Source organism: Thrips palmi, unplaced genomic scaffold (assembly GCF_012932325.1).
Source record: "Thrips palmi isolate BJ-2018 unplaced genomic scaffold, TpBJ-2018v1 HiC_scaffold_3, whole genome shotgun sequence".
NCBI classification, from domain to species: domain Eukaryota; kingdom Metazoa; phylum Arthropoda; class Insecta; order Thysanoptera; family Thripidae; genus Thrips; species Thrips palmi.
Window position 1 is genome coordinate 4,704,073 of NW_023144630.1, and position 133,221 is coordinate 4,837,293.

At 53.2% G+C, this 133,221-nt stretch overlaps 13 protein-coding genes and 1 long non-coding RNA gene across 27 annotated transcripts; 10 read left to right on the forward strand and 4 right to left on the reverse strand.

Annotated features, from left to right (window-relative positions):
- Nucleotides 1-9,569: 9,569 nt before the first annotated feature.
- LOC117648067 (mutS protein homolog 5-like) lies at nt 9,570-14,089 on the forward strand. The gene is made up of 21 exons (XM_034390234.1): nt 9,570-9,815; nt 9,892-10,141; nt 10,206-10,274; nt 10,337-10,419; nt 10,506-10,636; nt 10,711-10,936; nt 11,016-11,183; nt 11,255-11,393; nt 11,462-11,524; nt 11,596-11,667; nt 11,751-11,880; nt 11,968-12,158; nt 12,240-12,285; nt 12,362-12,500; nt 12,584-12,686; nt 12,772-12,885; nt 12,964-13,113; nt 13,192-13,407; nt 13,486-13,623; nt 13,714-13,787; nt 13,862-14,089. Exons 1-21 carry the CDS (start codon nt 9,781-9,783, stop codon nt 13,953-13,955), a joined length of 2,631 nt encoding a protein of 876 aa, XP_034246125.1. The 5' UTR covers nt 9,570-9,780; the 3' UTR covers nt 13,956-14,089.
- Nucleotides 14,090-14,535: 446 nt separating this feature from the next.
- On the reverse strand, nt 14,536-19,649 carry LOC117648068 (mitogen-activated protein kinase p38b-like). Of its 2 annotated transcripts, none has more exons than XM_034390236.1 (10): nt 19,391-19,649; nt 18,768-18,897; nt 18,635-18,693; nt 18,404-18,545; nt 18,167-18,329; nt 18,001-18,072; nt 17,015-17,094; nt 16,729-16,807; nt 16,478-16,651; nt 14,536-16,389 (listed from the first exon to the last, which is right to left on the reverse strand). In XM_034390236.1, the coding sequence occupies exons 1-10, from the start codon at nt 19,516-19,518 to the stop codon at nt 16,325-16,327; spliced, it is 1,092 nt and encodes a 363-aa protein (XP_034246127.1). In that variant the 5' UTR covers nt 19,519-19,649; the 3' UTR covers nt 14,536-16,324. The 2 variants fall into 2 exon arrangements, with proteins under 2 accessions (XP_034246127.1, XP_034246126.1); XM_034390235.1 differs by lacking the exon at nt 17,015-17,094 and adding an exon at nt 17,547-17,626.
- A 324-nt stretch (nt 19,650-19,973) lies between these two features.
- On the forward strand, nt 19,974-27,204 carry LOC117648138 (eukaryotic translation initiation factor 5B). The gene is made up of 23 exons (XM_034390388.1): nt 19,974-20,182; nt 20,631-20,696; nt 20,776-20,848; nt 20,941-21,508; nt 21,585-21,718; nt 21,799-21,889; nt 21,978-22,198; nt 22,288-22,534; nt 22,615-22,752; nt 22,851-23,050; nt 23,133-23,217; nt 23,305-23,438; nt 23,546-23,763; nt 23,892-24,015; nt 24,096-24,263; nt 24,349-24,525; nt 24,624-24,887; nt 24,974-25,050; nt 25,148-25,355; nt 25,448-25,543; nt 25,652-25,813; nt 25,901-26,007; nt 26,078-27,204. Coding segments are annotated over exons 1-23 (3,606 nt in total). The 5' UTR covers nt 19,974-20,135; the 3' UTR covers nt 26,079-27,204.
- Nucleotides 27,205-36,140: 8,936 nt separating this feature from the next.
- On the forward strand, nt 36,141-53,954 carry LOC117648402. Its single transcript, XR_004587901.1, has 3 exons — nt 36,141-36,582; nt 45,532-45,579; nt 53,792-53,954. It is a non-coding gene; the product is annotated as an uncharacterized LOC117648402 (long non-coding RNA).
- Nucleotides 53,955-54,194: 240 nt separating this feature from the next.
- LOC117648440 (protein sprouty homolog 2) lies at nt 54,195-57,430 on the forward strand (the record flags this gene model as incomplete). Its single annotated transcript, XM_034390945.1, has 2 exons — nt 54,195-54,308; nt 54,546-57,430. Coding segments are annotated over 2 exons (651 nt in total), but the record flags the coding sequence as incomplete, so codon positions are not given.
- A 6,721-nt stretch (nt 57,431-64,151) lies between these two features.
- On the forward strand, nt 64,152-65,979 carry LOC117647953 (polyprenol reductase). Its single transcript, XM_034389964.1, has 6 exons — nt 64,152-64,676; nt 64,752-64,900; nt 64,973-65,167; nt 65,240-65,380; nt 65,478-65,641; nt 65,734-65,979. Exons 1-6 carry the CDS (start codon nt 64,495-64,497, stop codon nt 65,824-65,826), a joined length of 924 nt encoding a protein of 307 aa, XP_034245855.1. The 5' UTR covers nt 64,152-64,494; the 3' UTR covers nt 65,827-65,979.
- Nucleotides 65,649-67,984, reverse strand: LOC117647952 (tumor suppressor candidate 3). Its single transcript, XM_034389963.1, has 7 exons — nt 67,814-67,984; nt 67,428-67,606; nt 67,227-67,344; nt 66,996-67,136; nt 66,761-66,901; nt 66,360-66,676; nt 65,649-66,285 (listed from the first exon to the last, which is right to left on the reverse strand). The coding sequence occupies exons 1-7, from the start codon at nt 67,895-67,897 to the stop codon at nt 66,270-66,272; spliced, it is 996 nt and encodes a 331-aa protein (XP_034245854.1). The 5' UTR covers nt 67,898-67,984; the 3' UTR covers nt 65,649-66,269.
- A 131-nt stretch (nt 67,985-68,115) lies between these two features.
- Nucleotides 68,116-69,436, forward strand: LOC117647955 (CST complex subunit STN1-like). Of its 3 annotated transcripts, none has more exons than XM_034389967.1 (5): nt 68,116-68,433; nt 68,516-68,715; nt 68,788-68,924; nt 69,014-69,152; nt 69,227-69,436. In XM_034389967.1, exons 2-5 carry the CDS (start codon nt 68,538-68,540, stop codon nt 69,319-69,321), a joined length of 549 nt encoding a protein of 182 aa, XP_034245858.1. In that variant the 5' UTR covers nt 68,116-68,433; nt 68,516-68,537; the 3' UTR covers nt 69,322-69,436. The 3 variants fall into 3 exon arrangements, with proteins under 3 accessions (XP_034245858.1, XP_034245859.1, XP_034245860.1); XM_034389968.1 differs by having other exon boundaries at nt 68,116-68,428; XM_034389969.1 differs by having other exon boundaries at nt 68,116-68,254.
- Nucleotides 69,437-70,441: 1,005 nt separating this feature from the next.
- On the forward strand, nt 70,442-80,608 carry LOC117647945. Its single transcript, XM_034389947.1, has 27 exons — nt 70,442-70,473; nt 70,692-70,929; nt 71,240-71,493; nt 71,732-71,890; nt 71,966-72,262; nt 72,581-72,918; nt 72,986-73,067; nt 73,142-73,319; nt 73,591-73,768; nt 73,998-74,278; nt 74,415-74,596; nt 74,895-75,095; nt 75,175-75,318; nt 75,450-75,525; nt 75,611-76,270; nt 76,338-76,546; nt 76,637-76,792; nt 76,866-77,183; nt 77,273-77,619; nt 77,690-77,774; nt 77,851-78,034; nt 78,345-78,558; nt 78,633-78,907; nt 78,979-79,163; nt 79,466-79,780; nt 80,019-80,094; nt 80,161-80,608. Exons 1-27 carry the CDS (start codon nt 70,457-70,459, stop codon nt 80,539-80,541), a joined length of 6,030 nt encoding a protein of 2,009 aa, XP_034245838.1. The 5' UTR covers nt 70,442-70,456; the 3' UTR covers nt 80,542-80,608.
- Nucleotides 80,609-80,713: 105 nt separating this feature from the next.
- On the reverse strand, nt 80,714-83,249 carry LOC117647954 (neuralized-like protein 2). Its single transcript, XM_034389965.1, has 2 exons — nt 82,014-83,249; nt 80,714-81,924 (listed from the first exon to the last, which is right to left on the reverse strand). The coding sequence occupies exons 1-2, from the start codon at nt 82,798-82,800 to the stop codon at nt 81,809-81,811; spliced, it is 903 nt and encodes a 300-aa protein (XP_034245856.1). The 5' UTR covers nt 82,801-83,249; the 3' UTR covers nt 80,714-81,808.
- Nucleotides 83,250-83,292: 43 nt separating this feature from the next.
- On the forward strand, nt 83,293-88,147 carry LOC117647949 (MAU2 chromatid cohesion factor homolog). Its single transcript, XM_034389961.1, has 8 exons — nt 83,293-83,517; nt 84,057-84,236; nt 84,328-84,450; nt 84,537-84,665; nt 84,762-84,870; nt 84,981-85,145; nt 85,231-85,887; nt 85,964-88,147. Exons 1-8 carry the CDS (start codon nt 83,293-83,295, stop codon nt 86,161-86,163), a joined length of 1,788 nt encoding a protein of 595 aa, XP_034245852.1. The 3' UTR covers nt 86,164-88,147.
- Nucleotides 88,148-88,261: 114 nt separating this feature from the next.
- On the reverse strand, nt 88,262-97,787 carry LOC117647948 (transcriptional repressor p66-beta). 10 transcript variants are annotated; one of them, XM_034389951.1, is made up of 12 exons: nt 97,635-97,787; nt 97,387-97,550; nt 97,220-97,303; nt 94,583-94,671; nt 94,030-94,504; nt 93,559-93,942; nt 93,380-93,485; nt 93,195-93,298; nt 92,791-92,886; nt 92,505-92,712; nt 91,681-92,417; nt 88,262-91,585 (listed from the first exon to the last, which is right to left on the reverse strand). In XM_034389951.1, exons 2-11 carry the CDS (start codon nt 97,543-97,545, stop codon nt 91,735-91,737), a joined length of 2,388 nt encoding a protein of 795 aa, XP_034245842.1. In that variant the 5' UTR covers nt 97,546-97,550; nt 97,635-97,787; the 3' UTR covers nt 88,262-91,585; nt 91,681-91,734. The 10 variants fall into 10 exon arrangements, with proteins under 10 accessions (XP_034245842.1, XP_034245841.1, XP_034245848.1 ...); XM_034389950.1 differs by having other exon boundaries at nt 94,030-94,507; XM_034389957.1 differs by lacking the exons at nt 97,220-97,303; nt 97,387-97,550; nt 97,635-97,787 and adding an exon at nt 96,573-96,726.
- A 559-nt stretch (nt 97,788-98,346) lies between these two features.
- On the forward strand, nt 98,347-100,802 carry LOC117647950 (transaldolase). Its single transcript, XM_034389962.1, has 8 exons — nt 98,347-98,694; nt 99,032-99,155; nt 99,278-99,385; nt 99,469-99,600; nt 99,678-99,803; nt 99,888-100,024; nt 100,110-100,220; nt 100,294-100,802. Exons 1-8 carry the CDS (start codon nt 98,592-98,594, stop codon nt 100,455-100,457), a joined length of 1,005 nt encoding a protein of 334 aa, XP_034245853.1. The 5' UTR covers nt 98,347-98,591; the 3' UTR covers nt 100,458-100,802.
- Nucleotides 100,803-101,234: 432 nt separating this feature from the next.
- On the forward strand, nt 101,235-107,218 carry LOC117647947. Of its 2 annotated transcripts, none has more exons than XM_034389948.1 (6): nt 101,235-101,473; nt 101,790-101,966; nt 102,052-105,138; nt 105,223-105,303; nt 105,394-105,467; nt 105,571-107,218. In XM_034389948.1, the coding sequence occupies exons 1-6, from the start codon at nt 101,461-101,463 to the stop codon at nt 107,149-107,151; spliced, it is 5,013 nt and encodes a 1,670-aa protein (XP_034245839.1). In that variant the 5' UTR covers nt 101,235-101,460; the 3' UTR covers nt 107,152-107,218. The 2 variants fall into 2 exon arrangements, with proteins under 2 accessions (XP_034245839.1, XP_034245840.1); XM_034389949.1 differs by lacking the exon at nt 101,235-101,473 and adding an exon at nt 101,527-101,667.
- Nucleotides 107,219-133,221: the final 26,003 nt, after the last annotated feature.

The following is a 133,221-nucleotide window of genomic DNA, read 5'->3' on the forward strand; positions in this document are numbered from 1 at the left end:
GATTATTCGCGCTGCAATGAACCCGACTGTCGGCCGGCTTGTGACAGCGACAGCACTGCAAAGCAACGCGAAGCAACGCGAAGCGACGCGAAGCGACGGGTACCGTAACAGCAGGGCGGCATTCCGGATCTCTCTCTCTCTCTCTCTCTCTCTCTCTCTCCCTCTCTCTCTCTCTCTCTCTCTCTCTCTCTCTCTCTCTCTCTCTCTCTCTCTCTCTCTCTCTCTCTCTCTCTCTCCTCTCGGCGTCGTGGCAGCAGGTGCAAAAAGGGGGTGGGGTGAGCGGTGCTGAGAAGACCAGTTTACGCTCCCGCTTAGAGCGTCAGGTACTTGGTACCAAGAGCACGCGAAGAAGCCGAGAGGCTCTGGTGCCAAAGAGCGGATCTCTCCCCTTCTCTCTGTCTTTCTCCCTTTCTCTCTCGCTCTCTCCCACACGGATGGGCACACCTCGACAAGACTAAACGGCCGCAGTGCCGGTCCAATCCTCTTTGTGGTGTTTAGCTTCTCAGGGATACAACTGATGCCTGCCGCCCTGGGATGAAGTCCCGCTGCCAAGGCGGAAGGCAGTGCCTCGCTCTCTCTCTCTCTCTCTCTCTCTCTCTCTCTCTCTCTCTCTCTCTCTCTCTCTCTCTCTCTCTCTCTCTCTCTCTCCCTCTCTCCCCCGCAAAACCGCGTCGGCCCAAAGGAAGACCTCCAGCTTGTAAGGTGGCAGGCAAGGCAGGCTCTCCGAGCCTCTCGCACAGGATGCCGCTAAGGCTCGCCGCCTTGCCGGCTTCTACAACTGTCATATCAGCACTTCGCAGTGCGGCAGTGCGAGCTTCGCGGCGCTCGGCCGTGTTTTGCAGTGTGGGCGCGCGCTGCCGCGCACCGCTAAGTTTCTCATCACGACGAGTTTTCTGTTCCCGCCCACCTGAGTGAGGGGGATGCCCTGCGGCGGCGCGGCGGCGCGGCGGAGCGTAGCTACGCCGATGGAGGGGAAAAGGACGCCAAAACATAATGGGACCGCGAGGTTGCGCGCTGGCGGCAGCCCCCCGCGAACGTGAACCCCCGCAACCCCGCGCCGACGCGCCGACGGCCGGGTGGGTGACTTGGCCGTATTTTCCGACGCGCGGTTTAGGAGCCACTCTTGTCTGGCAGCGGGGCGGAATGTGCACGGAGCGTGTGGTGTGTGTGTGTGTGTGTGTGTGTGCGTGTGTGATTGCACAAGGGAGGCAAAGTAGTCGAGTCACAGCTCACGGGGGCCCCGATTCCGAACGGCTTCCGTCGCTCTGTCTCTCTCGCACTCACGGCGCGATCCGCAAAGGGTGGGAGAGAGACGGAGTGGCGTAGCGTGGCGTAGCCAGTGTGTTGGAGGGTTTCAGCTCGCTGGCTGGAGAGTACCGCAGATTGCCTACCGGGCTACTCGCTGACAGAGACGGGGCTCTGGTCAGGACTGATTCCGTCGCTCTGTCTCTCTCGCACTCGTGGGGCGTTGAGAGAGACGGAGCGACACAGGGCGTGCGTCGCTCGGCCCGCATTGGCGCGCTGCTCGGCTGCTCGGCGGCTAAGCTGCAGGCTGCCAAGTTGACAAGATGGGATGCGGATCAAAGAGAATGCAGCCCGGCACAAAGGACGCGAGCAGCGCGAGGCGTGTGTGCACCAATATTGCAACAGTGGCGGCGAAAGCAGGCGGAGCAGCCGTAGCGGCCGGAGGCAGCGAACCGCGACAAAGAGGAAAGGCAAAAATAAAAGTCGGAGAGAGAGAGAGAGGAAAAAAAATTGGCCGTCGCGATGCGATTCGAACCCGCGCCCCCAACAAGAAGGAAGTCGCGTTATGAAACAAAATGGCATGGTTTCAATTCGGCCGGCGCGCGGGGGCGGGGAAAGAGAGTGGGAGAGAGAGAGAGAGGGATGGAGATGAACAGATAGGCAGGGAGGCGCAGGGAGGCGCAGGGAGGGGTGTTGTTGCGTGATGCTGCCGCCTCCAAGGAGCCCGTCTCGCCTATTACGTAATTTGTCACCAGCAGTACGTCGCAGAAGGGGAGGGGGAGGGGGGGCGGACCGGGATTGGAGCCAAGTCGTCACAGAAACCACCGCTGCACATCGAGCATAAAACTTGCTTCCCTCACGAGCAACGATCTCTCGTGTGTGTGTGTGTGTGTGTGTGTGTGTGGAGAGAGAGAGAGAGAGAGAGAGAGAGAGAGAGAGAGAGAGAGAGAGAGAGAGAGAGAGAGAGAGAGTGTTTGCATGGCTGTCCGCCTGTCCGCGCCTCGATGTCTTGCCGCTGCTGCTTGCTACTGCGCCGCTGGGATAAGAAATAGAAAGCGATAAATCGCCGGGGTTCCCAATATCTCGAATTTAAATTGCAGCCGCGCGCCGTGACGAGTGCGAGCGAGACAGCGAGCAGGCGCGTGCTGCGTGCGGGGTGCTGCGTGCACGGCGCACCGCGAGCCAAATCAAGAGATTAACGGCCTCATTTCGGCCCAACTACACCAGCCGCCAGCCCGCCAGGCCTCGGCACCAGAGGCGTGCCAACGGATGGCGGCGGCAGCAGTGGCAAGTCGTTCTCGTCGCCCTGTCTCTCTCTCTCTCTCTGCCGCACTCGCGAGGCTTCCCGTGTCGGTGCGAGAGAGACAGACAGTCTGCAGCGGTGCCGAAGCGCGCGGCCGGTCAAGGACAGTCGAGGAACAAGGCCACACAGTGGATTTGCCAAAAGGCCGGCGGAGGCGGTCGAAATCCCCGTCGCGTTTTGAGCTCCAGAGTCGCTGAATGGGACTCGAACCGAGCGTGTGACCCCACCGATGGATTGCTCTCCGAACGAGGAATCCATTGGTGGGGTCACACGCTCGGTTCGAGGCCGGTTTGGAGCTCAAAACGCGTCTAGAATTTTTCCAGCCCACTGTGCAGTGGTACATGAGTGTAATGGCTCGCACGCCGAGGAGCAAGTACGTTGTGGGTCCCAGGGAAAGCATTGTGGCTGTTGAACTGCAGCCAATATTTGAACTCGCTCCGCAGAGAGAGGCGCCACACTGTCGACATGTTGAACCTATCCAGAGTTACTTAAGTTGCGAGAAAAAAAACGAATCGCTGCGTTAGTTGCCGCTCGAGGCCGAGGGGGAGGGAGGAGGGGATGCTCGGCGGGACTGCGCCGCCCCCGGCCGGGCCGCCTCCACCCGCCGCGATCTTGCGAGGGCCTGCTCTAAAATTGGGAAGTGGCCAGCTAGATTGCGCCTCGGCCTCGTCGAGGAATGCCGGGGGTGGAGGGGAGGGGGAGGGCTTGCGACAAATTTCGCATCCCGTGCGGCAAAGGGCCACTACTTACAGAGTAGCGCGCTGCCCTGCCCGGCCCGGCCCGGCCCTGCTGAGATGCGAGCGGCGTTCTAAAACAGGACTCGAGATTATTCCCAGTCTTCGCAGTCCTCCCTCCGCGCTGCTCCGCGCCCCGCACCCAGCCCGGCGAGCCCGGCCAAGCGAGGACATGACTGGAAGAGGAATTCCCCAATATGTGTACCCTTTTCCACTAGTGTCGGCGCGGTAGCGGAGCGGGGCGAAGGAGCAACAGCCCCAGTGGTGCGACTCGCGGCGCACAGTGGGCCAGAAGGCCGGCGCAGGCGGCCAAAACTCTAGACGCGTTTTGAGCTCCACGTCGCTAAATGGGACTCGAACCGCACGTGTGACTCCACCAATGGACTGCTCTCCGAACGAGGAATCCATTGGTGGGGTCATTCGTTCGATTCTAGTTCCATTTAGCGACTCTGTAGCTCGAAACACGTTTAGAGTTTTGGCTGTGTCTGAGATATTTGGTGGCGTCGATACTCCGCGCGGGCTGCGGCACCTCGACGGCCCTGAAGTAGAGGCCCTGCAGGCCCTGCAGGCCCTGACGGCCCTGAAGAAGGGCGCGCAGCTTGCAATTATCAGATAGCGCGCCAACAAGGGCGGAAGGGCTGCAAGGCTGGAAGCGGCTGGAAGGGCCTGGCCAAGGGCCTGGCGAGGATCGCGTTATCGGCGAGGCTGGGAAGATGCGGAACGACGCGGAGCGCCTCCAGCGCCGGCCAATTGTTGGGCGAAATCACCTGCCGCGTGCCGAGCAGTGCCAGGCGAGGGCCGGGCGGACAGGCAGGCAGAGCAAGAAACACGGATGGCGTCAGCCACAGCCTGTCCGCCGCGCGGGTAGGCAACCCATTTGACTCCGGGACGGTGCGCAACCCATTTGACTCTGGAGCGGTGCGCAACCCATTTGACTCTAGAGCGGTGCAGCGAGCAGACGACGCGTCTAAGCTTGAACTTGACGGGCTAAACCATTTATGATCTTGTGCCGTTTCAGGCCCGCACTAGCACTCAACCTGACCCTTTCTTTTTTTTCTTTGGAAGAGAATAACTCGGTTTTGAACGTCGCACAACAAAGCCTGCTCGTTGGTGCAGCCGCCGGTGCAGCCGACGATGACAGGGGGGAGGGGAAGGGGTGGGGAAGGGGGGATGAGGGAAGGCGACGACTGGGACTCAGTAGAAAGAGTATTGCGAAGTTGTCCCCCGCCCCCATCGCCCGCCTCCCGCGCGCTCCGCGTGAACTTTTCAAACTCGATTTGCACCGGGCAGAGGTTGGCAGACATGCGCCCATCCCGCGCGCGCGCGCCCTCCCCCAGGGTTGCCAACCTCTTTTTGGCGCGACGACAAAATCCCGCGGGGTATGGAAATTAAATTTACAACACGGCAACTCAAGTAGTGCGGGCTGTCCGCAGTCTGGAGGCTGGAGATGTTTTATACCTTTCAATTCGTTCGGCTCGCCGGGCTCCTCGACGCGGTTTCTTTGAAACTCCCGCGGGCGAGGCGACGCGGCGGCGGAGGGGGTCTTGATCTTCTTTCTGCGCTGCTGGCGGCTGCTGGAAGCGAGAGCTGGCCCGATGTGACACAGCCGGAATTTCAAACACACTCAGCTATGCCGACATCTTGCCTTCCCTTCGCTTCCAGATCCCCCTCGACTTGATCTGCAGCTTCGAAGCCGAGTCGCTGTGCACGCGGCGTGCTCATGCAGCAGGTGGTGCAGGCACTGATCCAGGTGGGAGGTGGTGCCGCCAGGAAGGTAGGCAACCAGTCGCTCTTTGCCCCTGTACGTAGGCAACTTTTTCGACGTCGCAGACGCTAGAGCAGACGCTGTATCCAGAAACCACGAAGAGCAGCGTCGTGAAGGAAGGCTGGGCTGTAGACTGCAGGTTAGGGTCCTCGAAGCTGGTGACAGAGTCGAGGTGAGACGCTGTGCCCGGCTGTGCCCCTGGCCCTGGGCGCGGGCCCCTCACGTCTAGCAGGGAACTGCGAAATAGACCACGGATACGTTACGTTCTTCCACACTGTCCAAAAACTCTAGCAGCCTAGCTGTCGAACGGAGCCCAGCGCGGCTTTGGTGCTGAGGCAAAGGGAAGCGAAGGCCTCAGCGATTTGCATGTCAAGACTACCGGCATTTTTTTTCCTTTTATTTCTTGTGCTTGCCTTTGGAATACATTTTTTAAAAGTTATATCTGTCTGCAGGTACAGGCGGGTCAAAAAGTTGTCCTGCGTTGACACCCGGCTGCGTCGTGGCACGGCGGCACACCGGGGCTGCGTTCGGATGTGTTCGGACGGTTCGGATGAGAGAGAGGAGAGGAGTCTTGACAGTGCGTCGGAAAGAGACGGAAGGATGGTCGATCTAAGGACGTCGCTGGCGTCGCTACGCCTCGCCGTGGTGCGCCACGCATGTCAAGCACCCCGTGCACGCCGTCCACGCCCTCCGGGCAGCCGGACGGACGGACAGACAGACAGACAGACAGACAGACAGAGGGACGTGTCGGCCCGCGGATGTCATTCCCGCGACAGCGTACGAAGAACAGTTACCTACGTCGCGTCCCTTTTTCCGAAAGAGTAATGAAAATCAGACCTAACCTAACCTGATTTCATTCCAGCCCAAGCGCGCTTAAAATGGCGGGGGCTGCGGGCACTCACCGGTACTCGAACCCGCTCCCGGTCCAAGTGGGGCTCCCTTGACGTGGCCCCGGGCAGTAGCGACCACGGCCCTCCTCTCGCGGCCGGCGCCGTCCGCAGTCTGACAGCAACGTCCAAAAGCTTCGCCGCCACCGCGCCGCACCACGCCGCGCCGCGCGCTACCGGGTTCCTGGGCCCCTTCCCCTCCCTTCCCCCTCCCACTCATGTGCCTCCTTCCCCCCTTTCTTTTCCCCACCTGTTGTTCTAGTATGCGGTGCATACCCGTGCCCACCGCCCTCCGCACTGCCCTGTTAAATTGTTTTTGAAAAAAAATGTGTCTTTGCTTGCCACCCGCGTTCAAGTTCCCAGCAGTCACAGCCACATAGAGTGCCGGAGACCAGGATGCATCATCATCAGCGCTGTTAGGCCTCAGCAGACCTCTAGGTTCGAGTAAGCAGCTACAGCAAGCGAAGGACTCAGACTGCAAACCTCGAATGCAGGCAGCGTCCCGCCCGCAGCAGCTATACCCTCTATGAGGCCAACCTCCTCAGGCCGTGGAAGCAGTACTCATCCCGATTGATGAAAGGCGGTCAAAACTCCAGACGCGTTTTGAGCTCCAGAGTCGCCAACGAGCGGTGACCACCAATGGATTGCTCTCCGAACGAGGAATCCATTGTGACCTGGTTGAATCACGGATCACCAGGTCAGCCATCCCCATGGCCCAGCTCATGGTTTTTTTAGCCTGGGGCGCTTAAAATGGGGGGGCTGCGGGCACTCACCGGTACTCGAACCCGCTCCCGGTCCAAGTGGGGCTCCCTTGACGTGGCCCCGGGCAGTAGCGACCACGGCCCTCCTCTCGCGGCCGGCGCCGTCCGCAGTCTGACAGCAACGTCCAAAAGCTTCGCCGCCACCGCGCCGCACCACGCCGCGCGCTACCGGTTTCCCGGGCCCCTTCCCCCCCCTTCCCCCCCCCACTCATGTGCCCCCTTCCCCCCTTTTTTTTCCCCACTGTTTTTAGTATGCGGTGCATACCCGTGCCCACCGCCCTCCGCACTGCCCTGTTAAATTGTTTTTGAAAAAAAATGTGTCTTTGCTTGCCACCCGCGTTCAAGTTTCCCAGCAGTCACAGCCACATAGAGTGCCGGAAGACCAGTGATCATCATCATCAGCGCTGTTAGGCCTCAGCAGACCTCTAGGGTTCGAGTAAGCAGCTACAGCAAGCGAAGGACTCAGACTGCAAACCTCGAATGCAGGCAGCGTCCCGCCCGCAGCAGCTATACCCTCTATGAGGCCAACCTCCTCAGGCCGTGGAAGCAGTACTCATCCCGATTTGATGAAAGGCGGTCAAAACTCCAGACGCGTTTTGAGCTCCAGAGTCGCCAACGAGCGTGTGACCCCACCAATGGATTGCTCTCCGAACGAGGAATCCATTGGTGGGGTCACACGCTAAAGCCCGCAAAATGGCCGGCCAAACGCAAAAAATCGACCTGAGCATTTACAACGCGTTGGCCCGACCAGCCTGGCCTAATGTGAGTAAGAGCTGGTCAGCGCGACCCATATGGCTAGACTTGCGGGTCGCACAGGTCCAACGAAACGGGCGTCGGCCTGAGCGGCCTGAGTAAAGCTACGCCGGCCTATGCGGCCTGGTGGTTTTCGCTGCGACAGAGGCTGGGCAGAGGAGCCGCTGACGCTCCGGAGAAGGCAAGAGGTGAGGCGGGCAGGGCGAATTGCCTACCTCACAGGGGTAAGGTCTGGCAGGTCGAGAGCTATACCGCTCGGCCAGTGTGGCCTGGCTAGACCAAGCCCGACCTGCGCGGCCTGCGCCGGACCGAACGCGGCCGCAGTGACCCGGTCGGTTCTAGTGCTGGTCAACGGGGACAGTAATGCAGTGTCGCGTGATTTTTGCCTTTGGAAAAAGAACGTCTCAGAGCACTGGCCAGCGTGGACGGCCATTCTGCGGGCTTTATCACACGCTCGGTTCGAGTCCTCCCCGCCCCGCAGGTCAAGCGCCACCTGATCCAGATAGCAGACGACGCGACGGTGAAACGGTGCTGCCGCTGCTGTCGCATGGAAGTGCAAACGGTGTAGGCGGCACTCGTGGCCGTCTGCAGCCTCATTCCGAGAGTCGTTTTCGTGGCTCCGTCTCTCTCGCACTCATGCGGCGTCCCGTACAGGTGCGAGAGAGACAGAGCGACACTCGAAGTGAGGCTGGGGCCGAGCCCGAGCAGTGCTAAGGGATGCTAATGGGTTTAGCGCACCGCGGCGCAGCCAAGCCAAGCACACCGGGCACAGCGCAGTCTGTCCAGCTGAGGGACTCGACTCCCAGGGTCCCAGGCTTCTTGCCGACGCCCTGCGAGAACGTGAGAATGCGAGAACAGAGAGTCAAAGTGAGGTCGTTTCGACTTCGGCGTTGCCCCATTGCGACCGACTTCAGGTCACATCGGTCACATCAACAGCAAAATGAGAAGGCTTCCGTGCCCCACTCTCGTGCGGCATCGTGCCCGCTCAGCGGCTCAATCGTGCTCAAACCTGCGGCATTTTAAAACATGTCCCCTGATCAGCCAGCAGTGGCAGTGATTTTGGCGCGAAGCTTTTCCCAGGCGCGGGACGACTCCTGACCAGTGCAGTGGAACTTTCCGGGGCTCTAGGCGAGGGCCTTCCACTCCACTGTCGGCTGCTGCAGGAAGCCTGGGCCGTGGCGGCCGGGCGAGGGGGGGCCTGCAAGTGTCGAACAGCTGATAATTGGCCCAAGGCACAGGGAGCAAGGCGTGCTCCATTAACGCGGCTGCAGACTGCTTCCTAAAGCCCGCAGAATGGCCGTCCACGCTGGCCAGTGCTCTGAGACGTTCTTTTTCCAAAGGCAAAAATCACGCGACACTGCATTACTGTCCCCGTTGACCAGCACTAGAACCGACCGGGTCACTGCGGCCGCGTTCGGTCCGGCGCAGGCCGCGCAGGTCGGGCTTGGTCTAGCCAGGCCACACTGGCCGAGCGGTATAGCTCTCGACCTGCCAGACCTTACCCCTGTGAGGTAGGCAATTCGCCCTGCCCGCCTCACCTCTTGCCTTCTCCGGAGCGTCAGCGGCTCCTCTGCCCAGCCTCTGTCGCAGCGAAAACCACCAGGCCGCATAGGCCGGCGTAGCTTTACTCAGGCCGCTCAGGCCGACGCCCGTTTCGTTGGACCTGTGCGACCCGCAAGTCTAGCCATATGGGTCGCGCTGACCAGCTCTTACTCACATTAGGCCAGGCTGGTCGGGCCAACGCGTTGTAAATGCTCAGGTCGATTTTTTGCGTTTGGCCGGCCATTTTGCGGGCTTTACTGCTTCCCAACTATCGCTCTGTCTCTCTCGCACCCCTGCGGGACGCCCCGTGAGTGCGAGAGAGACAGCGCGACTCTCTTCAGAATCGGTCTGCTGGACGGCGTGACAAGTCGGACACGTTCCCTCCCGCCTCGGGAACCCAAATCCCTGGCCGGAGAAAAAAAGCGTCGACTTTTAGTTGTTTTTGTTCCCTCGCAAATTCGCCACCGGAAGCGGTCGAAAAAGCGCCGCGCCGCAGAGACCAATGGCACCAACCGAGGCGGCACTGTTACGTCGTGCCGACCGATGTTATTTCCAATTCACAGTGGACACGAGAGGGCGGCAATCAATCCTTACAGTAATCGTTGATTGTTTGGGGATTTCGAATGCAAACGGGGAATCAGAACATTGCCGCACTCGGCTACGATTCGGTTGGGTAGGTTGGTACAAGGCATAGGTAGTTGAACCGAAAAATTCAACATCAGTGAAGTCGGCGGCGGTTCGGAACGGTGAGATAAGTAATCGTTGCGATTGGACTGTGGATTTTCTGGAAATGTCAGACAGCTCGCTTTCTTCGTCTCGAAACTCGTAAGTCCGTCCGCAGATGCAGGGCCAGGGATCAAATCAGTGAGAGTGTGGTCGTGACTGTGAGGGCGTTTTGCAGCTACACCGATGCGGACTCCTCGCCGTCTCCGGCCGGGGCAGGGCTGGCAGGGCTGGCAGGGACCCCACGGACAGGCACCTCGGCCACAGCCGCAACCTCTTCCTCCGAGTCCGGCGGGACGTGGCGCATGTCGGACAGGGTGGACAGCGATGGCGAGTCGTCTTCATCGGGGGCAGTCGGGCACCCCAACGGGGATGATGGCGAGGACGACCCCGAGACCTCCGACACGGACTGCACGGACCGCGATGAGGTGCGCCCCCTCCCCTCCCCTCCCCTTCCTCACTTTCTTCTGACTCTGACTCCACTTTTTGCAGGTGATTCTGTCCGTTTTCTGGAAAAATGGGAAACTTGGTGGGGCATCATACAGCTTGCAAAATCCTGTGGTAAGTATTAACGTCTGGTGTAATATTCTTGAGCCAAGTCATTGTGTCTCTTTCTCTTACAGGTCTATTTACTCAACGATATTGCTGATGATTTCCATCTTGGCTTCAAAGTACTGCAAAGTCTATTCCTCCAAGTTCAGCCAACGTAAGTTGAGCAGCGAGACACAGTCTTACTGGTGTATTACAGTGTTCACAGGTGCTAGATTGAAATTATAATCTTTATTCATTCAGGCAAGTTTTAACATGCAAAACCATGCCACATCGCTTCATCTTGTTGCTGAACAATCTCTTGATAGGTGAAATGGAATCTTCAGATGAGACCCTCCATGGAAATTTTCATGTTCTTCCTGATGCAGAATTCAGTAAGTTTCTAATTGTTGTCATGAATTTTTTCTAATTCTAAATCTCATGATTTCTTGCCCCATATCCAATGTAGGAAACAACAACAGTTTGCGCCAAGTCTTTAATCTTAAACTGCCTGGAGAGCCAGAAGACTTACCAGAAGAGGAACACAAGCAGTTCATCCGGTCTTTGATAGACACAAGTCAAGACTCAATGATCAATGCCCTAGCACGTCTTCTCAAATACTTAACTAACAATCTAGCATGGCTCTGTCTGTCACATGCTCAAAGCCCAATACTTGGACTGAGAAACCTTTGCATGTGAGACATCCTACCTTCCTGGTTTTGTTTTACTGAATTTTTAACTTGATTGTGTTTTGAGTTTGAGTTGAGTTTACAGTGAGCAGCAGGTGTGGATAAATAGTGAAACTTACCACGCTCTTCAAATTTTCACCCACACTGCTCATCCATCCCTTTTCAAATGGACGCCAGATGCGCACAAAGAGGGATTCAGTATTTTTGGTCTGTTAAACCGCTGTAATTCCAAGCTAGGCAGCAAATTCTTGAGGTAAATTTATTGCTTTTGGACTTATTTTTCCCTTTGTTATTATCTTACGCTTATATTTCATGCGGTTTCAGAGGCACAATGCTTCAACCTACAACCAATATTCAGGAGCTTACCAAGAGACATGAAGTCATTAGATTTTGTATGGACCCAGCACACGAAGATGTTGTCAAAAAAATGCAAGAGTGCATTCGTCAAGTTCAGAGTATTTCTGTGAGGATCAACAACAATAGCATGTGCCATGACTTAAATTGAGGTTTTATTTTATTTTTAAATTCCAGGGAATGCTTCCAAGATTATTTGCGGCTCAGGCAACAATAGCACAATGGAAATCTTTGAGAAAGGTGTACTTATATTGATTTTCTGCTGCAATCCTTTAATGAACAGTGTCTAATTTAATCTTCTCTTCTGATAGACCAATCACAACATATTGCGGATCCGAGAAATATGCAGCCGATTTTCAAATACTGTCCCATTCTTTGAAAAGGTGTTTGTAATATTTTCTCTCAACTATCACTGACCATACAAGTTCTAAGGATGTTGAATGTTGAACCTTGTGTTTGTCCACAGGCAAGGTCTGTCATATCTGATGATTTGTATCGAGTTGGACATCTCATGGATCAAATCATCGATTTCCAGACTTCAGAACAGACTAAGCAATTTTGTGTTTTACCAGGAGTCGACAATGATTTAGATAAGAGTGAGTAGAACATGTGTTCACTTCATCAATCCAATCGGGTGTAATACTGCATTATTTTCCTTTTTTTTTGAATTTTTTTTCCCCCAGTGAAACACACTTATGCTAACTTAAGTGACATGATGATGGAATTATCTCCCATGGAGTTGCAAGACTTGCCAGACTATATTCCGGAATGTTCTGTAACATTTTTACCAGAAATAGGATTCTTACTGTCCATTGCTGAGTGGAAGAATGATCTCTCTGTGGAGGAGATGCATCTACCCGGCTTCAAATACAAAGTAATTTCTTATCAAAAGAAACAATTATTGTTACAAAATATCAGTATTGTATTTCTTTTCTCAATCCATTGGTTCCTTTAGTTTACAGCAAACAATACGATTTACTACAAGAGTCCTCGTTGCAGAGGTCAGCCTAATTCCTAGTTTGTATTAACTAATTCTTAGGTTCATGCACATAATGTGTTTTCTAAATTGGTTTACAGAGCTAGATTCTTCCTTGGGAGACATTTTTCTTCGCATAAGTGAATTGGAACTTCGCATCATGCTGCGACTGGTTCAGTATATACAGCAGCGCATAGATTCTCTCTTGGATTCAATGAGCTATGTTGGAGAATTGGACTGGTGATGTATCTTAACTTAATAGATCAATCGGAGTTAGTTTATGCACATAACTACTTACTTACTGTTTGCCCTTCCATTTCCAGTCTTATTGCCCTGGCTAGTGTTGCAAGGGAGTATGGCTATGTAAAACCAACTATGACCACAGGGCATGAAATTTTGATTGAGAAGGGACGTCACCCACTGCAGGTAATCTGGAAACTGTGGCAACGATAATCTTTACTCTTTCCATCTGATGTAATTTTAACTGGATGTTAATTTTACTCTCCGATAGGAATGCTATGTCAGCAACTATGTGCCAAATAATACATCTTCAAATTCGGAACATGGTTTGGTAAAAATTCTTACTGGACCCAATGCCAGTGGCAAAAGTGTTTATCTGAAACAAGTAGGATATTTGATAATTAAACTGCTGTAGTTAAAGAATGATGAAAATATTGATGAGCACTCTTTCATCATATTTCAGGTAGCAGTCATAGCGTATCTTGCTCACACAGGAAGCTTTGTGCCAGCAAGAAAAGCTGTTATTGGTGTACTGGATCAAATTCACACCAGAATACAAACAACAGAATCTGCTGCATCTCAACTTTCTGCATTTGTGATTGACTTAAGACAGGTACTTTTACTACCAAATAGCTGAAATTTTTTTATTTTTTTCTTAAATCTGTTTTTGTTTCCTTTTTTTTGTTTATAGATGAACACTGCTGTTTGTATGTCCACTAAATCATCTCTCCTTGTGATTGACGAATTTGGGAAAGGCACTTCAGAAGTGGACGGTCTTTCGCTCCTGGCCGCCTTTTTGAACCATCTGACCAGAAGAGGTCCAAGTAATTGTCCTCATGTTATTCTTTCCACTCATTTCCACCGTCTGATTGATTTGATAGAAGTTAGCCCTCTTGTGAAAGCACAGGCAAGTTAATAAACTTTGTAATACATAACACATAACATATTTTTCAGAAAAAGCTGAAAAAGTTCCTCAAATTTTCAGGTTTTAGAACACATTGTTTCTGATGGAGAACTGGTATACTTGTATCAGTTGAAGTCTGGCCAAATAAAATCAAGTTTGGCCATCGAGGTGGCAAAAGCTAATGGAATACCAGACCAGCAGATAAATAGGGCTCAGGAGGTAACAAATTTGTCTTGATTGATTTTATTGTGAGCGCCTCTATTCATTAAAAATACCCTATTCACTTTCCTCCTTGATGTTTTTGTTTAGGTGTTGAATGCTTTGAAAGGTGGTTTACCAATTAAGCCAATCAGTTCCCACAAAAAAATGCACCTATCAAAAACGTAAGTGAACTTGTTTGCTTTTTTATGTGGCAAGATAACAAATAAGCTCTGAGTATAATTTGTTTTTTTCCCAGGGAAGAAACTTGTGTTCAAGATTTCTCTGAAATGACAATCACATCAGATCAGAACATTGATGATATAAGGAAGACTATTTCTAATTTAAAGTGACAGTATTGTGATAGGCAGTTTCGTAATTAAGCAAACGAGATGTACTTGAAAGATCACAATCTTTATTAAACTTGAAACTTGATTAAACTTCTCTCACATATGTAAAAGATTAAAATTTGATGGATATATTTTTATTTCTTTCTTTTACTTTTGATAATGCCGAAGTGACAGCACACTCCCATGTTAGTTTACAAGCGAAAGGGGAGGAAGATAAGATATGATACCTACAATGTTTCACTTTTCACAATGTTCATGTTTCACTTTTCACAATGTTCATGTTCAACAAGCCACCTATTTTTCAATAGAACTGGCTCAATCAGGTTCCCTTCCCAAAAGATACTTCAATCCTAAAATTAAAATTGTACCTTACTTACAAATACAGTATCAGCAGAGGAAAACTTTCGGTGTTAAGTACTCTGAGTGCACCAACTCAAAACTAATAATATTCTTTTATCGAAGCACTTTGAAACATAAATTGTTAGTCTTAAGTAGACAGAGTTTGAAGGAGAAGTAGAAAACAGTGATCCATATGAATTAAAATTACTTTAAGAGATGTCACTCTAAATGAAATGGGAGGACATACAAACTTTCTGCAATTTATTAATAACTTGACAAACCAAATTTCAAAAGAATCTAGGCACAGAGACATTCTGCTTATTCCAAACTTATTGTTCTGCAAGACTTACATCTACAAATCACATTTGATGAATACCCAAAATGACACAAACTAGTCATTTCATCAATAATAGATTTCAGACAGAATATTTGTGTTCCTTTAGCTATTCCATTTCAAGGGTTGAGAAATAGAGTGGGAACCTGCCATTGACATCAGTTCGTACAGCCAATTGATTTTTCACACATCAAAAACAAATCATAACAATTGGGTAGAAATTAGCTTCAATTGAAGATAAGTACATGTAAATTAGAAAAATAATGTAAACCTTATATTGTGAGAAAACTTAGTAATTTAAACTAAACAACTATTTGCTGTAAACCACAAACTCACAATTCATAATGAAGCAAAATAAAGCAATAGAGTATAACTGAAGCAAAGTCACAGTGACATCTTCTAGACAGTTGAACAATAACAAACCTGTTTAAAGACTAGCAAAATGAAAAATCATAGAATACAATACTGACGCATTCTGACCCATTCAAATCAACCACCAACAGGGTAAGGTTTTCGGAAATTTCGTCAAGGATGTTCCAAAATGGGAACCAAGAACAGTTTCTGCTGCTATAAATGATCACTCAGTGAATTTGCTTCACTCAAAAGCAGCTTTGATTTTTAAGAAGCTACAAAATAAATTAATTCAGAAACAAAATAAAACGTACATTACTTAGGTTACAAGTACAAGAAGAAATTCCACACACCATGCACAATCTGCCTCCTTAAATAAAATTCTTTCATAATCAATATTGCACAGAATACATTTGACACAAATAAACAATACTTTCCAAAACGGAAAAAAAGACAACAGTAAAAATGACAAACAACAACAGACTACAACAACACAGAAGAAGACTTTCTGCAGAACAGACCATGTTTGTAAGGTTTCAATGAAATCCGTCACATACAGGGTTGAAATAGCTAAACTTTGTGCAATAGAAGAATAATCTAACATTCGTATTCCTTAATTTACTTACATAAAGGTTCATTTCACATTTCTTGGTGCCATAAATCAAACAGATATTTCTATTAAAAGAATCACAAGATTTTATTGTGATGTAATCGTCTAGGGAAAAAAACCAAACATTATCTAAAAGAAATTCTAATACCCTGCTTGAAACATGCAAGCTCTCAGAAAGAAAAATGTACAAAACAATAGCAAATGAGGCCATATTCTTAAGTAAACATAAGAACTCAATTCATTTGAGATATGCCTCATGCATGACTCCAAAAAAACAGCTCATATACTGAGCAAAATACACCTATCCAAGGTTCCAAAAAATCACTCTCCATCCCTGATAGAATGTACACACTTCAGGTACATTAATTTTTAACTGTTAAATAGAAATCGTTGTACAGTAAGGCTTTAAAAGTCTAATCCAAGCAACAAATTGACAATTTTTTGATTAGCACATTCTTGTGGACACACTGAGATTACACTCACTATGATGGGCAGGAGGGTAACTAGGTACTAAGCATTAAAAATGCTAATAGCTTATTGAACAGAAATAATGCACTAAAATCAGTATGCATCACAGATGCAGATCCTAGGACCCACCTGTGAATCACAACAAATGATGCACTACCTTGTCAGCAAACACAATTGAGCATTATAAATGTAATATGTATCTGAAAACCATTGATACATGGTACGGGGAGAGCAAGTAAAAATCAGATAGTTACCACAAACTGCTCCAACTCAAACTTCAGCAGGCTTGACAGGCTGTTGAGGAACAAAACTGACAACTTCCTCATACACAAGTTCTGGAATAAAAAAGAATTAGTTTGAATTTCATCTACCAATCCTAACACAAATCTAAGAGAAGAATTGCATTACAAGAGCATATTATACCTTTCCACTTTTCAACAGGAATTTCCATATCCTCAAAACTCTGGTCATACGCAGCAGAAACTGGTTCGTCAGATGGATCAGCGTATTGCTCCAGATATTTGTGGGCCAGAGCTTTTTCTGCAGTTATCCTCTTGTCTGCATCCAATTCCAGCATTTTTTCCAGAAGATCTATGGCTGAAAAGAAAATAGTCATAGCTATTAGTACAGGTTTTGAGCTTTAAAACAACTCATACTATTAAAGGTGAACTTACCTAATGGATTAGCACCCTTGAACACATCTTTGAACTCTTTCTTCTTCAACGCAGGAAGGGACTGTATGTAGTTGCGTGCCTGTCACCAAAAAAGACGTGTTCATACCTTATCAACCACATGATTCAACAAGCTATGGGTAGAAATAAGCCAATTAGATTGTAAGGGAAAAACTGTAATTTTTGGACAAACATGAGCACTATGTAAAATTTTAACAAAGATATTCCTTGGCAACATAATATGGTTCAAAAATCTTTAAATTTGCCATCCAGAGAATTTTTTGCATACCTCTTGACTTGTTATCTTTGAGAGAGTCTCCTCAGAAGGAGTTCCACAGAGCACTAGCACTCTTGTTAAGTGATCAATGTCTAAAAGCACAGTTAAGGATTGAAACCAATTGCCCCTACTCACCACACAACAACAACGACAAAACCACATGTCACATAACTAGAATGAATAAAAGGAAATGAAAGGCTGAAGCATTAAGAAAGAGGAGCATGGTTTAGGATGAGGATAGCATGCCTAATTACAAATGTCAGATGCACCCCAAACACTTACACTTCCAATAATAAAATAATTTTCACACACAGTCAAGTTCCAGGTTCCAATTAACAGCCTACATACACACTAGAGAGAACTCAGCAACTTCACACCAGAACGCAGCACCCCAGAGAAGGAGGCAAACCAGAAGCAGGACAAGCAAAATGAAGCACAGTGCAGTACAGCCATTAATTGTGTTAAGCACCAATGCACACAAACCAAACAAAAACTTTCTTTTTGTTTCCTGCCCCAAAGATAGTTATTTCTATGTGCCACTTACATGTTCACTGGTGATTTTCTTCATGAACTCATCTTTTGGAGTACCTAGGATCTCCATAATTAAATTCAATTGGTGAATATCTAAATATTCAGCTAAGGTAAAAACACAGAGGTTTCATGCAAAGTTGACTACCTACACTTTGATCAGAACAAGGAGTCCATGAGGTACTCTCAACAAAGCTCAGCTATTTGAATTAAAAACTAAAAATGAGTCTAGCAAAAGAGCGTAAATTAAAAATTACTAGAGTGATGTGTAAGTAAAGAGATTTGAGGCAGAAATAATGCTTTTCTCATATTTTCCAGCAGTTAATGAAAGAATGTGCTATAACTTCTCCCACATCTCAACAGAGACAAGTGCCAACATCCAGCCCAAAATTATCACAAAATTTTCAAGCTCATTTAAGTACAGCAGGTACAGAAAGGCTCTTTAGCTGTTCCAGTTCAAAAAAGGATACGGTCTGTTCCAGGGAAAAGAGTTCTTCCTGTCAGAAGTTCAGCCATGATGCATCCAACTGACCAGATGTCCACTGCAAGGAAACATCACACCCCATGACAAATCACATTCAAAAAGTGCATAATGACAACAAAAAAAAAACCTCAATCTCAATAAGCTTAGATTACCTGTTTGATTGTATCTCATCCAGTTCAGCATTATTTCTGGCGCCCTATACCACCGAGTGGCCACATATCCTGTCATTTCATTTTCAGTAGGTCGGGCTAAACCGAAGTCCAAGATTTTCAGTTCACAATCTTCATTTACGGCAATGTTGGATGGCTTCAAATCCTAATTATTAAATTTACATTAGGCTTGTAATAATACAAATAATACATACAGATAACTAGAACACAAAAATTTACCCGATGGATTATTCCTGCAGAATGAATGTACTTCAATCCTCGAAGAATCTGGTATACAAGGAACTGAACGTGCTCATCAGACAACCTCTGTGTGCGCACTATGTTATTCAGATCAGCTCCCATCAAGTGTGTAACAAGGTATCTGCAAAACATTTAAGATTTGGTTCAATGAACATTGATAAGGAAAAACAAGCCACATATGATAATGCGCCATTAAATTTAAATACATACACTTGGTTAAAATCAGCTAGAGTCGTTGCTGGGTGAAATACATCGAGCAAGCCAATAACCTGGCAAAAAAAGAAGGCAAAATTTATGCAACAATATTCAATGAGGAAATTAAAGCAAGCTAATTGAAACTTACATTTTCATGGTTCATGTGCTTCAACATGCGAAGCTCTCGATATGTCCGTTTAGCGTGGACAGCTGATTGAAAGGGGCGAGCTAATTTTTTAATAGCAACTTTGCAGCCCAAGACACTGTCCACAGCAGAACTGCAAATGTACAAGAGAAATCTCATCTTTATTAATTGAAAACCTCAAAAACCCAGACCCATAATACATTTAAGTTTAGGCCACAGAGAGCAAAACCAAGTTTATCACTTTGAAACTAATACTCCCAGTTCAAACAAAATTCGACAAATTGTAACATTTCTCAAGGTGATGCCATGAAAAAAAACTCAACTTCAATTCAATAAAGAAAACTGCATACTCAATCAAAGCACGAGACTTCTAGGCAAGAATGCCACGGAAAATAACCCAGTCAAGTTTTATTAAGGTGTAATGTCAAACTGTCAAGAAAATCCTGACACCCAATAATAATTACAGCCACTGTACTTTAACCTTAAAAAGATAACTTGTGTGTGCCAAACTATCAAATTTTGCGCTAAACCTGGAGGACACGCCAAGGACGTATCCTAGACTTACGCCTCCCGAGTGGGCAAGATCTACGCCGCGTCTTGTTCAACCCAAAGAACTGTAAACTTACCAAACTTGGCCATAGGCTCCCGATCCGACGGGGGTCAGCATTTGGTACCGCTCCGGCACTTCCCATTCCGTGCGATTGATTTCCACTTTGTAAAACTTCGGCATGGTGTTAGATTCGTCGGCTTGCATTGGCCGCGGCGACTGACAACGGGCCGTTTCGTTAAAACAAACCCAGTTTGCTCCTAGTCAGACGCCATTAGCCACATTTGTACACAGACGAAGCAAAGACGAGGACGAAACGACATGAGAAGAGAGATGAATGGCATGAATTCTGGGGAGTGGTGGGGGGAGGTGGGCGGGGCGGGAGTGTACCTTCCGCGAGGCTACGGTAACGATGAGAAATGAGTATGAAGTGAAAGGGGTGGATGAGGAAGATAAAAATTAACAGGGAAGGACCACACAAGCACTTTATCGCTTTTACATTTCTAAACTGCAGCGTGGGGAGTGGTATATCGGGTTGGGAGCGCTCTGGTGAAGACTCAAGACCACTAAATGGAAAGTTTCGACAGAGATATTTGAATAGTTCCCGCCACGCGTGCTGAAAAATCCTGGCCGAGGCCTGCTAGTGCTAGCCAAAGGTTCCCAGAGTATTTCTGTATGTCTCTATCCTTGCAAGGTTAGGTTGACGACGTACAAGTTGGAGAGCCTGCCGGCATATTTTGCGAAAAATCTCTGTGATTAATTTTGTTTATGGTGTTGCATCGGCGACCTGTTTCAGCCGAATTGTACTTGGATCTTAGTTGAGAATGGGAAAGGCCAAGAAAGGCAAGAATTTGGGCAAAGAAGATGATATGTAAGTGGTTTGTTGCACAATCTGTCTGCTTGCCATGCTCAGCTTAGAGGCTAAGCTCAACTGGTATAAATACCTCTTAGTTATGTTTTCTGGCATTATCTGCAGTACTGCATGATTTTATTGTGTCTACTACGTAAATTTTTAATTGTCATGTCAAAACTTCTTTGAATGGCCTCAGAGACTTCGTCACATCAGATGACATTTTGTGTGCTGTTAGGAGCCCTTGTTGCATTTTATGAAGCAACTGTAGCTGGGTATTAAGGAATATCTCATCAAAGTGCTTTCGGTCAGACGAAACTCGATCTTTTCATTCGTGTGATAATTTTGATTCACACTCAGTGAGAAACTTTTTTGATTACTGATTAGTAACATATGCTGACAGTTTTCTATTGTGCCATATTCCCAGACACTATTTGGAATGTTCAATTATTCCCATTTCTATTTACAGCAGTGACGGTGAAGTTGAAATGAAGACTTCTGATGAAAAGCCAGTGACTAAGAAAGCGTCCAAGAAGTTAGTGGCCATTTTGTCAAATGTCCTGTTTGTGTGTTGGTGTGTTCATTTGATTCTCATTGTTGCTTTTGTGATGCAGGGCTCAGGTTGAGGACTCTGACAATGAAGACCAGCCTGAAGTGAAAGTAAAGGATAAGAAGAAGAAAGGAAAGGTATTCATAATTTATTTTAATTTATTTTATTTTTTGTACTTAGTTTGACATTAGTTGGAAGACAAATTTTTAATCATCCGATTGTATTGCAGAAAGGACCTGTGTCTGACGAAGAGGTTAGCGATGATGAACCAAAACCAACTAAGAAGAAGGTATCAAAGAAGAAATCAAAAGCAACAGACAGTGAAAGTGAGAACGACAGTGATGACGTTCCCTCAAAATCAAAATCTAAGAAGTCGAAAAAGCTAAAGGATGAAAGTGACAGCGAAGAGGCAGACACAAAGAAGAGCAAAAAGGGCAAGAAAGGGAAAGCTGCAAATTCCAGTGACGAAGATGTCGGCCCAGTCAAATCTAGCTTTGCGCTTCTTTCTGTTGAGGACGGGGATTCCGATGAAGAGGCTGCCCCTCAACCTCCCTCTGACTCAGAACCAGAGGAAGTGAGTACCACATCAAAGGCCAAGAAGGGTGGCAAAGACGCCAAGCAAGGCAAAAAGAAGAAAAAGAAGAAGGACGAAGATGATGAGGATCTAGATGCCATGCTTGCAGACCTCGCCCTAGAATACGCAGGCGGCAAGAAGGAGGAGACGAATGTAGTCGAGGAAAGCGCGGGCAAGAAGAAGAAAAAGAAAGGTGCAAAGGGAGGAGAGGATACAGTTGCAGGTAAACAGCCTTAACTGTCAGTGAATTATTTAAGTTAGCACTCTGTCATATCTTATGCTGAGGTACCATTTCTTAGATGGCGATGATGCAGAAGCTTCGAGGGACCAACAGGAGGGCAACGATGAAGATGAAGCGGCTGAGGAAGGTGGAATGAAGACCGCTGCTCAGAAGAAAAAGGAAAAGAAGGAACGGCAAAAGCAGAAAGAGAAGGTTTGTAATAAATTGGGTTCTAATTCTAGTTCATTGTCTTGCATTTTGTTTCATGGATTAGTCTTTTTGTTCTTGTTCAGGAGGCAAAGGCTGCTAAAAGCAAAGGAAAGACTGACAAGAAAGAAGACGAAAAACCTGAAGTCGCAGATGAAGAACAAGAGGAGACTAAAGGTGTGACCTCTCATTTGTCATCATTTAAAGATGTAAAAGAAGTGGGTGAAAGGTATCATTTCTAACAGTCTGCATTATTAAATCACAGCCGCTGATAAAAAGAAGTCAAAAGGAAAGGATGGTAAGGAAAAGGATACTAAAGAAAAGGATGGGGATGATAAAAAAGGAAAAAAGGGACCTGCCAAAAAGACCATTGCTGCTATGCAAGAGGCTTTGAAACTGCTGCGCGAAGAGGAAGAGAAAGCAGAAAGGGAGGAGGAAGAACGCATAAAGCGGCTTGAAGCTGCAGAGGAAGCAAAGAAGGAAGCTGTAAGTAGAATAGATTTTTTCATTCTAATTTTTCTGCTGTGCGGTCTTTTTAAAATTCAATTTTTTATCATTCAAAATTTTTTATGCAGGCAAAGTTGGAGCAAGAACGCAGAGAGAAAAAGAAATTGAAAGAGAAAGAAAGGAAAGAGAGACTAAAGGCTGAAGGTAAACTTTTAACTCCTAAGGAAAAAGCTGCACGTGCAAGAGCTCAAGAGATGCTTGAAGCACGTAAAGCTCAGGGTTTTGATTTACCTAATGTTGGTGAAAAGAAGTTTGTTCGACCGGGCACAAGAGCGCGGCCTTCAAAAGTGAAATCCCAGACAAGTCAAGAAACAGGTTTGTGTGTGTGCATATGTGTTTAATGTGTTCTGTCCACGTTGATATGTGTCCAATAATAATTTGTTTGCTTTCTGCAGAAGATGCTACTCTTAAGGTTGAGGGTAGTGCAGAGACTGTTCAGGTGGAAATTGTTGACAAAAAAGATGACAAGCCAAAAGAGCCGGAAGACGATGTTAAAGACTCCTGGGACGCTGAATCCTCAGAGGAAGAAGAAGGTTTGCTTAACACTCTTTCACTTTATTCAAAATTGGTATTCAAAAGGGAATATCATTCTAAAACCTGTGGCTTAACTATCTTACCTTATCTTTGATAGAAATAACTGATCCAAAGAAGGAGAGTGCGGAACCTGTTAAGGAAACCAAGGATGATGATGAATCTTCTGCTGAGGAATCATCTGAAGAAGACAGTGGAAGTGAATCTGAAGAAGAAAGTAGTGACTCTTCTGATGAAAGTGAAGATGATGGAAGGACTGATGCTGAAAAGAAGAGGCAGAAAGCTTTAGCTAGAATACATGTAATTAATGATTATAAGAACTGTGGAAATAACTATGGAAGAATTTTTATATTTTATTTGGCACCTTTGATTTTCCTTTCAGAAACGCAGAGAAGATGCAGAAAAGAACCGCACAATTGATGTATTAAGAGCTGCTGTTGTTTGTGTTCTTGGACATGTAGATACTGGTACTGATTTTCTTTTCTAGTTTGAAGTATTGCTCCATTGTAATCATTGCAAGCCAGTTTATCAACCATTGTTTGTACTTTCTTAAGGAAAAACGAAGATCCTTGACAAGCTCAGGAGGACTAATGTACAGGATGGTGAAGCGGGGGGCATCACTCAGCAGATTGGAGCTACCAATGTTCCTGTAGAAGCTATTAGAGAGCAAGTCAGAATAGTTAAAGGGGTAAGTTGTATCTTTCTGAAAATTTTCACAACTGTCAATAATAGCATGGATTCTTCTCATTTTTATGTTCTTTTAATTTTGTCATTTTCAACCTGTTTTATTTACAGTTTGATGAAAATGACTTACGAATCCCTGGTCTTCTCATCATTGACACACCTGGCCATGAGTCCTTCTCAAATTTGAGAAATCGTGGTTCATCCCTCTGTGATATTGCCATTCTTGTAGTTGATATTATGCACGCCTTAGAACCTCAAACAATAGAATCAATTAACCTACTGAAAACCAAGAAAACTCCTTTTGTAGTTGCTCTAAACAAGATTGATAGGTAAGTCAAATTGTATACTTTTGATTCTGATGGATTTTTTGGAAACAGATTATTTCTTTGGATTCTTGTAGAATGAGGGGGTTACCGTGATTGATTGATGGCTAGATTGATTTTTTGTACCTGCTTAGGTTATACGACTGGCAAACTATGGCTCGAAAGGATGTACGTGATATTATCAAGGCTCAGCAAGCCAATACTCAGCTTGAGTTTGAGCAGCGAACTAAAGAAGTTATTTTACAATTTGCAGAACAGGTATAAGTTTACTTTTTGAATATTTTCTTGAAACCATTTATTTACTTGCATTATTCCTTCACTAAAATATTTTTGTTCAGGGTCTCAATGCTGCTCTTTTCTATGAAAATCCTGACCCCAGAAGTTACGTTTCTCTTGTACCTACTAGTGCTATTACTGGTGAGGGTATGGGCAATCTTCTGTCTCTTATTGTTGACAACTGTCAAAATATGCTTGCCAAGAGGCTTATGTACTCAGAAGACTTGCAGGTAAGTAAAATGTGAAGTGACCATAGCTATTTTGCTGAGAGTTTTGTTAGTTGCTGGATTCTTTATTTCTGTTTCTCCTTTCTAGGCCACTGTGTTGGAAGTAAAAGAAATTCGAGGTTTAGGTACAACAATTGATTGTATTCTGGTGAATGGTAGATTGAGAGAGGGTGACACAATGATAGTAGCAGGAACTGAGGGTCCCATTGTTACTCAGATCCGTTCCCTTCTGATGCCACAGCCCATGAAAGAATTGCGAGTGAAGGTAATAATGTTGTTGTTATTTTTTATTTGTTTTTCATTTTAAGGAAATGACAGTACTTGGTCTCTTATCTAATCGTTTATCTGAACTTGTTTCTTTAGAATCAATATGTGGAATACAAAGAAATTCAAGCCGCTCAGGGAGTTAAAATTGCTGCCAAGGAGCTGGAAAAGGCTATTGCGGGTTTGAATCTGCAAGTTGCCCAGAAACCTGATGAAGTTGAGATTTTAAAGGAAGAAGTGGCCCGAGATTTAAAATCTGCTCTGAGTCATGTGAAGTTGGCAGAACGTGGTGTTTATGTTCAAGCTTCAACTCTTGGATCTCTTGAAGCTCTTCTAGAATTTTTGAGAACATCCAAAATTCCTGTTAGTAGTCCACTTAGAACTGCTTTTTGTGTAGCTTTTGATAGAGAGCCTCATTTCATTAATCACAATTTTTTTAAATATTCTAGTATGCAAATATCCGCATTGGTCCAGTTGTTAAAAGAGATGTCATGAAAGCGTCAACTATGTTAGAGCATGAGAGCCAGTGAGTATTTTTTCTTGTTTTGTAGATACCTTGATTAATCCTTTTGTTTTAATGATGGTATAACTAATCTTTTTCAAACTTTTACTTTTACCTGTAGGTATGCAACCATCTTGGCATTTGATGTCAAGGTTGAAAAAGATGCACAGGAAATGGCTGACAGCGTTGGAGTTAAAATATTCCAAGCTGACATTATTTATCACTTGTTTGACAAATTCACTGCATACCGAGAAGAACTGAAGCAGCGGAAGCGAGATGAATTCAAGCACATTGCAGTATTCCCATGCAAACTCCGTGTTTTGCCTCAGGTACATACTAGAGTCGCACTACAGGACTCTAGTAAACAGAATGAAATACAGTATATTGTGAAAAATTAAATGAATTTTTTTCCCATTTGCAGTTTGTGTTTAATTCTCGTGATCCAATTGTGTGTGGAGTCATGGTGGAAGCTGGTATTGTCAGAGAGGGAACACCAATTTGTGTGCCCAGTAAAGATGTAAGTATTGATTATTTTTTAACCAACTTTATTAACACACACTGTCCTGCATTCTATTAATTACATTTTTGTTGGCTTTTAACCTGTTTGTCTCTTCTTTATTCTTAGTTTGTGGATGTTGGTATAGTCACGAGTGTAGAAATCAACCACAAGGCTGTTGATAGTGCCCGGAAGGGTATGGAGGTTTGTGTGAAAATTGAACCTGTGCCTGGTGAAGCTCCTAAAATGTTTGGAAGACACTTTGATGAAACTGATATGCTTGTTAGCAAGGTATGTGTTTCTGTTTCCTAGGTTCTTAATGTTTTCCATGTATGACACTAATGTTGCTTATTCTTGTAAATTATTTATGTTTTCTAGATAAGCAGGCAATCAATCGATGCTTGTAAAGACTATTTCCGTGATGACCTCAATAAGCAAGACTGGCAACTCATGGTAGAGCTGAAGAAAGTATTTGAAATTCTCTAGTAAGTAAACACATTTAGAACTATACAACCTATCGTCATTTCAGATCCTAACTTTGGTCTTTGTTGGCAGGTAATTTCAAGGATGCCGGCATCCTTTTTATCCTCTATGGTATTTCATAGAAGCTGCCTGAATGTAAAGTGTCCTCTGTTGAGGACTCTGGGAAACGCTATAAACTAGAATACATCTGTTTTGTCATAAGGTGTTTTAATTTATTTTTTCCCTTCCAAATTAATGTTTTTTTAAAAGGTGATTGGTAGACATCACATTCTATATTGTTAATCATCAAACCATTGTCACTGATGCATCTCAAGATCTGATATTGTTTGACTTTATCCTGCCATTTGTTGTTATGACACAGTTTATTAGCTGTACAGTATTTATTAAACGAATGATTTTACTGGGTTGTAGTTTCTTAAGTGTTTTCAAGAGTAAAACTTCTACGAGCCTGTGTGGTAGATATAGGCTGGTTAATGGAATAGATGTCTTCCGCATTGCTCTTCATTTCATTTGGATAATATTTAGCAGTAATGTAATGATAGTGCTTTATTTTTTGAGTGCATTGGTGACATTTATTCTCATACTCTCATGAAGTTTTAAGCAACTTTGCAGAAGTGGCCACTGCACATGAATTGTGACACACCATGAGTTCAACATATTCATTTTAAAATTAAAGGCAGTGTCAGTAAGAATGGTATGATGTATTCTCTATCACGGAAAACAATTTTTATGTGTGGTACAACTTAGCCACTATGGGTTTGCATTGGAATGGGGAATGTTATCATCTTAAAGTTTTCTTATGTTAATTGAAACTGTTTGTTAAATCTGTTTTTGAGACAGCCATTGGTTGAATTTGAAAAAAATGTTGATTATGCATAATGTCTATGAATAGAAATCTACATTGCCCTGTGAAATTTCTTCCCAAGTTGTTAGACTGGAGAGCACATTGTTGTTGTTTCATGAATTATAATGATTGTAATTTTAAGTGCCTCATAATCATTGTTAAAACTTCACAGGTAGCATCAAATTGTATATCCGTGTTCTATCTTTTATACTCAGAGTACTTAAAACTCCACACATTTTTGTATGTTAATTTCATCATTTTCTTGTTGTCAATCAATAGCCATATGTACCATGCAAAGAGAGATTCATGCTAGTTCAAATAAATTCATCCTCAATTTTTTTCTATGGAAATGAAATTTGTCTTGTCATTTGTCTCTACAAAAAATAATTATTCAGAAACTTGCATTTGGTTTTCTTGAGAAAAGGCATCATTCTGGATAGAACCGTGACATCAACAAGTGTCAACAAGTCTTTATCTCACTGCAAGATCGAATCCAAAGCCCCTCCATGTCTCAGCAATGTTTTCCCTCTTCCTTGACTTGAACAAGAGCTTTGAAATTTTTACAACTAGGAGATAAGAAATGAAAATCTAAAGAACTTGATTTAAATAAAACTCCGAGAAAAAGCATATTTTTTTTTTAGAAAGCATTCAACCCTTCTTGGGTGTGAGGTCTGTGAACCTTTCCTTTCACCTCTTCAACTCGTGACGAGTTAATGAGTTAGTGACAAATGTGCCAAGTAGACGGGCTGACCGCACCCTGCTTGTGGACCTAGGCAGTCCAGTCCTGTTCCTCGGGAGAATGCCGTCGAGGCGGGGCGGGGCGCGGCGGGGCGGGGAGCGGCGGCCCCGGATGGGACCAACAAGGAGTGGGAGCGGACGCGGCCCGGGCTGTCTGTGCATGTGAAATGATGACACTGCATTGCAGCCCGTCTGGCTGCCGAGCCGAGCGATTCCGAGGAGTCGGTTCGTCGCTCTGTCTCTCTCGCACGCACGGGGCTCTCCGTAAGGGTGCGAGAGAGACTGCGATCTTCTGAATGGCTCGGCTGAGTGGCTGAGCCAGCCTAGAGGCCAGGCGAGCCACAGTGGGCCAGAAGACCGGTGGAGGCGGCCAAAACTTGAGACGCGTTTTGAGCCCCAGAGTCGCTAAATGGGACTCGACACGAACGTGTGACCCAACCAATGGATTGCTCTCCGAACGAGGAATCCATTGGTGGGGTCACACGTTCGGTTCGAGTCCCATTCAGCGACTCTGGAGCTCAAAACGCGTCTAGAGTTTCGGCCGCCTCCACCGGTCTTCTGGCCCACTGTGCGAGCCGCGGCGTGCGACGCGACGCGCAGCAACGCGGAGCGGCACCGGAAGAGAACGCCAACAGCGGGGCGGTTCATTCGGAACATCCGGCCTTCTGGCCTCTGGGCCCTCTGGCCTCTGGGCCCTCTGGCCTCTGGGCCCTCTGGCCTCTGGGCCCTCTGGCCTCTGGGCCCTCTGGCCTCTGGGCCCTCTGGCCTCTGGGCCCTCTGGCCTCTGGGCCCTCTGGCCTCTGGGCCCTCTGGCCTCTGGGCCCTCTGGCCTCTGGGCCGGCCAGTGGTGCCAGCGGCCAGGCCTAGTTGGACTCAATCTAGGCGAGGCGGAAGGCGGAACACGCCCGGTCCGCGCGTCCGCGCCACTGTAGCCTAGAGTCCTCGAGCCCTGGCCAAGGCAGCGAAGGCAGCCTAGGCGAGCTAAGGTGGCTGGGGAAGTAGGACGGAGTAGAGCGGCGACTTGACAGCGCAGTCGGCTAGAGTCCTACACTCCGGGACTCGGGACTCGGCCAGCAGCGTAGGCAGCCTTCTGTCCCGGCCAGCCCCCCACTGGCTGCATCGCTCCGATTCCGAAACCCGAGCGTCACTTTCGTATTCGTCGCTCCGTCTCTCTCGCTCTCGTGGAGCCCGCAATGGGCGTTACCGCGGGAAGAGTCCAAGTCCAAACCGCAGGCAGGGATGGGGGTTGGGCTGCTGCAGTGTCTAGCGCCAGGACGCTCGCTCAGGGTCTCCAGTCTCCAGGGCCGCGTGGCGTCGCGCTGTCACGTGTCCTTCGGCCTCCGGACACACTGATAGATAGTTGTACCCTTGGCATGCCTTGGCGGTCCACAGTGGCCACAGCAGCAGGCCGTCTCTCTCGCACTCACGGGGCCTCGCGTGTGGGTGCGAGAGAGACAGAGCGGCAAAACGACTCACAGTCTGCAGACGACGGCACGGGGTCGCGGCTCGGCGAGGCTCGGCCCGACGGTGTGGGGGCGGCAGGGGCGGCTCCGGCGCTGGGGGTGGCTCGTGGGCGGCCGCGTGGAGGGGGGGGGGGGGGGGGGGGGGGGGGGTTGTCGCCGCGCCCGCCGCGTGGGAGTGAATGGGGGCGGCCGCTACTATCAGCCCCGCCACCCCCAGCGCCAACGCCCACCGCTCGGCTTGACTTGCTGAAACAAAAACCCGCGCCTCAAGGTCAGGATTTGAACCCGCGCCCTCCGCGCCCACGCCTTCCAGCTGTTCACGTGTATCGCCCCGCGTCGTCGCCCGAAGCCTCAGGCGAATGCCTGCGGAGCGCATTTGCAAGGTGTTGCACAGTGGGCCAGAGAGCTCCAGAGTAGCTCGAACCGAACGTGTGACCCCACCAATGGATTCCTCGTTCGGAGAGCAATCCATTGGTGGGGTCACACGTTCGGTTCGAGTCCCGTTTAGCGACTCTGGAGCTCACAACGCGCCCAGAGTTTCGGCCGCCTCCACCGGTCTTCTGGCTCACTGTGCGCCGTGCAGGTGCGGGCAGGCAGTCCCGGCGTGCGTCTAACACACTGCGTCCACGCCGTGCGTCCACGCCGTGCACACGCAGCGGCCGCGCCGACGCACCGACCGTGTGGGACGTGGTGGGCAGGGGAAGTGCCACGCATCCTGTCTGTCTGTCTGTCCGCCTGTCTGTCTGCCTGTCCGCGTGTCTCAAAGAGTTAAAGAGGCAGGGACTCTGTCCGCGGCGCGCTGAGTCGCGCGGCGTGCCCTACACGCGCCAGACTTGGGCGTGGCGGCTTGGCGGCCAGGCGGCAAGGCGCGGGGCAGAGTCCTACAGCGGGCCGGGGGGGCCGGGGTCGCACGAGGTCGAAGGGTGTGACAGAGACAGGTGGCACGGTGCGTTGCGGTGCGGGGGCCGACAGGCAACGGCCTGTCTTCAGCTTGATACCTAATTCATGGCAAGTGAGATGTCCACTCCCTACGGACATCCCTCCTCCCCCCCCCCCCGCTCACGACGACCCCTTTCGACCGCGTCCCCAGTGAGTGCGAGAGAGACAGAGCGACGAAACGGAGGACCGATTCCGTCTCTCTCGCACCAGAGCGTTGTTCGGCCCTGCGAGCGGCTAGGCTCTTCGCGGCCCTCCACTGTGGGCCAGAAGACCGGCGGAGGCGGCCAAAACTCTAGACGCGTTTTGAGCTCCAGAGTCGCTAGGGGACTCGAACCGAACGTGTGACCCCACCAATGGACTCCACGTCCTGAGAGCAGTCCATTGGTGCGGTCACACGTTCGGTTCGAGTCCCGCTCAGCGACTCTGGTGCTCAACGCGTCTCGAATTTTGGCTGCCTCCACCGGTCTTCTGGCCCACTGTGCGCCGCCACGCCGCCACGCTCGCAACGACCAAGGTATATTTAGCCCGGCAGGCGTGGCGCGGCGTGGCGCGGCGTGGCGGCAGGACGGCCAGTGCTCGTAGCGCTTCGCTTATGAATGCAGAAGATGATTAGACGTCCGCCCCGCCCCGCCCCGCCCCGCTCCGCGCTGCCCCGCCGGCCGCCACTCGCATTGCTAGAAAGAGACGCCATTTGTGGCGTTCGACGAGCCGCGCCTCGCGCCTCTCGGGCCGGACACCGGCCGGCTGGCTGGACACTCGAGACCCATTCAGAAAGCGCTCTGTCTCTCTCGCGCCTGTGCGCGACCGCGACGCCCCGGCAGGGAGAGAGCGACTCTGGGGGCAGCATACGGTGGGCCAGAAGACACGAAACTCTATAGATGCGTTTTGAGCTCCAGAGTCGCTAAATGGGACTCGAACCGAACGTGTGACCCCACCATTGAATTGCTCTCCGAACGAGGGATCGATTGGTGGGGTCACACGTTCGGTTCGAGTCCTGTTGAGCGACTCTGGGGCTCAAAACGCTTCTCGAGTGTTGGCCGCCTCCGCCGGTCTTCTGGCCCACTGTGCTGCAAGGCGAGAGGCTCGTCCACTCGGCGCCTTTGAGTCCGCGATGCGCCGCCCAGACGAGGCGAGGCAAGCCGAGGTGGTCGAGGCTCTCCAGGGTGGCGGGCTAGAGGCTAGCCGCTAGACGCTACGCGCGTTGGGCCAGGTTAGGGAGGGCGGTCTTCCCGGCACCTCCACGCCGTACCCTCCGAAAAACGGCGTCAAACTGCTGCTGGCGGCTGCATACTCACTCCCTCTCTCCCACTCACACGCACACACACGCACACACACGCACTCAAGAGGCGCGCGTGAAGCAGGACGGGATTGTGATGACATTTTGGTCCGGGAGGTCGACGGCCAGTCGAAGTGGCGGGGTGCGGCGGTGCGGCGGTGCGGCGGTGTGGCGGGCGTGGCGGTCTGGGTGCGGCCCGGTGGAGGGCCCACGACGCGGCCTGCGGAATGAATGGTGACGCCGTGGCGTGGCCTGGCGTGCCGTGCCTGCCGCCGCCACGCGTGTCCTTGCGAAGGTTAGCGTAAGGCAAAAACAAAACAGGCTGAGTCGTCGCCACGCCACGCCAGGCCGGGCCGGGCGGCGAGCCCTGCCCCTGGCGGCCCCTGGCGGCCCCCGGCTGCTTCACTTGGGCCCCCATGCCCCCGCAGCCCCCGCAGCCCCCGCCACGACCCGCAGAGCCGCCGCGCCGCGCCGGGGCCTGACCGGATGTGCCCCCCTCCCTCCCTCACCCACGCCCGCCTCGCCTTGCCTTGCCGCCTCGGCCGCCTTCTTGCGAGCGATGCGGCGAAGCAGGCGAAGCAGGCGAAGCGAGAGCCAAGCCGGCCCGACGCCGCACCGCCACGACCAAGGCACCAACGGCCTGCCAAAGGCCTGCCAAAGGACCGCCAGAGCACCAACGCACTGCTAACGACGTGGACTTCCAAAAGGGTTGGGCGGATGGGCTGGGCGCGGCCACCCGGCGACTCGGCGACGTGCATGCGGTACGCAGCCCCCCCCCTCTCTCCGCCTTCTGCCTTTCTCCTCGTGGACGGATTCCCCACCAGCCACGCCAGCCAGCCAGCCAAGCCGGAGAGGCCAATAATTCTCACATCCGCGTGTCGATTGCGAGGAAGTACCCCCTCCCCCTCCCCTCCCCTCCCCTCCCTGCGCTTCCGGCGGACAGAGGCCCCCCCCTCCCCTCCGCCCCGTCCCCACGTCGCCGCCTGTCCGCCGCTGAATTGAAGAGCAGTGCGGCTCGCCGGAAGTTCGCCCCCCTCCCCCTCAACCCACACTTTACCGCCCGCCCTCGCTCTTCCTCCCGGTGAATGAGACCCCCTCCCCCCTTTCTCCGCCCCGCCGCCACGGAGTGGAGTGGGCTGGTTCTTTGAGTTCTTTGCGCCCACAGCCTGGCAGGGCCTGGCAGGGCCCACAGCCGCCTAGACGGTGTCGTTTAGTACTCAGTCCCCAACAGGTAAAGTTATGACGGACGGACGACCGGCCGGCCGGGGATGGATGACTGGTGATGAATGCATGCATGGACGAATGAATGAATGGACGGACGAATGCATGATTGAATGAACGAATGACGGAACGAGGCTGATGAATGAATGAATCGACTGCATGAACGAATGCGCGAATGAAGCATGAAAGAATGCATGACGGAGGCGAAGGAAGGAAGGAATGAATGAGGAGCTACCGCGTATGAATTAATGATGAGGAATGATGATTTGGGCAGCGGAAGAAGGGAAGTGGGGGTGAGGCAGACTTCCGCCCCGGGCGTGCCCTGTGGGCCTGTGGGCCCTGTGGTCAGCCGGGGGAGGGGGGCAGAGGGGGACTGGGGGAGGGGGCACTGTGGGGGAAGGGGGAGGGACGCTAGTTCATTGGAAGGATGTGGTGAGTTGATCAGAACAGGGCAGTCATTTCCTCTGCTGCGCTCAGCCTGCAGCGATATAGGCTGCAACGGCTGCATAGATGAGGTCAAAGGTGGAGCAAGCCAGTGTCTCTGCCCGTCTGTCTGTCTGTCTGTCTGTCTGTCTGTCTGTCCGTCTCCGCACGCATGGCGCCGTATCCTCCAGCAGGCGTGCCGCGTGACGTGGGCGTGACGGAATGCATCGGCACCGCGCGCCTCACGCCTCGCGCATACTAAGACCACGAACCGACACGCCGCACTGGAAATAAAAAAAAAATTATTAAACTGCCTCTGGTATTGATGAGAAATTGAGAGGCGGCGTTTCGCTACCGCCCCGCTGCACAGTGGATTTGCCAGAAGACCGACGGAGGCGGCTAAAACTCTAGACGCGTTTTGAGCTCCAGAGTCGCTAAATGGGACTCGAAGCGAACGTGTGACCCCACCAATGGATTGCTCTCCGAACGAGGAATCCATTGGTGGGGTCACTCATTCGGTTCGAGTCCGGGTTAGCGACGCTGGAGCTCAAAACGCGCCTAGAGTTTCGGCCGCCTCCACCGGCCTTCTGGCCCAAGTTTACACGCCTAATGCCTAGTGTAACAGGCACTGCTACGTCGTGCCGGCAGGGCCCTGCAGCTCCGATAAGGAGAAGTACGTAGACACCGCGTCTCTGTCTCTCGCTCTCTTTCTCTCTCCTTCTTGCGAGTCGCGAATGCCGCGCCCTAGCGAGCCAGAGTGAGAGCGGGGGTTTCATAGGCCGTGCGACGCCATGCCATACTACGCCCCCTCTCTCTCTCTCTCTCTCTCTCTCTCTCTCTCTCTCTCTCTCTCTCTCTCTCTCTCTCTCTCTCTCTCTCTCCACCGCCACGCCGGCAAGGCGGCATAGGCTGCCATAGGCACGGCACCGCGAGCCTCATTCATGAGTCCATTCATTCATGCACGGCATCGCCCATTCATTCTCCCCCTCCCCCTCCCCCTTTTCTCGTGCCGACCACTTCCATTCGCGGCCGAGTGGCCGAGCTACGCGGAGCTACGCGGAGCTACGTGTGTACTCGGTGGATTTCAACAGAGCCAGGCGGGCAGGCGGGCAGGCAGGCAGGCAGGCAGGCGGGGCCGGTCGGCTGGCTGGCGCTTGGCTGGCTGCTAGACTAGACGCGGTCATCATGGCCGTTTGGAAATATCCGCTCCGCCGGCCTGGCTGGCCTGCCGGTGTAGGGCCTGCTGGCTGCTGCTGGCGTAGTTTCCAAGTCGACATGATGGCGTCGTTAGTTTGCGCGGACTTAGCCGGCCGCTTCGCTGTGCCTCGCTGTGCCTCGCTGTGCTTCGCTTCCTGCTGCAGCTCCAACAGTGCCTCCTCTCGGCCGCTGGCCGAAAGCGTCTCTCTGTCTCTCTAGCGCTCACAGTGCCCGCGAGCGCGCGGAGAGAGACAGATAGCGACGGAAACGCGCGCTGTTCGAACGGTTCGGAACAGCATGCACAGGCCCGACAGGCGCTTGCAGAGGTTATCTCGACTGGTAGTTTACGTACAGGCCCCGGCGGAAATTGCGTAATGCCAATGTGCCACTAGTCCACTACACTACAACTGCCCCCTCCACTCGCCGCCCGACTCCACTTCGTACTCCACAGCGCGTGGAGCACTTCGCCGCCGAGATATACTCCACTTCACACCTAAAGCACGCGCTCGCCTTGGCCATTTCGACAGTCTGTCTCTCTCATCCTCACGGGCAGGTCTGCGGCGTGCGAGAGACAGGGCGAGGCACTCCCAGTGGACTTCCACCGGTCTCCCCCGCATCCCGGTCAGGTTGCCTGAAATATCTCACAATCGAGCAAGACAAGCAAAACAAGCGACATGGACAAGCGCGGGGATCGAGAATACACACGCCTCTCTCTCTCTCTCTCTCTCTCTCTCTCTCTCTCTCTCTCTCTCTCTCTCTCTCTCTCTCCTCTCTCTCTCTCGCGACGACAACTGGATACAACCGCACGGTCGGACAAGGAGGACCAAATAACAGCGCATCGTCGGGCGGGGAGGCCGGCAGAGCGCTGGCAGAGCGAGAGAGACGGGCAGGGCAGTCCGCCAGACAAGGAGAGGGAATGCTTCCTGGTTCACCTGCCGCCGATAAAAGGAAGATAAGCTTTTGGAACCGGTTCGAGAAGCTAAAGGCATGCGATGCGAACCTCTCGAGGCGATCCCCCCGCCTCCTCTCCCCGGTTATTTCCCCTTTCTTAACTCTTTCCCCCTTTCCGCCAGTTTCTTCTCATTTTCCGGGTCCATCTCTCCTCGCCGGACAACCGAGGCTCTATTTGAGGGGGCATCGCACACCCTGCCTGGCAGTGCCAGTGGCAGTGCCGACAGCCGCGCGGTTAGCGCGCCAGCCTCCCGAGGTGGAGTCGGTGGGTTCGACGCCACGCCCCGGCGGCGGCTTTCGCTTGGACGCGGGCAGGCCAGGGCAGGCAACCCGCTGGCAGCCTCCAGCTGTCTTGCAGTGGAGTGGAGAAAAGCCCTCGGCTACCGTGGGCCAGGCTGGCCAGGCGGGCCAGGCCGGCATCCTAAAATCGCCTTTAGGCCCTCGCCGCCCCGCCCCGGCCCGCCCCGACATCCTGCCGGGCCGCTTCGCCGTGCCTCGCCGTGCTTGCCGTGCTTCGCCGCTTCCTCGTGGCCGCACGGACGAGACGCACGGACGAGACGCACGGACGCATGCCTCAGCCGGCCTCAGCCTCCCCGTCCCTACACCCACTTCCTTTCCAAGCGGCTCCGTTCATTCAACGGCCGCCAGCTCGGGCTGCGCGGCCGGGCCGAGCCGAGCCGAGCGCAGCCCAGCCGCGCCACGCCCTGGGGCCGTTCGGGGCGGAGCCGAGCCGCGACGACCCGCAGGCCGGCAGGCCAGGCCGGCAGGCCGCAGACACACGGGCCCCCATTCATAAAAACCTTGGCTGGCTGGCGGCGGCCTACGGCCTGCCTACGGCCTACGGCGGCCCGAGCCTGCCTGCTGCGGCCGCCGCGTGGGGCGCTAGTGTCGCTGGCGAGCGGCCGGCTCGGCTCGGCACGCGGCGCGGCGTGGCGGCTGGATCGGCTGCGCTCGGACGCGGCCGACTCGGCTCGGCCGGGGGCCCCGCCACGCGCCGCGCCACGCCGCGCCACGCCGCGCCACGCCGCGCCACGCCGCGCCACGCCGCCCCACGCCGCGCCACCGCCTCGGCCCTGTCGCTGCCTCAGTGTGCAGCGCGCCGCTATGGAGTGAGCGTCTCGCCGCGTGTGTGCCACCTCGTGCAGTGAGTGCAGTGCAAAGTGCAGTGAAGTGAACCAGTGTACCCAGTGTACCCGCATCGCCACTTGGAGTACCCGGCGTGCGGGAGTGCAAGTGCCAGTGTGTCTGTGAGCGTGAGTGCACTAGAGTGCCGGCAACGCCCCGCGCCCACCAGCCTGCCCGGCCTGGCCTGCCTGGCCATCGCCAGCACGGAGTCCCCCAAGGCTGCCCGAAGGCTGCCTTGGTCTGGGCCGCGCCTCGCGTCGCCTCGCGCCTCGGATTCAGTCTTTGGAAGGGAACAAAACGTCCAAAAAGCACAAGAAGCTCGCCGTAGAATGGATACGGCGATAAACAGCTCGTCGGGGGACCCGGCCCACCCGGCCGCTGCAGCCAGACCCCAGCCAGAGTGAGTACAGAGTACACGCCACCACAAAAGTCGAGCTCGCGAGGTACAGTCGAGGGGGCCACCACTGGTGGGCCGCCACTGGTGGGCCGGCCTAGCCTGTGGGCACAGCCAGGCCCAGCCAACCCAGCCAGCAGGCGGCACAGACTGCCTCACGTGTTCATTCAGTTTTGGCCCACCCCACCCCGCGAGCCGTCGCAGCACGCCCCGCCCCACCCCGCCCCGCCCCGCCCGCGGCCCGCCACACCCCGGCCTTGGTGGCCTCGGTGCATGACCGCTGCCTGCATGCCTAGTTTCGACAGGGCCGCAGGATGCATGGGCCCTGGCCCGGCCTTACCCGGAAGGCCTTCCATCCCATCGCCTTCCTTCCAGGACGTCCCTCTCTCGTTCACAGTGATCCTCCCGAGCGCTTTCCTGAAGCGCGAGCACGCCGAAATTCCCCAGACACGCGCGCTTGAAGCGACTCCCGAACCACCTGCCTAAAGGAGCTGAAGCGGCTGCCGCACTGTGGGCCCGCGGCCACGACTATTGCCGCGTTTTGAGCTCCAGAGTCGCTAAACATGACTCGAACCGAGCGTGTGACCCCACCAATGGACTCCTCGTTCCGAGAGCAATCCATTGGTGGGGTCACACGTTCGGCTCGAGGCCCATTAAGCGACTCTGGAGCTTAAAACGCGTCCGGGATTTTGACCGCCTCCACCGGTCTTCTGGCAAATCCACTGTAAGGCAACTTTGCCTCCTTGCCTGGCCGGCTACGCTGGCCATTTGCACGCGCTTGGACAGTCTTGGACAGTCTTGGACAGGTGCCCGGGGACGTGGCCGACGTGGCCACTCCAGTGTGCTGCCACTCCACTGTGCTGCCGCGGCGGCCGACACGACCGCCACCGCCTCGGCCACCGCCGAGCCAGCCAAGTCGGCGTCACGCAAAACAAGTTCAATCCGTTCACCAAAATAGTGAAAGTTTGGCGCACAATTTGGACCCCGCTGATGACCGGCCGGCCGGCCGCCTGGCAGGGAGGGAGGGAACGTTACCTGTCCCGTCAGCACACTGCAGCACACGTGGGCCCGCGGTCTCTCTCGTGCTCGTGGGGCATTCCGTGCCGGCCGGTGCCGGCGCGAGAGAGACAGGGCGACGAAAACGACTCTCAGTCTGCAGCGGGGCCTGAAAGACGAGGCCCAGGAATGCGCTGAGGCCTTGCCGGGCCTTGCCGGGCCTTGCCGGGCCTTGCCGCGCCGTTTGAATCTGGTGCGCGTCCGGGTGCCGTGGTGCCACTTGGCCTGCTTGCCCTGCTTGCTTGCCCGTCCCGAAAGTCGCCATCGGGGCACCGCGGGGCAGGCGGGGCCCTCAATGAGTGGAGAGTTTGATGAGCTTCATGCCACACCCAGACCTTACATCCATCTATCTGCCTGCTCGAGTCTGTCTGTCTGTCCGTCTGTCTGTCTGTCTGTCCGTCTGTCTGTCTGTCCGTCTGTCTGTCTGTCTGTCTGTCTGTCTGTCTGTTCGCGCGTGAGGTTGACATTCATTCATCCGATTCGCGGATACATAACAGGAGCGTCCCCATAAAACGAGCAAGAAGGCCAAGCTTGCTCACCAAGGCTGACGATTCCCAGAAGACGAGGCCAAATTCTCGGCCGCCCCGGTCGGACTAGACTTACAACTATCCCCGCCGATTCGCCTTTATAATTTATCACCTGTCGGTGCGTCATTTTAAAATCGTATGTTTTTTTTCAAATTCCTATTTTTTATGGAATACATTTCGGGAGGATTCGCTATCGCGTGACCGAGAGATGATGTTTCAGGCAGTTCCTGGAACGCGCCTGCTCATGTGGCGAGGAGGCCATGCTGGTGTGGTGGTGGTGACGGATGTGGGGGCAAGGGGGGGGGGAGCCAAGGGACAGCCCCGTCCGGACCCGTTTCCCTGAAGTCAGCAGTGCGGGTCGTCGCAGCCTACACTGCCAGTTCTGCCTCGGAAATCCGGAACACCTCAGGAACGCCTCAGGAACGCCTCAGGAACGCCTCAGGAGCGCCTTCGGCCGGCAGCTGGCTGTCTCCCGTGTGGAACGCGATCGCAGATTGGGGTCTGAACAGTGTCATAATGGCACTACCCCACGACGACGTCAGTACGACCTCAGTCCGACGCCTCTCGTACGCCAGTGTGGCGATCGGGGCTAGTCTCTGTGGTCAGAGTCGGCGTCCAACTGGCGTCGTAATGCCGTCGTGCTGCCGTCGTCTTTGGGTCGCAAAAAAGTTCGTTTTTCGGACGCTAGTCAGACACCAGTACGACGTCGCTTTTTCAGCGCGAAAAATGTCGCGCGACCGTCAAAACAACCGGCTGGGAGTGAGTCGAACACAGAACTCCCGCGTCGAATGTCGGTGCCCGAACCCGCTGGGCCAGAGCGACTTCGTTGAGGGCAGGGGGACCGCAGCTCTAGTCTTCTTGACTCGACCCACCATGGCACGGGCCACAGAGTATTGACGCCAGAGTACTATTTCTTTCCGGCCATCGGATGCGGTACGCACGAGTTGAACCGATATCAAATACACATTTAACTTAGTTGTCATGCTCTGTAAATCTGTTGGCCGTAGGCTATCTGTAGTTGCTCGCTGCGAAAGAAACATAGCAAAAGATGCTGTACTCGTGGCCCGTGCCATGGTGGGTCGAGTCAAGAAGACTAGAGCTGCGGTCCCCCCGCCCTCAACGAAGTCGCTCTGGCCCAGCGGGTTCGGGCACCGACATTCGACGCGGGAGTTCTGTGTTCGACTCACTCCCAGCCGGTTGTTTTGACGGTCGCGCGACATTTTTCGCGCTGAAAAAGCGACGTCGTACTGGTGTCTGACTAGCGTCCGAAAAACGAACTTTTTTGCGACCCAAAGACGACGGCAGCACGACGGCATTACGACGCCAGTTGGACGCCGACTCTGACCACAGAGACTAGCCCCGATCGCCACACTGGCGTACGAGAGGCGTCGGACTGAGGTCGTACTGACGTCGTCGTGGGGTAGTGCCATTATGACACTGTTCAGACCCCAATCTGCGATCGCGTTCCACACGGGCTCTTTACCTTGGCAGGCCCGGCAGAGCGGGCAGCGTGGCAGAGTGATAAGGAAGAGTTTCGGCGGCATGATGTCGATACGCCTCTGCCGGTCAACCTGGCCGTGCCGTGCCGTGCCCGATTAGTCAACCAAGTTGGAAGTCAACGATAGTGGGTGACTCTTGCGGGTCGACGACGCGCGTGCCTGTCTCTCAGCTTTGCTGTAGACCGTCGTTGAGATTGAGATCGGCAGGGGCGTAGCTGCGCTGCGGCTAAGCCGCGCCACTGCCCCCCCCCTCTCTCTCTCGTCCGCCGGGCCGGCTGGCAGGATGAAGGTGGTCATGTGGTCAACGCTCCCGCTGCTGCACAGTGCCGGGATGGTGCCGGGATGGTGCCGGGGTGTTGCCGGGTGGGGCCAGCTTGGACGGCTTGGCCCCAACCAACGACACGTGACATCAGAGTCGATCCGGCCTCTGCTGCAGCCAGTGTAGGAACCCATCCCTCGCATCGCCAACCGCCTGCAGGTGTCATGCTGATAGGTGTGGATGTACACAGGGAATTCACACGGCACAAGATTAGTGGCAGGTGCAAGACTCGCTGGTGCTCTGCAAACCTGCTACTAGGCAGACCAAGTTCTCCAAGTGGTCTAGCTTCCTCCATCGATTGGTGGCTCGGGACGGAAAACCCCCCGCCTTCCCCAAAGCACCCATTCACTTGGCGACTCGGTGCCAAGGGTGCTGGCTCTGCTGCAGCGCGCTGGCTCGCCTCGGCCGAGTGTTGTAGGGACAGATTTAGAATGTCATTGCTCTGATGCATTCTAACTCCCCACTGGTAATACAGGGCTCTGCCAAAGCCCGCTCCAAGTTTTCTGACAAAACAGAACTTTCGCTTCTCGCACTTTCGGTACCTCGAGGATCCAAACGGTCCCTGTTTCCGGGCTTCGCGAAGCTTCGTGCTCCACCAACCAATTGGATGACGCCACGATGACGTCACGATAGTTGGGAATGAAGATCGACATCCCTTGAGTGGACCATTTGTGTTATGATCGAGAGTATCGAAGTGCGATGTGTCGAAGTACGTAGATAGTCCGTCTCAACCGAAAACTCTCCTAATGTAGATGAATCCTATTAATCCTGGCATGTCCTTTTACCCTTCGAGTATTCCTCTGAGGATCGCCAAGTCATCTAGTCAATCAAAGAACGCTTGTCACTGGTACCGTCCGAGCTATTTCTAAGTTGGGCTCGTCCACAGGTTGGGTTGGGTCGCGCAGGCCTGCGCAGGCCGCCCCCTGGAAGTAGGTCAGTAGAAGCCCCTGCAGTGCAACGTGGAGCCAGAGGGTGGCCCGGGGTGGCCTGGGCTGGGCTGGCCCACCACTGGGGGGGTGGGTGGTGTTTCATTCAAGATGTCCCCCCCGAGGAAATCAATGGATGTCGGAGAGCAGTTAAGCTGCTGTGCAGTCAAGCTGATGATTTGTCATGATCATCATGTTCATCGTCGTCGTTGTTGGGCATCTAGAAAACTAAGGTCTTGGCAGAAATGGCTGCATACTCCTGTTCGCAATTAGGGCGTTTATACTGCGACTAGAGCCGGGTTGGCCATTGTGTCCCAAGACAGTGGTTCGTCGAAAGGTGTCCCATCAAGCCTCGATCTTGCCAAGACTTGAGTTGGTCCTAGCAGCCCTAGCCGCGCGGTCTGAAACATTACGTGTGCTCGGATAGAGACGTCGGCCCGTGCTTTGGTCTGCGAGTAGAAGAACCTCCTGGACACGAAGGCCCCTGTCTCCTCACAACGCTTCGCTACCACCTCGTCAGCCACGCAATCTTCCACAGAGTTTCGCTTACTTTCGCGAGTGGCGCTGCCCGACGGCAGTTTCACTGCGATAGCTGTACACGGAGCATCCGCAGCATGAGGTCCACTGGAAGAAAAAAGGCAAAAAGTACGGAACATGTCTGGTCCATTTTTCACCTTGCGAACCAAGGAGTTCTCTTCATGTTTTGCGCACCAGTTCGCAGGAGATCCTCATGGCGACGACGGATAACCAGTACGGGACCGTACCTCGTTTCCCGTCGCAAGCTGCGTCATTTTTCGGAGAGATCTGGCGGTGATTCACAGTAGGGCAGAAGACCAGTGGAAATGGCCAAAACTCGAGACACGTTTTGAGCTTCAGAGTCGCTACGGACGTGTGACCCCACCAAGGATTCCTCGTTAGGAGAGCAATCCATTGGTGCGGTCTCACGTACGTTCCATTTAGCGACTCTGGAGCTCGAAACGGCTAGAATTTTGGCCGCCTCCACCGGTCTTCACTGTGCGATTGCGGCGATCGAGGCTCATTCAAGAGTGTGGCCGATCCACTGTGAATGGGCGGCGCCTGGGCCTGCCCTGGGCCTGCCCCACCCCCTGCCTGGCCCACTTGTTGCAGGCCATGCCATGGCAGGCCAAGCAGCAGCCACCCCACCCCCCTTCGATCAATGGGACGACGCAGCATCCCCCGTCCCGCCGGCCTGGCCTGCCTGCCTGGCCTGGTTGGTCCCATTCCCGGGAAGTAGGCCACCACTTTGCCAGCCACTGGAAAGGAATGGAATGCCTCGCTCAATCAAAGCGTTTCTGCAAAGCGTGCCAATGAATTTGGCATTTGTTTTGGAAAGGAAAAGAGAGAGGAGAGGGATTCGGCTGGAACCCCATCCCGGACTGTCTGCCCTGCCGGCCCTGCCAGCCCTGCCCCTCGAAACCTGTTTTATTGATCTCTGCCTTCTCGACTGAGAGTCGTTTTCGTCGCTCTGTCTCTTTCGCACTCACGGGGCGGCCCGTATAGGTGCGAGAGACAGAACTCTCAGTATGTAGCCTGAATCCGGCTGGAACAGGGGTGCCAGAAGGAGAAGGAGGAGGAGACGAAGACAAATCGTGGTCTTTGGCGCAATCAGACTTAGCTAGACTGGTGAACCCCACTCATTTCGGCCGCCTTGCAGGCCTCCAGACTTGGTTATCTGGGTCGCCGCGCCGTGTGGCGCCTAAGCGGGTAGTTGTCGATAAACTTGCTTTTTGGCCGGTGTTGTACACTGATCTGAATGTCAGAGATAAGGCAGAGGCGCGTTGCTGCCCAATACTGTGGCCTGTTCGGCCTTGCTCCAATTCGCTAATTTGGGGCTCCTTGCGAGGTGGTGCTTCATCTAGCGCGTCGCCCGGCCCTGCAGCGGCCCCGGGCCCCGCCTCGTCGACACCGAGTGGGACACCAAGCGGCCGTCATCGAGAACAGAAGTCAACTGGAGTCAACGAAGAGGACACTGCCATCAACAGGCCGGGCTATGCTGTGAGCTTGCTGCGCAGCGCTTTTTTGCCGCCACACGGAATCGAACCCGAGCCTCCCGCTCCGCCTCGCTGATGCCCGCTGACCACGTGGCCGCTGGGCGTGGCGCCTGTGCCCCTGCAGGGTTCTGTCGAGGTGGCCTCACCAGGGTGACCCTGCAGAGTCCCTGGAGAGTCCCTGGGACTCGGACACCGTGCCGGCCTTCGTGTCCAGTGTGGCTGCGAGCTTTTCACAGTGTGGGTTGCATTCCCCAACGGATCCAAGCGAGCCAGCCCAGGGACGGTAGGGGGGATGGGATGGGCGTGCCACAGCGAGCTCATTCATGGGGCCCCGCTAGAGTGGCCGCCCGGCGCAGCCCGGCGCACCGAGTTAGGGTGGCCACACGCCTCTCTGCGAATAACGCCTGACGCCTCAGACTGCCTGTCTCTGCGGAAGATAAGGGGCGCCTTATCTGCGAATAGCGATATTGGCTCTCTCTCTCTCTCTCTCTCTCTCTCTCTCTCTCTCTCTCTCTCTCTCTCTCTCTCACGCAGTCACACACGCACGCTCGCACACGCGCGTGCATGTTTTATCGTGCGAATACCGTTTGACCCCCTTGTACAGACGCATCGATAAGAGGTGCCGGGCAATGACTCAAGCATCTATTCATCCATCTATCCATCTACCTTTCCATCTATACCGAACACCGGCAATCGTCGCTAGCTGCATGTGCTCTCCTTGAGTACATACGTCGTGTGTGTGTGTGCATGTTTTGAGCGCGAGTGTACGATTACCTACCCCCTCCCCTTCCGAAGCTATTTTCGAACCTCTAAAGATGGACCAGTATTGACCGCGCTCGCGCGTGTGTGTGTCTGTATGTGTGCGAGTGTGTGTGTGTGACTGAGCGCGTGCGTGTGTGTGTGCAGAAAGGAAGGGTGTCGGACACGTGGACACACCCGCAAGCGTGGAGGCCGTGGAGGTTGAGGGCGGGGGGCAAGCCGAAGGCTCGGTCGAAGGTTCGGCCGTAGGCAAGCGGACGTGGGAAGCACACCAGTCCCTCTCAGTGTTTTTGGCGGAAACGCGAAAAGTCTGATTCCGATGAGAACGCATGCAGATGCTTGTGGCGGAAGCCACGTCGCTCAGGGCGGGGCGGGGCGGCGCGGGGCGGGGCCCGGGGGTGTAGGCTAGTCCAGGCGGATGGCACACCCAGCCAGGCAGCCTCCTCATCGCAGCAGCGTTCTGATGCCCTCTCTGTCTCCGCCTCTCTCTCGCTTCCTCTGCCGGCGGCGAGGCCCCCTTCTGCTCCGCAGCGTTGCCAAACCGCAGTCTTTCGCGCTGCCTGGCTGGCAGGCGAGGCAGCGCGCGCGAGTCCTTGCCGTCCAGGACATCCAGGACGTGGGTCCAGCGGACATCCAGGACGTGGAGTCCAGGACGTGCAGGACATCCAGGACGTGGGTCCAGCGGACATCCAGGACGTGGAGTCCAGGACGTGCAGGACATCCAAAACGTGGGTCCAGGACGTGCAGGACATCCAAAACGTGGGTCCAGGACGTGCAGGACATCCAGGACGTGGGTCCAGGACGTGGGTCCAGCGGACATCCAGGACATCCAGGACGTGCAGGACATCCAGGACGTGGGGTCCAGGATATAAGTTGGAAAATACACCAAGTCAATTTGATGTAACCTTTTTTCCAGTGCTCGCCCAGTGTGAGTCAACGAGACTGAGCTCGTGTGCGTCACCGACAGACGAACTGCCACCCGGAAACCAACGGGTTGCCGACCAAGGCCGGATTTGGCGTCGCCTTGGAGGATCCCACAGTACAGCACTAGTACAAAGGGCAAGGATTCGCTGTGCTGCAAGGCCAACAGAGAGAGAGAGAGAGAGAGAGAGAGAGAGAGCACGAGAGCACGCTGTTCACGGGGTCAAGGCAGCGAGCCCCGCGCGGGTACCGTCCGGTCGCACAGGTGGGCAGCTGCAGAGCACTGTAGAAGAGCTGCAGGTGGGTTCGGCACTGCCTGCCAGCTTGCCTGCCCGCCGTGTCAACCACCCTGTCAAGCTGTCAGCCTGGCAGTGCTGTGACACTGCCAACTTGCCCTCCCACGCTTTCCCTCCATCCTTTCCCTTCCCCGCCGCCTCGGTCTCATGGGACGTCGGGTGCGAGAGAGAGACAGAAACGTCTCTCCAGAGCAAAACTGGAACGAATTGTTGGAAAATGGCTGAAAATGTGGGCCCCGTGCGACGCAAGGCTCGACGCAAGGCTGACTGGTGGGCGGGGGTTCGAACCCCGCCGGTGGCTCACCAAATTGGTGCTGGCCTAGCGGAGCAGAGCGGAGCGTGGGCCCTGGACCGCCTGGACTGCCTGGACATGGACAAGCGGCCTGGAAAGTGGACTTGCGCAGATCCAGCCACTTTCTCTAGTGGAGGAACTCTGTAATGAAGCTCCATTATTCCGTTTTCGATTTGTTTTGATGTGTGTCGCTGTGGGCTCGTCTCTCACTTGCATTAGACTGCTGTGAACGGTCCACTTTTAGAAGTTACGGCCGAGACGTATATTGCCATGTCTCTCGGGTGTTAGTACCCTGTTTTCGTCCTTCTCCCCGACATTTCCTAACAATCTTCTTTTTCCTGTTCACAGGCCGTCATATGCCCGGCTGTGGGGGTCAGCCTGAGTCGTTTCTGCAAGGTATGTACACCGTTAATATTTTTTTCACGGCAGCTGGTTGGGCCTGCCCCTCCGGTCTGTCCAAGCGGACGGAGCCTCCTAATCAGGAAGGGGTGAAGCATTCGGGCCAGGCGGGGCATTCGGGCATTCGGAATGCACCGTATCACTCCTTATCGCCAGCAGACACATTACTGTGTACTTTTCAGTGTGTACCGAAAATAATGCAGACTCGAGGAGGCTCGTTGCGCCGGGAAAGCCGAATGTCACCTGCCTGAACAGTGTGCCTCCGCCCGAAAAAGGCTTAAAATGCTTCTTGAACCAATAAATTTCTAGTACACTCCCAGACTCGTACTGAGTTTTTGTCTAATAACGTATTGGCGTTTGTGCGCAAGCTTATTAACAGTTTCATTTGTTTCACAATCATTATTATCAATTTAGTCTTGACAAATCTTTTAAGCTTAAGCTTCTTAAGCGCACAAATGTCGATGAATATTGATTAAATGTCGATTGAAAGATAAAAGTGTAAAGTCTTGAACCCAGAAATTTCACGCGAAGTCTTGAAGTAAGAAATTTCATGTTAGGTCGGCCTTGAATTAATACATTCTAAACAAGAATCCCTGGACACGGGGCTTTGCTTTTAAATTGTATGTCCATCAAACCGACACGATGCTGAAATTCGGCGAGTGCAAATGTCCTGGCGGAGTGCTGGGGTCTTTTGAGTCCCAGAGCGGCGTCCCTACGTACTGTGTGCACACTGTGTGCACCAGGCGCGCCTTTGGCCAAGCCTTTGGCGCCAACGCCAGCCGGCACACTGCATTTCCCTTCGCTTTTTTTTTAGCCTTGCTCTTTTTGGCTCCGCGAACGGTGTACACACCAGGCAGCCGTTTGCGCCTTTCCCGACTTCCCCCCCGACGCCTTACCGCCACGCCGCCTTGCAGCCACGCGCTTTAGGCCCGCCCCCCGACGGGGGCCAACGGCCGGATGTTTGTCGGCGTTATTTTTAGTTGATTCTCCCAGTTCTTTTCTTCGTCCTCCCCGCCACCTCTCTCTCTCTCTCTCTCTCTCTCTCTCTCTCTCTCTCTCTCTCTCTCTCTCTCTCTCTCTCTCTCTCTCTCTCTCTCTCTCTCTCTGCCCCACCCCCTTCGGGGCTGCTCCCCCTTGTCCTTGACTGCTATTTGCTCCAAGACAAAATGTGTGCAATGTTTGCACTGCCGCGCCGCCCGACAGGGAACACACCGGAAAAAGAAAATGAGTGGTAATTAAAACTCGACCTTCCTGAACAAAATTTGTTCTGTGGGTTGTGAAACCCTGGCCTGCACTTTCCACTGGTGTCAAAAATCTCGCTGCGATATTTTTTTTTTCGGTTGGTATTGGTCGCTACGCGGAAGTGGCCGCCATTGTGCCTCCACACTGAGAAGTGCTTCGCGGAGCTTGGGCTGTGTCCGCGCATCGCATCGCCCCCCTCGGAAGTGAAGTGTGCAGTGCTGAGTCGGCTGAGTTTGGCAGTCTGAAGGCTTTCCTGCCGTCGAGACGCGCCACGCCGCGCCACGCCGCGCCACGCCACGCCGCACGGCCGACTGTCGCTTCCACGCGGTCTGTTTTTCAAAAAGCCATTCCTTCTCGATCCAAAGTTGCATTATGGCCTGTCGAAGTCGAAAAACCATTCGCTCTTCTCCCTTTCCGCCAAACTTGTTTTCCCGCTGGCGGACAGACGGTAGCCGAAAGCCAAATATGTTATGACCGCCGTGAGTTATGTCTCTGGAGGCCTGGATTCGCTTGGAAGCAGCCCAAAGGTACGGACTGCCAATGCATATGGAGTCCAGCCCCTCGACCAAGATCCGAGTCTCCACGAGTCCCTGGCCAAAAGTCCTGTTTTGCAGTCCACAGGTGGGAAGGAATGGAAAGAAAACTGTGTTTGGTCAAGTTTTGGGCCGCCTTTTCACTGTCGCGCAACCGGTTGGAGGCGATTTTGGACAAAGTTCGAGTCCGTGCGAAGGTATTCGAAGGTGCAGTTGAACCCATTCGGGTAGTGCTCCCGGGAGAAGCTACTCGGAAAGTCACTTTATCTCCCATCTTTATGGCTGGACGGTGCTGGTGCCAGATATGGTCGCCCAGATGATCTCATAGGACCGCATTAGCCTAGTCAATGAGGCCCTACACGTTGAGGGGAAAGGGCGAAGCGACAACAAATCGTTCTGCTGTGGAAGACGTTGCTGGCCCATTCGACAGTTCCCGCTGTATTTGTCAGTGTGTGTCCTGCAGGTGGTGGACCCCATTTGACAGTTCCCGCTGCATTTGGCAGTGTTGTGCTGCAGGTGGTGGACCCTATTTTACAGTTCCCGCTGTATTTGTCAGTGTGTGTGCTGCAGGTGGTGGACCCCATTTGACAGTTCCCGCTGCATTTGGCAGTGTGTGTGCTGCAAGTGGTGGACCCCATTTGACTCTGGCAGTGTTTGTCCTGCGGAGGAAGACGTTGTTATCGGCCCCATTTGACATTCGCAGTGCTGCAGCCGCATTGGACACTGAAGCGTTTTGCGGCGCAAGGTGCTGAGCAGTGCGACTCCAGCACGCCGCGCGTTCAAGTCGCTGGAGCGCGCTGGAGCGAAGGGCACGGCATGCTGGAGGCTGGCTGGAGGCTGGCTTGTCTCTGGAGCCTGCTTCGTTCGTAGAAGAGAGGCGGGCCGGCCATCACCTCATCGAGGGGCGGGACGAGGCGGGGCACTGGCCTGGAAGTCTCTCCAGCGGAGTCTCCAGGAGGGCTGGAGTGTTGCCCGCAGGGAAAGGCGGGGCAACTCCAGTAGCACAAACATTATCTTGCCTGCTGCCGGTGCCCGCTTCTTCTTCTTCTTCTTCTTCTTCTTCTTCTTCTTCTTCTCTTCTTCTTCTTCTTCTTCTTCTTCTTCTTTCTTTCTTTCTTTCTTTCTTTCTTTCTTTCTTTATTTCGCCTTGCTCATTACAGCAGCAATGCGTACCCAATTAGCGTGACAGTTATTGCGCGGTGATTGAGTATTGAACGCTGCCTCGAGTTTCTTCTGTTTGGCGTACTGTACACTGTACCGGACAGTCAGGGCTGGCAGGGCTGGCAGGGCCTCGCGGAACCTGCGGATGCTGCAGGTGGCACGGGACGGACGTCTGGAAGGAAGACGAAGAGGACGGACAGACAGAAAGACAGACGGCCGCGGACAAAATGACAGGCAGACGGACAGACGAGCGGGAGGTGAGACGGACAGACCGACGGGCAGGCAGACAAGCGGAAGGTGAGACGGACGGACAGACAGACAGGTCAAGCCAGGTCGCGTGGCAGGACGTCCACGGGGTGCTGCAGCAGCCTGCACCGCCTGCAGCCTGCACCGCCGTCCTGCCGGGGGACTCGCTGGGCTCGGTGGGGCCCAGGACCTGAAAAGGGGGGGGGGGGGGGGAGCGGCGTTGCCGCTGTGCGCCGTCGGAGACGATGGCGGCCGGCTTGGCCTGGGAGGGGAGGGGCGAGGCGGGCGAGGCAAGGCCGCCGGACCGCTGTGCCCCCATGCCCCCGGCCACACGGGCCCCTGGCTGTCCATTAGACCGTCCAGGGCGTCCGTTTCCTTCCTCATTTTGTGTGTGTGTGGCGGGGGGGTAGTTGGTTGTTGGCAGAAGCGCGGATGGAAAGTGGACGCAAAAGCGCTGACCCTGCGTGGGTGCCGCACCACCGTGCCACCGTGCACGCCAAGTGCAGGCTGCTCTTGGAATGCCATGCCGCCAGTGGGCATCGATGCTGGCATCGGTGGGTGGGGTCGTACCGGAAACGGCTTCCCCTACCCGGCCATCGGCCCTGCCTGCCCTGCCCGGCCCTGCCCGGCCCTCGGCGCGGCGCGAATACCGGTTTCGGGTTGGGAGGTGTCAAAGTGCCGCAGTGGAAAATGCTGGCTCCGTCGCGGGGCGGCCCTGCACAGCCCGGCACAGCGCCCTTTCCGATGGGCGCTGCGTGGCGCTGCACTGCTCCGGTGAGGGCGGCCGAAACTCTAGGCGCGTTTTGAGCTCCAGAGTCGCTAAATGGGACTCGAACCGAACGTGTGACCCCACCAATGGGTTGCTCTCCGAACGAGAAATCCATTGGTGGGGTCACACGTTCGGTTCGAGTCCTGTTTAGCGACTCTGGAGCTCAAAACGCGTCTAGAGTTTTGGCCGCCTTCGCCGGTCTTCTGGCCCACTGTGTGCACTCGCAGACTGACTGCGCCGTGGTCGTCGCCCCGCCGAGTGCAGGCCGACCTGGTCGCAGACTTGGCGGCAGATTCCAGACCTGCGTCGCGCCGTCGCGCCACCGTGCCGGGCCCCCAGCCCCCAGCCCCGCCGGGGGGCCTGGCCACGGCCTGGCCACCGTCCGGCCCGGCCAGACTGTACTAATGAGAAGGCAGCACCGCTGACCTGAACCTCGAGTTGCTTGACCTGTCTGGGGCGCCGTGACTCGCCGTGACTCCGTGACGTGCACGGTAGCGCGGCGGGTGCGGCGCCGTGTCCGACGCCGCGGTGCGCGGGTTCGAGTCTCGCCCAGTGTATCGACAGCAACAGCGGGCTTGGGGGGAAACCCGAAAACCCGCGCCAGTCCGCCGGGCCCTCCGTCTCTCTCGCTCTCATGGGGCGTCCCGCGTGGGTGCGAGAGAGACAGGGCGACGCACAGTGGGCCAGAAGACCGGTGAAGGCGGCCAAAACTCGAGACGCGTTTAGAGCTCCAGAGTCGCTAAATGGGACTCGAATCGAACGTGTGACCCCACCAATGGATTCCTCGTCCGGAGAGCAATCCATTGGTGGGGTCACACGTTCGGTTCGAGTCCCATTTAGCGACTCTGGAGCTCAAAACGCGTCTCGAGTTTTGGCCGCCTCCATCGGTCTTCTGGCCCACTGTGCGACGTGCCTCGGCCAGCCTCCACGTAGCGGTCCGGTCCGGCCGCACGGCACCGCAGGGCCGCACCCTGGCCGTGCTGATGCGTGGCGTCTGGCGTCTCCCCCACGGCGCGGCGTGTCCTGGTCTTGGCGGCCCTGCGCAGCCCTGCCTGGCCCTGCCGCTGCCGTGGAGCCGCGCTGCTACGCGGAGCCCGGCGCCAACAAGCACCGCAGCTGGGCAGCTGCCGCCGGCTCGGCTCGGCTCTCCGCGTGGCCCGGCTTGGCGCTCGGCTCGGTTCGGCTCCGCTGCTGCGCTCGGCTCGGCGGGTCTCCGCCCTGCTCCGCCCAGACATGAATGGAATGGAAGCCCAGCCGGTCTGACTGGCTGCCTGCCCCGTCTGTTCGTCCGGCTGTCTGCCAGCTCGGGCCGGCCGCAGCGCCGCAGCTGGGTTACGTAAGCCAGGCAGACAGGCAGCCACGGCCCGAGCCGGCCGGCCGGCCGAGCCGAGTAGAGTGCCCAGTCGGTGCAGCGCTGCGCTAGCGCCCGGGGCCGAGTCGAGCCGGCCGCAGCTGCCAGCTTGGTCTGGGCGGCGGCCGCGGCGGCAGTGGAGGCTGCCAGCTCTGCCTGGCGGCCGCGGAGCCGCGGAGCGGAGGGCAGTGGCTGCAGCGGCTGCAGCACACTGCCATGAACACGAAGCGGCGGACGGTACCGACAGCCAGAAATAGACTTCCGCGTGTTTCGACTAAAACTGAAATCGAAAGATTGCAATCCCCGTTGCACACATGCAGTACACTGCTGAGGCGACTGCAGGTGCACTGGGAAAGGCACTCCGAGCGGGGCGCTGGCCGTGCTGGCCGTGCTGGCGTATTCGCGGATGGGAGGGGCTCTAGTGGCGCACAGCTTCGTGCCCGGAGAAGGTGGGGCCGGGTGGGGCCCGCTAGAGTCCACTCACACGGGCCCGGGATGTATGATTTCCGACACGGGCTGCGCGCCTACACACGGACACACACACACATCCACACACACGTGCCCGAACACGAGCGCTTGCTCGGCCTCCTTGATTCGTGCTGCTTTGGTCCGAAGGGAGGCGGTCAAAATCCCGCACGCGTTTTGAGCTCCAGAGTCGCTAAATGGTTCTCGAACCGAACGTGTGACCCCACCGATGGATTCCTCGTTCGGAGAGCAATCCATTGGTGGGGTCACACGTTCGGTTCGAGTCCTGTTGAGCGACTCTGGAGCTCAAAACGCGTCTAGAGTTTTGGCCGTATCCACCGGTCTTCCGGCCCACTGTGAGACGGTTGGCAGTGTAGTGCGTGGCAGGCTGTTCGACTTTAGCGACAGGCCGGCCGTCCGCTCCGGGCCAGTAACGGGCTGCATCCGGCGGCTGCCACGGCCCGCCACGGCAGGCCCACGACGAGACGGGACGCGGCGGACGCGTAGTGCAGAAGCTCGGCCCACTGATGGAAGTCGTGATGCAACTTCCGGCCCTATCTCGAGCAACGGGACTGCCGGCCCAGCCCAGGCCAGTCCGCCCCCTTTTCGCGCCTCTCCTCAGGACACTCTGCAGCACTAACCCTTTGGGCCCGTCGACTGATGCACTGCTAGTAACCCTTTGAGCCCTTCGACTTGTAGCTCTGTTTGCGCGGAGTCAGCCCGGGCGCAGCAGGGTAGGCAACCGCCCCCCACCCTCTCCTCCTCGCCAAAGTAGGTAATCCGTCACGTGTGGGGCTCGGGCCGGCTCGGGCCGGCTGGGGCCACAGCCACAGGTGGGCGGAAGGGAGGCCCGGACGCGCCCGGACGTGAAGAAAGATGCAAAACTAATTGCCAGCTGGCAAGCCTGGCAAGTACGTTCCCACAGGATATGCCTACCCCTCTTCAAGCTTCCGCTCCTTGCCGTGCCGGGCCGTGCCGGGCCGTGCCATGCGTTCTCACGGCCCCGCGCCCTCCCCCACTCCCTTCCTCCCCCGGTGCGGGCGTGGCAGCCTTGCCCGGCGCAGCCCGGCGGCGTGGCCTGGCAGGGGATCATGTTGATTCAGGGGGCTCGTCGACGTCCCGGTCGTCCCGGCCGACGTCCCGGCCGACGTCCCGGCGTGTCAAGGGTGAGGGGTTGAGGTTCGCACCTGCAGGCCTGCCGGCGGCGTGGGCGTCGCCACGGGGAGGGGGGAGGGAGGGGGGGGGGGGACGACCGAAATAATCCCGCCCTCATTCATCGATACGATACCCGCAGCGTCCCGCGGCCGCGTGTGGAGGGGCCTAGGGCTGGCCTAGGGCACCGCCTGAGCCAGCCAATGAATGAATGGAGCGAAATGCATCGACCGACGACGGCGGCCGGGCGACTGGCCGAATAATGAACCGATGAATGAATCATTGAATGAATAAGTGGATGACTTTATGAATGAGTGAATTTATGAATGGAGTCGTCTCGAGACGCCGCCGCTGCATACCTGGTGCGCAGCGGTGCGGTGCCTCCCCCCTCCAGTGTGCTTCCGCTGCAGCGCTGCCTACCTTAACTATTTCCGGCCGGACGCAAGGAAGTCCCGCTCCAGTTGCTCCCCATTCATTCGTTGGCCGGGGCGGCCGGGGTCACCGACTGGCACTGCCAGGCACTGCCGTTCCATTCACGGCGGCCCAGTGCACAGTGGGCCAAAGACGCGTTTTGAGCTCCAGAGTCGCTGAATGGGACTCGAAGCGAACGTGTGACCCCACCAATGGATTGCCCTGCGCGACTCGCACTGCACTCTCCGGCGTCATCTGACCGGGCCAAGTCTCGCTGTCTCGCTCGCACATTGATCTCTGTTTTTGGCACGGCGCTTCAGCCGGGTCCGCTTTTTCGAGAGCGCGTGGATGGCAGGCCAATGGCAGGCAGGCGGCGCATTAGTGTCGCTGCGGCGCTGCAGCGTTCCTTCGCTGAGCGACAGGAAGCGCATAAAATGTCGGCCTGTGATTGGTTGGGGTGGAGTGCGTGGGAAGGGAAGCGACTTGGGCCCCTGTCTTGCTGCTGCGCCGGGCGGCAAGGCGCGGCAAGGCGCTCACACCGGAAGTGGTCTTTTTATGTATTCTGCTGTGGGTGTCGTCCCCCACTCCCTCCTCGGCGCGCGCGGGAGCATCGCGGCATCGCGGCACCGCGGCACCGCGGCGCCGTTTCATGTTCAGAAACAGAAAAGGCTTTTATCGCCGCCTCTTTTCGTTTTTGTTTTCCTCCGCCGTGAGGCTGCAGCCTTGCCGCGGCGCCGCTTTCCCGCCTTTTTCAAGCTTTCCCGCCTTTTCTGGTGGCGGTCGGAAAAGTGGCGCGGGTTTAGTCGGGCGAGGCTGTGAGTCGTCGACCTTGCCAATGTTGTTGTTGTTGCTGACGCTCTTGTTGTTCTTCTGTTCCAGGAGGCGGGCAGACTTGCGGGCGTGATGTGAGCTCGGCCGCGAGCAGCTCCTGCTGCCAGCTGAGCCCATGGCTCACCATGGCGGCCGCCTCATGCCAGCACCCTCGCTGGGCCCCCCCTTGGGCCCCCCCTTGGGCCCCCCGTCCCCCCTGGTGCCCCTTCGAGGCAGCCTGCCGGGCAGCCAGCCCCTGCCGCTGCCCGGCGTGCCCGCCGTGCCCGCCCTGCCGCGGGTGCACCGCCCCCACGGCCCCCACGGCACGCCGCCAGCACCGCCGCGCCCCGCGCCGCCCACGCCGCCCCGGCCCGGGCTGCACCACGGCACCCCCAGCCCGCCCCTGGCGCGGCAGCTCCCCCTGCTGCCCACGCCGCCCTCGCCGGCCGCGGCGGACGCGGTGCAGCACGCCGTGCAGCACGCCGTGCACGCCGAGGTGACGGAGGTGAGCCTGGCGGCGCCCCGGCCGGACGGCGAGCGGCGGGCCAACGAGTACGTCGAGACCCCGCTGCAGCACCAGCAGGGCCGCAGCCAGGTGCGCAGCCCCGCGGTGCGAGCGCCGTCGTGGACGTCGTGTCGCGGCAAGACTGTGTGTAGTGTGACGACGCCGGCGGCCGCCACGCCGCTGGCCACGCCGCTGGCCGCCAGGCACCGGACTAGGCAGGCGGCGCTGCCCGCGCTGCCCGTGCGGCAGCAGCCCACCACCTTCAAGAAGGCGCTGCCCGGCGGCCCCGCGCCGCACCGCGCCGCGCCGTCCACGGCGTCGCGCTCCTCCAAGGAGGCCAAGGAGTCCGCGGCGCTGGGCTCCTCCATCCTGTGCGCCGAGTGCGGGCGCTGCCGCTGCGCCGCGTGCCAGGAGCCGCGGCCGCTGCCGTCGCGGTGGCTGTGTGAGGACACGTGCTTCTGCTCGGCCGAGACGACGCTGGACTACGCCACGTGCCTGTGCTGCGTCAAGGGCCTCTTCTACCACTGCGGCGACGAGGCGGGCGTGTGGTGCGCCGACGACCCCTGCTCGTGCGCGGGCGCCGCGGCGTCGTCGGGCGCGGGGTCGCGGCGGTGCGCGCGGTGGTCGTGCCTGGCGCTCGCCTCCGTCGTGCTGCCCTGCTTGCTGTGCTACTGGCCGCTGCGCGGCGTGGTGCGCGCCACGGAACTCTGCTACGCCCGCTACTGCGACGACGGCTGCCGCTGCGAGCGCAGGCCGAGCAGTGGCGCGGCCAGGACGCACCCCGCCAGGACGCACCCCGCCAACGCCACGGCCCTCCTCACCACGCCGGAGAAGAGGCTGCTGGATACAGACTGACCGTGCATAAGTTAACGACCAAAAAGACAGCAAGCGAGCGAGGCCGGTGCCGCGGCGCCGCGGTGCCGCTCCCACCAACGACCCCTGGCCGTCGGACCCTCGTCTCCCTCGTCACCCTCGTCAGCGCTTGCTGCCTTTTTAACATGTAACCTTGATTAACCCTGCCAACCTGTAAAACCAAGTCTGTTGAAAAACGTTTCGATGTTTGCTCAATGCTCGGCGCGGCTCTTAAGGCGGGGAACATGAGGGGAACCTTTGAACCTCGGCCACGCGTCATTCCATTTCGGACACGGCCTTGAACCACGGCACCTAGGCACGGCGTTGGTTTAATTTTATTTCGGACATTCCTCGTTGACAAGCCAAGTCGCGAAGCTGGCCTAACCTAATCTCATTAGATCTGCTAAATAGTTTTCGTCTTCGCTAGCCGCTTCGCGCGCGATGCGTCTCTCCTTTTCCTCCGCTTCCACGCCTCCAGCTTGCCAGCCTGCCAGCTTGTCACTGGATCTGGAGGCCACTAGGTCACTAGTAGCAAAACAAGAAAGAAAAACGCTGTAAAATTATTTTTGTACCATAGAATATTTACATGATTTATTTATTTATTTATTTAAAACGCACTGAATGACATTTTTGAGGAAAAAAAGAGCCTTTAGCGCTTTTGTCAAGTATGACTGTTGCACTTGCTCGCAGTACAAATTTAGTAAAGAGAGAGTAGGTCAGTCTGGGTTGCTTTGTAAGGCACTTATGTATGCACGCTGAGGAGAATACTTTGCTGTGATTGGAGCTTTTGTAAAGAAATGTGTTGTTGGGCCAACTTGGGTGACATTGTATCTGCTGTTGTGTTTTGCCACAGTCTATCTGAGGACCTCTTAGTTTTCCTGAGCTCTTGTGTCTTTGGGGCTGGCGGGCCAGCAACGCAAAGTATCGCCGGAGCTCAAAGGGTTCAAAGGGAGGATTGACAATTCGCAGTGTCATGTCGCTTGAAGTAAGAATTGTCAGATCTGGCATGCAAACTCCTTGCAGGTAGGATAAATAATTATTTGCCATTCTCTCGGCCGTTCAAGACAAGGAATTTTAAAATGATTTTTTTTTTTAGAAAATTGTTGTTGTTGATTATTTTCATGTTACTTTCTCCTTTTATTTCTGTGGCACTCCTTGTTTGTTTACCTTTTGCTCAATTTGCCGCTTGCAAAAGTGTTTTGTAGATCCTGCATGCGGTGGACACAAGCTATATGTAATTTTAAGCTTGATGTTGTTTTTCGTGGTACAAACTTCATCATAGTATTCACTAGTTTTCACCATAGACTTCCTGTTGTATCACTGTAATTAAAAAAGGTACTGTCAGAATTAATGTTGATGTTTAAAACTATCTATTCTTGTCAAGAACTCTGGGATATCATAATAATTGATATTAGTAAATTTTGCTTGTGCTAGCAATTGTGATAAATCTTTAATTGTAAAGCCTATGCCTCTTTTTGGATATGTGTAAAAACAATGCGCAATGCATTCTTCATGAGTTACGCTCAAATCTTTGTCATTAACAGAAGCTCAAACTAACATTCAAGTGAGTGTTTGTTTGTTTCGACTTAAAAGTTCTTTTTTATTGCGCTAGCGTGACTCAAATCTTTTGGCTTCTATTTCTAACTTGTGAAACGTGTTATAGGAATGAATGAGAAAAATGTAGCAGTTGTCTAAGAGAATCAAAGAAAACAATCAGCATCCATTTGATTTGGAACTCTTCTGGGGTGCAATCATTAAATTACTTTGAACTTGACCATGATTCATGAAATTAATTTACTTGAATCATAGTTGAACAGTAAACAGGGGCCTTTGCTATCCTCCTGGGAATCTTGCCATTTAAAATAAGCGCCTGTAAACACAACATGGAATGAACTGTTGAGGCTCAATATTAACTGAATGTGCAGTCTTTTTCAGTCCTTTTTCGTTGTACATTGAATGTGTACATGGGAAGAACAGTCCGTGTTTTATATTTTGCCTTGGAAGTCTTGGAAAGCTGAAGTTGGAAAGATATATATATATAGGGCGCCAAGTGAATGTTCGTAAACTTGCGTTTTCAGTATTATCTAGTCGCAGATGGAGCATCTTATCACTTGTTTTTAATAATATATATAAATATATATATAGATTATATATAGATATAGATATATTAAGCGAACTGCAATCGCGGGGAGCGGCTGTTTTTTTTCTTCGCTCCTCGTCCGATGTGCTTGTTCTCTTACTGCAACACATGTTAATTGCATTTTAAAAATGTATAAAGATCATTCAAGCTTTGTATAAATGTATTGTACATATATAAGACGAAAGTTGTAATTATAACACAGACCAACAGATTTGACGGCTTCCTTGATTTCTCCTTTCCCACGATCTTTGAACGATTCGAGCAAGAAGGATTCGCAAACGAGCCGGCCACTAAGAGTGTCCCACCTGACACCTGTAGAAAAATAAGTCGAATCAAATCGACCAGAGCCAATTGTATTAGTTCTTTTGACTCTATTTTAGGGCAATCTCTTCGTCAAAACGACATAATTAAGAAACTGAACCAAAGTGCGGCCGATTTGTCTGAATATTTTTTCACAGTGTGTGAACACCCACGCCTGAGGCTGCACGTGGCCGGCGTAGCCGCCATTCAGGACCAGGACTCGCAGCGTGTTGACACTGCCGCCAACTTGCTGCGAACGCTGCGAAGCGCCAAGCACGCCAAGCTATCGCCGGCTCGACTCCCATCATCACAAAACTATCAAGCATCACAGCTCGTCGTGTCGTGATAGCGCCTGGGAAAAAGATGAAGATGCCCCCGCGTCGGGTCAGAGTCCTCTCGGGTTTCACTCCAAGTCTCGCCGCGCGCGGCCGAAGGGGCCGAAGCCGAAACCGCGGCCAAAGCCGAAACCGCGGCCAAACCGCGCAGCCCTTAGCGCAACTCAGGGGCGCATATAACCCGGTAACCGTCGATCAGTCAAAAGCAAGGGAGTTTTGAAGTTGGGAATTTTCGACGCGTGCAGCTGACGACCTGAGAGACGGAAAACCTTCTGACTAACTCGTGTTTCGGTCAAATACTTAAACCGAAATTGAGTGCGCCTGGTGCGCAGAGGCAGACCTCGTGCATTCGCCGTTTCCACTTCTGATTAGTTGGTAAACATGAGAAGCCCTGGTTTTGGTTCAAAGAGAGTTGTAAAATATGGTCGGCAGCTGCCTCTCGGCCCTCGGCCCGTTGGCCCAGTCGCTGTTTACTCGAGTCCGTCGGGGGAGGGGCGGGGTCAGAAGAGGTCAGAATTTATTCCGATTTAGTTTTATTCGTTTAAGAACAAACACAGACGGGCCTTAGGTCTGATAATGGTGAAGCCTATGAATGGGCGGGGCGCTCGGAAGCCGAAAAGCTAACTGCTGAGCCGGCCGCTGGTCGCCGCTGGTCGGTCGCACGGGAGGGGCGACAGTTACTCCGATCCAAAAGTATGTCCGGCGCGCTTGATAACCGCGGAGACTCGCCGGTGAATGGACAGAGGTGAAAGGTACAGTCCGCGACAGAAGCAGCCGACGCGACGCGCCGAGCGAGCGCTCCCAGCCCGGCCGGCGCGGAGGCCGGCGAGGCCGACACTTTTGCATGCGGCTATACATAGTCCGCTATCGCCGTGGCCACTTCCGGTCCGGCCGGCTCTGCTGGCTCTGCTACACTGTCCCGGCCGGCCGGCACACTGCACCACGAAGGCTGCACGGGCTGCACCAGCACACTGCCCAGCGTCTGCAGTGCCATGGCAGTGCACAGCCGCAGATGGGCCGGAAACTCGCGGAAAAAGGTGCACTGTCGCGCGAAAACAGAGCACGGCACGCCCGCAGACGAAAGGCTGCGAGGTAGGTCGATTCGATACATCGAATGGCCTACCGATACCGCGGCCAGGCCGTGTCGAGCGGCAAGGCGCGGGGGCACATTTCGTTGCATTATCAGACAACGACTCGGGCAAACATTTACAGTGCGACTCCGGTGGGGAGCAAGTGCGGTGTGTGTGTGCCAGCCAAAGGGGCGATAAGTGAGGCGCGAGGAAGCGGATTGGCTGCGATTTCGCCGAACTGCAGTGCCGGTGGTGGCGGTTGCGGTAGACCCAGACGGTAGACCCAGGCGGTCCAGACGGTGTGGAGGGTGAGGGGGTTGACCCAGACAGGCCGGCGCCCGAGTCGGGTACCTTGCACCAGATAGCACTCGGAAGAAAAAGTTTTCCTTCCTTTTTTTGCAAGGCTAGTTGAGTGCGCACCAGTTTCACAGGTTTCGCACGTTTGGCCCAATCGAATGAGCTTCAGATGCAGAGAGGGGTGGTGGTGGGGCAGTGTAGTGGTCACTCTGGGTGTGGAAGCTAACCCCAACGGCTGGTCAGGAAAGCAGCAGTGAGGCCGAGCCGGCCAGGCCGGCCAAGCCAGGCAAGGCTTCCAGTGGAGCCCCCGCCAGGCTTGAGCTCGGCCACCCGCTCCTGCCGCGTGTTCGACGGGCAGGCCGCAGCGCCGCAGCTCCAGGCGTTCCTCGCCCTTTGCCGCCCAGGTTCGGCAGTCCGTGCTGAGGTTGATTGTCTCTCTCGCACACCGAAGGGCCGCGCGGGGCGCCCCACGAGTGCGAGAGAGACACGTGTGAGCCGGCAGGTCTCCACGGACGCTCACCGCACGCCGCGCCGCGCCGCGCCAGCCAGTTCTGTTGGCGGATGCAAGGCGGGGGGCGGCGGGGAGGGCAGGATATGACGTCAAGACGTTCCTGTGTGAAACGCTCGCCTCGCCTCTTGCTCTCTCTCCCGCCCCCCACTCCCCGTCCCTCTCGTCCCTCTCTCCGTCTCTGTCCCTCTCCCGCTCTCCATCTCGCCACGCGGCATGCGTTTGGCCGCGCCGCCTTGCCGTGCCTCGCCGTGCCTTGCCGCCTGTCATTCATTAATGTAGCCAGACGCAGACAGACAGACAAGCAGACGGACAGGCAGGCGCGCACACACACATTCATAGGCAAGGACACACATGGGCCGCGGTTAGCGGCGAAAACTCGGTTCAATTTGTCAAGTGAAACCGGGAAAGTGACGCGCGTTTCCCGGATGGCTGGTGGCAGGCTGCTGGAGGATCGTCGGCTTCACAGTGGATTTGCCGGAAGACCGGCGTAGCCGGCCAAAATGCCTGACGCGTTTCGAGCTCACGCATCCGCTGCGTCTAGCTTGTCAGCGGGGCGAGGCCCTTGCAAAGTCAAGTGAACTGCTTGGAATGCATTTCAGCAGCGAGGCTTGGCGGCTTGGCGGCTGGCTAGTTGAACGAGACCGGAAGGCGCGGTCGGCCCCACCGCGGCGCGTGGTGGACGACGTGGACGTCGTGGACTTGGACGTGGTCGCGCCAGTCCCCCCGGGCCCCGGCCCCGGCCGGCAGGATGTCTCAGACAGCAGGCTGATTCCGCACACTGCCTCGTCTCTCTCTCTCTCTCTCTCTCTCTCTCTCTCTCTCTCTCTCTCTCTCTCTCTCTCTCTCTCTCTCTCGCACCCCTGCTGAACACCCCCAGAGTGCCATCGAGGGGGTGACCACTCGCGTAATACCCTGTACACAAAAACCGTGTAATACGCGTAATACACGTGATCGTAATACCATTTTTGGGTCAAATGTGCCAAATTTGGGCATTTTAGGGCCGTAATACACGTGTAATACACCCGTAATACAGCGTAATACCGAGTAGTCTGTACACGATTTCTTGAAGTGTTTACCCCCTCGAGTGCCATACTCCGGGTGACCACCCAAGGGTGTTCACGGCTGGAATCTCATGCCACACTCGTTGAAAAGGTGAAGCACGCTCAAGTGGGACGCGGCCGGCCATTCACACTGCCTCGTCGCTCTGTCTCTCTCGCACCTACTCGCGCCGCTCGGGCCGCGCCGTGAGTGCGAGAGAGACAGCGTCGGCTGCATGTGCCATACTGCCGGCGTGCCTCCACGGTGTGCCACCACGGTGCCACGCACACGCCGGTGTCAAGTGTGCAGCTCGTCTATTATTACTGTTCCGGGGGCGTTTCGCATTTCGACAGTCCACTGTGACGCAAGTTCTCACCGGCGGCGCGGTGGCGGCCGGCAGACTCATTCCGAGAGCCGTTCTCGTCGTTCTGTCTCTCTCGCACCCACGGGGCGTCCCGCTGGGGTGCGAGGGAGACAGAGCGGTGAGGCCGACTCTCGGAATCGGTCTGCCGGCGTGGTTGCGACTCCGCGCCGGCCGGCCGGTGTCGCAGACAGTGTGGGGTGGAGTGGGTGCAGTGCGCCGCCCGGCCTCTGCCAGCCTCGCAGCGCGGCGGCCCCAATCTCGACAAATGTTAATCATACCCTCCATAAAGCCCTCGAACCGAACGTGTGACCCCACCAATGGATTGCTCTCCGAACGAGGAATCCATTGGTGGGGTCACACGCTCGGTTCGAGTCCTATTTAGCGACTCTGGAGCTCAAAACGCGTCAAGAGTTTTGGCCGCCTCCACCGGTCTTCTGGCCCACTGTGCTACGCCATGCCTGCGGGACGCCCCCTGAGTGCGACAGAGACGGAATCAAACTGCTGGAAGACCCACGCCGTGCACACGCCGTGCCGCCACCGCCACGCCCCTCGCACCGCCAGGCCGGCAGGCCAGCGCCGCCCCGTCGCGTCGCCCACCTCCGCGCCTCTCGCTGTCTCTCTCGCACCCCTGCGGCGTGCCCCTGCGTGCGAGAGAGACAGAGCGACGAACGGTCCGGAATCGGCCTGCTGGATCCCACCTGCAGCCCACCTGGACGTCCTGGGCTCTTCGCGCTTCGCGTCTGGCACTCCTCCGGACAGAGGACTGCAGAGAAGGGAGAAGGGTCTCTCTGTCTCTCTCGCACCCCCGTGAACCGCCCATGAATGGGCAACGCTGGGCAATGCGGCGCAAAGGAGGGAGAGAGAGGGAGGGGTCGCTCACCTGTCCGGTCGTTGAAGTCGCACCGCGATCGCGATGCGCGCAAGGCGACCACGCCGTCTCAAACTTTACCTGTAGCCCCCCGTCTCCCCTCCCCTTCCCCCTTCCCAGCGGAAGTGGCGGTGGTGGCGGCGCGCCCCGCCAGCCCTGCTGAGGGGGAGGCCCCCACGGCCCCCACGGCCCCCACGGCCCCCACGGCCCCCTGCGTCTATTTCCGTAAGTCGCTTGAAGCGCGCACTTGTTTGGTTCCTAAATTTGAAGCTTGGCTCCGGCGGATGCAAGTGAGAGGCGCCGAGAAGCGAGAAGCGACACCCCACTTCCGGCCAACGCCAAGGCGGCAAGGCGGCCAGGCGGCGAGGCGCGCCTACACTCGAAGACTCGAAGCAGCCCAGCGTGGCCGGCCTGCCCTGCCCAGCGGAGACCGGTCGAGACGTCGCACAGTGGGCCAGAAGACCGGTGGAGGCGGCCAATACTCTAGACGCGTTTTGAGCCCCACAGTCGCTGAATGGGATTCAAACCGAACGTGTGACCCCACCAATGAACTCCTCGTTCGGAGAGCAATCCATTGGTGGGTTCACACGTTCGGTTCGAGTCCCATTCAGCGACTCTGGAGCTCAAAACGCGTCTAGAGTTTTGGCCGCCTCCACCGTTCTTCTGGTCCACTGTGCGTCGAGACCATGTGCCACCCGCCGCAGACTCATTCCGAGAGTCGTTTTCGTCGCTGTCTCTCTCGCACCTGTTCCGGGACGCCGCATGAGTGCGAGAGAGACAGACCGTTCGCGCTTCGCCTGCAGAGCGATTCCGTACAGTTCTTCGCCTCTCTCTCTCTCCCACACGCCCCACGAGTGCGAGAGAAACAGGATGACAAATGCCAAAATGCCGAAAAAATAAATAATTGAGGCACGGAGGCAGTCAGGGATGATGCCCTTCGTCTCCTCGGGTAAAAAAGAACAGCTCCTACGCCCTGACAATCATCATGACATGCACACATCATCAATTACTCGCTTGTTTTTCTCATGTTTTTGTTTTTGTCGGTTTTGCTGTTGTCGTCACGAGTCAAACGTGAATGCGTCCACTGCAGACTCATTCCGAGAGTCGTTTTCGTCGCCCTGTCTCTCTCGCACCTTTGCGTGAGGTGCGTTGAGTGCGAGAGAGACAGAGCGATGAATTATCGGAATCAGTGTGCTGGACTGCTAGGTGCTAGGGCAGCTGCCGCAGCTGTCGCGCCACGGCGGAGGCGGTGCCGCGGCGCAGCGGCGCGCCAGGCGGGGCGGGGCGGGGCGGGGCGGGGCGGCTGGGTGGGCACACATTGGGGCGAGGCGCTGCGCGCGCTGCGTCCTGGACACCTGGTGGGCTGGTGGGCTGTGGGCACTGGCGGAGTCTGCCAGCCAGACTTGGAGACTTGGAGGTGGACTGGCCTGCTGGAACGGCTGGAACGCTGGAACTGCTGGAACTGGGTGGGCAGCAGACAAGGATCATCCAGGGTCCAGGGTGGTGGGTGTATCCCACCGCACCGAGCACGCCTCGCACGCCGCGCCACGCCGCACGCCACGCCGCACGCCTCACAGTGGACTAGCCAGAAGACCGGCGGAGGCGGCCAAAACTCTAGACGCGTTTTGAGCTCCAGAGTCGCAAAATGGGACTCGAACCTTACGTGTGACCCCACCAATGGATTGCTCTCCGAACGAGGAATCCATTGGTGGGGTCACACGTTCGGTTCGAGTCCCATTTAGCGACTCTGGAGCTCAAAACGCGCCTAGAGTTTTGGCCGCCTCCACCGGTCTTCTGGCCCACTGTGCGCCGCACTCCTGCCCATTCAGGGGCGGCCAAATGATCCGATTACTCGTAACGAACTCCCAGGCGCATATTCCTTGAGTCGAGGGTCAAAACTCGCGGCGGGCAGGCGGGCTCCAGTTTTGAGGCGCCTGCTGGCCGAGCCATGGCCGAGCGATGCCGGAGAGTGGATTCCAAGCGCTGCGAAGCGTCCCACGAGTCTTGGAGTCAGCGACGTCCAAAAAGCCGCGACTCGGGGAAGTCCACGCCGTCCCGTCCACGCGGTCAAGGGAAGATCCTGGCGGGCGAACCGTGCTGGGGGCTGGGGAGGAGGGGAGGGGAGGGGGTGCTCCCTAGTTGTCTGTCTGCGTCTTCCGCTGCCGTCTGCTCGTCGTCTGCTCTTCGCTTGCGTCGTCTGCTAGTTCCAACCATATCCTAAAAATAAAGGAAACAGACAACGCCACTGTGACGCGTGGCGTCGCTATTCCGATCTCTGCGACACCGACGCGGAGATGTTGGTAGTGCCCCATTCATCATGGCGGGTTGGTTGGTAAACATTGCGAGAGGTTAGGTTGCCCTAGTGTCGGCTGCACGGAAGGAGTTCACAGAGAGAAAGTTCATGTGGCGTTGCATTTAGAAAGTGCGAGGCACTGGGGAGGCTTGCCAGTTTGCACACTTTACTCATATTCTTGTCTTCCAAACTAATCAAGATGCGTTTTCACGTGCTGAAATTTCAATTTTATGCAATGACAGCAACGATAGTTGTGTTTGGTGGCTTGTTGAATACTATTGAGAAAAGATTACCAACATTTATTAGCCAGTCGTATCGATTTGGCAAGTTTTCATATGAGGGAAAGAAATCAAAGCTAAAAACCATTGAGGTTCCAAAACGGTAAGGAACCACTTCATTTGGTAGCATTAATCGCCAGATTGTTCAAACTTTTTACTATTCCATTTTTTTTTACAGATGGTTTTCCCATTTTTACGTCTTTGCTGCTGCATATTCAACTCTCTGTCTCCTCACTGCTATTAAGGTCTACTTTTTTGATGGGAAAGCTCCATCACAAGCAATACAATTGCTCAATATACTGGCTACCACACAACGTTCTTTCACAGGTAAATTTTTGCACCATCTTTTGCTGTTGCAATGTATATTTACAGTGAGGTTTGACACTATTTTTTCTGCAGTATCATCCATTGCTACATTAATAGCCCTAGTATTGATGACCGCTCAGTGCGTACGGCGATTCTATGAGACATGGTTTGTCAGTGTCTTTTCGGACGCCAAAATGAATCTTTCTCACTACATTGTGGGGTTTTCTCACTACTTTGGAGCCATCTCTGCTATATTAGTTGAGGCCCCTGGGTTCACACCTCACACAGGTACAGTCCGTCCCTCAAAACCGCACTTAAAATCACCGATCAGTGCCTGCATCCACATGTGCTCATTTACAGGTGTGAGTAGTCTTGTGCTGCGGCTTAATTTTTCTGAGCTCCATCTTTACCATTTGATTGCTGTAATAATCTTCATGTGGGCATTCATTCACCAATTTCGGGCCGCTTCTATTTTAGCTGATTTGCGTAGAGATAAATCGGGTAAATACAAAACATATGAACTTCCTGTGTGAGCTTTAACACCAATCTAGAATTGAATTTTGATTTCCTGTTCATGTTGTAAAATTCAAACTTGCAGGTCAGGTAGTCAGTCAGAAGTACAGATTACCTGAGGGAGATTTATTCCAATTTGTTTCATCTCCTCATATGCTATGTGAAGTCATTATTTACTTATGCCTCATGGTCATCTTGTGGGGTAGCACTGTGTTCCCCGTTGTGACACTGTGGGTTGTGAGCAACCAGGTACAAGTTATGAGTCCATTATTTTGTCCTTTATTTTGTCCTTGAGTGAAATTTCATTCTGAATCATAGGATAACAATTCTATTGATTGCAGGTTGAGAATGCATTTCTTACACATTGGTGGTATCAAGAGAAATTTAAAGAATATCCAAAGATGAGAAAAGCAATAATTCCATTTATATTATGATCTATATAATATAGTGGCAATTCGGTAGTTGTTCCTTAGTTGAAACTGTCATATTTTTATTATGCTTATTTTGTACTCTATTTTTTTTCTGCTTTTTTACTTTTATAAATTAGCTAATGTGAAAGTAAAAAAGGGTCAAAGCACTTTTAAAAAGTTTATCAAATGTTGCACCTTGCATCAGTGCGCAGGAAGTAAAACATTAACAACAAGGGAAGTGGTTTATCACAATCACACAAAGTGCAAAGATAATATTAACACTCCTCCAAAAATATTGAGAAAGGAAAACATACTTAATTAAACAACCAACAACATTACAAAATTTAAAACTAAGCTCATACACAGATTGCACATTTCCTTGGTAGGGGCATGCATCAGCAAAATTTTCAGATTTTCTTCATTATTTTTGGAACTGCTGCAGATGCATGGGGATTTCATTTCATTGACTACTTAAACAGGAAGCTGAAAAAAAATAATGAAAAAATTAAAATAAAGTGTCTTTGACAGTTTAATTTTAAAAATTTACTGTCACTTACCTATACGGATATCCATGTGCCTTGCCACGGAATATGGACAAAATACTGCTGAAGAAAACAACAAAAAGAGCAAGACCCACAATAACTACAATGCGCCTTTTCTTGACATCTCCTCTTCGAGCAGCACCTTCAGTAATAAGGATCATTCCAAGAGAGACAGCTGCGTTCAGGAAAAAGATAATGTAAGTTTCTAGAACAAATTGTCCCTGAGAAGAACCATGAATGTAGGCAACACCGCCTGATGGCGTCTTGTGGACGAATGGAGGAGTTCGGATGTGATTCCACATCTGACCTGAGACCATAGCAAAGCAAAACACCTGAAAAAAAATAATTAAAAAATGAAATAAGGTAGAGACAATTTCCAAATCAATGGGACAATAAAAGAAAAATGAACTACATACCGAAGCCATCAGGGCCCATCCAGTCTTATTGTACAAGAAGTCGAGGTTGTTCCGGCGGACATACAGGAAGGTAGCGACAAGCACCAGCAATAGTATGCAAGCCATTGTGCCAGAATAATTGGGAGGCCGGAAAATGCGAATCTAAAAGAAGAGATGTGAATTGAGTAATTGCAAGTTTTAGTTAACGGTAACAATCTGAGAAATTTCTCCCTTCCAACAGCATAATTCATCTTACAGCAACATCGGTTCTCTCTGAAATCCATTTGCCTATGGCATCTGCACTGAATCCCACACGCTGTATATCAAGGGTGTCTGCTGCCTTGGGCTTCCCTTTGGCAGGGAAGTGAATGAACACAGGAGCAGTGTTCAATCGCATCTGAGAGGAGGAAAACAAAATAGGTATATAGGTATACATAGGCACTGTTAGAAACATGTGTCAGAAGCAGCTAAATCTAAAATACTTTACCATCTGAAATATGTCAGAGCCTTCGTCAAAGTCAATCATAGCAAAGAACAAACGGCTTGAGGACATGTGCGCATACCGGAATGATGTTGCCAGGATTTGAAACTCATCATGAGCATGTCTGAAACAAAAGTACAATGATTTACAATTTTGCTTCAAGAAGCATAAACAAGTGACATTTCGTCCTGCAGTAGGGAGGCATACCTGCAAATTGAGCACTGGCGTTGAGGGGCTAACGCAGTGAACATGACCACCATAGAATAATTCCTAGGGGTCGCTTTAATAAAGTCTCTAAATTTGTTCCCATTGAAGCGCATTAATGCCCGCTTGCCTGACATGTCCAACAATTGCTGCACCTTCTCATTGAGAGATGTCTGTCCAGGCTGAAAGTAAAAGAGAAAATAGAGATGAAGGTTTAAACAAATTAAATGAACGAATTGGAAACCCTTAAAGGATCATATGAGGCTAGGCGATCTATACATTCCTTTATGGAGAGCAAATTTTAAGTGATGACATATAGTGGGTGTCGTCTATAACCCTAGAAACCGGTAAAACAGCGGTAGAGAATCATCTTACAACAGTTGACTCACCTCTTTCCGACTTCGTTGTCCATCTGAGGTCTGTATAAGAACTATACCGTAAATTAAGACCAATATAAACCCTAAAACCCTCATTTTTCCTTAAAAATACAGAAGTTTTTGATGATGTCAATAGAAGTACGTGGATTTGGAGACGAAATCCACTTTTTTTTTGTTGTTCCGCCAACATAACAAACTGCATCTCTAAATTTCGATGGCGGTGTTCAATACGGTACTGTAGTGAGACATGTATCAGGCAATCAAAACTCGCACTTTGTTTTATTTTGGAATTTCCTTGTATTTTTAATGAGGGATTCCTTTCCATGACAACTATTAAGACTTGTCTACGTAATTCTCTTTCCACAGTTAGTGACACTGTATCCTACTGTCGTCTGCTGGCTGACTGGCGCGCTTTGTTTTGATGTTTTGATATCGTCCCTCGTCCAAATTTATGTTTGTTTTTGTTTGTAACCCTTGACAGAGGAGTCACTTTAAGTTGTTTCTTAATCTAATCAGTGAAAATGTCTTTATTAATCTCAATTCGAAAAAATATATGCATTCAGTGACTTGTTTGGTTCGAGCCAGAATTTGCTAACCTCTAGTGTACAACACATCTAACACAAAATTGTATTGTAATGAAATATTTTTTGTTCTGGTACCAAATTATCGGAAATTTTCTCCATATAAACTTTACTAACATCTGTCCCTTCATAGTAAATGCACAGGAGTTTTGAAAATGGAACTAGAAAAAGAAGAGGTGCCAGTTAAAATTTTTATCCGAGACATCTGGAAGCTCCAACAGTATGACGTGGATCCTAATTACTTTCGCTTTTACGATAAATACATTCGTAAAGTCGATATTATGGGCATTGTAACAGAAGTAAGAAAGAACGGTGACCATCACATATACAGAGGTAAGCCACTCAAATCTTCGTGTTTCTTTTCAGCAACTAACACCTTAATATCTTTCCTGTATTCCCCTTTAGTTGATGATGGCACAGGCACAGTTATCTGTAGCTTCAATCATAGTAATACAAGGCATTTGAATGAACTACATGAAATTGAGCAGCTGCAAGAATCAATTGCTGAGATGAACTTTGGAAATGCGTCTGCTGAAGGGGCAGTAAGTACCACCTTCTTAAAGGTTTCAAATTTTTATGGCTTTAAAGAAAGGCCCTTTCTTTTCACTGTCTAAATTCATCCTATTTTCAGGCAATGGAGTTCCTCCTTGAAGAGGCCTTTAATGCCAATCAAATTTCATTCAGGCCACTGGAGCAAGGAGATTGTGTACATTTGCAAGGCTTTGTAAAAAATTTTCACGATAAACGTGAGGTGACAGCATATAGATTACGTATCCTTTATTTGAGGGCTGCAGAAATTGCATAGCATTATTAATTTGTTGAAATTTCCTTAACACTGAATCAGATAAGGTACCTTCTTCTGCTCATGAAGTTGACCGCGTCTTTGAGTTGTCTTTTCTTTACTCCAACTGCTACGCGAAAGATGTGCCTGAAAGTTAGGACTGGAAACCTGTATTTGTAAGCTGTGTACCTTAGCTATTTATTTTATTGTAATTTTTTTGACAGTAGCCGTACCTGCTTCTCCCCTTTAACAGTTACCATATAGAATAAGACATTTGTTAATCAATAAATATAAATGTAAACCCTAAATCGACTGGTGTTTCTAGATTCATTTCTAGCCGTGCGCCCTCTCCTCCAGGTCTAGGTCTCTTGGCGCCGCACAGCGCCGCATCAGTGATACAGTCGCCCCAGTGGCTGATAGATCCAGAGCTTGAGCAGGGCTCTATCTAAAGCCCACGCTGCGCAGCCGCGCCTCGGGACATATTTCACCACGGCGTGGGGACTGACACAAGGAAAAATTTTTAAGCTGTCAGGACACTGATTGACAGTGGCTTACGCGGGGCGGCAAGGCCAGGCAAGGCCAAGGAACAGCGCGCCGACTTTTCCGCATCGAGACCTTCAGCCTGGTGTAAGCGTGCATGCATCCTGCAGCTGCCCGGAGAGCCGCTGTGCACCGCGCAAGGGAAGTACCACCCAGACACTAACACTGCTCGGCCTTGTTAGGCGTGCTGCAGTGGCGCGGACTCGGCACCGTCGTGTTGGTACTTCCCCTCCCCACTCCCCGTCCGTGCCGCGGTCCGCGCGCAGTGGGCCAGAGGACCGCGGCGGCCAAAACTCTGGACGCGTCGCTAAACAGGACTCGAACCGACCGTGTGACCCCACCAATGGATTCCTCGTTGGGAGAGCAATCCATTGGTGGGGTCACACGCTCGGTACGAGTCCCATTCATTTAGCGACCCTGGGGAGCTCATAACGCGACCGAGATTTTGACCGCCTCCGTGCCGCGGTCCGTGCACCTCATTGCGGGCAGGGCGGTGCGGGGCGCGTTGCGCGTGCCTTGGCGCGTCCCTTGTGAGCTTTGAGTGACAGGGAGATAGACCAGCGCGCAATGCCCGGTAGCCGGGCTAGGGCTGGCCTCAAACTTTGCCTGCCAGATATTGTTGATAACGGAGGAGATTACCGCGAAGCACCAATCTTTTCGGTCGATGGATTGATGCCACGCCACTTGGACTGTCACTGCGGGGTCTTCGCGTCCTGACGGCCTGCACACCCGGAGGTGCATCCGCTCCGCAACATGGCCCGCGCTTCGAGGTAACGACCCGTTTAGGCACCGCACTGCAAACCCAAGTGTGTGCATTCAGTTCAGCCCGCGGACTTGAGTTCACAGTGCAGCTGTCTATGTCGGGTCGGGTGCAAAACCGGAAACACAGACCACTCGGGGATAGCGTCCTCTCTGGATTTCCTCCAACGGTCAAGGCCCGTTTTAAGTAAGATGCCGACGTTTGAAGCTGCGTGCGCTGGTGGTGCAGGTGGAGCGGGCAATTGCTGCTGTCGGCGCTTGCCGTCGCCGTGGTGGTCGCGGGGGTGGCAGGGGCTCGCCCGGCCCGCCCCCGACCCCCGCACCACGCCGTCGGCGTCGGCCCTGCCGCGCCCGGCGACGAGACCTACCGCCTGCCCCGAGCGGCCTACCCCACGCACTACGACATCATCATCACGCCCAGCCTGCCCGCCAAGTCCTTCGACGCGCACGTCGACATCTACATGACGGTCAGGACCGAGTACATGGCGAATCAGTTCCGCACAGTGGGCCAGAAGACTGATGGAGGTGGCCCAGATTCTAGACGCGTTTTGAGCTCCAGAGTCGCTAACCGGGACTCGAACCGAACGTGTGACCCCACCAATGGATTGCTCTCCGAACGAGGAGTACATTGGTGGGGTCACACGTTCGGTTCGAGTCCCATTTAGAGACTCTAGAGCTCAAAACGCGTCTAGGGTTTTGGCCGCCTCCACCGGTCTTCCGGCCCACTGTGTTCCGGCGAGACGCAGGCCTGCTGAACACCAGGCTGCCCGTCCACAGGGGCAAGAGACCGCCGGGCAGCTGGTGCTGCACGCCGACGGGCTGGAAATGACGAGCTGCACCTTCAACGGCGCGGAGCTCGGCAAGCCCGAGCTGGACACGGTCCGCCAGTTCATCAAGTGGGACCTGGAGGCCATCAACACGCCCCTGCGCGCCGGCGAGCAGTACGTGCTGTCGTGCGACTACCGCGGCACCATCTGGGACGACGACAAGGGCTTCTACGGCTCCTCCTACACGGAGAACGGCCAGACTAAGTAATGCATCGCCGCCAGGACGCTTCACAGTGGGCCAGAAGACCGTTGGCGGCCGTCAAAGCTCTAAACGCGTTTTGAGCGCCAGAGTCGCACTTAGCGACTCTGTAGCTGAACACGCGTCTAGAGTTTTGACCGCTTCCACCGGTCTTTTGGCCCACTGTGCATCGCGAAGAGGGCTGCTAGCGTCTGCTTTCCGATGATCCTAACACGTGGCTGCACGGTGTGCTGCACGCTGCAGGCGACTCGGCGTCACCCAGTTCGAGATGACGTTCGCGCGCCGCGCCTTCCCCGCCTTCGACGAGCCGAGCTTCCGCTCCACCTTCACCCTGTCCCTCAAGCACCTCAAGAACCTGCGCGCCGTGTCCAACACCCGGCCCTCGGTCATCTCCGTCACCGAGTGAGTCCGCGCCTACAGTGTACGTACGGCCTTCGCTTTGGAGCGTCTCTCTGACGGACGGCCTCGCCTCCACAGCCTGGTCGGCGGCAAGGTGACGACCACCTTCGAGACGACGCCGCGCATGGCGTGCTACACGCTGGCCTGGCTGCTCTCCGAGATGCCCCACAAGGACGACCCCGACGCCGACTTCCGCACCTTCGCGCCGCCCGCCGTGCTGGACGAGACGGCCACGTCGCAGGACCTCGGCCCCAAGGTGCTGGCCGGCATGGCGCAGTACACCGGCATCGCCTACGCGCTCGACAAGATGGACCAGGTCGCCGTGCCCGACTTCAACTTCGGCGCCATGGAGAACTGGGGCATGGTCACGTACAGGTCGGTCAGCCGACACCCTGGGCCTGCGGAGCCTGCGCACTGTGGGCCAGCCAGAAGACCGGTGGAGGCGGCCGAAATTCCAGACGCAGTTTGAGCTCCAGAGTCGCTAAACAGGACTCGAATCGAACGTGTGACCCCACCAATGGATTCCTCTTTGGGAGAGCAATCCATTGGTGGGGTCACACGTTCGTTTCTAGTCCCATTTAGAGACTCTAGAGCTCAAAACACGTCTAGAGCTTAGGCCGCCTCTACCGGTCTTCTGGCCCACTTCCCTCTGAGACACTGGGAAACTGAGTACTGAGTGCCGGGGGTGGACAGGGAGGCCATGCTGCTGGACGGCGACAAGTCGAGGACGCTCACGCACATGACGGTGGCCACCACCATCGCGCACGAGCTGGCCCACCAGTGGTTCGGCAACCTGGTGACGCCCAGCTGGTGGCGCCACGTCTGGCTGAGCGAGGCCTTCGCCGAGCTCTTCTGCTACCTCATGGTGGACCAGCTGCGCCCCCAGTGGAGCGTCATGGACAAGATGGCCCTGCTGGAGATGCAGGACGCGTTTGTGGACGACGCCCTCAGCTCGTCCAACCCCATGAACCACGAGGTGTACACCCCGGACGAGATCCTGGACAACTTCGGCTCCGTCACCTACGCCAAGGGTGAGACTGCCATCTCCCGGGTCAGTAAACACAGGTGGGAGGAAATTTAAACTGGGATTGGTTCCAGGCTCGTCGGTCTTGCGCATGCTGCGGCAGTACATTGGGGAGGACACGTTCCGAACAGGAATCCAGCTGTACCTGAACAAGATGTAAGTGTCGGGATTAGTACACAATTTTTCAAAGCCTAATTTTTCCTGACGCTTGGTTGGTGCTGCCTGTGCAGGATGCAGACCGGCAGCGTGCAGCCAGAGGACCTCTGGGAGGCCCTGTCCCAGGCAGTGCAGGAGTCCGGCGTGCAGCCCTCCGTGGACCTCACGTCGGTGGCCAAGTCCTGGACGGACGTCGCGGGCTACCCCGTCGTGGCCGTGAGCCTGGCCGACGGCAAGGTGTCGTTCAAGCAGGTAAACAAGGACACAAAAATAACAAAGGATTTTTGCCACGCGAGCGCTCTTCTTCTAAAACGTGGAAAATCGAACTCTTTAGAGATTGCACTCAGTATGCCAGTGCGAAAGCCACTTTGGATTATGGTTATCAGATTAAAAATCTCTAACGTCACTTGACGTAAACACAGGACGTAGGCCGGACGCAAAAAACAATCGGCGGATAAGATTAGCAGCTGGTGACAGTTTTACAGTTCCAAAGTAGCTTTTTTTGTTGTGATTTTTCCCGCAGACTCGATTTTTCTCGAGGACGGCCGAGTCCAGCAGCGCGTTGTGGCAGGTGCCCGTCGTGTGGAGGGCGGCGGGCAGTGCCGCCAGCAACAGCTTCCTCCTGGGGACGGCCAGCGACTCGGACCCGACCGCCGTGTCGGCGGACACCAAGTGGATCCTCGCCAACGTGGACCAAATAGGTACACGGTGGGCCAGAAGACCGGTGGCGGCGCTCAAAATCCCGGACTCGTTTTGACCTCCAGAGTCGCTAAATGGAACTCGAACCGAACGTGTGACCCCACCGATGGATTGCTCTCCGAACGAGGAGTCCATTGGTGGGGTCACACGTTCGGTTCGAATCCTGTTAAGCCACTCTAGACCAACAAGAACAAAGCAAACAACGCGGCGAGGTCGCTTCCGCTTCCGCAGGCTACTTCCGCGTCAACTACGACGACGCCAACTGGGCGGCGTTGACCGGCGCGCTGCAGGACTCCGTGGACACTCTCTCCGTGGCCGAGAGGGCCATGCTGGTGGACGACGCGTTCGCCCTGGCGCGCGCCGGCCTGCTGGACTACGACGTGGCGCTCCGCCTCGCCGAGTACCTCCCCCAGGAGCGGCGCTACGCGCCCTGGGCCGCCTTCGAGAAGGACGTCGACTACCTGGCGGCGCACTTCAGGGCCGGGCCCAGCGAGCACAAGGCCGCCTTCAACGTGAGTGCAGACCCCGTTATCTTGGCGTCAATGGGGTGGTCCTTGCAACCCCCCAGTGTGGTCCAAGCGTTATCAAGTCAAGGACCAGTAAGGGCCGTCCTGGTCTGTCTTCTGATCCGGTCTCGCCCCGCTCCAGAAATGGGTCCAGGGCTTGGTGCGCGACCGGTTCGACGCCCTGGACCTCACCTCCTTGCCCAGCGACACTTTCGAGGACAAGCTGACCCGGACGGTGGTGGCGCGCCTGGCCAGCGAGGCCGAGTCCCAGACGGCCGTCAGCGAAGCGCGCATGAAGTACTTGGACTGGCAGTCGGGAATCTGGTGAGGGTGAATCTGGTGAACTGCAAGTTTGCCAACTGGGCCAGAAGACCGGTGGAGGCGGCCAAAATTCTAGGCGCAGTATGAGCTCAGAGTCGCTTAACAGGACTCGAACCGAACGTGTGACCCCACCAATGGATTCCTCGTTCGAACAGCAATCCATTGGTGGGTCACACGTTCGGTTCGAGTCCCATTTAGCGACTCTGGAGCTCAAAACGCGCCCGGGACTTTGGCCGCCTCCACCGGTCTTCTGGCAAATCCACTGTGCCGGAAGTCAAGTCCTTGACGGCTTGCCCTGCAGGAACGAGCCGGACACGGTGCGCCTGGTGCTCTGCCAGCAGCTCGCCGACACCACCACCACCAGCCAGGTCAACACCCCCGACACCACGTTCAACGACCTGCTGCAGCGTCTCAAGGCCTCGGACGACGAGGCCGAGCGGCAAGACTACACCTACGCGCTGGGCTGTGCGCCGCAGACCGACGCATACCCCCTGAAGCAAAGGTAAGCCCGGGTTTCAAGCACACTCGAAGACATTGCGCGTGCTTTTGTTGGCGCGTGTAAAGCCGCTCTTGTTGCCCAGGCTGCTGGACGTGATCCTCGACCCGGACAACGGCCTCAAGCTGAGGGACTTGAACGCGCTCTGGACGTCGGTGAGCTCCACGAACGAGGGCCTCAGCCTGGCCCTCAACGCCGTCAGCATCAACTACAAGACCATCGAGGACAAGTAAGGACGATCACAAAGGCTGCGGCTCCGTCTCTGTCGCTGCCAGGGCGTCCCCCAGGGCTGTGGCGACGCGAAACGAGTCTTTGGGCCGTCGCAGAGGGGGCTGCGATAGTAACTGGAGCTCTGCGCAGGTTCGGAGTGGATGAGGTCCTCACCGTGTTCTCCACGCTCGCGGCACGCATCGTCACAGACTCCAACTACAGGAAGGTGAGAGAGACTTTGCCCTGTACGCAGTACGTAAAGCGTCCTCGACGCTAACGCGCTGTGTTGTGCCTCCTGCCTTCCTGCGCAGCTCGACGACTTCTGCAAACTGGAGCGCGGCTGCACGGAGATCCAGGGGCTGCAGGCGGCGCTAGACACTGCCAAGGCCAACATGGACTGGCGCACTGCGAACTACGACAAGGTCGTGGCGTACTTCAAGCCCGAACCGGCGCCAACCCAGCCACCAACCGAACCGCCAACCGAATCGCCAACCCAGTCACCAACCGAGCCACCGACCGAGCCACCAACCGAGCCACCAACCGGGTCGACAACGCAGTCACCAACCGGGGCACCAACCGAGCCGCCAACCGGGGCACCAACCGAGCCGCCAACCGGGGCACCAACCGAGCCGCCAACCGGGGCACCAACCGAGCCGCCAACCGGGGCACCAACCGAGCCGCCAACCGGGGCACCAACCGAGCCGCCAACCGGGGCACCAACCGAGCCGCCAACCGGGGCACCAACCGAGCCGCCAACCGGAGCACCAACAGAGCCGCCGACGCCAGGCCCCACCCCAACCCCCTCGGTGTACCGCCTCCCCACCAACCTGGTCCCCAGCCTGTACGAAGTGATCCTCAACCCCGACGTGGCGGCCAAGACCTTCAGCGGCACCCTCGCACTCAGCTTCACCGCCAAGCAGGCGCCCGATCTGACCAAGATCGTCGTGCACGCGTCCGGGCTCGTCTTCACGGTGAGTCAGCGCCGTCTCCAGGTGGCCGTCAACGCCCTCGCGGTTACTAACGACACGCGCTGCACAGGTGGATGACGTGACCGTGAGCGAGGCCGACTCCGACCGCCAGATCAAGGTGACGGATTTGGTGTCGAACCCGGATCTGGAGCAGGTGACCATCACCCTGGCGGAAGGACTGACGCCGGAGACCGTCACTTACACCCTCGCCATCAAGTCGTACACCGGGGTGCTGCGCGACGACCTGACCGGCCTGTACTTGGCCGACTTCGGCACCGGGTCAGTGAGGGAGCGGCTGCGGTTGGCCTGGGCCTTCGGCTCGGCCTCCGGGACCCGCTAACACGCGCTAACGTACGCTTTGTGCTTCAGGAAGATGCTGGGTGCCCAGCTGTACCCCGCGTACGCCCGACGCGTTTTCCCGTGCCTGGACGAGCCCGCGTACCGCGCCAGCATGTTCCTGTCGGTGGTGCACGGCGCCGACCAAGTGGCCATCTCCAACACGCCCTCGTTGGGCTCGGGGCAGGTGTAAGTCTGGTTGGAGCTGGCTCGATGCTCTGGGCCCTGGCGGTGGACGTTCACCCTCGGCGTCTGTCTGCAGGGACCCCGACGATGACTCCAAGGTCCTGGAGGCCTTCGAGCCGACGCCGGTGATCGCGGCGTCCGAGCTGTCCCTCGTGGTGGCCGACGCCGCGCTGCTGGTGCAGACGCCCGGCCAGTTCGACGACAGCTTCGTGACGGTGCACGGCCTGCAGGCCGTCGTGGACAAAGCCGGCGACACCGTCAACACGGTGCTCGACCTCCTCAACCTGTTCGGCGACGTGACCCACTCCAGCGGCAGTCTGCAGCACGTCAGCGTCGTCGGCCTGGACAACAGCCGCCACGACGGCGACGCCGGGTGGGGGCTCGTCACACTGCGGTGAGCGGCAGGCCTGGGGCAGGCCTGGGGCAGCCTCGGCGCCGACTGGAGGGCCCGGTTCAACGCCAAGCTCGTTTCCATGTCCGCAGGTCGAGCGGGCTGGCCAACCTGGACACCTCCTTGTCGTCGGGTGAGAGCGAGCAGGCGTGGCTGACCCAGCTGAGCCGCTACGTCTCGCAGCTCTGGTTCGGCAACGTGGTCGGCGTGGCGTGGTGGGACAGCGCGTGGCTGCAGCAGGGCTTCGCCGGCTACTACCAGTACGCCGCCGTGCTGGACTTCCAGGACCACTGGGAGGTGGAGGGGCAGTTCTACACGCGCGCCGTGGCTCCCGCCCTGCACGCCCACTCGTTCGAGGGGGCGCGCGCGCTCGGCGGCGACGTCGACGGCTCGCTGGGCTCCATCGCCGAGGCCCTGGACGCCGCCTCGTCCGCGAAGGGTGAGTTGGGGACGCCCCGCCCCGCGACCTCAGCTCCTTTACGGCCTCCACCAACTCCGCTTGCGTGCAGGTGCCGCCGTCGTGCAGATGCTGCAGCACGCTCTGGAGCAGGAGGACGCCTTCGACGCCGGCCTCGCCAACTACTTCGCCTCCAAGTAAGCACTTGCACCCGCAGTCACTCGAAAACAAAGAAAATCGAGGTACTGATTTAAAATGGCCTTGCCGCTGCAGCGAGTTTGGCGCGGCCGACAAGAACGCCCTGTTCGCGGCCATGGAGGCCGCCGCGCAGCATACCACCAAAAACCCGCTGCCGACTTCGGTGGCGGCCGCCTTCCGCCCCTGGGTGGACGACGGCGGCTACCCCGTGCTCAACGTCATCCGCGACTACGAGAACAAGAAAGTCAGCATCGCCCAGGTGCGTGCCTCCTGCCCCTAGACGTGGCACAGTGGGCCAGACGATCGGTAGGCGCCCAAAACTCTAGACGCGTTTTGAGCTCCAGAGTGGCTAAATGAGACTCGAACCGAACGTGTGACCCCACCAATGGATTGCTCTCCGAACGAGGAATCCATTGGTAGGGTCGCACGCTCGGTTCGAGTCCTGTTCAGCGACTCTGGAGCTCAAAACGCGTCTAGAGTTTTGGCCGCCTCCACCGGTCTTCTGGCCCTTGTGCGTGGCTGCGCACACCGTGCAGGGCGTGTCTTACGACGGCCTCCGCGTTCCGCAGGAACGCTTCCTGCTGCACACGACGTCGGCCGGGACCGACGCGGCCGGCGACTGGTGGGTGCCGGTGTCCTTCGCCCTCAAGACTGAGTACCTGGCCATGAACAACACGCTCAAGGCGCCCGTCAAGGCCTGGCTGGCACCCCGCGGCACATTTGCCGTCGACCTGGCCGACGATGACGTCGCCCAGTGGCTGCTCGTCAACGTGGACCGCAGAGGTAGGGCCGGGCCTGCTCCTTGCGCCACTCCACTGCCAAACGGCGGCACACTAACAGGGCACGACTCTTTGCAGACTTCTACCGCGTCAACTACGACAGCCACAACTGGGTGCTGCTCCAGCGCTTCCTCAACGAGTTCCACACGCTGGTGTCCCCCGTGGCGCGCGCCATGCTGGTGGACGACGCGCTGGCCCTGGCGCGCTCCGGCCGCCTGGAGTACACCTACGCCCTCAACCTGGTGGACTACCTGCGCGCGGACGAAGACCTGGCGCCGTGGGAGGCCGCCCGCAGCGGTTTCGACCACCTCGACGCGCAGTTCCTCGAGTCCCGCCACGAGGCCGTGTACAAGGTGCCGCCTCGCCGCGCCCCATGAGTGCGACAGAGACAGAGCGACAGAGCTAACACGGCACCTTGTTCCAGACCTGGCTGCTGCAACTGCTGGAGCACGCCTACCAGGACACCGGCTTCTACCCCGACCCCCGCGACACGCACGTGCAGCGCCTGGTGCGCGGCGTGGTCTCGGCCTGGGCCTGCGACGCGGGCAACAAGTACTGCCGCCAGTACGGTCGCGCCGACTTCGCCAAGTGGCAGCAGGACCCCGGCAGGTAGGCTGCGTCTCCCTCGCACTTCCAGCGCACAGTGGGCCAGAAGACCGGCGGAGGCGGCCAAAATTCTTGACGCGTTTTGAGCTACAGAGTCGCTAAATGGGACTCGAACAGAACGTGTGACCCCACCGATGGATTGCTCTCCGAACGAGGAATCCATTGGTGGGGTCACACGTTCGGTTCGAGTCCCATTCAGCGACTCTGGAGCTCAAAACGCGTCTAGAGTTTTGGCCGCCTCCACCGGTCTTCTGGCAAATCCACTGTGCAGCGGCGCTCACTCACCCTCTCTGTCGTCGGTGCAGCGTCGGCCACGACACCCTGGCGGCCGCGGTGTGCGAGGGCGTGCGGGACTCCGCCGCCGCCGTCGTGGACGCCGTGGTGAGCCGGCTGCTGGCCGAGGCCGTGGACTCGAACCGCGCCGCCATCATCCAGGGGCTGGGCTGCGCGCCCAAGGACGTCGCCACCGCCAGCCTGCTGGGGCTCGCCACCTCCGCCGCGTCCGGGCTGCGCAGCGGCGAGGCCGCCCTGCTCTACAAGGCCGTGAGCCGCTCCGGGCCGTCCTCGGTCACCAGCGCGCTCGGCCACTTCAGGAGCAACGCGCAGAAGGTGGCCCAGGCGTGAGTATGCCGTTCGAGCTGCGGTCGAGCCCCTTCAGTTTAAAAGCGCCTGCAGAGCTGAGGGCGGGCCGTCCCGCAAGACACGCCAGTGCCGCGGGACTGCCTACCTGCCATTACCATTACCATTAAGGGCTAGACCACACATGATCGTATGCCATTTCGGGCCGGGCGCGCTGCCCGCCAGACCGCTCGCCCGAAAACAACAAAATACTTGACTCTGTTTTCCCCGCGTTATCAGGTTCGGACAGCGAGCTGCCTTCGACATCTTCGCCATCCTTGCCAACCGCGCGACCACCAACGAGCAGGTCGACATGGTGAGTGGTCAGACGCCTTCTCGTCCCTCGAAGCAGTGACTCGCTTGACGGCCTGTCCTTGTCCAGCTCAACGTCGTGGCCGCCGCCCTGGGCTCCGCGGAGCGGCTGCAGAGCCACGTTCGCCTGGCGGAGGACAACGTGCGGTGGCACGCCGACCAGCTGGACGACGCGGCGGACGTCTTGTACACGCTGACGCACACGCCGGACCCGGACCTGCCCACCTCGACCACCGCGCCGCCGCCCACCAGCAGCAGCACTGCCACGGACAGGACTAGCCCGGCGAGCACTTCGCCGCGCACCAGCACGCCGGCGCCAAGGCCCAGCACCGCCTCACCCACTGTGGGACCAAAGCCCACCGAGAGGCCCTCGGGCGCGGCCGCCGGAATCGTCTCCAGCGGGGCCCTGCTCGCGGCAGCGCTGCTCGCCGTCCTCTCAGCGCGGCACTGACGGCCCTTGGGGGACTTCATTTAGTTGTGTACATTTGTAAGAAATACAATCGACATGGAAAGCCGAAGCGAGGCAGCAAATCAGATCACACCAAGGGCAGCCGACTGCCTTTTCCCATTGGGGAGCTTTCAGGAAAAGGGCGGGAGGGGAGAGGAAACTTAAAATCAGCATCGCCGAAATAGAGTAACAGTTTTATTAGTGAAACACATTACGTAGCTTGCACCTGCACAAGTCAAACTATACAGAAAGGGTTGGAGACGGAGCTTATCGATTTCATCACCACTTTAAGCAACAAAGCACAATTTCAGTCCAACTTTCTGTCATAAATCATTGAGATCTTTCAATCGAATAGAACATAACATAAAGTACGCACCTGCAATTTCTACAAAAGCAGGAAACTGACCATAAAAACAGAAAAAGGAAAACAACTTTTCATTGAGTAAAAGGGGATCCCTGCTCATATGAAATCTTCATGTTTTGAAACTGACTCTCCCTTGCTCACAACAGACATTAAAGTAAATCACATTCTTGCAAATCCATACATAACTATGTATCACACTTTTACTAGCTTTTACTAGCACTGCATTTTACAAATGGAAGCATTGACATACACTGTACACGCACATTTGACCCACTGGGATGCCATCGATTCATCATGGGATGGTTGCAAGATGGAGGAGGCATGAAAGCCATGCATACATACACTTTCGACATCCAAATATAATTAATGAACAGCCCCCAGCACATGATACATACCACATACAACTCAACTCAGCTCAATTTTTTAAATTGTTTGACCTCTTGAGGAAACAGTTTGTAAAGACAATTTATTCACGACAAAGAGACTAGTGAAATGGAAACTCACAGTCAACCAACTATGACAAAGAACAGGCAAAAGATGATAAGAAGACAGGAATGTTTGAAAGAGGGAAAGAAAAATAAGAAAAATATAAAACAGGTTGATAAATGAATCACCAGTAAGTCAGTGGGCAAACCATTCGATCCGCCGGTCCGCCCATTACACACAACTTACAAGAAGAAATGTAACAGTACTATTAAAAAATGCAGTTAGGGTACAACATATAATTTCACATATTGGTATTACCATATCATCAGATCTTTGATTTCAAATCAATATTCACTCAATCAGATCAGGATGGCTAAACTAATGTAGCTTTTCATGAGAACTAGGGTTTGCATACCACAGGCCAATATTTTTCATAAGGTTAAATTGAGACATGCTGACAAGCTGAGTAACAACCTAATTTCATGAATTGAAGAGCAGAAATTCTTTAAGACTCTTCGGAAGAGGCAAGGCAGAAACTGAATGATTTCTTAGATGAAACAGGATAGCATCCCGACAGGCACTCTGAAGACTAACAACTGCGAAACAGAAAAAAATTTCATTAATATTATGCCAGACACAAACAATGAAATTGCACAAATAAGCCATGAGGAATAAGATAACAAACCTCCATATAGTTGAACAATTCTAACTTGTTTGGTGGTCCCATAGACATCAACAACTGCGTGTATGGGTCCTTCTTTGTATGGAATGTCTCTGGTGCAAGGGCCTTGATCTTCACCATTTATGACAAAATGCATTTCGGCATTGCCATTTTTTAAAGGTACATAGACAACTCCGATCCTGCTGCCGACATCAGTTGGCAGCATTTCTTCGCCTTTATTGGAGGATGATGGCCTCAGCCAACTCCGTGGAATTGTTCCTCTAGAGGTTTTAACACTGTGACTAGAACCTAAAAACATCTGTACACAGTCTGATTTTAAAGGAGTATCGTCTTCTTCAGAAATATTGTTCATTTGGCAATCAAACCGATAGACATTATTCTGAGTTTTTGATATACCATAGATCCAAGACTGCCCCATGTTTGCTAACTCAGGCAGGGCGTATGAAGGGAAGTTACCATCTGGGGTCACTGCACATTTAGGGTCTCGCTGCGTGAGCCCAAGCCTCATATACCCACTCCAGCCTCTTTCATTTTTCTCAATTTCAAGCAAAAATATTTCACCTGGCATAAGTGGCTTCTCACTAAACGTCACAGCATTTGCGAAGCTAGCTTTCCTGAAGGCCACGGTGTTGTCTTCCAGCAGAATGATGTTGTCGCCATGGTGGGGATGAAACCGGGTAGTCACTCTCCTACTTTCGGTCTCTGTCTTCCTGCCCAGCTCATCCAGCTCAAAGGGCGCGCTGCTTTCCTCCAAATGCATCAGCTGGCTCGACTGCCTCAAAGTTTCCATTTTTGATCCAGGTTAAGCCCCATCCAAGGGGCTAGGCGCAGGCACACTACAGGTTGGCAGGTTCGCAGCGGCAACCGAAGGCAACGGAAGCGAACGAACTAGCCTTTTGGAAGGCGAGAATTCACATCGATAGAGGATAGCATGTACTATTTTACGGTCCTTAGAGGTTGTTATCAGAAGTCTTGGGATAAATTCATGCCATGGACGGTCAGAACACAGCAGACTCTAACTTCTATGGAGGGTAGTTTTCCGTTTAAATTGAAACGAAGAAAGATACTTGACATTTGAACGAGACAACCGTTTGCGAAAAGGGAGTTCCCTCAACGTGACACAATTGACAAATGTTCAAATATGAGAGCAACAAACAATAAATGACACAACCTTTGCACACAACACCACCACACAACTCCAGGCCAACGGCGATCGTCAATTGTCGAGTTGTGTTTTCGAACCGCGCTTGGTTTTTGGTGCCGCCACACGTAAATAACAAAAATGGCGTCGTCTCAAGATGCCTGGTATCTCTCGTTGCTTGGTTTGGCTGAAAACTTTCGTACTTCGAGTCCTCCCGATATTAAGTTGTGCATTCAATGTCTGCAAGCGGTTTTCCACTTCAAGCCACCTCATAGAGTCGAAGCCAGAACCCACCTCCAGCTTGGGAACATCCTACTACAGCACACGAAAAACATTGACCTGGCCATTACTCACCTAGAACGAGCGGTAAAAATAACTACTGTCATTTTACGTTATATTACCATCAAAATTTGATTCATTGATGGGCGCTTCAGTTGCTGGTATCAGTTGTTGTGTGCTGACGATGTTGATGAGTGACTTGTGTTGGACATAACCTGCAAATTGAGTGTTTGTGGTCGAGTATCTTGGAGCCAAGCGCTCTTGTCCTTGTTTCCATCCGATAGACATGAATGACCACAGAGCCTCTATCAAACTCAGTCGACAAAAAGTGCATGCTTTGCATGTCCAATCTTCAGCTTTTCAGATTTCCCAAATTTTGCTTTATCCATTGATGCATTTCACGTGAATGGAGACTTTGTGGATCAAAAGCTGCCTGGCTGTGTGTGTTTGTGTACTTTGACAGTTGTCTGAGATTGCCGTGCTCTGAACTGCCGGTTGGTCTCACACGAGACAGGCTACATATGATCTTCTATGTTTTAGTCTCCAATTGGTTTACATGTATGATGCAATTCAAATGACGATAGTTTATTGCCTTCTTTCTAATTTTGTTATTCTTTCTTTGCCAGTGGATTTTGTCGCAGACCATAAATCAATTCGACGATGTCAAATTTGAAGCTGCAAGTGTATTGGCCGGGCTTCATGACCAACAACATCAATCTAATCTTTCTAAGCCTATTTTAAGAAAAGCAATAGAACTATCTCAGCACAGTATTTATTGGCACTGTCGACTGATATTTCAGTTAGCAGTAAGTGTACTTTGTTCGTGTCTTGTGGTGGTTTCATCCATCTTTCATGTCTGCTATAACTCATTTTTATGTTTTCATTTTTTCTATTTAGCAAATTCATGCAAGTGAGTGTGACTACGAACTTGCAAGTAGTCTTCTTGGAGTTGGTGTCGATTATGCACATATTTCATCTGCTGCATACACTCGCGTATTATTTCTTCTTAGCAAAGGAATGGTATGTTTCAAATATATTTTCCTGTGTGTCAACTTATACTTTACTTAATTCAGCAACCTCTCAATCCAAATTTACATTTTTTTCAGCTATTGCTAATAGACAAGAAGTTTAATGAAGTTCTACCCTTGCTCAATCAAGCAGGCCACCTAGTAGACAACTGGCAGGGTAACCAGTATCAGAAAGAGTACTTAAGAGTATTTTTCCTTGTTTTACAAGTAGGTTGAGTCTTTTGAAATCCTAGCCATTGTGTAGCACTACCTCTTCAATGTTTACTTCGTGCTTTACACTGCTGTTGCTCGTTCTGTTCTCAGGTTTGTCACTATCTCATGGCTGGTCAGGTGAAGAGCGTGAAGCCTTGTCTAAAGCAGCTGCAACAGAGTATCCAGACAATCATGATGCCGACTTGGCCTACAGACGAAGGTACTGATATCAGTTTGTTTTCCTTATGAGGAAACTTAATTGCCAATATTAGATGGGGGGAAAAGATGTGGGCATTATGGAAGTTAACTGTTAACTATCTTCTTTTTCAGTGGTGTCAAATGGAAACTCAGGGGAGATGTTCATTTGGATGCCCAAACAACACCTTTATGTCTTAGTATACTTGGTCACAGTAATGCACTCTATGCAAGCAGGTTACATGAACAAAGCTCAAGAATACACAGATAAAGCATTAGCACAAATAGAAAAATTGAAAGGTAAGCTGTTTTCAGAACAAGTGTTTGCCCACTTGCGTATTAAAATACCGAATCATTTACATTGACCACAATTATTCTTTTTCAGTTCTCGACAACAAGCCTATTCTTTCAGTATTTCAATTAATGCTGTTGGAGCACATAGTCATGTGCCGATTAGTTATGGGAAACAAGACCCTGGCTCTGCAAGAAATAGCGCAGGCTTGCAATTTGTGTCAGCAGCATCCTCACCTCCTTAAATCACACCGACCTCAACTACATACCATGCTGGGTCTTTATGCTATGAGTATGAACTGCATGGATGCAGCAGAGGTCCAGTTTCAATCTGCTCTTCAATCATCTAAAGAAAGGGACTTGAGGACTTTTGCAAATTTAAATCTTGCAATAGTATATCTTCGAGCTAAGCGGGAGCAAGAATTTGCTGGACTCCTCGAAAGTATTAACCCTGAAAATCTTCCAACTCATTCTCACAGTCTAAGAGCAGCTGCCTATTATGTTCAAGGACTGCAGTCATTCTTTCAAGCTCGCTACAATGAAGCCAAGAGATACTTAAGGGAAACTTTAAAAATGGCTAATGCTGAAGATCTGAATCGTTTGACTTCTTGTTCCCTTGTTCTTTTGGGCCATATATTTTTATCATTGAACAACTCTAGAGAAAGTATGAACATGGTAACTCCAGCCATGCAGTTAGCAAGTAAAATACCCGATGTTCATGTTCAGCTATGGGCATCAGCAATTCTTAAAGGTTAGGAGGAATCATCTTGAATTTTTTTCTTTGAGTTTGATTTAAAATTCTTTATTAACTTTCTATTCTTTTCTAGATCTGTATAGAATATCTGGTGAGGTGAGTAGTGAAAATGGTGCCTACACCATGCACTGCAACTTCTCTTCAACCCTCCTGAAGGACCACTTTGCATCATCAAGAATGAGTGAACATAATTTAATTCAATGGACCGATGGTCCTTTCCCAGAGGTATTTAATTCTACACCATCAACTTCAACATCAACAGGACTCATGTAGTGCGGAAACAAGTCAAACCATGGAGCACTGTGCTGGTCACAGCTTTAATACATAGATCTAAGTGACTTTATGCCATGTCGTGACAATTGGTTCATAACTGTGCTCATTGATCAACTGTTAAAAATGAAATGTTATTTCATGATGAAGGGGGTGTTTTTTTTAAAAGGGTATAAATATGGTACAACAATTAATTTATAAACATTCTCACTTCTTCACACTTCTGTCATGATTACAGATTCTTTTTACTGCTTTGCCATGTTGCTCTTCCCCTTCCCCAACTTTTTCTCTCCATTTTTGGTGTTTTCTTTTCTGCAATTTTTAAAGAACTTTTTGGTGATAAACGTGAAGGCCTTTTGCCTCTTTTGAGTTGTATTTTTTCTTCTTTTTTAATGTTTGGGACAATTTCTTCTTTTGGCTTGTCCCTTTTTGTAGCTTGTCCTGTACTTTGCTAGACTTTTAATGACTTTATAAACTTCACATGGAGCAGCATTGATTTTCATTCTTTTTATGTTGTGACTTGTTTTGCAAGCTTTTGTTCATACATAGCACAGTTCTCATTATAAACGGTAGCTTGTACTTAATTAGCTGTGTTTTTATATATTTTAGAGTTTGTGACAAAGAAATTTCCATGTGTTAATTTGATAGGAGTCAGGGCCTCCAGTTAAAAATATATACCTATGTTAAATTCAGAAGAACTACTGTATCACTACATCTCTCATTTGTCATTTACTGTATCTACCGTAGCCTAGCTTTGTTTTTTCCCGAGAAACAAATCGAACTCATGCTTAAAATCATCATCATCATCATCCTTAACACTAGGTTTGGCTCAAACTTCGGAATCTAAGGATCCTGTGAAGTTAAGCCCTTGAATTGAAATCTACATGACTATTCTTTTGTACGTCATACTGAAGGGTACCTGATATGTAACTGCATAGGAATGAATGTATTTATTATTAATATTCTATACCCCGTTTTTGGAGACAAAAATTTGCTTATAATTTTTTTGTCCTTTGTTTTTTGAATTGCAGCCGTTTTAATAGAACACTTTATTTCAAGTGCCCACTTTTAAGTCAGTTTTGTCCTGGGGAGTTGAAAGGTATGATGTTGAATATTTAAAGACTGAATTGTACTTTCAATGAATGTAGTTGTGACTTTCAAAATTTCTCACTTAACTAGATTAATTTCTAATTTAATGTTGCATTTTCAACTCTGATGATGGATTGGAAACCTCCTTTTGTCATGTTCAGGAAAGAAGAGGCTGTGAAGTGTGTAGAAGGCAAGCATTTGCATTGATTTAATTTACAATTGTGCCATAAGAATACTCCAAAGTTAAGGAAATAAATGCTCATTCTCGAAATGGTACTGTTGTAGTAAGTGCTTAGTGCATTAAGTCTTTGCTTCATAGTACACAAAAGTTCAATGTTTGCTGCTTGTCTCGCCTCTTATAATTTAACTGTTACTGGGGACCAATGTGTTGCTTTATTCGGTCAGGATTGATTTTTTTGATTGCTCAGATGGTTATTAAATCTTCATGTAAAATTTTCACCCCAGAACAAAAATTAACTTAGTGTAGTTTAAATCTACATTGTTACTGTTGACATATCCTAAAGTGTTGCACAGGGAACGAGATTTCCAAACAGTAGCCCTGATCTGAAGCGTTCAACTTTTCCTTAGGAACAAGTAAAAATTTTACAAACGAAGTTGGTTACCATTGTTATGTAATAGTACTGCAGTTATATTTGTTGATTGAATAGTACTGGCATTTATCAGTGTTACACTGTGCATAACTGTGATGTAACAGACGTAAGGCATTATGTAATTTAGGTAACAAGGTTGAGAGTGTACTTTAGATACAAATTAGCAATAATTCTGTGTATGATTTGCTACTTCGGCATGTTTGTTTTAGCTTTAGTATTCTGACTGTACATACAGATTTATTGTAAATAAAAAAAGATCATATATTGTATACTAAAGACAAATGCCAGCCATGTAGTACTCTTTTTCTTTCTCCTTCCTTCATTTGGATCTATACATTGCATTGCATCACCCGGGAATCGTCTTTGGTCAAAAATTAGAAATAAAATAATGCAGGTCCGAGTGGTGTTGTATAATTTTTATAAAGTAGATTTTATATACACTAGGCAAAAGTCGGCCTTCAAAACTCAAGTTGATTTGGAGGTGAAATATAAAGAACAGATCTTGAAGCTTCATGTTTAACAGTCAACTATCACATTTCACATGATAAATGCTACGAAATATCAATATCATAAGTAAAATGTTCCAAACAAAAAAATTAAGGATTTGTGAAGAGATCCATGTTGCTTAATATAAAGAGATAACAGGCCGCCTGCCAAATTTAACCAAACAGTATCTATAATTAACAGTCGAAAGGAAAAATAACAGAACCAGTGACAAACACATGAACAATGCTGAATACATGTAAACAAAATAATTTAGTTTACCCAAAAGTGATGGTAGTTTGTTGTGGTATCAAGCTTGACACTATTTAGTGTGCTTCCGTCTAAGAACTCCGAATCGTTCATAGAGGTTGTTGCACACATGTCGTTAAATTGGCCAAATACTTCAAGCAAAAAGGATACTATCTAGGAAACACTGAAGCCTGCTCTATACAATTTACGGTTCAAATTAAACATAGACCTTTCCACAAAGAGAACAAATTTGAGATGCGGGCCTGCTGATTGCAGCCGTATGCTGTGTTCAAATTACCCATACATAGTATGAGAGTTAACATCAAAGCCAAGAACGACCACTAAAACACATATAGCGGCACCGAGACACATGATGCTACTTCCACCAAATATGTACAATCAAGAGAGGCTGGGAAAAAGATCCTCAAATCCGAACCCACAAAAGGCCTAAGACAACACCCATATATTGAATTCTAGTATTTCATACAATTAGGCATATAATAAAAGAAATTCGAAGTAATGGGAAACACATCCTATTACCGTCACATAAACCCCAATATCACGTACAAGAAATGAATCATTTAAAACAGGAATACACAAGTATAATAGCATGAAACATTAAAAAAAAAAATCTCAAACTAAAACATTTCAACATAACATTGTTAAACTTTGGTTTAATTCTTCTATTCCTGATCAGGCTATGTTAAAATATATCAACATTTTCTGCTGACATATGGAAGAATCGTCACTTAAATAAGCACCATAAACAGAATAATCGTTGAAGAGCAGTTAGACCAACAGAATTAATCTCATAGATGTGACCAACCAAACAAAGCGTTTTAGTAAATGGTAATTGCAGGTCTATTTGAAACAATAATTTTTAAAACAGAAATCAACACAAACATTGAGCACACAAAAGGGCCAATTTTGTTACACCGAGAAACAAGTTTTCCACATGGAAATAAACCTTCTAAAATGAAGTACACAAACAGATCTTAAGTGGGCTATGCTCACCCTACATATGCCTCAATAACCCCGGACATATAAATAACATTGACAAAACAACACATAAAACAAATAAATATTGAACCATCTTTAACCAGCTTAAAAAAAAAAAAAAACCTTCTTCCTAAGAGAGAAAGAAGAAAATAGTTAAAAAGGAACCGAAGGCAAGAGAAAAGCTACATTTGGATCAAGCACAAACCAATAGTAGCGGTAATAAGTTGGTCGACTGTGAAGATCACAACCCATTACATAGAACAAACAAAAGCAGAAACCTTGCCACTCCCTTCCCGAAAATGTAAATTTGTTCTATAAAAAAGGCTATCAAGTTCTTTAAAACAAAATTCATAACAAGCATCTAACAAATACTTAAACAACTCAATGGTCTAAGATTTTGACAAAAAAATTAATCACACACATCCTTAATTAGTATTGTAGCCCATCTAACTGGATTTCCTACAGAAGTCAACCATTTGAATACGTGCAGAACACATTTGTGAGGTTTCAATGGACACTATTGATGTGAATAAAATACATTCAATACAATTACTCCACTATTTCTTCTTGAAATAAAAGTTAAAAAAAAGGCGGTTTCAACACAAAGTTCCAGTTATAATATAAATGTAAACGATTCCCAAAACAGCTAGAGAGAATGCTGATAGTTCTACACGAGCTTCATCCAATTTTCCTAAAGGGAGATTAACTACTTAGTTTAAGTTTACCACAAAAACAAATAAAGATTGAGCCATTGCAAGGTGGAGCAAACAGGTTAAGTGGTGCACAACGTGAGGTACAAAACATTGAAGTAATGCAGTTTATTCAACAAACCAGTTTTAAAGAGGGTTTGTCAAGAGTATGTATAAGTAGTCCAAAATTTTGCAGGCCGATCTAACAACACCCCAGAACCATATCCAGCAAGGTGGTTGGGAGATCAGTGACATCCTCAGGCAGCAATTTCCGATCACCCAATAGACTGGTCTGTAAATTTTCTGGCAAATTAAGATTTAAAACCTCAATCTAGCCTTAACTTATACAGCAGACAATTCTATCATTCTATGTTCTTTCCATTCATATTTTATTAATCAGACAAAGTTCTCATTTAAATCAAGACTACTTCCAAAATGTTCTAGGTTTCAGACAAAGCAGAAAATTAAAACAAAGCAACCTTACAGGATAATGGATGGACTTGCGAGCCGCATACCATAATACAGTTTTAACAGAACATTTTTATTTAAATACAACATTTTGTTAAAACAAAGTCACTGGTTTCAAATGACAGTCTACCAAACACTTTCAGCCAGATAAGATCACAGTCTATTGGCTTTTATCAGTAACAGATGAAATAAGTAAGGTTCTAATATTGGCCAATTAATTGAAGTAGCCTTGAATTAACCCAAATTTAGACACCAGTTGCTTTCCGCAGATCTGCCAAAAAGTATGACGGCTGCAGATCTGAGCTTTGTTGCATAAGGAGAAAATTCTACTTCGGAACTGTATTAAAGTTGAAATAACTTTCATTTCTGGTGTATCTTGTCAAGTGAAAAGCTTTGTAAAGTAAGTATAGCAGCAAGCAGATATCTGTGCTAAAACCAATGTCTACATTGGTCAGAAGTTCAAAATTAATTCTTTTTTTATTTTTATGTTTTTGAAGTGGAACATGTATAAAGGTTTCATGTTAATACTGTAAACAATCACACATGTCAAGGGGGTTGCTGAGAACGTAATGCAGCTAAATTAGCAGGCTTTAACATTTCTAGTAGATACTGCTGTCTTAGCTCGGGTGGCAAGGAGTCCTTGTTTGCCAGCATTCCTGCAAGTTCTTTGGGTAGTGGTAATGGCAATGGTACACCAGCAGCATGGTTTGAGGAAGATGAAGACTTCCATGAGCTTGAAGACTGTTGAGAGACTTGTGCTTGGGGATTCAACATATCAAGCAGGTACTGACGTTGCAGATCTGCGGCCACCGGCCCCTTGGTGCCTGCTGACATAACCTGGCAAAATAAAAAATAAATAAAGCCAAACCCTCAGAATGACTAACAAAAATAAATGAGCACTATACTTGAAATGAAGAATTGGTCTTAATTACCTCCGAAAGAAGGTCAGCAGGTATCATAGAGGAGGCCGAGTGGCCGAGCGACCCTCATGTTTTCCAGTTGTTCATACTGTGGGCACTGTGGTGGCTGCTGTGACGAGATGAAGGCGAGGAAGCAGTCATGTCCATGAGGTATTGCCTCTGTAATGTCTCTGCCTGACGTTGAAACTCTGCCAGGTTGGCGGCTGCTGCTGCAGCTCCTTTACCACTAGCCGCCCCTGCGGCCTGAGCCTGGGCCTGGGCCATGGCAAGCTGGTATTGGTACAGAGTAAACTGCAGCATCTGTGCCGAGAGCTGGTGTTGGTTCAGGCCCCCAACACCACCAATTCCACGCAGCAGCTGTTGCTGTAAGGCTGCTGCAGCTGCAGCCTGCTGATGACTGCTGTACTTGCTGTTCTCCTGAGCAAGCTTTGACAACGGAGGAGTGCGAGAAGAACTATTGTTGGAAGGAGGTGTAGGGACATGACGGGATGGAGGGATGGTTGGCGTAGAAGATTTGGGAGCAGGTGATGGTGTATGGGAAGGAGTATGGGAGGGGGTGTGGGACGGTGTATGATGGCTGTCTGGTTGTGGAGAAGCACTGCTGGACTGAGCCAATCTCTGCTCAATTTCCTGTTCCTGTTGGAGAGCTTTGACAAATGCTGTTTTTAGGCGGTTTGTGTGTTCTGCTTTCAAAGCCTTTTTCACATTAGTAGTCACGCACGACTCGCAAATAACCTTCGGATCTTTTCCTGAAATTTTATCAAAATTAAAATTAAGTTTGGTAATTCCTCAGATGAAGTGAATTAAACAACAGTTTAGTGGAACAATAGTCTCACCTTTGGAGGAGTTTTTCTCCCATTTCCAAACAGGAGTGAAGTTGGTGCCACACTGAGTGCAGCGGAAAGGTTCTGGAGGCACAGGTGTCTTGTTGTCCTTGGTAATGAAGTCAACAACATGCTCCAATCCCAACAGATACACAAAGTCTGTATTTGATGGGTTGGGGATGAAGTGCATTTCTGGAGGTGGTGGTTTAGGAGGAGGGATCTGGAAGGAAAGCATCCATTAGACAATTAATCTTGAGCTAACAAGAAAAATCATGCAGAAAATTTAGCAAACACCTACCTGAAGTAAAGTCTTCTCCAACTGTTTGCGTAGAGCAAGTTTAGCTGCAGCTTGTCGCTGAGCTGGAGTTTGGTTGTCCTCTCCTCGACCACGATCCTGTCCAAAAAAACACTTAATTAAAACTCACTGGGAAATTTTAAAGCATAATTGGTTTGGAGTCTACTACCAACATGAAAGAGATTTTCAGTCACACAAGCATGGCATAATGATAAATTGTGTCTTCTTCTGTGGGCTTGATAGTAAATTAAAAAGGAGGTCGCACTTAAAAAAAAAAAAACATACCTGCTCTTGCGAATGAGCACTGACACCCTTTTCATTTCCAAGCAGCTTGCACATAATAGATTGATAAACTAACATTTCAGTCTGGCTTTGGTTAGGCGGATGGACTAGGTCAAAATAATTACCTGTGGTTGTGGGGTTGCAGCAGGTGAGTGGTGGTCCTTGCTGAGACGATCATTGACTGCATAATTAACTCCATGACTGCTTGATCTTCCTAAATTACTGCTTCCTGCAATGAAATGTACTCAGTAAGAAAACCTTGTCATACAAATTGTAATCTGTTTGTTAAGAATTGCAAACAAAAGCTCACCTCTTGACATGTTGGTTGGAGTCAGGGTGGTATTTGGAGGTAGAATAGGAGTTGCCGTTGATCTATTGCTCAGCAAAGGAGGAGGCAGGCTACTGCGTGGGGGTGGCTAACAAGAGCAAAAAAAAGTTAAGACTCCATTTCAATATTGATAAAAAATAAATTAAATGGATAGAACTTACCACTCCTCTGCTAACAGGCAAAGGAACATTCGGTGTAGGTTGTTTGTGGTGGTTTCTTGCTAATGAATGAGCTTGAGTTGTATTTAAGTGCGAATGAGAATGCGCAGCAGAGGGAACACGATCAATCGTAGTTCCAGGGATGAGAGTTGAAGTAGTTGGCTTAACCATCCCCGGTAAAACTTTGGTGCCTGCTGGAGGTGGTACGGCAGAAGGGCCAGACGGTTGTGATGATCCAGAGGAGGGGGCAACAGCAATGTTTTCTTTCATTTGCTGTGACTGTCGCAGTTTTTTAAGAAGAACCAGCTTCATCTCTTCGTTTCGCAGCTCCTCTCGAAGTTTGCGAAGCATTCTTTCTCGTTCCTCAACCTCGGCAGGTGAAAGTTCCTGTTGGTAATGATTAATATGTTCATAAATTAAGCAAGGTTAGAAGTTAGAAGATATAAAAGAAATTTGATTGCAGGGAAAAGTTACCTTAATGGGCAAAAGGGGCGGCATTTCACCTAAATCACTTGAGTCACTCTCATAGCCATTTGAGAACCCATTTAACTTGGGCTCCTCATCTGAGAGAACTATGACATCAGGGCTTTCTACATAATTACGTGGCTCAAGCCTTGGGCGTAAGCTTCGTCTTGATGATTGATATTGACCGTCCACATCCCTCCTTAACAAACTACGGCTTGGAGGCGGCTCCATGGTTCCAGGCTCAGATGGAGGTGCAATAGCTGGGGCGGCAGTTGGGGTAACTGAGGCGGTATTTAAGCTAGGTGATGATGTTGCTGATCTTGGTGAGCTTGTGACGGCCTGCACAGTGAGTGGCAAGCCACTGAGTTGCAAAGGGAGTGATAGTGGCAATGGAACAACCACTGGAGCATTGCTTCGAGATTCCCCAGAAGGCTTTGACAAGTCGAGGGTGCCATCACTGAAGTTGTCTCGTCGTGCTGGACGGCTACTGGAAAGGAAGGGGCAAGCATGATTAATTCAGTTGGACACGAATTTTAGAGCAAATAATAGCCGCAATACAAACCTTGCACTAAGGTCTATGACAGCATCATCATCCACATCCATCTTCTCCATCACAGAAGTGGTGGAGAAGCTGAGGAAGTCTATGGGCCCCTACAACAAAAAAAAAAAAAAAAAAAAAAAAAAAAAAAAAGGTGTAATGAAAGAGGAAGACAGATTTGCAAATTAAGAGACAAGATTGAATGGCTGCCCTGACTTTGCATCTATCGCTTGAGTCATTATTATAAATTTCCTTCCACATCAAATGAGCAGCCTTCACACAGTAAATTGATTTGTGATATGATTTCAAAACAAAGAAAAGAGCAAAAGAAAAAAAAAGTCACATGAAAACTTAAGAATACGGCAAATAATATACTGAAAAAGAATGATAAGTTGGAAAAGCCGATTCATACAAAACAATGGAACCAAAGGACGTCAAAACTAAAACACTAACAGAGAAAATAAAATAAAATATAAGTAAAAATCACTCTGGAAAAAGAGCCTGAATCATTGATAAGAATCTCCATGGAAGCTGATAAAAGTCATGAGAAACAATAAAATAATTACACTCTAACTACCAAAAAACACCAGTAGGCCAAAAATAACAATAATAAAAATTTGGAGCCTCAGTTTATTGTGCATTTGGTATTGATCGCAATCAATGCAGTACGCGTCAAACTTCGAAAATTGGGTTATGTTTTCATGCCACAGTTTACACACAGGTTCCCACAACAACACACATACACACACAACACCCCCTCGCTGGGCGCAGGCGGACAAATTTGAGGCGAAACGCAAACGCTGGCCAGCCGGTTCGAGCGCGCTTGGCCGAGCGGGCTTAAGTTTGACGAGGTTTCGTGAAAACGCGACGTTGGGAAAACATTTGGGCAGCCATGGCGGATAGTCATTAGCAAGTGCCTGGGTGGCTGCTAGGCTGGTGGGTCGCGGGCAGCTCGCGACTTGACGACCGCAACCACCCCGCGGCCGCAAACCCACACAAAACCAACTCGCACCGCAAATTCCAAATTGGCGGCCAGAACCGCGCCCCGCCGGGGGTCGGGCAAATCGACGGCAAATCTAAATTCACCTCGCGATGGGAAAGGGGTCTAGGCTGGCAGCCGCGGCGACGGCACGGACACGGACGGGCAGACGGCGGTCCAGTTTAGCGAGGCACTGCGGTCTTTGAACTCGCGCTGCTGCTGCGAGATAGCGGCCCGCGGGCCGGGCCACTCGAAAAGCAGACTCGCGATAGGCGCGGCCAAGTCGGCCGGATCACAGCGCGTAAAGCACCTACCAGCAAAGGGCCTAACTCCCTCGGATTTAGCTTCACCGGCAATGACACCCGCACTGTTGCTGCGGTTGCAGCGGTGGCCTGCGCCTCGTCTCGCCAGTCGCCTGGGGCCAGGCAGGCAGGCAGCGGGGCCTTTGGGAAGGCGCCCAGCACAGAGCGGCGTCGCGGCGGTGGCGGCGCGGCAGTAGCAGCAAGAGCAGGCGGCACTCGTACGAGTAGGTTACACGACAATTAATGCCAAGATAGAAGACTTGAAATTCGCCCCGGGAGGGCGTCGAGCCGCTGTGCCGACCCGAGAGGCGATGCCCGGGTTCGAATCCCCGTGCTGCGCCGGCGAAAAGGCCAAATTTGCGGCCCGACGCCTCTAGAGGTGCTAATTGAACAAGCTTTCCACCAAAGCGGTGTTGATAGGCTTGAGCCCCTTTGGGCCTTCGCCGTTCATCGAGGTCGGGGCATTCACTGATTTCCCGTCGAAGCGCCGCAAACTCACACAGAGCACCGTCGCGTAAAAAAGCACGTCACACACGCACACTCAAACACAATTGCACTTCACGTCTGACAATCACTGGAGATTAGCAGGATAACATGACAGTCGAACCCGAGTGACTGTTCAAGGATGGGGAAAGCGCCCTCCGCTTCAGCGCTTCAGGTTGTCACTCGCAGGATTCGGCCGAAAGCCCAGAGAACGAGTCCTCGCCGATTTCCGGGAAGGAAAGATGCTAACCTGCAGCAGACGACCAAATCACAGGGAAATTTGACACCGCGGACGGGCCGCCAAGGTGCCAAACGTCGACTATGCAAAAACAAAAATTAGGGCTCCAATATGGCGTAGCCTTATACAAGTAGATGTCCGGTGTTCCTTTTTGGGTCCGTTCCGTCGCTCCGCGCGCCGGCGTCGCGGTGTGCACGCCACGCCACGCCGCGTCGCCGCCACCGCAACCCCCCTCCACACCGCCCCCGTCTCACACACACATTCACAGACCCGCTGACCGAGGACGGGACGGGCACTGGGCACCCCACATGGGGTACCAGACCAGCGCGATAATGATAAGGGGGCAACATCTGATATTTCTGGGCAGAAACCAATTTAATGCCATGGCATCGTCATGGACTCCACCATGAGAACACTGTCACCGATTCAAGACTCCCACAGTCCGTCAGTACCTAAATTTTACGATGAACTTTGGGACAGAATGTCACGTGCGGCCCAGAATGTCACCCTAACACCACACCACTTGTAGCATGCATCTATAAGTAACGCTTCTTTCCCCAGTGCACTGGTTCTTTTGTCCCACAACAAGGGCCAGGGCACTGGGCGGCGTCACATGTCACCTTGTTGAGTGTGACGCAACAGCAGGAGTTGAAGATTACCTCAATTGTAGGAACAGCGTTCCACTTGAGTTTCCTTTTTCCAGCAATACGAGCCTCCTCAAAGTGATGCGCCTCAAAATGCAGCTGAAATTTAAATCAATAAATAAATACATGGCACACTATTGTCACTTGTGCAATCTCAAGACATAAATTCCACTGAAGCATACTTCACAAACAGCACTATGTTTGCTCATGGTGACATCTGCCGGTAGCATCTCCATCCATTTCTTCATCATTTGATGATTAGAAATTGGAAACTGTCTCATGGCAAGGCCGCTGCCATATCTTGTCTTGCACCCAGGTACACAGCACCTGCTGGCACCCATGTTGTCTGGAACACGAGCACGAGGATCCACAGTACCGGTAAGACATTGCCAAGATAATGGGACATTTCCTTCGATACTCCTTGACATACCTTAGGAAAAATACGAAATCAGGCCGGAAAACACGTGTCCCTTTCAAAGAGGCATGACGACACCACGTTCTTTGCCACCCACTAGTAACAACTCTCGACTGCTCTCGACCCAAACGCAACCTGACAAATGCCTCATCTTGTTGCGACACGCCGAAAAAACAAAAACAAAAAAAATAGTGAACAAACAGGATTTCCTATTTGCAGGAAGAACTCGACTCTAAATAGGTACATCCGTCGTCTGCCTCAATGACGGATCATAGTCTACCAATTTTCGCTGTCGCAGAATTTCGGAAAGACCCGAACGGCTGTCAGAGCACTTCAAAGTTTTCCGAAACAGACTGAAATAAGAAATTAACAGCACAACTTCTCGCGGTTTCGTCGTTTTGCTGCTGTCACACATTTTTGACAGAATATCCAGCTCTGATCTGGTTAAACTTCGCGGGCTTGTAGGCCAAAGTAGGCACAACTGGAAAGTCCAAACAGATAAGAGAACTAGAAAAAGCAAGACAAATATTTGTAAAAAACGTGAAAATAAATTTGGTAAAACGTCTTAATGGTGGCAACTTAATTATTTTTAAACCTAATTACTTCTAAAATGCGTTCACCTGCAACGCACTTCCGTTCGCCAGGGTTGGCAGCTCCGACGTCCTTCGAGCGGCTTCCGGAACACACTTGTCTTCTCTCTCGCTCTTGCACGCATCGCGGCAGTGCAACGGAGACAGACAGCGCTTTCGACCGCAGCAGAAGCCTTCACCCTCACCCTCACTCCACTCCCGGCTGTTGAGGTTCAGCAGGTCAGCGATTCGGCGACGCTGTCCTTTCCTTGCTGTTGCTCAGCTGAGCTGCTTAGCTGGTTCAAGGTGACTTTTGGTCGCCCGTGATCGCTCCTTGGGTGCAAAACGGCGTATCACGTTCTAGTCGCTTGAGGCCCTGCAGAGCTGCTGCATCTCCGTCTCCATGTCAGACAGCGCACCGAGCCCAAAGAAAGCAAAGATGGCCAACTCCCTCGCCCAGCTGAAGGCCCTCACCACCGTCGTGGCCGACACCGGCGACTTCGAGGGTATGTCAAGCGGCACCTTTTGTTGTGTCCGGGATCTTTGAACGCGTTTGTTGGATGCGTTGACAAGCTACGCCCCTCTGTCGGCGCCTCGTCCGCGCTGTTAACCTGCTGGCCGGCCCCGACACCTGTTTGATTTTGAATTATCAATCTTTTTGATTTAACTTGTCGTTTAGAGTTTTATGCTAGTATTCCTGAAGGATTGTTAAGTTAGCGTGCTTCATTTTCATCCAAGTATGTCTTTGGGTGGTCCGGAACAGTCGGCTTGGTTGTCTTCAAGTCAATTTTGTCGAGTCATATTATATAATTGCAGTCCGGTACATTGTCTTGTCTGTTTCAGCCATGAAGAAGTACAAACCCACGGATGCGACCACAAACCCTTCCCTCATGCTTTCTGCTGCCAACATGCCGCAGTACAAGCACCTCATTGCTAAAGCTGTGGAGTATGGAAAGAAAGTTGGCACGTAAGTTTACCGCTGAAATTTTGTCGTCAATATTTGTTGTGTTAATAGTCAATGGGTATTGTCAGTTTGTTGGCTCTTATGTTGTTCCTGTTAGTAGTAATTTGTTTTATGTTTGTCAATAGGACCGTGCCTGAGGCTGTTGATGCTGCTATGGACAAATTATGTGTCCTTTTTGGTGTTGAAATCTTGAACATCATTCCTGGTCGCGTGTCAACTGAAGTTGACGCAAGGTATGTTGTTGGCAGAGCTCTGAGTGCAACAGCGGAAGTCAGATGATAAATTTCTTATCATGTGTGACTTGCCTTTTCGACAGGCTTTCATTTGACAAGGAGGCCAGCATTGCCAAGGCTCGCCGCATCATCGAGCTGTATGAAGAGCATGGAATTAAGAAGGACCGTATCTTGATCAAGCTGGCTTCAACATGGGAAGGCATCCAAGCAGCTAGGTATGTAGGCAATATTTTTCAGATGCACTGTAAGTTTTCTGTGACTGTTAACTCATTTTTCACTTTTTGCTTTTCAGGGAACTGGAGTCCAAGTATGGAATCCACTGCAACTTAACTCTCCTTTTCTCCTTTGCCCAAGCTGTTGCATGCGCTGAAGCTGGAGTGACTCTGATCTCGCCATTTGTGGGCCGCATTCTTGACTGGTTTGTCATTTATTGGTTCAAATTATTGCTATATGTCAACTGCTTGATTCCTTTCATTTGAAGCTGAATTTTTGTTTCCACCAGGTTTGTTTCAAACACCAGCCAAAAGCAGTTTGCTCCTACTGAGGACCCAGGAGTCAAGTCAGTCACAAAGATCTACAACTACTACAAAAAGTTTGGGTACAAGACTGTTGTAATGGGTGCATCTTTCAGAAACACAGGTAAATATTTTAGGTATTTCTGTCAGCTGAAGTAGTTTTTCTCTTCAACCACAGTTCATTTATTTTAAACAAATGTAACTTTCAGGTGAGATTCAGGCCCTGGCTGGATGTGACCTTCTTACCATCTCCCCCAAACTTCTTGAGGATCTGGAGAACAGCCATGAAGAAATTGTCCCCATGCTCTCTCCTACCTCTGGTAAGCTTTTGCTTCAATGAACTTAAAACAGTCCAAACTTCAAGAACCTCACTAATAGCTCATCTAATTACAGCTCAGAAGTCTGCTCTCCAGAAAGTCAGCATGGATGAGGCAACTTTCCGCTGGGAACTCAATGAAGACCAGATGGCCACTGACAAGCTCAGTGATGGCATCCGTAAATTTGCTGAAGATTGCAGAAAGCTTGAGAAGACAATTTCTGATCTCATTGCTAAGTAATTCTACACAACTCAAATTTGAGTCTTCAAGCTTAGAAGCATTCCTTTGTCCTTCTACATACCTCTCTTGGTAGACCGTTTTACATCATGTGTCTTATTTTACTTAAACCAAAACAGTGATATCTTATGTACAAAAAGAAAATTAGGAAAAGCTGGTATTTGTAATGTACTTATAGGGTTTAGAGTAATGTCATTTTGAAGTACAAAGGTTGTGTGCATTTGTATGCAGCATGATTTATAATTTGTTAATAGGTTCCCATTTACAGGGTGTAGGAGTAATTCTGTTGACATTCCTCCATTTTACATTTTTAGGTGTGATATTCTATGATGTGTTATTTGATGCCAGTTTTCTATTTTTTTTTGGTTTACAAAGTTGACAGTGTATTTGAATCAAATAATTTGAACTGTATTTTTACGCATTTTAATAAATTGATCCTAAAGTGTCATCTAAGTGGAATGTGGAAATTATTTTAAGCCCGATTCCGCTCATGATTTTAACGCTTAACGCCGAGAATCACGTAGGGATTCGGCTAGTAGGTGCAAAATTAAAATCTACGAACTCCGAGTGACCCCGACCCGAGTGACCAGGAAATCTGATTCCCCGCCACGGCTTGCAACCCTGGAGGACCCATCGCTTCGCACCGAAACCCTTTCAGGCCATCGTAGATGTGGGCGCCAAAAGTGTCGTGAACTTGCTTGCGCTTCGCGGTTTGATTTCCTTACGAGGGGGAGAGGGAATCTCAACCCTTCGCGGTGCAAGGTGCCGCTTGCCACTCGCGTGGGCGTGCGGGGGTTGGCAGCCCGCGCCGCCCGGCTTTTGTCAACAGTCACGGACGACGCAGGCAGCGCGGCGCCACCCAAGGCAGCACATCGTCGTTGAATGTGGCATTGAAGCAATTTGCACGTTGTGACGAGCTTTGGCGATTCCTTTTGGCTCATCCTGGACAGTCCTGTCCGTCCTCCAGCTCTCCCCCGCTTCACTGCTACGGCCTTCGTGTCGTCCCATGGCTGCCATAAGTAAGTTTGCCGTGACAGTGTGCGGTCTGCGACTGCCTGAGATTCTGCCAGCACCTGTCGACCGGTTTGTGGCGCCGCCAAGTCCGAGTGTGACTGTTCTTTGCTTAGATTTGTTCAAGTTTTCCTTGGATCTGGATCTGCTCATGTTAGCCTTAATTTTTTGACATCGAGAACCTATCCGAGCCGAGTGTGAGGTGCGGCATTGAATCGGATGTCCACCTGCCTTTGACTCTAGCCTCGAGTTCGAACATAGTGTGTCGTTGTGGTCTTCGGTGCCGTTAGCACCACTTTACCGTTTTGCTCTGTCTGTCTCCAGAGCCCCGCATTCACCGCGATAGGAGTTCTCTCCAGCAAGATGGTACTCAGCAGCGTAAAAAGAGACCGTCAATGCACCACAGGAAGGGGAACTTAAAAGGCAGCTCACGAGATCTCGCTGTCACATTACTTCGACCCAAGGGTCAACGGAAGAAAGTGCTTCACTTGAAGAAGAAGTGTAAGCGGTTAATTGCTTTTGAAGATCTTTTTTATCTGTGGTAATGTTTTCCTTCAGAACCTCATATTTGTTTTCCTGTTTCCAGGTGTTGTTGGCAAGCGCTCTCTCTCACAGCTGAAATCTCTTTCGGCAAATCCAGAAAAACAGACGAATGAATGGCTGAATAATTTGAATTGTGCAGTTTCTCAGCCTAAAGACAACCAGACCTGTATATCCTCATCAGAAGACGCCTGTACAAAGACCATTCACCCTGCAGAAGTGGAGCCAGAACCAGCAAGTTCTAGTGGGGATTCTGACATGCCCTCCACTCTGGAAGCCAGTTTCACTGACCAGCTTCCTGTCGAGCCAGAAAAGAGCTCAAGTGAAGATTCTGATATGACATCAACTCGCCAAGAGAGTTGTCATAAACCCATTGACACAGCAGCTACCCGAGTGCCGCTTCATGAAAACCAAACTGGATTGTCTGATCCTGGAAATGCCCTGCAGTCACCTGAAAACAAGCCAACAGCTTCAGACGCCACACCGAAGAAGCTAGGTTCAAAGAGCAATATATCTCCACAGGATCAAGAGCTGAAGGGTGTCTTCAAAACTCCAATGACTGCTGCCAAAAAAATCAAGCAGAGAAGAGTATTCCGTAGGAAGGAATTTTTGAAGTTCTATTTTCGCAACTCTAACAGCGGCTTTCTTCAAGCCTTGAAGAAATTTCATAATAAGAAGTTGGCTCAGAGTCTCAAACACATCGGTACTAGTGGAGTTCAATCTAAACATCAGGATGCTGTCAACATGAATGGCAGCATTCAGAAAAGGGCTCCCTTGAAAATTGTTGTGAAAGAAAGATTGTCCTCATCTGGTGTTGCCCGGTCACTTTGCCCTTCAACAGTCAAGCCTCAAGTGATCACTCCAACTCCATTGAAGATGCTCAGTGGGTTAAATTTGCCTATCCACAAATCCACTACTCACAGTGTAGTATCATGCCAAGCGCCTTTTGAATCCCCATTTGAAGCTTCTTCCTCTGAGAAAGAAGGCTGTCATGATGGAACCTCACTTCCCTCTACTCATGAAAGTGAGGGGTGTCAGGCCTCAAGCCGGGAGGTTTGTTACATATTTGCCCTTCTTGACAGAGAAAAAGAAGAGACTTTGTTCAAATGCTCTCCTCATGTCAAAACATCAAAGGTCCTGCAGCAAATTGCTAGTGTAATAGATTCAATTTCTGCAGATGAAGACCTGATGATATCAAAAAAAGTTTATGCAACAGATGATGATGAATGCTTGAAGCAACCTTCCAGGATTGATCAGAGCACATCCCCCATTGCACTTCGTGCAGAGCCCATTAGGGCAGGCTTCCAAGTCCAAGTTCCTCCTGCTGCTGAAGACGTGCCTAACTCAAGTGAAGAAGAAAATTCAGATGACAGCGGATTGCAGTCTGACATGGAAAGAAAGGATAGAATGCTGAATGCAACCACAAAAGTTATCATATCAAAAGCTCTCCTCAGCTTTACATCAGAGCTGAAAGTACTAACTGATGTCTCCATTCGACTTTTAGGGTGGTGTGCTGGAACTATTAGAGCTGATCTTGATTCCGATTCCTTTGAGGATGAGTTCGAAGGTTTCTTATGCCACTGCCATGACAAAGTCAGTATTTTAATTGAGTGCCTACATGAATTGGACTTGCGTCAAATCCTGAATGTTGATGAAGCTGAAGTGCATCGGTTTTGGCTACTCCATGATGCATTGAGGTGCATGTTGCAAGCTTATAGATACATTCAAAGTTCATCAGCCACTGGCTATTTAAGCCAGAAGTTATTATCTTTGTTGATGACTTGTTCTAAAACAATGTTGCCCAGTGGGAGCATCTCTCTCACCAGGTGGTTGTCTTTGATGACTATGATTAGTGGAATAAGCACAAAGCTGTGGGAAGCTAGGCTTCTGTCCAATGCTTGTTTGTGTTATCAGCACTTTGAATCTTTGCGGAAAGGCAGATCTTGTCGAGTGTGTGATCTTCAATGCTTTTTTAAAGAAGTGTGCCAGACTGAGCCATCGGATCCGAAGAGCGTGAATGCAAAAAGCTCTGCAGCATGCGCGGCCAAGACTGCTGTTGAACAACTCTTCCCTAGATTTTGTTGGTTTTTGAGTGAGATAGAAGGTCTTTCTCAAGAAGAATTCATGACTGCCTTCCAGAAACATGCAGTAGTCAAATTTTCATGTAATCCTCAAAGTGCCCTGTATCCCTGCGATGCACACTTGTCAGGCATTGCATGCAACTGTTTTGCTGTAAGTACAGATTTTGAATCTCTCAGTGAGCAGCCTGAGGAGAGAACTGTAGGTGAAGGTGAAGCCATTAATGGTGGTTTGAGTGATGTGCGCAAAGCACTGAATGAATCATCTGACCAACAGATTGTTCCATTGTGTGAGAAAGGCATAGAAGAGGAAACTCCTAATGCTCAATGTTCGAAAGAGAACTTGTCTTTGGGAGCCGGGCTGAATACAGCTTCCCTATCAAGTTCTAGAGGCTCAAAGGTCGTTGAAGTGACTCCAGAAAACTGTCAGAGTAGCATTTGTTCTGATGACACAGTTATTGTAGAATGCAATGATGATGAAGTGGTATTGTTACACGAAGGTTCGTCTGAAAGTCCATCTGAAGACTTTTCACTCCACTTGCAGGAATCCAGTAGCTTGGACCCTAAGAGCACTAGTGCCGCTCAACTTGACCATAATGGAAGTGAGGATGACACTGCCACAACAGACAATATTGAGGGACCAAGTTGTAGTATGCTTACAAACCCCCCTGAAAGTCCTCTTCATTGTCGGGTTCCTCTGGCTAATTCGAAAGTCAGTAGTCAGAAGGACAGTGATATTGATACTAGCTTGAGTTTGTCCAGCAATTCTTATATTGATTATACCCATCCCAAATTCCAAGTTGCTGAATCCAATATCAAAACAACGATTTTGGGTAATGATAGTGACAGTATCTTGTCAGTTGTGGATTCCCAAGGCTCAAGCATGAAAACTTCATCCACTGCAGAAGAAGAGCTCATGAGAGATGTCAGCTTTGGAGATGACGATGTCTTTGAATCCATCTCTTGTAACATGAAAGAAAGTTCAAGCGTTTCCCCACAAAGGAGTTTGGATTCTTCATCAATAGATGATGCCCATTCCTCACAAGGAATTGAAGGTAAAATCTCGATTACATTTTTTCTTTTGTTGAATTTGTTGAAAGTTGCATCAAATTTCTAAATCCTTTGTTTAATTTTTTCAGACAAACGCACCCAGAGATTGAAAAGTCCACCCCCCTTCCAAGTTGAAACAACACTAGAAGACACTGATTCCTCTGTAGAAAGTGAGCATTCTTGCCTTTAAACAGCTTCTATTTTTAACTTGTCGACAGGCATTTCCTAATACTTTTTTAAAATTTACTTTTTCTTTTTAGTGCCTGCCTTTGGCCGGGTGGTTCAAAGCAGTGTGTCCTCAACCCAAGGGAAGGATGTGGAAGTTAAAACATTGGTGAGTCCAGTGTGTAATCCAACAAGTTTTTCTAAATTCAGGAATATCTCAATTTAAAATCAGAAATGTTTGTGATGTTAATACCAATCATTTTTAATTCCAGATTGGCAACAAAGGTAGTGCCAACTCAACCCAAACCAAAGAAGCTAACCAGATTCAAAGGATGAAAGAAGAGTGCAAAAGAAGGGTCCTTCGAGGTCTGCGGTCAATGCAAGATATGGGGGTCAGTCCCCAACCAGAAGCAAATGACTTGAGCCAAAGAAACATTCGCACCAGAAGCCAACAATCCTCCAGCAAAAGAGGTGAAGAGAGAAAGACCAGGAAGGAAACATCAGATGCTAATCCGACTATTCCTCACTCAAGTGTCTTACCAGAAAAGGTTGTAGGGGACCAACAGGGAGAGCCGAAAGATGCAAATAATATTCATTCCAATGGATCAATAATGAAAAGAAAAGACAAGAAAGTGACATTTAATGACATTCTTCAGTTTAAAGAGTTCACGGATTCACCATTATTAGGATATGGGCGTTGTAAACGGATGCCTGTAAACTTCACTGATGTTCAAGAGAAAATTGAATCTCTTTTGACTGAAATGTTTCCGTCAAGCTCAGGAAACTCAGATGATGAAGGTCCTTCAGCAAAATCTAGAAATGAGGAGAAAAATAAAGATGATGGGGCTGATGTTTTACCTGCCGTTGTGGAAAAAGACTCAGTGAAAACTCGAAAGCGGAAACTAAGTCTTCAGCATTCTAAAGTTAATGCTGTCAAGGAAAATGATGAAAAGCGAGCTACAGAGTCTTTCACCAATGAAGTCTCGGATAAACTGAAGCAAAACAGTCTGCTAGATGAAATGTATAGGAAAACTTTTGACCCTGAGAAGAATGAAGGTACTGAGTGTAGTTTGGTGCAAAGCAAGCCTCAACCAAGACCTAAGAGAACCATGAAGGATGTAGTGGAAGATGATGATGACGAACTTACAGAAGACAATATGAAGAGTAAGAATGCAAAGAAACTTCGAACCTTAAAGCCAAAGAAATCAGATGATTCTGTGTCGCAGAATAAAGTGACTCTTAGTACTCCAATGACCATTAAAAGCTGTCTGAAAAAGACAATCAAGACTCAGACAGAATCAGGTGTCTCATCTAATATGAACCCATCACAGAGTCATAAAGATGAGTTAGACAAGATCGAGTTGGGAAAAAAGAACGATGAAGAATTTCAGGATATTCACCTGCGTGTTCAGCCAAAACAGGTGCAAAAATTAGACTCTGACAGTGTCTCTGAACAGAGATCTCATCAAACGAACAGGAAAGAAACTCGGCGAAAGGTGAAGGAAATGAAGGAAAAACTCTTGAGGGAAGAGCTCAAATCAATGACTGAGCAAGAAGAAGTGAGTCTCAAGTCAAATAATGACGATGATCAAAATGCTGAAAAAGCGAAGTCAAAGAGGGGAAAGAAAGGCAAGATGGAACCCACCAAAGTTTCTGTTTCTAGCAACACCTTGAGGGGTGGTAATGTTGGAGAGAGATCTGGTACAACTAACAAAAAGAAGGAGTCAAAGAGGTCTAAATCTAACCTTGTGGAAGATGTTCAAGGAAAAAACAAAGCTCATGATCTCAATGTATCAGACCCTGAATGGAACATGTATCTTGTTGATTTGAAAAAGAAAATGCTTGACAACTAGTTAATATGTCCTTGTAATTCCAATTGTCTGCATTCTGTTTAAAAGTGTGTTTTATTTCATTTTTGTACACTTTCAGTGTTTATTTATTTTACCTGTATAATCCTGCTGATGAGGCTTTGTTTTTGTTTCTGATATATTGCAATGAACCAATCAATAAAATCTATTAATCAGTAAATCACAAAGTAAGTGAAAGTGAGTTCTTTTTTTCCTTTCCTCGAACTACTTCATGAACATACATCCAATCTCCAAGAATAAGCCACGCAAATGAACAAGATTTTTTTTCTAAACATTTCAGCTTTGGATTTTTATTTTTCCCCGGGAGGCTGGAACACACATACATTGTCAGCTGCTTTATTGCATTTTGCCCAGAAACCTGTAACAGGTTGAATAAATTAGTAGAGGGAAGGGCAGGAGGCGGCCGGTAGCAGCCCGCCGGGTAGGCAGTCCCGTCAAACCAGCGTGTGCAGCGGGCGGGCCTACCCTGGACTTCGCAGGCGCTAGCTGCGCTGAAGTTAAGCGAGTAGAGGGCTGCCGAGGCGAGCGAGGCGAATGCCCTCTCCGCCGATCCTTTTCAAATTAGTCCGGCAGTGCAGCGCAGCGGCCGACAAGCCTTGCGCCTTTTCGTAGCTCTGTCTCCCTCGCACTCGTGGGGCGTCCCGCCGGCTGCTGGGGTGCGAGAGAGAGAGAGAGAGACTCCTCGGAGGCGGCCGGCTGACAGGGGAGACATTTATGAACAACGCCCTGCCGGGGCTGGCAGTCGCCGCCAAGTACGGCTCCGTCCGTGGCGGCTCGTCGCTCCGTCTCTGTCGCACTCAAGAGCCTCTCCGTAGCAAGACTGCGAGAGAGAGAGAGAGAGAGAGAGCACGGCTCGGCAGGCTGCTTCCTGGAGGACAAGACGGTCGGCCTCCTTTCTAATTCCGTCGCCACGCGACTCCCCGCCGAGCAGCGCCGTCCTGGCGGAGTGTCCTGGCGGAGTGGCCGACACCTGTCGCTTCACTCGCAGTGGCGCAGCCAGGCGCGGCTGAATGTGATTGCCGTCGCACCCCGGGGCGGGGCGGGGCGACGCGACGCGCGGACGTCACCTCGGGAGCAGCGCTGCACAGTGGGCCAGAAGACCGGTGGAGGCGGCCGAAACTCTAGACGCGTTTAGAGCTCCAGAGTTGCTAAACGGGACTCGAACCGAACGTGTGACCCCACCAATGGACTGCTCTTCGAACGAGGAATCCATTGGTGGGGTCACACGTTCGGTTCGAGTCCTGTTTAGCGACCCGGAGCTCGAAACGCGTCCCGGAATTTGACCGCCTCCACCGGTCTTCTGGCCCACTGCGCGCTGCTGGTTCGTGAGAATAGCAATTCCGATACGAACCGCAATCCGCGGTTAACCGCCGCGCCGTCGTCACGCCACGCTACGTGTTATCGGAACGGCAGGGGTGGCGGCGGCGGTGAGGGGTGAAGGAATCATACTGGGAAAGACTGCTGTTTGCCGTCGGCAAAAAAAAACTCCGGCATTTGCTTAAACTGAATGCCCTTTTTTCAGCGCACTGTCATGCACTGCGCGTTGAAGATGCCCCCGCGATGATTTTCTCTCTCCCTCCCACCCATTCTGTCGCGAAATTCACCGCCCCTGGTCCCCCACTCTGGCCCCGCCGCGGTGGCCGAAGCCTGGAGCGCCTCCGCTGGCTGGTGACTGGTCTCAGCCGAGTTTTTCATCAACTTTCCACAATCAGGCAAGAGGCCTGGGGTGCCTGGGCCTGGCCTGCCCATCCCGGCACCACTTCCAACTTGCTTGACATGTTCGACTCGGCGCGCTGCACGGCTGCCACGGCTGCACGCCCCGACGACGGCGACTTCCGATATTAAAACGGCGCGTGGCCGGGACGTCGCGCTCTCTCTCGCACCGCAGGGAATGCCCAGTGAGTGCGAGAGAGACAGAGTCGCGTGCTACGCGGACGAGTTGCTGGGCGACACTGCCACGGCGACGCACAGTGGGCCAGTGGACCAGCGGAGGCGGCCGAAACTCTAGACGCGTTTGGAGCTCCAGAGTCGCTAAGCAGGACTCGAACCGAACGTGTGACCCCACCAATGGATTCCTCGTTCGGAGAGCAATCCATTGGTGGGGTCACACGTTCGGTTCGAGTCCCATTAAGCGACTCTGGAGCTCAAAACGCGTCCGGGATTTTGACCGCTTTCACAGGTCTTCTGGCCCACTGTGTGACGCTCTCTTCGGCTCGGAGATTCGGGAATGCCACCCTCCTTAGTGCTCCTTAGCGGGATTAGGTTGATTAGGCGGCGCGCGCTGAGCCGAGCGGGCCGAGCTAATCCCGAACGACGTGGCGTCGAGAGCCGAACGCGCGACGCCGCCAGCACCGAATTATAAAATAATATTGTCAGTCTGGCTCGGCGTCGCAGCGCGAGTCGCAGCGGCGCCTGCAGTGCCGAGCCATCCAACATCAAACAAGAAGAAGAAGAAGACGTAAAATAAGACGGCGGCAGTGGGAATCGAACCGGCGTCCTCGGTAGCGCTGATTCGACACTCTACGCACTGCGCCACCGCGGCCGAGGACAGCATTCAACTTTTTCTAGGCGGACGCGGCGGCGCAGATCAGCGCCAGCACTGGCTCGATTAGTTCCAGTAATTGAAACGTAGATAGCGCCCCGAGCCTAGGCTTTAGGCCGCCTCGCGCCGCCTCGCCGCGCCGCCTCGCCAAAGCCGTCGTTTGCATACTGTAACTGGAGCAGATCTCGCTGCAGCACGCAAAGAGCAGCGCGAGGGGGAAAGGGGGGGGGGGGCACTGGCCGCCGCGCCGCCGCCACTGGGAGTACAGTGTAAGTACTTCAGCGCCGTGTTGTCGTTGTCCGGCAGTCCGGCCCAGGGAAATCAGGGAGGGCACCGCACAGTGGGCCAGAAGACCGGCGCAGGCGGACAAAACTCTCGACGCGTTTTGAGCTCCAGAGTCGCTAAACGGGACTCGAACCGATCGTGTGACCCCACCAATGGATTCCTCGTTCGGAGAGCAATCCATTGGTGGGGTCACACGTTCGTTTCGAGTCCCATCTAGCGACTCTGGAGCTCAAAACGCGTCTAGAACTTTGGCCCACTGATGGGTGCAGTGTCTGACTCGCTTGCACGACAACCTAGCCCTACATTTAAAAAAACAAACTAAAATGGAAAAGTGTTTTTGGTGTTCCACCCCGTCGGATTGTGGCGCTGTCCGGTCTCGTGGCGATGGGCCGCTGGGCCATCAAAGCGGGATGAGGCGATGAGGATGAAGGGCCATCGACTATTACGTCTTAATGATGTCCACAATCCCCCATATGAAGGCATCGCCCGGCACGGCCTGTGTTCGGCATCGCTGTGCCCCGGCCGGACCGGCCCCAGGGCCGAGGGGCTGCCCTGCCAAGGCTCGGAATGAGAGGGGAGCGGGCGCCCCGCCCCGCCCGCCCCGCCCCGCCCCGCCCCGCCCCGCCCCGCCGATACAGCCTCCACTTGGCGGAACGACGCGGATTTGAGGGCTGCGCGGCTCCTCTTGGCACTTGGCCGCCGCAGACTGAAGCGTCGCGGCCAGCCCGCAAGACACGTCGGCGTTGCGGGCCTGCTTACCCGCCGGGCGCGCTGGCGCAAACAGTGTGGTGGTCACTCGGGAGGCTTGCCAATCAGTTTGCAGCAACCGCTCGGCTGGCCCTGCAGACTGATTCCGAGAGCCGTTTTCGTCGCTCCGTCTCGCTCGCACTCACGCGGCGTTTCGTATGGTTGCGAGAGAGACAGAGCGAAGGAAAGGACTCCGGGAATGGCCGGTTGGCCCTGGCCCGGCGCCCCCTCTGGGGCCCCCTCTGGGGCGATGACGGCTCGGTATGATTGCCGTCCGAGTCCCCGGTGCAAGCCTCGGCGGCCTCGCCGGCCTAGCGGAGCCGTCAACGACTCGGCGTGCAAAGGCCCGGGCTCTGGCGGCTCTGGCGGCTCTGCGTGGCTCTGCGGATTGTAACTGCGTCTTAGAAGCCACAAAATAAGATATCGACAGGCCTTTGCGGGCGCACGCAGCGCCACGCCGCGCCCCGGTCCCGGCCAGCCGGCCAGCCAGCCGGCCGGGGTGTTCTTAGGAGTACAAAGGCATCTCGCTGAAGGGGGGATTTACTGCGGGGAAAAATTGAAACTGAAAGGGGAGGCTTTTGTGGCAGGCAAGGAAAACGGGGCAAGGCTGGGCAAGGACGAGGGCAGCGTTGGGCAGCGCCGAGGCAGCGCGTTGGCCGGCCGCGGGGGAGGGAAGGGGACGCCCTGCCTCTCCTTCATCTGCTTGGTTGGCGACGTCGGCGTCCTCGTCGTCGGCGTCCTCGTCGTCGGCGTCCTCGTCGTCGGCGTCCTCATCGTCGGCGTCCTCGTCGTCGGCGTCCTCGTCGTCGGCGTCCTCGTCGTCGGCGTCCTCGTCGTCGGCGTCCTCGTCGTCGGCGTCCTCATTTGCCTCTTGATGGCGACGGCGGCGGCTTACCTGAAGTGTCCTCCCACCCTCTGCCATCACGCATCACGCCTCCAGCCCGGCCCGCCCCGCCCCGCCGTCGTGTTATGATCTCGCGTGCAACTCTATCCCCGTTAGGGCAGTTCTCCTCTGTCTTTTACGGCCCGCTGGGGAGCAGTCTCGCTGCGCCACGCCCCGCCACGCCCCGCCACGCCCCGCCACGCCCCGCCACGCCCCGCCACGCCCCGCCACGCCCCGCCACGCCCCACCACGCCCCCCCACGCCCCGCCTCGCCCCGCCATGCCAGCCTGTTCTATTGCTCCAGCAATATCAGTGCACCAGCCTCGGCCAGCATCGGCCCGGCCCCTCCAGGGTCATCCCGGTCCCTCGTATTGATGACCCGACACTCGGACTTGAGCGGCGACGTCGCTGCCGCCGGCTGCGGTGCGCAACACAACACACGCACACACACACATGCACACGCACGCGCTGCACCGAGGTAATGCTTCTTAAGGGTGCTTCGTGGCGCGAACACACGCCTTACGGTGAGGTAATCTCCGGTTGAGAACGCGCGCGCCTGTGTCGTGTGTGTGTGTGTGTGTGTGTGTGTGTGTGTGTGTGTGTGTGTGTGTAGTGTAAACGTGTGCGAGGGACCGTGCGCGTGTGATACAGCCGTGATGTGTCTCCTCGCTCCTCATGTCGCGCCTTGTGATGCATCTTGGCTAATGCGGCGACACGTTTACGCGCGCTCACACACACACACACACACACACACACACGTCGAAACGGCGATAACGCTCCGGAATGGGACGACTTCCCGACTAAATCATGAACGTTCTCAAATTAAAAATAAGCAAACAATGCTCATTTTTTTGAAAAAATTGTTTTTACAATTGGACGACCAAAAGGCATTTTTTAAAAATATCTTCTCTTTTTGGCGTGTTCTTGGCACTGCCGCCCTGCCGCCTCACTGGGGAAGCGTGCGAGACAGTGTGCGAGACACACAATGCAACCGTCATAAAAATACTGGCGCCAAGTTTGAATGGTCAAAGAATCGCCTTCCGAGCAAGTTGCTCGTGGAATGCCCACCACCGCCCGGTTTCTCTCCCCCCCCCCTCCCCTGCTCCCCCGGAAGTCGTTCCGTTCCGGCGGAAGCGAAGGCGCAAAGCGAAATTCCACACAACTACTTGTTTGAGCAGCGCACCCCACGCAGTGTGCCACGCAGTGCCACGCAGAGCGCTTCGTTTCCTTGCTCTCCTTTTTCGACTCGGCGCTGGCCGCGCTGGCCGCGTAGTTTGCCCGGTCGTTTTCGCTTACAGGTCCGCGAGGGCAGATTAGCCGCACAGTGGGCCAGAAGACCGGCGCAGGCGGCCAAAACTCCAGACGCGTTTGGGGGTCCAGAGTCGCTAAACAGGACTCGAACCGATCGTGTGACCCCACCAATGGATTCCTCGTTCGGAGAGCGATCCATTGGTGGGGTCACACGTTCGACTCGAGTCCTTTTCAGCGGGAGAGATCGGCTTATTTTCGCTGGCTATTCTTCACCCCTCATTCCCCTTTATTTTTCCCTCTCCTGTTGCAGTGATTTTGCTATTCCCTCGGCAGGGCATAATTGCCGGGGCTACACAATACTGCTTGGCAAGGAAACAACCCCTCCCCTCCTCTCCTCTCCTCTCCCCTCCCCTCCGGCTTCCTCCTCGCCCTCTCCCATGGCGCCTCCCAAGAGGCACTATTCACTCCCCGGCAAATAAAAGAACAAAACGGCGGTGCAAAACAAGGTCGGAATCACCGAGCCGGGCCGCGGCGAGCCGGTGAGGTCGACCTTCCTACGGTGTGGTGGACGACGAGGGCAAGGGCTTGCTCCAGGAGCGTGACAGTCACGCTCACAGTGTGTGAGAGAGAGGGAGAGACTCACCTTTCCAATGAAAACGAATGGCACTCCAGCGGCGGGATAATTTGTTTGCATTAATGTAGTAGTTTGGTGTATTAGGTCTCCGTCGACGCTGCCCAACCCGCCCCGCCCCGCCCCGCTAGGCAGCCTCATTCCGATAAATCAATTTACCGCGCTGTAAATTAAAAAAGCTGAACTGTGCCGGACGCGCGGACCGCCCATCGCCCGGCCACTGCCGGAAAATATTATTTCCCCACCCAGCCTCGCCTTCGTCGCTCTGTCTCTCTCGCACTCGAGGGGCGACGAAGCGCTGGGCGGCGCATTGCGTTGGGCTGACTGGCCCTCCCTTGCGACACCGGGGCCGGAGGTTTTCCCGGGGCTTTCCCTCCGCTTTCCCTCCGCTTTCCCTCCGCTTTCCCCGCCAGCAACAGGCGGTTTGTTTTCCACGCGTGACTCCGGGCGGCGCCAGGGACTTTCGCTGCCTCGCTCCGACTTATGCGATTCCGTTTCCATCTCGCCGTAATGCCGCCCCCGGCCGCCCCGGAGTTCTGGAGTCGCGTCCTGGAGTCCTCGTGTCCCGGTGTCCTGGAGTCCTGAAGTCCTGAAGTCCTGGAGGTTTGGAGTCCTGGAGTCCTGGAGGCCGTCCGGGGGCCCGTGTTGACGGTGGCCCAGGCCAACCACCCTTCAGTCTGAGCTGCCCATCTCGTTACAGGCGAGCCTCTCGAGGAGTGTTGTGCATGAAATGGGAAAGAACAGAAAAAGAGATTGAAAATAAAGTCGTCCCATACATTACGCTGATGACTGTCGCGGCTAGCGTTGGAAGGGCTCCGCGTCTAGACGGGGGGATTTGTCAGGTTGGCCTCCCTGCTGCGCCCTGCCACGGCCAGCCTCCAGCCCTGGCGGCCCTGGCCTCCTAATAGAGTCTCTGGTCTTCTAATTGCCGGCATCCGGTGGCAGCCTGGCCCTGTCCCTCTCGCACTCGTGGGGCGTCTCGTATGGGTGCGAGAGAGACAGAGCGACGAAGACGGCTCTGAGTCTCAGTGAGTGCCAGGTCGGGGGTACGTCTCACGTTCTAGTTCTCGTACGTCGCGGGCCGCGGCCGGGCGTAGGTCGGGAGGGGGAGGGGGAGGGGAGGGCAGAGTTGTATTGAATTACCCTGGGCCCCGCCCCGCCCCGCCCTCGCCGAGGTTAGTCCAAGGGGTAGCCCATTAAGCGTCCGGCAGAGCCGAATGCAGGAAAAAACGGCGATGAGAAATTGGTTGTGGTTTTTATTATTCATTTTTCTGTCCGCGCCGCGCCATATGCACTCCGGGGACTTGATCATCCTGGACACCGTGTCCCGCTGTCCCCGCGGCGGCCGAGGCGTCGGAACGACCCCGCGGGGGGCGGTTTTTGCTGTTTGCCGCCAGATTTTGCTGTTTTTCTTTCTGATTTTGTTTTTTGTTGCTGTCGTTGGTGTCTCACCAACTCGCGGCGAGCAGCGCGGGCGAGCTTGAAGGCGCAGAGAGTGACGCGAGAGTCCTGGCGGCCGAGGCCGCGGCCACAATAACGCGGAGTGCTCTCTCTCTCTCTCTCTCTCTCTCTCTCTCTCTCTCTCTCTCTCTCTCTCTCTCTCTCTCTCTCTCTCTCTCTCTCTCGCTTGGCGGGGTGCTTGACGCGTCGCTCCGTGGATGAGGCGCCACGTCGCGCCACGTGCATTGTCGCTCTCTTATCCATTACGAGCTCTTTACTCTGAGCCGGACCCCTTGCCGCCCCCCCCCCCCCTCTCCGCTGCAACCCCCCCCCCCCTCTCCCCCGGCCCAGCCGTCTTAATGTGCCAGTGTGCACACCTCCTCGCCCTCCGTGCCCTCTGTGCACCTGTGGCGCTCCGCGGCCAGGCGGCTGTGCCGTGGGCAAGCATACGTGTGCCTCACCGTAGCCATGCAGCTAGCACACTGTAGCTGAGCGGACTGGTGCATTGGCTGCAGGTTCCGGGGTCCCTGGTTCGAGTCCCGCCAAAGTTCGATTTTTTTTGGCATGTCGTCTGCCGAGCAACGTCCTCAGCAATCAAAACGACAGCATCCTCCCCGTTCCCTCCAGTTTTAACCCGATTCGGCGCGGGCGGCCGGGCGTCGACGGCGACCCCCCGGCCAAGACAAACCAACCCGGTTGATAGGTGACGGCGATGCGGCCCCCGCTGGTGGGGGTCCGGGGGGCGGGGCCCTGCCCCCCGCGAAGCCGAACGGCGTGTCGCGGGGGCGTGGGTTGGTCGAGCGCCCCGCCCGGGCCCCGCCCCCTCCGGCGGCTCCGGCCGGCGGCGCCGCCGGGAACGGGCCGAACAGGGCGGAACAGGGCACAGTGCGCGGAGAGACGCCGCGCCGACGACCCACCGCACCCTCTGTGCGCGCCGCCGCGCCGCCCCGCGCCCCACGTGGCCGACGAGCTCCACGGCGACCGCCAAGACGCGCCCCGCGCCCCGGCGACACGGCCAGCACAGCGACAAGTACGACAAGTAGGTGGCGCGCAGAGCGACACGCCGACACGTCGCGCGGAGCCAGTCAGTGTAGCCAACCCGAGGGGGTATGCGCTCTCCGAACCTGTGTACCGACTATTACGCTATTACGCTCTATTACGCCACAAATTAATCGGAATTTAGCAAAAAACGGCCTAAAACACACCAAAATTGATAAAATTTTGACAATTTCGGCTATTACGCGACTATTACGCGTATTATTACGCGTGCTATTATAGATAGAGTGAACCGACTATTACGCGAGTGCATACCCCCTCGAGCCAACCCATTTCACTCGCCTGCGAAACGACATTAAAAAAACAAGGACAAATTTTAAATTGGTTAAAAATTCACATTTTAGTTTGTTCTGCAGTCTATTGGAGGGGGAAGAATCTTCATTGCGGCTTTAGTTTCTTTCACAAAATAAAAAAAAAACTTTAAAAAAATTTAAAACGCGTCCAGAGTTTTGGCCGCCTCCACCGGTCTTCTGGCCCACTGTGTCAGACAGCGGCCTCTGGGCGCGCCTTCCCGATTTTCCACGCTCATTTCCGCCGGTTTTCACGGCGCGCCGCCCCCATTGAGCGGCGCCCGATTGTGGCTCCGTTTCGGCAGACCTTCCGACAGACGCGACAACTTTGCGTGCGGGAAAAGAAGGAGAAGGAAAGCGGAATGAAAGTCCGCCGAGCGTGTCATCTCGTTCGGGGCGAGGCGCGCCGAGGCCGTGCCGCCGCGCATTTCCACGCTCCGAGGCGCACTCGCCCCGCAGTGGGCCAGAAGACCGGTGGAGGCGGCCACAACTCTAGACGCGTTTTGAGCTCCAGAGTCGCTAAGCAGGACTCGAACCAAACGTGTGACCCCACCATTAGACTCCTCGTTCGGAGAGCAATCCATTGGTGGGGTCACACGTTCGGTTCGAGGCCCATTTACCGACTCTGGAGCTCAGAACGCGTCTGGGGTTTTTACCGCCTGCACCGGTATTCTAGCCCACTGTGCGACGCCCCGCCCCGCTCTTATGGCCCGTCTCGACCCAATCGTCAGGGGAGCCACTTCCTTTGAAAAAAATATTTTGTTGCTTTGACTGGAGACAAGACGAGGACCTTCGGCAAGTTTCGTGATGCAAGCGCCTTCACTGTGAGTGAACAAACATCGGCACTGTCATCAGTTTAATGTATAATAGACTCAACTTTGTTTTGTATTTTTGTTTTCGTGGCTCAGCTTTATTTTTTTTTCCTCATTCCCATGTCAGCGCCACGGCCCCATAATTTCCCCCCACTTTTTCAGATTAAACCGGAAAGGGAAAGCATGACGGAAGGACGCGGAAGGGGGAAATGGAAAATGGAAAACCTTCTGGCGAGTTCCCATTCTTCGGCCCAGCTGCAGGCCGCTGTGTCTCTCTCTCTCCGTCTCTCTCGCGCGGTGCACTCCCCTTGCGCGACAAGGGCGGCAAGGCGACAAGGACGCGCAGTGTCAAGCCAAAGGGCAGCGCGCCGAAAGGCAGGAGGGCGGTGCTGTCTCTCTCGCACTCATGGGGCGTCCCGTGGGGTGCGAGAAACACGGCGTCGAGTCTGACCGCACAGTGGGCCAGAAGACCGGTGGAGGCGGCCAAACCTCTAGACGCGTTCTGGGCTCCAGAGTCGCTAAACGGGCCTCGAACCGAACGTGTGACCCCACCAATGGATTGCTCTCCGAACGAGGAATTCATTGGTGGGGTCACACGTTCGGTTCGAGTCCCGTTTAGCGACTCTGGAGTTCAAAACGCGTCTGGAGTTTTGGCCGGCTCCGCCGGTCTTCTGGCCCACTGTGCACCGCACCGCAGGCACAAGGCCGCCTGGCTGCCAGGCTGCCGCGCTGCAACGCAAACCAACTAAATTATTTCGCTTGGCTAATCTGGGGCGGCAAGGCAAGGCTAGGCGGCCGAGGTGGCGCGACTGAGGGTGGCGTGGCAGCCCTGCCAGCCCTGCACACTGTGAGTCCTTTTCGTCGCTCTGTCTCTCTCGCACCCATGCGCCACGCCCCGTGAGTGCGAGAGAGACAGAGCGGCGAAAACGACTCTCGGCATCAGTCTGCTGGCGCAGGCGCGGCCGGCGGGGATGTGCCGCGATGTGCACAACGTCGGGCACGACGCTGGGATTCGAACCCAGGTTCCCGGGGCTGAAGTCAACGCCTCTACGCGCTCGGCCACCATGACCTGCTCCGCAAGAGACGAGAAAATGGCCCCACCTGCTTGGCCAACTACCGGGCCGCAATCAGGCGGACAGCGAATTGCACTTACACGGAATAACTCGATAAACGCTGCCCCGCCCCGCCCCGCCCCGCCCCGCCCCGCCCCGCCCGGCGCGCCCCTCCCTTCCCGAATTTGGTAATTTGCCGCGCGGCCGGCCGTGTCCGAAATCGAATTAGCCAGAAAACGGGAAACGGTCTGGCAGTGCGATCCGCCTTGACTGGCTCGCGACACGCAGCCACGCAGCACCACGCGGAGCAGACGACGTTTTGTTTGCCGCGCGCTGAGATCGCAGTGTCGTGGTTCCCGATCGTGTTGCCGTACATTGGGATGGGGACAAAAATGAAGAAGGGGACGGAAAAAAAAAGAAAAGTAGAGAGAAAGTTTTGTAAGAGGGCTGGGAGCTGTGATCTTTCAACACTTCCCCAGAAGGGGCCCGGCCCGGCCCGGCGCCACCCCGCCGAAGATGTCAACTTTGTAAAATGTTCCAATGGGGAAAGGCAATGCCCGGCGACGCCCCGCGAGGCCGCGACGCAGTGTTCGCATTCTTCTTTAAAGAACCTGTTCGATTCCTCCCGTTTGCGCGGCCATGTCTAATTCAGACACCGGAGCGAGTCTGCTCATCTACTTGTCCTTGTCATTCCCTCCCGAGTGCGAGCGACAGAGCGAGAGGGATGTACTAGATAGGCCAGTGGTTCTCAACCTTAGGGTCGCGACCCCAAGTGGGGTCGCGAAAAAATTTTAAGGGGTCGCGGCGAGGTAGCTGGGGTCGTGTTTTGGGCCGATTTTAAGCAGCCACTGCGTCTGATCCGAGGCGGGCATTTTGCTCCCTCAACGGGCAATTGGTCTTTGAACCTTCCTTTAGCATGCCTTTGTTACGGAGTGTGATTATCAGTCTTAGTTTGGGAGCAGTATTGTCTCAAAGTTTACCAAAACGGTCAGAAATGTCTTTGAAAAATCGTGTTTTGGGCCGATTTTAAGCAGCCACTGCGTCTGACCCGAGGCGGTATTTCGTCCTCCTTCAACGGGCAATTGGTCTTTGGACCTTCCTTTAGCATGCCTTTGTTACGGAGTGTGATTATCGGTCTTAGTTTGGGAGCAGTATTGTCTCAAAGTTGGCCAAAACGCTCAGAAATGTCTTTGAAAAACCGTTGTGACTGTTTTGGCCAACTTTGAGACAATACTGCTCCCAAACTAAGACTGATAATCGCATTCCGTAACAGAGGCATGCTAAAGGAAGGTCCAAAGAACAATTGCCCGTTGAGGGAGCAAAATGCCCGGCTCGGATCAGACGCAGTGGCTGCTTAAAATCGACCCAAAACATGATTTTTCAAAGACATTTCTGAGCGTTTTGGCCAACTTTGAGACAATACTGCCCCCAAACTAAGACTGATAATCGCACTCCGTAACAGAGGCATGCTAAAGGAAAGTCCAAAGACCAATTGCCCGTTGAGGGAGCAAAATGCCCGCCTCGGATCAGACGCAGTGGCATGCTAAAGGAGGGGTCCCGTGGGGTCGTGAAACTTTTCCTGGGGGTCGCGGAAATTTTTGGCTCCAAATTTGGGGTCGCGAGCCGAGAAAGGTTGAGAACCGCTGAGATAGGCAATGCGTTGAGCGGACGACACTATGGGACCGCACTGGAATCACGTGGTCGATTATTTACGACTTGCCGTGACTTGTCACGTTTTTTTGTCTTTGTTTTTCAAGACTCATCACTAGAATGGGAAAAAGAGGAGCAGTTTCCCACGGCCTCTATAAACAGCGAAAACCATCAAGCTAACCGACTTTCCTCGCGAATCGTTTTTTTATTCTCTCCCTCTCTCTTTCTCTCGCTTAGTGGTGGCAACTTTATCGAGGCACTCGGAGAGTTGCCGCGCGAAAATAACAGCTTGTTTTGGCCGGCCGCGGAACGGGGCGGGGCAGGGCGGGGCGGGGTGTACTTCAACCGGCAAATTGGATTGCAGCTTCGCGCTGCCCGCTCTGGATTAAACCGACTATCGCTGCGTCGCTGCGCCACATGCCACTGGACTCGGTTGCATGCAGATCGGACAGTTAATCAAAAGGCGCCGATGTAAATACACCCCGCCCGAAAAAAAAAAGATCAATTAAACAGTAACAACCCTTTTTTTGCGGTGTTGCGGTTGGACCCATTAGTATGGGATGCTGCCAGCCAGCCAGGTCGCACGGCAAATCGGCAGCGGTCACTTCTAACGACCGCGTCGTGCCGTCGCTCCGTCTCTCTCGCACCGCGACGGCGCCGACGGCCGCCCCGCGAGTGCGAGAGAGACAGAGCGACGGCCCGCGGAACGTGCCCGAATTCAATAACGCTGTAATGCCGCGTCGCGACGCATCGTCCGCGCGCACAGTGGGCCACCGGTGGAGGCGGCCAAAACTCTGGACGCGTTTTGAGCTCCAGAGTCGCTACATGGGACTCGAACCGAACGTGTGACCCCACCAATGGATTCCTCGTTCGGAGAGCAATCCATTGGGTGGGGTCACACGTTCGGTTCGAGTCCCATTTAGCGACCCTGGTGCTCAAAACGCGTCCAGAGTTTTGGCCGCCTGCACCGGTCTTCTGGCCCACTGTGCGCGCGTCCCGCAAACACAGGGGAGGGAAATGCGGCGGGAATGCGATGCAGTGCGACTGAGTCGTCATTCCCGGAAATGACGCAGAAAAGAAAACCGCGGAAAGCGAAATGACGTAGGAAACTGTGTGCAGCTGGGTTGATTCACATATGACGTAACGTCGTCTGTCTCTCTCGCACTCAGTGCCAGTCCAAGGAGCGACAAGCACAGAGCTGTGGCAAAGCGTTACGTAATAAGTGAACAACCCCATGGCCTGGGGACAGAACTCCTTGGCACTCATAGCGCGACTGCATTAGTGACATTTTCTCTTTTTTCTCTCTTTCCTTCCTTTTTTTTCAGTGCCGAGCAGTGCAGTGCACGCCGAGCCGCCCCGCTGCCAATCCTAATTACCGTGTTTCATTTCCTGCTCACAGATTCCGGTGCCAGGCCCGCCAGGCCAGGCCCGCCAGGCCGGCAGTACACGAACGCACCCCGTCAGGCTGGCCGTCAGGCTCGCCGTCAGCAGGCGGGCCATCAGCGTGACGGCCGTCGCCACTCCGGGCAGCGAGCGGCGAGCGGCGACAAAGTGACCAAATCCGACCGGCCGGGGAAAAAATGTGACCGGTTGAAAGACTAAAACAAACGGGCTGCCATTTGGAGCGATGAGTGTGCGGGGGGCCGAGGTGTGAAATCGCCCGCCCCGCCCCGCCCCGCCCCGCCCCGCCCCGCCGCGCCCCGCCGCGCCGCGGACAAGGCCCTTATCAAGATGGCCCGTCCCAGAGACCCCGTCCACCAATTGATTCCGGCGACGGAAAATAAGTGAATACAAATCCGAGCGTCGCCATGGTGACGCTGGTCATGCAGCCCGACGGCCACTACTACCACCACGACGCCGACGAGGACGACGTCGGCACGCCGGAGACGCCGCTGTCGGACGCGGCCACCGCCATCGTGGCCTCCACCTCGCACAACGGCGTGCTCGGCCACGGCGACGACGTGCACGACGTGCACCTGGGCGGCCGCCTGGTGGGCAGCCTGGTGGGGAGCTTGCAGTCGCTGGGGCCGCACCCCGGCCTCCACCACGGCGTGTCCAGCCTGCAGCGCCACGGCCACGGACACGGCCAGGGCCTCGGCCACGCCACTGCCGGCAAGAGGGTGCTGTTCGTGAGCGGCCAGGGCCACCCCGTCATGGGCGGCCCGCTGATGATGGACGAGGACGCCGACGACTGGGCCGCCGGCACCTCGCACCAGCAGTGGAGCACGCCGCTGGTCGCCGCCACCAGCAGGCCGCAGGTCAGTGCGACTCCAGTGTAGCGCCTCCTCTTGGACTCCCTCTCCCTCTCCCTCCCGGCTGGCGGCAGCGCGCCTGCGAAGCGCCGGGTAGGCCTGCCCGCAACGCGTGGCGGTTCGACGGCACTGCAGCCCGCAGTCCGCAGGCGCGCTCGCACGGCGCGCAGGAGGCGGCCGAAACTCTAGACGCGTTTTGAGCTCCAGAGTCGCTTAACTGGACTCGAACCGAACGTGTGACCCCACCAGTGGATTGCTTGCTCCTCTGGAGGAATCCATTGGTGGGGTCCGCACCAAAAAATCTCTTTGTCCGGAAAACTTGGTGCAATTTGGGCGCCTTTTTAGCCGATGAGACTCACGAAGCTGGGCCCTGCAAACTCATTCTCCTCCCCAGCGCGCAGCCAGGGTGAGGCAGAGGCCCCAAGCATCCCCTGTGTGTGCGTGCGTGTGTGTGTGTGTGTATGTATATGTGTGTGTGTGTGTGTACCCTACTCGGGGCCCTCTCTATAACCTGGAATGTAATATCTGCCGCAGTCACGGCCTTCCAGCCTCGCAAATTCCAATTTGCCTGCCATTTTTCATTGACTTTGAGTTTTTGCGGTGGGGGTACGGGGACGCGAACCGAGGCCCCGCCGATGGTCCTGCGGAGTATAGGTAGGAGCCCCCCCCCCTCCCCCTCCATCTCGCCCAAGAAAGGACCGGGTGGGGCGATGCCGGCGAGGACGGCGGTGTCGTGTAGGACTGCAGCCGACGCGCATAAATCGGCCATCACAAGGGCGGGGCGGGGCGGGGCGGGGCGGAAGCAAGTCTGCAAGGGCGTTGGACCCCAGCGGCCGGAAGCACCTGGTCTGGACCGATTCCTTGTCGGGACTTGTTGCATTTGGTCGTTTTCGCTGTTCGCCAATAACGACCCGTGCGTTACTTTTGAAACGGCGTCTCTTCCCTCTTTTTTTCTTTCGCGGTGTAGGCGCGGCCGGCCAGACGGGGCGCCGCGCCGCTCGGCGAGCGCTCAATCGCCCTCATGATTTCCAAACGGTAATTCAATGTATCCTGCAAGAGGGGCCAGGGCTCGGCCAGGGCTCCTTGCTCGCTCCACTGGGAGGGTCGAAAGGAACAGCCGCTTAATTGCACCGGCAGGTACACGCCGACAGGGGGAGGGCGATGGCCCCGCCGTGGCCCCGCCTTGGCCCCGCGCAGGAATGCGTCGACATCACGGAGTGACGTCATCGCCCTTATTGCCGCCGCGCTGCCAAGGCTGGCAATGGGAGTGAAGGGCGGGACGGGCGGCCCTCATTCGGAGAGGATTAAAAACACAAGCACACTGGAGAGCGCGACAGCGCGACCGAGGAAGGGAAAAAGGCGTTTTCTGTGTCTTTGGTGATTGTGTTTTTAAAGCCTGTGTGTGTAGCGACTCAGGAGCTCAAAACGCGTCTAGAGTTTGGCCGCCCCCAGCGGTCTTCTGGTCTGTGCCTGCCAACTCGTGGACTCCTACACTACTAGCCGGCAAGACCCAGTCCGAGGCTGCAAGTGTGTGTCCGCGTCCCTCCCCCCCTCCACAAGCCCTCCCTCCCTGCTCTTTGGCGGGTTCCTTTCCTTTGTTTCGATCTGCAGCGGGATCCCGCCGGGTCGCTCTGTCCTCGTCGCGCTCGTGCGGCGTACCGCCAGGGCCGCAGGCTCGGCCGCGGGCGTGCGAGAGAGCCAAGGCGGACTCCTCGGAATCGCTCGGCTCGGCAGGAGGTCCCGCACAATGCAGACCGCCGGCAGGGCCGTGGCAGGGCCATGGCAGGGCAGGGAGGGGCTCGTTTTAAACCAGCCCTTGAATGCATGTGGACTGCTCAATCCCAGCAGCAGGCTCTCTCTCTCTCTCTCTCTCTTCTCTCTCTCTCTCTCTCTCTCTCTCTCTCTCTCTCTCTCTCTCGAAACGGCCACTACACGCAGAAAGAGGATGAAAAAGGAACGGCCAATTATGGAAGGGCACCGGACGACATCGCCATTAGGCCCTCATTGAAGTGACCGATTCAATTCGACGCGTGCGGAGAGAGAGAGAGAGAGAGAGAGAGAGAGAGAGAGAGAGAGAGAGAGAGAGAGAGAGAGAGAGAGAGAGAGAGAGAGAGAAGAGTAAAACGCTTTTCAACTCTGGGGTGGTTTGAAAGTGCCAGCGCGGACACGAGTGCAGAATGCAAAAATGTCACGCATACACAGTCAAAAACTAAACTGTTTTTATTTTCGGAATTTTTTAAAGGAGGGCGTAGGTATTGCAAAAACTTGGAGAGAGTCCGACGCACGACTAAACGGCCTCTTCTCTCTCCCTTTTAGGCCTTTCCCGAAATTACGCTGCCGACGAACGATTCTTAAAGACGGGGGTCCGCGGGGCGGAGCCGGTGGGGGTGCGGGGGTACTTACTGTGTGTATTTGTGTGTGTGTGTGTGTTTGCGTGGTGAGGGGGTGGGGTAGGGGCTTACTCGGGGGGACACTGGCAGGACAGAAGCCGGGCTGTGTGTGTGTGTGTGTGTGTACGCCAAGGAGGACCGTATGCCGAATCCCAGAGCGTTAGGGTCGGGCCGCGATGCGCCGTGTGCCTGCTGACGGGATGCCTGCAGGCTGATTCCGCTTCTCCCTCTCTAGGCCCTGCTCCACCATGGGGTGCGAGAGAGACACGGCCCAGACTTATTGGGCCAATGGAGCCAGTGCCAGTGCCGGGGGCCACGGCCCTGCCGGCCTTGCGGGGCGTCCCGGGCGTCCCGGGCGGGACGCTGAGAGGGACCCCGGCGGGGCCAGAGGGGACCGCCGCACCGCGCCGCACCGCTCGCACCACCGCAGACGTTGACGCGACTGGGGTTTATCGGCTCGTGCTGGTGCTGCTGGCGGTGGCAAGCCGATTGCGGCGTGGTCCTCGACGAGCTCGCCGTGTCCGAGCAGCAGCAGGTGTGGCCTGGGTCAGGCGGCCGAAATCCCGGACGCGCTTCGAGCTCCAGAGTCGCTGAATGGGACTCGAAACGAACGTGTGACCCCACCAATGGGTAGCTCTCCGAACGAGGAATTGAGTGGTGAGGTCAAACTTTCGGTTCGAGTCCCATTTAGCGACGCTGGAGCTAAAAACGCGGCTAGAGTTATGGCCGGCTCTACCGGTCTTCTGGCAAATCCACAAATGTCTCCACACTGTGTCAGGCCTGCCTCTCGGTTTGCCTCTCGGTCATCTCATCTCATTTCCCGGACGACTATTTCTGGAGCGATCTGGAACGGGCGGCCGGCTGCCCTTCCCTTGACAACTTTGCCCGTGTTCCCCCCCCCCTGAATCTGGAGGAGGCGGTGACACTCACCCCTTGAGGCTCGCCGTGGCGGCAGAGAGGCCTGTGAGCTTGTGAGACGACCCTCTGTCATTAATATTCGTCCATCTTAGTTCCCCACTTTGTAAGCGAAACAGTTTAAAATGTTGATTGCTTTGGTTCCGCTGCAAGGTAAAGGGGTTCGGAAGGGGGGGAGGCTTCCCCTGCTTTGGCTCAGGTCTATGATATTGGTCCCGCCTCTGCCACCGCGACCCTGTCCTACAGTGTAGGTGCTCTCACCGTGCTGCAGTGTGGTCGTTCGGTTCTACAGCCACAAAATTTCACTGCCTTCCACCTGGCCAACCGTTTTTTACCCCCCCCCCCCAAAAAAAAAAAAAAAAAAAAACTTTTGGAATAATGAGTCGGGAGTCGAACCCGAGTTGCAGGTCCCGCCAGCCGACGCGCTGTGACTGCGCCACCGTGTCGAGTTACAAACCGCCTGTCGAAATACGACACAAATTGCGCCGCGGTGCGCGCCGTCTTGAAGGGGAACTTGTTTTCCGGCGTTTAGGGCCTCGGGCCCCCGGGGTGTAGTGTTCCCCGTGGCCCCCGCGCCCCCCATGCCCCTCGAGGGGCCCAGCACGTATGCCGCCAGGCCCCGCCAGGCCGTGCCAGGCACACCTGTGGACTACTGATCTGATCGCCAACGAGAGCGATACAAGCGTGTCACACATCTCGAACGACACGGCGCGGCACGGCACGGCACGGCACGGCACGGCACGGATAGGAATTTAATCGGCGAGGGAAGGGTGCTTGACTCTGAATATCGGCCGGCCTCAAAGGCGGGCCGAGCACCGCAAAGGCAAGCATTCGTCTTTTCTGAGAGACCTCCCCCCCCTCCCTCCCTTCCCCCTCCCCTCCCCTCTCTCTTCACGGCCTTCTTTGCGGCGTCGCCGTGCATTCACATGCCCGCGCTGTAAATTAGCGACCACGGACAGTTTTATTGCAAACGCCTCAAATTAATGGCAAGCACTGAAATTATGTCGGCGGGCACCCAGCGACCGGGAGGGCGAAATTAACAATTTTTACCTTACTGTGAGTGTTTCTTCTTCTTCACTTTTGATTCCCTGGCCGAAACAACCTTGTCGGGCCACGCGCGCACAGTGGGCCAGAAGACCGGTGGAGGCGGTCGAAATCCTGGACGCCTTTTAGCTTCGCGCCTCGCCGGGTGAAAAGCCTTGCCTAAGCCTAAATCAGGCGGCCGAATTAAAATTTGAGCGAGGTTGTCGATAGGCGCGGCTCGGCTCGGCGTTCGGCTTCGGCACGGCTTGGGCCTCGCTACACCGTAAGTACACCGACAAATTTCTCGTCAATAAATTCGGGCTCAACTTTTGTGCGACGCGCATAAGTTGGCTGGATAAACTAGGGGTGCCCGTCCCGTGCGGGCCGCTCGGCGAACTCCCCCTCCCCCTCCCCTTCCCCCTTCCCTCCGCAGGCCCATTTGACTGGCGACGCGCCGCGCCACAGCAGCTGTTGTCTTTTTCATGAGGCGGACCATTTTTTTAATCGGTGTAGGTCGCGGACATGCCGCCGGGAACTTGGCTCTAAGTGAGAGGCGTCAAACAAGAGAGAGAGAGAGAGAGAGAGAGAGAGAGAGAGAGAGAGAGAGAGAGAGAGAGAGAGAGAGAGAGGGAGGGGAGGGGGGGTTGCTGCTTCACAACTCTTGGGCTGAAGCCACAGCATAAAGTCGGGCGAGAACACAAGATTTACTGCTTACAGTTCAGCAATTAACTGCGCCCAAAGTCGGCTCTATAGGCTTGACGTTCACCTGCCCCCCTCCCCTCCCCCTCCGGTACTTGGCCCCACAAAAAGTGCTGTCCCCGCGGCGATAACGCGACGCAGTGAATGACTGCCCTACAGCCCGCTCCGCGCGCGTAGCGTAGCTGGCTTGGCCTGGCTTTGTCCCGCTCGTTTGACATGTGCAATAACAGCTCGCGCCGTTCGCGGACAGGTTAGATCGATCGGGTTATAGCGTCTGCCGGCCCGGTTGGTCACAGTGGGACAGAAGTCTGGTGCCTCGTAGGTGGGCGCTCTGGCCGCGCGCTCCACAGATGTTCTACTTTAGAGTATTTTTGTCATCGTTTGTCTTGATCATTGGGTACCTAACCGCATGGCCATGCCCGCAGCACACCAAACACATTTCCTTTTTCCGCGCTGTGACGTTGAAATGGGAAACGCCACAAAAATAAGGTCGTTAAATCCCCCTTCCGAGACAATGTGGCCCTTCCGGTGATGGGGGTACGCGCTCTGTCTCTCTCGCACCCACACGCGGCGCGGCACGGCCCTGAGTGCGAGCGAGACGGCACGAAATCAGTGTGCCTGCTCATTAGGGGCCCGGGCACGGCCGGCGCGCCATACGTCTCCGTCAGGCGTCATGCAGGCCCCCGTGACCCTCCTGACCCTCCTGACCCTCCTGACCCTCCTGACCCTGGAGCCCCTCGCTGGAGGGCCCCGTGATTCGCCAGTTTGCATCGCCAACCTCACTGGAAGTCAGCGTGAAAAAATAGAGAGAAACATGAGCTGGAACAGGTTTGGTTTGAACACGCGCACAGTGGTCAGAAGACAGGTGGAGGCGGTCAAGATCCCATGCGGGTTTTGAGCTCGAGTGGCCAAATGGGACTCGAACCAAACGTGTGACCCCACCAATGGATTGCTCTCCGAACGAGGAATCTATTGGTGGGGTCACAGGCTCGGTTCGAATCCTGTTTAGCGACTCTAGAGCTCAAAACGCGTCTTGAGTTTTGGCCGCCTGCACCGGTCTTCTGGCCCACTGTGCTAACTACAGCTTTGCTGCGTGTTAATCCTTGGCGGACTTCCCTCGGGTGGTCCTTCCTCATACATCCCTGGACGTCTTGACTCCCAATACGCGAATGCATTTATCATCTACCCCCTCCCCCGTCCCCTCCCTCCCCCATCTCTCTCTATCTTTGTCCGTCTCTCTCCTGAGCCAGACGGCTGTGAAGGATTTATTACCAGCTAATTATTTCGCAGCCCCCTCCCCCTCTTCCGTGGCAGATTCCGCGACGAGCGCGACGAGCATGGTGTTGCTTCACACACTGCCACAGCATGCTGATTCCACTAATTTTGCGGCGGCTAAAGTGCCATTAACTCTGCGAAAAAAAGGTCACTGCGATAAAATAAAAACACTCCACCACCTTGCGGGTGCTCCTCGCATTCTCTCTGTCCTGTCTCTCTCTCTTTCTCATGGGGGGTCCCACCAGTGCGAGAGAGGCAGAGCGACGAAACGACTCCGAGTCAACAGGAAACAGGCAGCCCCTCGGGCATGGCCCACGGGCCATTGGACCATTGTGGGTTTGCCGGATTGCGGGATTTCAAGTTCTCCAGTGGCTCAGACGGTGTCGCTGGCGAGACCGCAGCAGGCACGGCAAGCACCCTCCCCTCCCCCTCCCCTCCCCTCCCCTCCCCTCCCCCCCTCCCCTCCCCCTCCCTCCCCTCCCCCTCCCCTCCCCCTCCCCTCCCCCTCCCCTCCCCCTCCCCTCCCCCCCCTCCCCTCCCCTCCCCTCCCCTCCCCTCCCCCTCCCCTCCCCTCCCCCCCCCTCCCCTCCCCCTCCCCTTCCCCCTCCCTGGGCACCTTTTTCTGCCAGCCAGGCCCGCCACCCTCGTGTCTGGGCCGCCCTGCCCGCCGGTCCAACAAGACACTCCGGACGCCCAACCCTCGCACTGTGAGTGAAGCAGGCGGTGGACACTGGTCGACTCTGTGACCTCCGACGAGGGTGGCGGATTCACGCTTGTTTTATTTTCACGCCCGGCTTGCCTCTGGTACAATTATCAGTTCAAAAAACTTCAAAAATAATGTCGTTTTTAATTATTTTTAAAATGATGACAAGTGTTAATTTTTTTTTTCACTCTGCTCGTCGTTTTTGAGGCGAGCCGTCCCATTGGCTGCACTGCCGCACTCTCGGCCTTTGGCGGTGAATTGAAAGCCAAAGCGAAAGCAAAAAGGCGCGCCCTAATGCTTCACGTCGCAAAATGCAGCCACCTTCTTTTTTTTTCATTTTATTTTGTTGTCACAATTTTGATTGCTTTTATTATTTTCATTGGGTCCGCGTGTCGTGTCCGAGTGACTTTCATGTTCGTCCGCGCGGCAAAGCGCCCCAGACACGCCAGTCGCCATCTTTTTTTTTCGTTTTATTTTTCGGTCAGTTCTTTCCGATGGCACTCTGTTAAAAACATTAACGGCAGCATTAGGCGGTGTCGAACGCGTGGATTACCAAGCGTCGCGCCCGTCATGTTCCCGTCCGCCCGTTTAGTCTCTGCATTATTCGGGCCCGGCCAGCCCGGCCGCGATGTTCGGCTGTTGCTGCGCACAGTGGGCCAGAAGACCGGTGGAGGCGGCCAAAATCCCGGACGCGTTTTGAGCTCCAGAGTCGCTAAATGGGGCTCGAACCGAACGTGTGACCCCACCAATGGATTCCTCGTCCGGAGAGCAATCCATTGGTGGGGTCACACGTTCGGTTCGAGTCCTGTTTAGCGACTCTGGAGCTCAAAACGCGACCGGAGTTTCGTCCGCCTGCGCCTGTCTTCCGGCCCACTGTGTGCCGGTCCGGCAGGGGATCAAAAATGCGCCGCCAGGTGTGTGCTCCACGCCCCGCCACGCCCCGCTTTAATCACCCATCGATTGTTTCCATCAACTGGCCGGCCCGAAATATTTCAATTCAATTACAGCTCAAATCCGGTTTGGGATGAAGGCCTGGGGGAGGAGGGGCAGGGGGAGGGCGCGCCGCGCCGCGCCGGTCGGACGGCGTGGGTGCTCGCTCGGTGGGTGCGGCGGACCCAAACTGAAATTTACGTGCAAAGCCGGGCCCTGCAAATGAGGAGGGCCCGCCCCGCCCCGCCCCGCCCGCCCCGCCCTGCGTGTGATAGAGCGCGACAGAGGACGGCCTGCAGTGCTGGAGTGCCTCGCACAGCGTCGCACAGGTAAGGGAAGCCCGCAGGGACTTGAAAGGAGCGCTCAGTGGCTGGCTGGCTGGCTGGCTGGCTGGCTGGCTGGCTGGCTGGCTGGCAGCCTGGCGGGCACTTGACCGCCTGCCCGGCGCGCCGTGCCTGCTTGCCTGCTTGCCTGCTTGCCAGCGAGCCCCTAAATTGGGGGCGGCTTGTAAAGCGACCGGCCCCTCAGTGGCCTCGCCTCGCCTCGCCTTGCCTTTTTGGCTTGCCGACTTAAATTCCCACCAAATTAACGTGCCGGCCACTAGCGCCGCCAGCGCACAGTGGGCCAGAAGAACGGTGGAGGCAGCCAAAACTCGAAACGGGTGTTGAGCTCAAGAGTCGCTGAATGGGGCTCGAAGTGAGCGTGTGACCCCACCAATGGATTGCTCTCCGAACGAGGAGTCCATTGGTGGGGTCACACGTTCGGTTCGAGTCCTGTATAGCGACTCTGGAGCTCAAAACGCGTCTCGAGTTTTGGCCGCCTCCACCGGTCTTCTGGCCCACTGTGCAGCGCCGCCCTCACACGCGGCCGAGACGCGAAGCAAAGGGAGCAAATCGCAGCGACGAGGAAGAAGTGCAGACCGAGTGGGCGGGCAACGCGAAAAAACAAAAAACCAGAAAGAAAACGGGAATTAATTTTGTGAGCTGGGTTCTTTATCGCGGCCGTCTTGTCGCGCTCGCTGATCCTCGCTCTGTCTCTCTCGCACTGCCTACGGCCCTTCGGCCCCACGGCGCGCCGCGTGAGTGCGAGAGAGACAGAGACAGGCGCAGCGGGACGTGCCCGGCCGTGTTTGTATGTGCGACGGGGCATTAGAACTTCTCTCCACCTCTTCCCTCTCTCTCGCTCCCCCTCCCCGGCCCGGCCCGGCCCTCCCTCCTGGCAGTTATCATGATAAAGAGCTGATCAAAGCGTCATCAGCGAGCCAGCTGGCCCGGCTCGGCCCTGGCTCCGGCCTGGCCAGGGCGAGCGGCTCCAATTGAATCGTCATTTCGGAAATAAGGAGGGAGGAGAGAGAGAGAGAGAGAGAGAGAGAGAGAGAGAGAGAGAGAGAGAGAGAGAGAGAGAGAGAGTTGCGAAATCAGTGTTACCATCAACCAAGAAAACTTATCTCGGCAGTACCAGTTAACACCGGAAAATTTCTTCTTTTTTTCATTTTTGTGCAGCTGAGTTGACTTTGGTTTATTAGCTACATAGTAAAGGATCAAACTCCTGAAGCGTCTAGATTTAATTCCAAATTTTTGATCGTGTATAAGACGGGCTTAAAAAATGGCGGGTTTGTGCCGCTGGGTGCGCGGCGGCGTGTCAGCAAACCTCAGCCTCGTCGGTGTGTGTATGTCTGTGTGAAAGAGCAAGGGCCTAGCTCGAGGTGCCGGCCCGCAGCAGCCCGTGGAGTGGCCCACGCCGCCCACGCTGGCCATTGTGACGACATCTCATAAATACGACGTCCAGCAGGATAATGTAGTCCGCACCCTTGTCGGCACGTCGACGGCCACCCTGACAGCCCTACGACCAGAACCAACCAGAACCGGGAGCGGCGGCTGAATATCAGATTAAATTCCATTTCGTGACGGCCGAGTCCGCCGAGTCCAAGGGCCGGCCTGCCGGATTACCGCGGCCTAAACGCGCCGCCATTACAAGCTCGTCAGCTGTGCTTTTATTCGGACGCTCCGTCTCTCTCGCACCCGCGCGGGGCGGCCCGCGAGTGCGAGAGAGACGGGCTCCCTCGCGGGCCGCCCCGCCAACGAGTGTGAGAGAGACAGACAGTGGACTAGTGGAGGGCCCTGGCGTAGTGCACGCTGACCACGACGCGCAGGCTGTCCGGACCGGTGGCGGGCTGCTGGGGCGCGGCCAGCACCCCCTCCACCTGGCGGGTCGGAGAGCAGTCCATTGGTGGGGTCACACGTTCGGTTCGAGTCCCATTCAGCGACTCTGGAGCTCAAAACGCGTCTGGAGTTTCGGCCGCCTCCACCGGCCTTCTGGCCCACTGTGCGGCGCGACGTACGTCGGAGAGCACGGCGGTGATGGGCAAGAGGGCGGCGGCGATGGAGGTCTCGTCGGACGACGTCAGCTCGGCCGAGACGGCCTTCTTGGCGTGCAGCTTGTCGTCCAGGGCCTGGACGGGGGAGAAGAAGGCCTTGCCACCCATGTGTCCGAGAAAAGTGCGACGGCGACGGGAGTCGAACCTCGAACTTGTAGGAGAGCGTCCGGCCGTGCGGGCGCGCGCCGAGGTGCTGCACGCAGCCCAGGAGGGTGGCCTCGCCGGGCCGGCGGCGCAGGTGCACTGCGAAGAGCCGCCCCCGCAGTCGCAGCAGCCTGGTGATGGCCACGCCGCGGGCCAGGCCCTGCCAAAACATGACACCTCAAAATTGAGTGTTTTTAGCAGATGATACCTTCACACTTAAAACATACTTAAAACTACTATACACATGAAGGTGTCAGCGTGCTTTTACTCTCGAGTCCACCTCGCTTGGGTCTATATATTTTGTTTCATACACAATTTTAATTACTATCTTTGGAATGAGCCCGCATACTACCCCGTATAAGGAAACCGAACGAGTATTGACTGAGAAATTTGAAAGGGAAAAGAAAAAAATTTGAACTCTACACCCCCTCCCCAGTCTTAATGGGGAGGCCTCCTGCTTTACTTCGGTGTTCGGGATGGGAACCGGTGCTATCAGGTACCTGGGGTTAATCCCGTCAGCGACTCTAAGCGTTCGCCGGGGGACCCAGTAGGACCCCAAAGCTCAGGCAGCTGGGTGAGAGCACCCAGTACGAAGCTCTTAGAGGGGCGGGACGTAGAGTGAGACGACAGAGAGACAGAGAGAGACTCAGACAGAGAAGAGGTTTGGTGGGAGCTTCTTGTTTTCGTAGGGTTGGTTGTGTACCCCAT

Excerpts from the sequence above, each read along its gene's own strand:
- LOC117648067 (XM_034390234.1), top strand. The coding sequence starts at position 9,781 with ATGTCAGACAGCTCGCTTTCTTCGTCTCGAAACTC. Across the intron at positions 10,142-10,205 it reads ACTGCACGGACCGCGATGAG|GTGATTCTGTCCGTTTTCTG; the intron begins GTGCGCCCCCTC and ends CACTTTTTGCAG. Across the intron at positions 13,624-13,713 it reads AGATAAATAGGGCTCAGGAG|GTGTTGAATGCTTTGAAAGG; the intron begins GTAACAAATTTG and ends GTTTTTGTTTAG.
- LOC117648068 (XM_034390236.1), bottom strand. The coding sequence starts at position 19,518 with ATGCAAGCCGACGAATCTAACACCATGCCGAAGTTTTACAAAGTGGAA. Across the intron at positions 18,898-19,390 it reads GGAGCCTATGGCCAAGTTTG|TTCTGCTGTGGACAGTGTCT; the intron begins GTAAGTTTACAG and ends GTACATTTGCAG. Across the intron at positions 18,546-18,634 it reads CTAGCTGATTTTAACCAAGT|ATACCTTGTTACACACTTGA; the intron begins GTATGTATTTAA and ends AATGTTTTGCAG.
- LOC117648138 (XM_034390388.1), top strand. The coding sequence starts at position 20,136 with ATGGGAAAGGCCAAGAAAGGCAAGAATTTGGGCAAAGAAGATGATAT. Across the intron at positions 23,051-23,132 it reads AAGCTTTAGCTAGAATACAT|AAACGCAGAGAAGATGCAGA; the intron begins GTAATTAATGAT and ends TTTTCCTTTCAG. Across the intron at positions 23,764-23,891 it reads GCTCTAAACAAGATTGATAG|GTTATACGACTGGCAAACTA; the intron begins GTAAGTCAAATT and ends GTACCTGCTTAG.
- LOC117647953 (XM_034389964.1), top strand. The coding sequence starts at position 64,495 with ATGCGTTTTCACGTGCTGAAATTTCAATTTTATGCAATGACAGCAACG. Across the intron at positions 64,677-64,751 it reads ACCATTGAGGTTCCAAAACG|ATGGTTTTCCCATTTTTACG; the intron begins GTAAGGAACCAC and ends TTTTTTTTACAG. Across the intron at positions 65,381-65,477 it reads TTTGCGTAGAGATAAATCGG|GTCAGGTAGTCAGTCAGAAG; the intron begins GTAAATACAAAA and ends TCAAACTTGCAG.
- LOC117647952 (XM_034389963.1), bottom strand. The coding sequence starts at position 67,897 with ATGAGGGTTTTAGGGTTTATATTGGTCTTAATTTACGGTATAGTTCTT. Across the intron at positions 67,345-67,427 it reads CGCCAGTGCTCAATTTGCAG|ACATGCTCATGATGAGTTTC; the intron begins GTATGCCTCCCT and ends CTTTTGTTTCAG. Across the intron at positions 67,137-67,226 it reads GCTCTGACATATTTCAGATG|ATGCGATTGAACACTGCTCC; the intron begins GTAAAGTATTTT and ends TCCTCCTCTCAG.
- LOC117647955 (XM_034389967.1), top strand. The coding sequence starts at position 68,538 with ATGGAACTAGAAAAAGAAGAGGTGCCAGTTAAAATTTTTATCCGAGAC. Across the intron at positions 68,716-68,787 it reads TGACCATCACATATACAGAG|TTGATGATGGCACAGGCACA; the intron begins GTAAGCCACTCA and ends ATTCCCCTTTAG. Across the intron at positions 69,153-69,226 it reads GGTGACAGCATATAGATTAC|ATAAGGTACCTTCTTCTGCT; the intron begins GTATCCTTTATT and ends ACACTGAATCAG.
- LOC117647945 (XM_034389947.1), top strand. Across the intron at positions 73,769-73,997 it reads CGCCAACGTGGACCAAATAG|GCTACTTCCGCGTCAACTAC; the intron begins GTACACGGTGGG and ends CCGCTTCCGCAG. Across the intron at positions 76,793-76,865 it reads TCGTTGGGCTCGGGGCAGGT|GGACCCCGACGATGACTCCA; the intron begins GTAAGTCTGGTT and ends GTCTGTCTGCAG.
- LOC117647954 (XM_034389965.1), bottom strand. The coding sequence starts at position 82,800 with ATGGAAACTTTGAGGCAGTCGAGCCAGCTGATGCATTTGGAGGAAAGC. Across the intron at positions 81,925-82,013 it reads AATTGTTCAACTATATGGAG|TTGTTAGTCTTCAGAGTGCC; the intron begins GTTTGTTATCTT and ends TCTGTTTCGCAG.
- LOC117647949 (XM_034389961.1), top strand. The coding sequence starts at position 83,293 with ATGGCGTCGTCTCAAGATGCCTGGTATCTCTCGTTGCTTGGTTTGGCT. Across the intron at positions 84,871-84,980 it reads GACTTGGCCTACAGACGAAG|TGGTGTCAAATGGAAACTCA; the intron begins GTACTGATATCA and ends CTTCTTTTTCAG. Across the intron at positions 85,146-85,230 it reads ACAAATAGAAAAATTGAAAG|TTCTCGACAACAAGCCTATT; the intron begins GTAAGCTGTTTT and ends ATTCTTTTTCAG.
- LOC117647948 (XM_034389950.1), bottom strand. The coding sequence starts at position 97,545 with ATGGGTGCCAGCAGGTGCTGTGTACCTGGGTGCAAGACAAGATATGGC. Across the intron at positions 94,672-97,219 it reads ACGCTGTTCCTACAATTGAG|GGGCCCATAGACTTCCTCAG; the intron begins GTAATCTTCAAC and ends TTTTTGTTGTAG. Across the intron at positions 92,887-93,194 it reads CTGCAACCCCACAACCACAG|GATCGTGGTCGAGGAGAGGA; the intron begins GTAATTATTTTG and ends TTTTTTGGACAG.
- LOC117647950 (XM_034389962.1), top strand. The coding sequence starts at position 98,592 with ATGTCAGACAGCGCACCGAGCCCAAAGAAAGCAAAGATGGCCAACTCC. Across the intron at positions 99,386-99,468 it reads TCAACTGAAGTTGACGCAAG|GCTTTCATTTGACAAGGAGG; the intron begins GTATGTTGTTGG and ends CCTTTTCGACAG. Across the intron at positions 100,025-100,109 it reads TGCATCTTTCAGAAACACAG|GTGAGATTCAGGCCCTGGCT; the intron begins GTAAATATTTTA and ends TGTAACTTTCAG.
- LOC117647947 (XM_034389948.1), top strand. Across the intron at positions 105,139-105,222 it reads TTCCTCACAAGGAATTGAAG|ACAAACGCACCCAGAGATTG; the intron begins GTAAAATCTCGA and ends TAATTTTTTCAG. Across the intron at positions 105,304-105,393 it reads CACTGATTCCTCTGTAGAAA|TGCCTGCCTTTGGCCGGGTG; the intron begins GTGAGCATTCTT and ends TTTTCTTTTTAG.